Raw genomic sequence first — 127,739 nt, 5'->3', positions numbered from 1 at the left:
CTTTAAAGCATCCTTTACAATACTGGAAAACATGAGCATGTGTTTCAGTCAAGAGTCTGAATAAGCCCTACTTGGCAACTACAGCCACATTTTTGATGTCTTCTTTCCCTTCACATTTTATACCCTTGCATTAATAAATACCAAGTGGCTTTTGCTAACGAAGGATTTCCACATGACTTTATTGAGGCAATAATATATTGTCTGCTGGAGGTTTCTAAAAACACGCAGGATAAAGTTCAGCAAAACTGTGGTCGTTCACACATTTGGGAACTGCAACTGGGACTGAATTGTAAGAAACTCCACACGATCCATATCTTTACTTTCCGCTGACTGTTCAACGGAGGGAAAAAGCTCCCTTGTCTTGAAGTTAAGACCCATCTGGAAAAGGTATCCTGTGAATGCAACACTACACCAGAAAGAAGGAGAAAAGCGGGAGTAAAACTTTGCAACTCACTCTTTTATTTCCTCCCCCTCTGCACTGTTTAGTGTTTCAGTTACACCCCACAGGCAGTAAAAACTGTCATTTAATCATAACCTCACACAATCTTAAATGGCATTTACGCCCATACCAGTCAGGAAAGGGGACCTATCTATGGATTAGAACGGATATGAGGTTCTTCTTTTTTTTGTGTGTGTGTGTTCAGGATTCACGACTGCACAAGCCACTCCCAGAAAGATGTAACGCAATGACTGAGGAAGTGAACTTCAATGGCATCGCTGGGTCAATGAATATCGCTTTTCATTGAAAATGAGTTACTATTTTATGTTCACTCGTGAAGGGCTTAGTAATTGTAGGACTGGTTATTTAAAATCCTTTTTCATTGTCTTGAATTGATTGATGCGACAAAGCAAATGAGGAAAAGGTATTTCCACAAAACATGCGTTGATGATTCAGCCTCAACATAACGCCAACTATGGGAAGCTGAACTACACCCATATCCTCTGATGTGGCAGTATGAATTGGATCAATACTGGCATTGAAACAGCAGTTGAGAAGGGAACAGAAGCATGTAGCAGGCTACAGAGAAAGAAATAAATTCATGGGCATCACATGGGTGTCAGAGCATATCTACACTCAAAAGACAATTACCGGTAATAGATTTCGCATCGTTTTATGCCACATCAAATAAGGTCAAATGCAATTTCATCTCAATTGGAGTCAACTGTATATATCATTGCTTTGGGATTTGTGAAACGTAATGTCATTGTCTTGCATGTTTCAAAATGCGTAGCTCAGTCACATAAGAGGAAAAACTTGCTTGAGAAGACAGATGGAGCCTTTTTTTTAAAACAATTTTTACAATACAGTATATCATACACTCACTCACAGCAACACTGTTTATTTCGATACGGTGCTTTTGGTTACCATTGTGAAATTATGTAAGTCCATCCATCTATTTTTGATACCACTTATCTTGTTGAGGGTGGGAGGAGATGGATGGAGCCGAGATTATTTTGTGTGAAAGACACACAACACAAATCAGGTGAGTGGACCTATGCCATCAGCGACTCATTCATAAAAAACACTGATTCCGCTTTGAAATACAAGGCAATCCATTGTTTCATTTTTAGAAACTATTCTAATGTGGGACTTTTGGAAAATATGTACACACTTACACTGTTACAATGACTAAATCATATTCTGAATAGTTAAAAAAAAACAGTAACATCTTTCTTGGTCATTGATATATTTTTTTCACTGATTTGTGGGGAGAAATCACTATTGATTCATTATTATTTAATAGTCGCTTCATTATCGACACCCACTTAAACCACTGACTAACCAAGGGCATTAGTCATGAGCTTTGTAAGCCAGAAATACAGTATGATGATTTTATTCATATATACAGTTGTACCTAATGTTGTGGCCATGAACGTTAAAGTAAACATGCACAGTCTCGGAGTTATTGTTATTTCATTCAAAGTAGTGGCAAACAAATAATGAGAGGGAAACATTTTCCAAAAAGGCACACTGAAAAAAGTGGCATGTTTGATTTTTTTTTTTCCGTGCTGCTGTAACTACTGTGCAATCAGCATGTGGGAACGACAAATATTAAAACGTCATTATCATTTGTCTAGATGTAAATTACACCTATTGGTGTTCAGTAATGTGTTAGAATAAGTCAACTATGACTGGAGCACCATCACACTGACAATGATCGTTCATGGAGGTGAACTGTATAACTGTACTCCACATACAATATACAAGTATCATTAGAGAGCTTTTCCCACTGGCTTCGACCTGGCAAGACATGTTGGATGCGCGGAAGCAGATCAGAAGAGAACTCCTCTAGCGAGACCGAGGTGAAAACATGATGAGATGGAAATTACGGCTGAATTAAAGCACCACTTTGATTGGAACGTGACTGGCCGACGGTTGGCAAAACATGAAGGATGACCTTGAATTCTCTGAGGAAGTGCAGATTGGCTCACGTCATCTTAACCCTCCCCCCCCCCCTTTTTCTCTCCTCGCTCTGCTGCTTTCTTTCACTAACATGACAGCATAAACGCACACACACACGCACGCATGCACACATGCACACACACACACACACACACACACACAGACGCACACACACACTTGGAGAACCACAAATACCAAGTGGAACACAGATCAGTATTTGCGGCCTTTTCACACTTGTCAAAGTACGGGAGGAGAATGAACCGCTCATGTATGACATGCAAGAGCAGAGTGAGCAACTTCAAAGGAAGGCAGATGCTAGGACAACATCCTGTGAATACATTTTCTGGCCACCGGTCGATCTGCCCCGGGGCGAAGATTGTCCCTGTTCAAATCTCTCCTGACCCCTCATCATCTCGCCGTTAAAATCAAGCCCATTCGAAAAAGACATTTTCAGACGGGAGAAGAGGATATTTGGGTGAATATGAGGGAGGCATAGACCGCAGCTAAAATGTTAATTACTTTGACCGCTACATTTTCAATACAATTTTCCCAACAACCCTCCCCCTCCATTGCAGCTGGTTTGATGACCAGAGTTTCCGCTACTGTGAATAACCAGTCAAAGTGTTGTATCACGAATATTTTCTTTTATTTACTCCTCACAAGTCCAAAGGCTAACATATATTTTAAGCACCATTGATTTCTGGTTGTTTAGTTAACAGAGAGATTACCTAATCTAAATTACATAACCAATTTCTGCGAACCTTGAGGAACTTATTAAATTGGTACGGATCAAACTGCGGAATTTGTCTTTGAGTGACGACATTTGCTATCTAACAAACAACAGACAAAAAAAAGGAATCCTCCACAATTTTATTCATGCAATTTATTTGTTGGAAACCTTTCGCACGTGTACAAATGGTCGAGTCTTTGCTCTATCTGCATTGTATTCAATGTCTAACATTGACCTTCATGCAACAGAAAGTAGCCTCTTAATTTCTGAAATGAATAGACTAACAAACACAAATACATTGCTTTGTGAAGTTTTTTTGTTTTTGTATTCTTATTGGCTTGAATGTGCCATTCTATGGCAGTTTAAATAACAAAAAATTGACCATTCAAAAAAAAAAAACTTTAACGTAAAGGTGACTGCAAAAATGATCCCCGTTCACATGCAGGCACCTACAGTATGAATGCCGGAAAACATTGATCATGCATGGCAGGCCGGTATTTGGCAACGGCACTTTGTAAAGAAACATTGCACATGCTCACCGATAACCTATTCTTCTTGGTTTATCCAAAAACTGTCCTTTGAATGCCCTTTGTTGGTAAATAGGTGGGCGTTGGTGTTGAAGCCACAGGAGCAGCGTGGTCCACCGCAGTTGTTTTGGTTGTGATATATTTGCACAGTCCCAGACTGTACACTTAGCATGGCTCTTCACCATTTTCACAGACTATTTTCAGATTTTAGGTAAGGTGTGTCAAAAAGCATCCACTCGACCTGTTTTCGAATGATTGCGTTTTCAGGCTGAAAAAAGCTATTGTCATGTAAATGAAGATCTCAACCGACCTGTTTCAACCATTTGTCGCTCTCATTAAAACAGAGACGTATAAAGATTGCCATTCGTTTTCCTTTTATGATAATGTGCATTTCAACAACCACATTGTGTTGGAATAAAGAATCTCATCTTAGATTTGTGTTTTTGCCGCGTGTGTGTTATGTCTCACTGTGCTGCAACACTGTGAACTGTGAACAACAGGGGTCTGGCTCAATGTCTCCGGTGGCGGCGATTTAGCACATAAGCGAATGTGATACCGTATCCCTATTCATCAATTTAAAATGCGTGCTTTAATCATTTCTCAGTGTCAACTTGTTTTGATATTTGATTTACATTGTTAATCATTCATATAGGCCCTGAATAATTGCAGGTTCACCTGCAGGGGCATGCCTGTCTATCATGCCCCTGACCTGCAATTTCTTCTGAAAATCTCTCTCTTTCCTTCCTTGACGTGGTTATAATTTTAGTTCATGAATATACAAGATGGCAGCATGAAAAATTATATATTAAAATTAAAATGGATATTTTGTGTAGTCTTAAGATAGAACGCCTTCTATTGGGGTCATAGCATACTATAGGCCATGAAAACAAAGATATGTTTGCCTGGGGGTAAATAGTCACCCATGGAGTGATGCAAACATGTAGTTATGCTAGCAAGCAAACTGTAACTGTCGATGCAATTCTCATTGATGCACTCTACCTTAAGTTGCCTTCTGCTGAATACAGTTACATGCACACACACCCAGGGGGAAACGGGATCTAATGAGGCCCTGGAGACGTTGAATTGTCAGTCAGCCCTCAGCAGGCTGACACAGTACTCCACAGCAAGGACATCTTTTTTCAAGCCTGTCAAATTGCATCAGAACTTTGCAGGTCCATGGATTTATCGTAGAGAAGGTAAAGGTTGAAGTTAGTAAGGATGAGGGAAACATTGCACCAACTCTACCAATGTTGTCGCCCACATTTGAAAACACATCTCTATGCCACAATTCAGATTTATGTGCAGGTTACTCCACAGGAAAAAAAAAAGAATTCTAACCACTTCCCTTCTTCCATGATTGCAACACTGGCCCTCCAGTCCTGTTCCTCAAATGAACAATGTGGCCCGTGTATTTAAGTCTTATGTGAAAGAAAACAAGAGGCAGACTCAGAGGAGGCCCTGGATGGTCTCAAGGTTGCCTCACTACGCCTTGAGTTGCACCACCAACATACTGATCCCAGGTGCGCATGCTAGTATCTCTGCCAGATTATTGTTCTCCAGCCCGTGGCATTCTGGCACCATGTAATTATGACACCCTCACTACTCATGACATGTCAGTCACTAGAGCTAAAATCCAGTAGGCATTGTAAAGTTTGATAACATGGACAGGTTGCTGTTGAAGCCTGGCTCCATTTAAAGTTGAAGAATAAAAATGTATCATTTTGACCGTGCAATAATGATAATCATTGATTTGAATTTAATCAATTCAACTCAATTCAATTCGATAGCGATTTGAAATGCAGGTATACGTTCGTCAGAAAAGTTCTTTTCAAATACACATTAATATTGCTTTATACTATGACATGTTTCTACAATTTTGCAACCCTTTAAAACACCCTGTTTATGAGACAGCGCAGTTCTGCAAACTACATAATATTGTGAAACAACACTCAGATGACCAAATGGGGCCTTAGCTTTATATTTGTAATGAAAATTGTTCCTTACATTTGTATTCATTTGTAAAACACAAATCACTTGTGGTTGAACCTATTTATTATTCAAACATACCTAGAATACAATGTGGTGGCAGTAGAATACTATTTAAATTATTTTTTGAAAATTCATCCTTCTCTGGGCCCATTTTATGCCTCGAAAAAAATTCTTGATTATTACAACTTACCTCAATGGGACAAAACTACAAAATAATCAGAATCTGAGGAGAAAGAAGGCAGAACCCAATAGTCTGTCAGTAATTTTCCTGTGCGTGCACATGCAGTCACGCATGCTCACGCACTAGTCTGTCGGCTCTAGCCACACAGCTCTGTCACACCGATACTTTTTTGGGGCTGAATGATTGAAATCCATTTAGCAGCAAAAGTTAAACAACAAAAGTTAAGAAGAAGGAAGTGGACAGGCCTAGAAATAAATCGAGGGTAAATATATGTAATTGGGAAGTGTGGAGGGCTGCATCGCTGGGCCTGGAAAACCACAACCAAAGCCATCAGGTAACTTGATAGCATCTCTATTTAAAATTGATTGCAAGTAATACAGCATCAAACCAGTCACATTTTGTGTTCGGTAGTTTTCCAATATGAATAAGCCGTGCTACGAACAGTCACCTTGGCTAACGTCAGCTTTTACAAAGTGCACACTGAACGTAGCCAGTGACATGCAGTCAACAAGGTTTTTAAATGATGAAATTATTTAGAGTTTTAAAGGCAGTGCAAACCCGCACAAAAAAAACCCTGAATAAACTCTGATTCAGGGTTTTTAAACCCCGAATGTCCATGGTGGGTTAATTGGTCACTCAAAATTGTCCTTACGTGTGATTGTGAGCACAGATGGTTGTTTGTCTCTGTGTGCCCTGCGAATCGGCTGGCAACCGGTTCAAGGTGTCCCCCGCCTACTGCCCGAAGACAGGTGGGATAGGCTCCAGCACCCCCCGCGACTCTTGTGAGGATAAAGCGGTTCAGAAAATGGATGGATGGATGGATGGATGGATGGATAGATGGATGGATAAGAGCTTTTTATGTGCTTGCACTTCTGGCCAACAAAGAGGCAGTTTAAAGAGGCCACATCAGCGGACTATCTGAAGGCAAGACACGACACAATTTTGGGGTGTCGATATAGCAAGCTAGCTAAGTTCATGTTGCAATTGCACAGGATAACTGCTCTTTTGTACAAAGGAGCTCAAGTTCTTATGTGGGCCAAAGGGGGAGGGTCGGGGCCCTCAAGCTGTGGCCCAAGTGTATCACCGTGCCCCGTTCTAGCCATGCCCCCGCCCCTAGAAAAAGAGGAAAAGTTTATCTATAGCTCCACAACTGATTACAACATAGTTAAGTCTTTGCATGTTGAAAGCATTTTTCTTTTAACACTTACAATGTATTTAGAAAAAAAGTGTGAATTCACACAATCCTTGACCTCTGCCAAGGGCTAATTCTAATCAACAGCCGATAGAGAAATTAAATGAATCTAACAAACCTTATTTATATAACTGCAGAAATAATCGTTTTTTTGTTGATTGATTTTATAATTCGCCGTCAGTTGTTTTGATAATGGATATTACATTAATGTTGTGTCCAGCGTGACTATGAATATTTTCCGCATGCAACGCAATATGAGAAGAACAAAAGTTGTACGTCTTAATTGTGTGTGTTGGTATCTTGAGGGTTACGAATAGGAGCTTTGCTGGACGAAGAAGTGTCGGTTTTCAGAGTAAACTCCTCCTCTATACGCACGCTTGGGCTGCGCTCTTCCACTTGAGCAGCCAACTTGTTATCAGGGCACATTCTCGGGCTGCGATGTGGAGCGAAAGAGCGACGGCGTCCGGATAAACAGATACTACTTTATTTTATTTGACTGTGTTTACATTCGTTTTAAACAACCCATTTGACCTTTGTTTCTTTTCGGGGGGAAAATCACCACACGTTTACTCAAACTTTTGGAGGCAAGTCGCCACATATTCTCGTTTTTTGGGGGTGGGGGAGTCGGGGGCTTAGCCATTGTTTCCTCACGCATGGATCTTTAGTGCATTGAGTAACCTCTCACTGGTTGGACTGCAGTAGTTTTTTTGTGGCCCCGGGGTCTCTGCATGAGGACATCCCACAGTGGGGACGCACGCTAAGGGAACGCACGCGCTTCCAAGGAGACAAACTTTGTCAAGTTGTTGCAAAAGCCGTGGATTATTATTGCCATGGACAGCGCCAGAACATCCAGAAGATGAAAAATGGACACTTTCTTGTAGCTAGTTGTGTCTCTCCACTGAGCCGTTTGGACGATCTGATTACAAGTGGTTTGTTCTAGCGGCTGCAACACGTTTTTTTCCTTCCCCTCTTGTCGATCCATTTCACTGGTGTGCAAAAATGCCTCAGCTGAACGGAGGCGGCGGGGATGATTTGGGGGCCAATGATGAAATGATATCTTTTAAAGACGAAGGGGAGCAGGAGGAAAAGATTTCCGAAAATGTCTCGGCGGAAAGAGATTTGGATGACGTGAAATCTTCGCTCGTAAACGAGTCGGAAAACAACAGCAGCTCGTCAGACTCGGAGGTAAGAATCTAAACCAATCGCCCTCCATAGGCGTCTTTGTGTTTTACTTGAATTTGTTGAAAAGTTTTAACTCGTTTGTATGTGCACATGCCCACTGTCAGCAAGCAGAGAGGCGTCCCCAAACCAGAGTTGACTCAGAAAGTTATGAGAAAGCAAGAGACTACTTTACTGAAGGTAAGAAAGGCAAACACATCCGATGTGGACTCACAAATAGTTTTGCATGTGTTGACGAACCTATCTGTGTATTTGCAGCACTGAGAAGACAGCACGATGGAGGTCTCTTTAAGAGCCCCCACTACCCCGGCTACCCCTTTCTCATGATCCCAGACCTCACCAATCCATACTTATCCAATGGCTCTCTTTCTCCCAGTGCAAGAACAGTAAGTTTCCATGTCCTATGCTAATCTCTAACACGCTTTCCTGTAGTTTCTCACACTCCTCACAAACTTTGGCCGAGCCTATAAGTTTCATGAGCACTGCCAGACCACCGTATTTCCTCAGAGTGGCCTCCTGAGGAACTGCTTTTCTTTGTCCTTTAGAGGGTGATTAAAATGTACTCTCTCTTTCTCGAGGTGTATTTGACCATGCAAACGATAGACTTATTCAAAATTATTTGACTGCGAAATAACTTGTGAACTTTGTGTGTTTTTTGAGAATTGAGTTTGGCTCTGTGTGCAATTGTCTTTCATGGTTGAGGTGTTTTGGTGGCACGGTGCGACCCATCGGCGCTCCGTGTTTACACAGTGTGCAACTTATAAAAGAAGTGGCTGAAGTCCCACCCAATGTTCACGACGATGTAATACCGTGCTTTGACATATATAGGTGGCATCACAGTGCCGTGTCTGTGACAGTTGCTGTCCACAGACATTTTTTTTCAAATTTTGATGAGTCAGATTTAAAGTGTTGATGGAGAGCTTGCAGGTTCTTGTTTAATATAACAGTCTGTGTGAAGTTTTAATTCAAAAGATACTTTGCTTTTGTTGTTCTACTTAGTATTATGGGCAGCACAATGTTGGGTGAATGTTCATTTAAAATTATTTAAAAATTTAAATTTTTTTAGATCAATTAAAATGATCCACTTAGCAAAATGTGAAGTATTTTCTTGAATTCTATTCAGTTTACTTTCATGTAAAAAGTTTCATGTTGGAGAACTGAGTTTCTCAGAATAGTCCACCCCCCAACTCTTGTCCCACCCCCCCTTAGCCCCCCCCCCAAAAAAACCCCAAGTACTTTCGTTATGGCCCGCAGGCATCGCACTGAAAAGACCCCCTCCCATCTTTTTTCCGTCGTCTTTTCACTGTTGCAGGCCCTCTCCCCTCACCTCCCTGTACCTTCCATTCAATTAGAAAGGCGTTAGTTGACCATTGTTATTCTGAACAGTCTTGATGGCTTCATTGGAGGTCTCCATTGGGGCTCATTAACTAAATGGCTACTGCTCTCACCTCGCCATACGAGACAACTTGTAACTCATATATATATTGTTTCTTATGCCCACCATAGTCGATGTCAATGCCCATATATTTGCACATGCCTATATTATCTTATTGGCTACTTGATTAATCCAATGAGTCTTTGATCGTTTCCACCAAAATTATAGCTTGTTGTTTAAGATTTTTTAAAAATTGTGAACCGCTTATACCCTCAATATGAGCAAAAAAAAAAAAAGAATGAGGTCAATGGGGCAGAGCTAGCTGACTGTGTTTGTCGTCACCATAGCAGAAAAAAAGCAAGGAAACAAAAGATGGCATACTTTGGACTGATCTTGGGGTCTTCGCATTGCATAGTTGTTTCATACTGAGTAGCTCAATTGGTGAGTGGTTTAGCTGTTCCTCCTAAAACTCGGGGTTTCGTTTGTTTGTACATTTGCCTGAAGTGCAGTAGAATCATTTTCCCAACAACATTTTGACGTTTAGGTGCGAGTTTATCTTACGGTCTTTACAGTTACATCCGTCACACAAATGCTTGTAGAAAATGCAGAATGTCTCGTGAGATAAGATTTGCCCCAAGGGGGACACTGAAATGTGCTGTCATCCCTCGAGCCCTTCAGAGACAAACAATCCACTGGCCTGGGCATGGTTTATTTATTGTGCCTTGTTGCTTTGGGCCTGACAACTTTGTTTTATATGCAGTTTTTTAATTTTTTTTGTATGTTTGTGCAACATGAGACACGCTCAAGTTGCAAACAGATCATGTGATTAATAGCAGGTAACATGATCTTCTGCTTTTGTTTGCCTGGCAAGAGCTGACATTTAATAGGTGTAAAGGTAATCAAACATTTTTTTCTGTGGTTACATGTACAACAATGCGCCGAGGCTTGTTTTTGTTTTTAATGGAGCCTTCTCTTATCTGTCGATATCATTTTTAGACACTTAAACTATTAGTGTGATATAATTTAATGCTGCATACTTCTACTTTACGGCATATACACTCAATCTAATACAACTTGGGAAATACAGTCACGAGTAATCAGGCAGTGATTTCCTTGGGTGTGGAGCTTTCAAATTTGGATGTGGCGAATCTCATCATGAGCAATGAGAGACGGGCTACATGGGATCAGCTCAGACTTCCCCTGAGGGCCAAGCATAACTGATTTAAAGCCCGTTCCGAGCTGACATTCCGTTGTAATCCAGCGAGGGCTGAGGAGGAGGTTTTATGTTTGCAGAGATGTTCCACCAGACGCCTGCCTGTTGAGGGGCGGAGGTTTGTCCCACTAAGTCTAAATCCAGCTTGTTGTTTGTCAATCCACTGACGTGATCGTCACCTCATTGTTCCAGTAGTGACAGAGCGGTGCCAAATTTAATGGCTGAATCTGCTCCATGGCCACGTCTGACAGCCCGATCAGCAACTTTGAAACAATTCCGCAAGTATCGTCATCATCATTGCCACTAAAGAGTGAAATGTCTCTTGTGTGTGAGAAGTTGCGAGTAAGCGAGAGAGAGGTTAGCCTCTCAAATATATCTTCCTCAAACATACAAACTCATGGGCATGATTGTAGAATAGAATTTTGTGGGAGATTGAGATATGAATGGAGAGCTTGTGTAAGTCTGAACATGTCAGAGGCTACAATTGCATGCCTCTGACTTCTCCACCCCCCCCCCCCCCCCCGCACTCCTGCTCGAGCTTTCTGTTGCGTTTGCTGCTTAAATCAGACAAAGAAAAGTCAACACAGACATTGTCTTGATGAATAAAAGGGCCTCTCCCTATATAAGCAAATGCTGTTCGTGTGGAGGTGTCTTTTCATCAGGTTGCACACTCTATTCACCTTGGTACGTGCGTGTATGTGTGTGTGTATTCGTGCACTCATGCGTTGAGCACGTTTGTGTGTATAAAGTCTGCGAGGGTTAGGGGAGGTGGTGATGGCGTGTTCAGGTGAAGCCCTGTGGATATGTTGCAACAGAGGCAACAGTGTCCAGCGCTCACATTCTAACAGCCCCCAGTGTTGTATTCCTCTGCTGCAAATTAATCTGAATGCTAGAATGCAAATATTTTTTCAGCCAGGCACCGTGTCAACAGAGACACAATTTTCGACTGACTATATCGTTTTTAATAGATTTTCTCTTCAAAGGCAAACACCTTCATCAGTTTCGTGACACTGATTCATTAGAAAGCAAGTAGCAGCAACCACAAACATGCCTTTGGTGGGTTTAAAGACTTGCTAATATTCTGTTCAAGCAGACACATCTGTTGACATTCATATTCATAACTTTGGGTAGCTTAGAGTCTTCTAGAGTTGACCTAATGATCATGTTTTTGGAATGTGGGGGTAATCCTATCAGTCATATAAGTGTAAAAATAAGTTAACCACTGTTGTTATCTGCGCATAAAACACTTGTGACTTTAATGACAAATACCGTATTTTCACGACTATTCGACGCATCGTACTAATGGCCGCAGTCTCATTAATGCGTGACATTTCTGTATTTTACACATACACAGGACGCATCGTACGAATAGCCGCAGTTTTACAGTGGTAAAACATACGCCAGCTTAAACATACGGCATGCATGCGCGCACTCTAACACGTTAGCTTGAAGCATACGGTAGCATGCCAAGACATACAGATAAGATAAAAACACGTTTTTAAAAAGGCAACGAAAGCAGAACTGAGTTCGGGTGTATTTTATTTAGCCATCGTACAATGTTCTCACGTTTTCGATCAATCATCACCCAGAAATCCATCAAAGTCCTCATCCTCTGTATCAGAAGCAGAGGACTGCACATCTCAGTTGTCATTGAATGCATCACATGCTAGTGTGAGTTGCTACGCATTGCCGAGCGGAAAGAAGGAGTAGCAACAGCAAAGTCAACATTTCTCTCGTGTGAAGCTTTCCCACATTTGAAAGTAAAGAACAGAGCGAAACATGGTGGCAGCGCGTGTGTGTGTAGAAAGAATTGAACAATTGTGCAAGTACCGTAATCCATCAAAAACGCCGCGTTCCCTCTCGTTGTTGCGTATTGTGGCGTAACTCGCCCAGCGCTGCCTCTCACTCTTTGTAAAGTTGTGTTTGCCATCGATCATTGTTCCCATGCTGTTTGCAACTTTACTTTGAACGCCCGGTTGATGCCAATGTCCAGCGGTTGGAGTTCTTTAGTCAAGCCTCCGGGAATAACGGCAAGCTCAGAGTTCATTTGCTTGACTTGATTTTTCATCGCTGCTGTGAGATGGTCACGCATGCCAAAAGCATAACCGGTGGCTTTAAGTTTTAACTGAGCTTCGTAGGCATGTCTCTTTGTCGAATTTATTTTCAGGGGTTCTTAGAAACCAAAACCGGAGTTGTTTTGCAACAATGCACATTGCCACACGCTATACAAGTGTTGGTACTGGCTTGAGGCGTCCACGTACACGCCCACCCTTCACCATTGGCGGACTAGCTTGTCTGTCCTCTCTCTCCCTCTCTCTCTCTCTCCCTCTCCATATATGTATATATACACGCCCACCCTTCCCTGATTGGCCGACTTCTTTCACAGTCACTTCCGCCTTTTCTCTATATAAACGGCGTGTCGGCTGTCAGTCAGATTTTGGAATTTAGCGCATATAAAGGACGCTCCGCACCATAAGGCGTCCTGTCCATTTTGGAGAAAATTTAAGACTTTTAATGGCGCCTTATAGTCGTGAAAATACGGTACATAATGAGAAGGCGATTCGCATAGCAGATGTATCTTATACTTTAGCCTTCTTACAATAAGTGTCAAACGAAGTTAACCACGGTAAAAAGTCAAATAAAAAAACTGAGATTACATTAATTATATCTTTGATTGTGCACCCATGGTTTTGAATATGAGACTGCTTTGTAAATCTTCCAATATATTGTATATTCTTCTCTTCTCATGCTCTCCTTTTAAGACCCTTCAGGTGGCTGGTCAAAAAAAGCCTTAAATTGTCATAGAAAATCCAAAACAACACAATGTGAGGTATGGTAAGGGCTCATGCTCTATAGTCAGCGTGATGGCATGCCTGTCCATAGATTGAATTCCGAAATTATGCTTCAGGGGGACAACGTTCCTGAAAATTTGGGTAAAATTCCAAACCTCAGGGGATTTCAACTTTGAGGTTTAATTGTTTCGTAACTATAGTCCTATAGTCGAATCTCAGTTATTTCCCTCACATTACAAATGGCTTATCAAGAGTCCTCTAAGTTTACTTAGAGCAAAACTAAATAGGCCTAAAGTGAATGATTGTGGCAATTATATTAGCAATTTACATCTTGCCAAAATGCATAAAAGTGCTCACTGAACAATTGTCAGAGCAGCAGATGCCATGTCAGGTAACACCTAAATAATGCGTTACCTCTGTGGCTTTATGCACAACCTGTCTGTCTGGGTTTTATGAGAACACGCGTTGCTTTGCTCGTTCCTTGCTACCACACAGCACTCGTGCGGATCGGCTGGAAATGGTGTCAGTCCTGGCCTGTATCCTTCCCTTGTGGGTCTCTGCGAAAAGCAAAAGATAGCGTCAATGGCTGTCTCTATCCCGTAGCCCAGCTAATTCTATACCTACCCACCCTCCCTCCCGCCTGGCATTACAAATTCTGTTTAAAGTGCACTCCGGCTTCTCCAGTGTGGGGCCCATCAAGAGCATCTCAGCACCCTTTGAGGAAAGGATCACCAACATCTCCTCTCTCAAACCGCGCACTCCCCATGTTTAGTGACATCAATGAATCCCTTTGATGTAACGGCATGAATATGTGGGCAAATATACTTTTATCGATTGATGTGTTTTTCTCTTCTCGTGTTTGGGTGATGCTACTACACAGTCTGGGGTTTTCACTACATAGTTTTTCCATGTGAATATTTTAGCGAACTTTGCTGGTTGGTCAAAGGTGAACATACTTCACCCTGTTATCTCCTTTTGCCTCTGTCAGATCTGTGAAAGTATGAAGCAGCTCATATATGTTAAATATCTTAAGTGTAGGGACGTTTTCTTACAGAGATGTGTGAAAATATCTAGTAAATAACTCCACAGGAATGTATTTCTGTTGGAAACTACTGTAGAGTACAGTACTGTACTTATCTACACATGTATCAGCCTTCATTCATGGATCTGGCTTTAGATGGTCTGCAGATCAGTGTCGTTAACTGTAGTTGTCGTTAACTGTAGTGGGACGGACAGAGAAGGATTCTGAAAACCTTCAGCGGCTAATCGTCACAATTCACAGACAAGATGGACACATGTACTGGAAGTCAAAGGAATGGCAGTCACGTCGTTTTCTTTGGTCTGAATCGTTACTCCTGGTTTAAGGACCAATAGTTATGGGATCTCTTTCTCATCTTTGACATGAATCATGTAAAAAAAATCCACTATTATATTCAATCTGTAAAAGACTATGCTGAGTCAAATCACAAGCATTTCATTGTTCATTGTTTTGTATTGCAATATGTAGACCTTCATGGCAATATCTGAGAAATTAAAAGCAGTATTTTTGTTGCTACATTGCTTTCCGTTGTTATTACAAAATAATGAAATACAACTGTCATTGGAGCTCATCGGGCGTTTCACATTCTCAAGCATTTTGTGGTTGATGATGCGCATCACTTCAGCACAAGTCTAAGGCTCACTGTACACTAAGTGGACCATCGCAGAAAATGTACAATCTCTGACTCTTCATTGGAGCCGTACATGAAGCGATTGAGCACTGCACGTCGATCAATGCACTGTAATGCAAAAACGGCAACCCTCTAACAGGCTTTGAGACTCCACATACAATTGAGCGTGATGTATTACTTTTATTTAACCACAAACACATCGCATGACTGTGAAGAAAGAAGCAGACGGCCACAGAGAAGAGGAAACGAGTGAAAAGAGAGGGGGAATCTTTGATCGGCTGTTAGCAATGATCGATCAGCCGATTCATGGAATGCAGCTCTGCAATTGCTTGACAGAAAGTTGGCGTGTTCTAGCATGAAATTATGAAAATGATATGAAAAGATGAAATTCAAAATATTTTTTGGTATTACTATAACATACGATATCCAGCATATACTGTATTTTTATGGCTGAGTGGTGCTACTGCGGAGGCATGCCGCTCAGTTTAACCAACATATTTTCTTTTTTGTCAAAGCTCATATCCATTTTTTCAGTTGGTTTCAACATCAATCCGTGTGTGGGGGCGGCTTATGCAGCAGCCATGTGATCTCTTTAGCTACTTTTCTTTCTGTCTTGTTTTAAGTTCAAGACCTGTATTTTAACCATGACAAAGGTAATACGATTGGTGAAGAAATACAGTTAATCCACCTCCATCGTTGTGAGTGCACGATCAATGAATAACAAAAATATTCTCCCAAAAATGATGATCATAATCCTGCCGTAAAAAAGTACATTCCAAATTAAATGCCAAAATAAAGGTCTGCACATTGTAAAAAAAAGTTGCTGGCTGGCCGTGTTTCTTCTTTTAAATGCCTGGATAGCTGCATTAATGCTGTTTTGAAAATGCAGTACAGACCAATGTCAGGATGCCACCCTGCTAAAATACATTCTCTGCAAGAAAGGTGAATCAGCAACACAAGCAGCGCACTTGTGTGTCTCCCTTCTTACAGAACACAACTGCCAATCACCAACTGACAAAACGATAACGACACTCTGATTGGCTGAATCAGTACATATGGTCACTATTTCTTGACGTGCGGGATTTAACTGAAAAACCACAGAAAAGTCTGCAAAAAACACAAAATTATGAACACAAAAAATCTGCAGAATTCCCTGACCACAAACCTGAAAGTTGCACTGGAGGGAGGGGGGTTCATTGTACTCTTCTTTTTGAAAAGGCACAAGTTGTTTTCCTGTCGGGGTGTGGTGGGAATATTGTGTCATTCTCTGGACTCAGTATGTAGCTCTTACACACCATAGTTTAGTTCGCCTAAAAAATGCTTTCCGTTTATAATTGTACCTTAAACGTTTCACTCCATGCTAATAAAATGTGATTGTACAGCAGGAAGAAAAAGAATATGCTCTAAACAGGGTTTCATCAGTCTGGTATTCCGAGCAGCTGTTTTCAGTTTAAGCTCTTCAGGCAGCAGTAGAAGAGGGAGAGAGAGCAAGCAAGACAAGGGAGATTGTTGACAAGATGGTGGTGGAGGGAGCAGAAACTGGGGCAGATATGGGTCCTGCTATTCCTTGCCTGTTATCCAGAAGTGGGCCCATTTCCAGACCTTGAGGCACTCACTTATCGGGGGATTCATGTCTCCCACAGAGCGCCAAGCTTTGCCATTCCCTCTTATAGGCCAATCAGCAAACAGCAGGAAGCTATCAAATCACATACCTGTCACATCAGTACTGCGAAGATTTCTATCAGACTTTCCCTTGCCGCACTTACACTTTGGCCACAGAGGGATGGTAAAGGCCATGTCATACAGTATGTGTTTTATATCAGTGAAATTGTACTGGTCATACTAAATTAAGAAGTGAATGGATATCCGTCCAGGATGAGAGTAGTTGACAGCAAGCAGAGCAGCTGCTCTTCATGTTAAACCTATAAATCCTTTTGATGCTTCCCGCTGAGTCTGCTCCTGCAGTGGTGATGTAACTTTTTAGCATCAAGTGATAGAAATGTCAGGTACATTGCATGATAACTTCATTAAAAAGTGTGAACCAGCCTGTTAAAGTGTTGACTTCAAAGTATCTGCTTTGGCTTTGCAAACAGTGCTGGAACAGGTAATGTAAAATTCATTTTGAAGTCACCAGACCAGTAATAGTAATTAACAGTAGCAACAAACCTGTTGTACTTCATACTAAGGGAATTTAAAAGCAGAAATTCACAGGTCAGTTCGAGGAAATCTTCAGGGCACGGTTGTTCAAAACTCGGTTATTTTTTTAACCACTGGTTATATACTGTAGATTAAAAAACTGTAAACTTTAACGGCACCATTATCTTATTGTTCAAAACTGGTTAACTTTAATCGACAGGTAACATGATGTTCAAGTTAACACACCTAAGGGAATACCACGACCGTTTTAACAGTGGGGTTCACTTTCAAAATTGCTTTCGTGGCTAATTCTGACTTTGGCATTGGTGATTATTCAGATGAAGAGTTTGGCATCCTCTTCCGCTTTGGGAGGGGATTGATTGCTTACCAATGCAATCTACTGGAAGCTGCAAAGTCTAACAACCAGAGGACATGCACTGACTGTGGAGCTACAAGCTTTGGTCGCTCTTCGTTTCTCTGCAAGTGATGATACGAGATAGATACACATTAATCCCCTATAAGTGAGTGCCTCAAGGTCTGGTATTGAGCCCACACTGGGCTAACAGCAAGACATAGTAGGAGTGGGTGACATGATTGAAAAGCATATTGCTGGATAAGTCTCTCTCTCTCTCTCTCTCTCTCTCTCTCTCTCTCTCTCTCTCTCTCTCTCTCTCTCTCTCTCTCTCTCTCTCTCTCTCTCTCTCTCTCTCTTTATATATATATATATATGTGTGTGTGTGTGTGTGTATATCCGTCACTATTGAACAATAAAGACCTGGAGAACAAAGGGTGAATTTAGTTACCGGTACTTTAATTTTAATATATAATAATCAGTGATAAATTTACAGTTTGAGCCTTGCGAGTCGCTGATCAGAAAAGTATGAGTCCCATTATGCATTTAGACAATCCCAAATTTCGAATTCTGAAACACCCCGAATTGGTTGCCAGCCAATCGCAGGGCACACAGAGACGAACAACCACCCACGCTCACACTCAGACCTAGGGACAATTTAGAGTGTTCAAACAGTCTGCCATGCATGTTTTTAGAATGTGGGAGGAAACCGGGGTACCCGGAGAAAACCCACGCATGCCCGGGGAGAACATGCAAACTCCACAAGGGAGGCAGGAGCTGGAATTGAACCCTCTTCATTGTGAAGTCGACGTGCTAACCACTGGACTACCGGGCCACCCGAACAATGAGAATATACATTGATAATAGGTTTATTTCTTATAAACAAATGCTGCAAAAATTTAAATAATTCGGGCATACAAGATGCTGAGAAATAGGTTCTTATTTCATCCCATGGTTCAGTCTTTGAGTTCATATCTCTGCCATAAACGTTCGCAACACTTGTTTGCAACACTTGGCAATTGTCTGCTTTCCATGAAGAGAAGACCGATCTCGCCAATCTCGTCTCGCGAGAACGAAATTATCGTCACGAGAGATTACTAAATGCGAGATCAAAGCAACAATGGAGGCGATTCAAACTGCGTTCGTTGCTGGGAAAAAAAATTACCGTAGTTTGTTTTTTTTTTAAACTAAGAAATTTCCTTGCGGGCGGCCCGGTAGCCCAGTGATTAGCACGTCGGCTTCACAGTGCAAAGGTACCAGGTTCGATTCCAGCTCCGGCCTCCCTGTGTGGAGTTTGCATGTTCTCCCCGGGCCTGCGTGGGTTTTCCCCGGGTGCTCCGGTTTCCTCCCACATTCCAAAAATATGCGTGGCAGGCTGATTGAACACTCTAAATTGTCCCTAGGTGTGAGTGTGAGCGTGGATGGTTGTTCAACTATGTGTGCCCTGCGATTGGCTGGCAACCGATTCAGGGTGTCCCCCGCCTACTGCTCGGAGACAGCTGGGATGGGCTCCAGCACCCCCCGCGACCCTAGTGAGGATCAAGCGGTTCGGAAGATGAATGAATGAATGAATTTCCTTGCGTCCCAAAAACGCACATTATTTGGAACTATGCGTCTGGCGTGAAAATTATGCGTGTAGGACGAGGGACGCAGAGGTAACGGGATGGCTGAATATTTAACCTTCAACGCAACTATGAATAAGACAAATAAACTGACCAATATAAAGATGAAATAAATGCCTTGTTAAACATAATGTGCTTATTAGAGCTGTGCAATCCAGTTAAAAATAATGTTTCACATTTCTATCTATCTATCTATCTATCTATCTATCTATCTATCTATCTATCTATCTATCTATCTATCCATCTATCTATCTATCTATCTATCTATCTATCTATCTATCTATCTATCTATCTATCTATCTATCTATCTATCTATCTATCTATCTATCTATCTATCTATCTATCTATCTATCTATCTATCTATCTATCTATCTATCTATCTATCTATCTATCTATCTATCTATCTATCTATCTATCTATGTCTGTCCCCCCCTCTCTCTCGCTCTCTCTCTCTCTCTCTCTCTCCACTTGCTCTCTCTTTTTCTCTTTCTCTGTCAGCGCATCAAGTGGATAAATTGTCACAATTGTTGTGTGGTTCAATGGGTCGCCGTGGCTCCAGTGACTCAGCACGGTGTTGTTGAGAGCAGACAGGACAGGTATAAATGTCCAGTCAGGGGGCGGGGGAACTGGCGATGTCGTGTCGTCAACATGCGGAGGAAAGGAGGAGGTGGTGACCGCAATTCACTGTTTGGAATGAACTGAAGGACCAATTTATCTTAAATAACGTTTGATGATGGAGCTAAGCTGCTAGTCCGCTGCACCTATCTAAGTTTCAAAGAACAATTCATGTAACACTAAATAACTTAAAAAGGCTTACATATTCTTTTTCATAAATATCAGCTGTTGTCTGGCAGCAAGACACATCAAAAGGTTTGATTCTATTCCTACCTGTGTGGAGTTTGCATGTTTCCTCCCACATTCCAAAACCATGCCTAGTAGATTAATTGATCACTCTAATAATAATAATACATTTTATTTATAATGGTTGTTTGTAGATGTGTGCCGTGCGATTGGCTGATAACCAGTTCAGGGTGTACCTCGCCTGCTGCCTGAAGACAGCTGGGATAGGCTCCAGCACCCCCGTGACCCTCATGAGGATAAAGCGGTTCAGATAATGGATGGATTTAGTACGGATTTTAGGTTCCATGGATTGATGATTCCACGTGTTTTTGCCGCTGTATCGTTTCAGTGTCAGTATTGACATACAAATAAGTGACAAAGACACTGAAATCGGTTGGATAATTTTGATATTTTGTTAAAATGTGAAATTCAATAAAATCACGTCAAAATCATGTAATTCATGTCACACCATTGTCAAAAATGAGAAACCTTTGAAATTTGAGGGGGAGAATTTGTCCATGACTCTGTGCTGACAGTGATTATGCCAAAAAATGTTTTATTCTTTGAATACAAGTGTCCCATGAAATTAAGACTGTGCATTGATAATAATGCAACCTCTGGGTGCCCCGACTTCCCTCAGTTACACTCATAAACCAATTGTACTTATTAAGGAGTCACAATGTTCTGGCAAGCATCAAATTTGATTAAAGCCAAGAAAAGGCACAAGTCATACGAAATGTGTAGCAGCTTTATCTCAAGAGGATCCTGGCGAATCAACGGCAGTAACATCTGGACTGCTTGTGTCACCTCTGCCCCAATCACAGGATGTCCTTCTTATCTGCTTAATTTAAAATGTTGAGGTTATATTCTTGATTAGTTCTATGAAACGACTGCTTGAGATACCTTGTGTTCCTTAGACATAAGACACGAGTGAAATTCCCCTTGTGCGTAACTCAGGTGAGCAGCATGACTTTGGTTTCTTTGTGTGGAGACTGAATCATGCGACATGGTCAGGTTGTACCCATCCGCTCAAGCATTAGGCGGATCTTTGCGTAGGAGTGCTTGGATGGCACTCTGTTGACTTGGTCCCCTGGCCATTTCAATAGCTAGACACCAAATCCTTACAAATATCGCTGGCTTGTGCCTCAAATTTAGAGTATCGACATCAGGGGAAAAAAGATCTAATCAACCTTATATGATATGGAATAGGCCTCGAAGCCCTTTTGTTTGATTTGTACATAGGTTGGAGGGGCTGGCCATTGGAGGTCCCTGAAGCAGGCTTTAGGGGCAGGTTTGATTCTCGTGTGAAATGGGGAGGCTCTATAGCTCTCGGCTGACTTAACTGGGCCTGTATGGGTGCGTTGGCAGGGGGAGCGCTGGCCATGAATAGGGTCTTTGACTACCTCAGACTTGCCCTGAAAGGCAGGACAAAAACCCTAGGGCAACGGCTTAGAGCCTCACAGCTGAGCTCCAGAATGCTTGGCCCAGTCTTCCTGCCTCCTTGCCTGATTTAAATACTACAGTGGCCTTCAGCATACTGGAGACGCAGGCTCACATTCACATGGCTGCACATACGCCACCAACTTTTCTCTCTTTTTGTTTACAGTATACTAATGCTAGCGCTTTAAGACTCAGTCCACAGAACCTCCCCGATGCGATGGGGAAAATGCATCGAGTCTCTATAAAAGTGCAGACTAGCTTCATGTTGTTCTTATTAGGAGGAATTAATTTTGATACTCCCTAATTGTTGGCATATGTGTATCAGTCACAATTAACCCGGCCTGTGCTTTGTGTCATTAAATACAGAGCGTTTCGCTCATCTCCACGCAATGTGGATCTGTTTATAAGCAAACAAGATTGAATGATAGTGCTCGCTTCGAACAGCCTCATCATACACATCTATCAAAAACCCAAGGAAAATGCCACACATCTTTCCCTGCAAAGTTAATGGGGTTATTGGAGTCCTGAGCAGACACTCTCCCTCCACAGTGTCTAGTTTCAGATGTCACTCAGAGCTTTGTTTGCCCCCCCCCCCCTCCCCCAGGGTGAAGGGTTAGAGGCCAAGGTTCAGGGCCAGTTGGATGAGTGGCCACAAAAGCCCAGGCTATCCTCGGTACATCCGATCCCTTCTTCCACACCAGCCTTCTCCCACAATGACGAGATCAGCTTGCAACATTTGCCTTTTCTTATTATAATTGAGAATTCATTTCACTTGTGTTACAATGTAATAAGGGTAGCGTTTCACAATGAAGTCTGAAATCTGGTTCCATTTTGGCCTGGAACCTCAAGAGTGTAAACCTGCACAATGTGTTGCACTTCCTTGTCGGGAAGAATTCTGGAAATTTTGCCATTTGAGTACTGTGCCAATCCAGTAGTCACGTTGAAAACACGCTTTATGATGGAGAATTGACATTTTCTAAGCATCAATACTCAAAGACAAGTCTCTCTTTTTTGGTCAGGCTACATTTTAAACAACGTCACTTGGGCAAAATTTAGTACCAGGTAATGAAAAAAGGTCTCAAATTTCCTTTGTTTAAAAACACCTCTGGAACGTTGGGAGCACATAACCTCACCCTCATCACCCACCTCCCCCCACCCACAATCTCGTTTTTTTTCCCTGCCCCGCCACCACCCAAACATGTCCTCCAGCCAGGTTTATTATGCCGTTTCACGCAGACCAAAATTGCAGCTGCATGGAGAACAATCTGGAGCACATTAGCACAGGCACTGTGATTTATAAATTGTTTCTCAGGCCATAAATCCCTGCTGTAATTGTGCGCAAGCACCCCTCTCCTCCTCCGGTCACTCCCCCTTTCACTCTTTCCCAGTGTCTCGCTCAGAACAACTTACAGTTCTTGAGTTTACTCTAATTGTTTGCAGCAGTGTGCAGTTTGAACCGAGAAGTTCAATTGTGGCACAGATTTGAGGGTTCAGAAAGAGCTCTTCAAGAAAGATAAACTTTCCTACTTGCATTCTGTTCATAAACATTGAGAGGCAGAGTTTTGCTTTGTTAGAATAACACAATTTGAGTGGTTGTCTGTTCATGCTTTGCATTCCTGGATTCTGTGTAATTGTAAGGGGACTCCCCTGAACAAAGTCCGCAGAAATCCGATCTTTAGGGCATAATCACCTTGAGGTTCTAATTAGAGCACTCGAAAAGTGAAAGACAGCAACAGCTGGACATAGAGTTAAAACTGTCAAGTTCAGCTATGGGTGCTAAACATTGAAACATGGAACGGATTTTAATTGATCGGAAACACCTGCCAGTGTGCATATGAGGTGTGTTGTCTTCTATCAACAGGTACATTATTCATAGATGGCTATGAATCTTTGTTTTTATGCCGTCTGATGTGACCTAAATAACCTTCCAGCTGGAAAATGTTTTTATTGCCAAATATTAAAACATCCATCCATACATTTTCTGTACGAACCTGGTACCTCTGCACTGTGAAGTCGACGTGCTAACCATTCGTCCACCAATATTAAAACAAGCTAAGTTAAATGTATAGCCATATATCACTGGGTCATGAGTCCATCCTCAATACCGTAGGAACAGAACGATGAAAATGAGGCCTCCAAATTCAGAAAATGTTTGAGACTTAGAAATGCTTGGCTGCTATCCAACTCTCACTGCAGTCTGCTGACAACACGCATAGCTAACGCTGGGGAATGTCACGGCAGTAGGTCGGGTTCTGTCTCGCACTGTGGAAGGATGAGTTTATAGGAGGAGAAGTTTCGTGTTGAAAAGTATCATAGCGTTTTATACCAAACAACTTCAGGTCATAATATTTTGTTTGCTATTATTTGTCTAATTTTATTAGAAACGAGAAGGTGGCTTGTGACCAAATGATTTTGCTCGCAGCACCTTTGACAATGATTTTCTTAAACATTTTTCCATCACCTGTGCCAAGGTATTTTGAAACCCTCAATTCCCACGGGCCCGAGTGGCAGAGCATACTTGCGCCACATGAATGTGTTTGTGTGTCTGTGTTTGAGTGGGACAGAGCTGGCATGCAGGTGGGGACTAGGCAGACAGGAGAGTCACAGTGGGTTTAACAGTGGGGTGTTAGGGATGTCAGGTAGTAAAATGTGAGATGAGGCAGGGCCCAGAAGTCTGCGGGCCTGGAGATTTGTGCTCGTGTTCGCAGAGCAAACACAGGAGGCATCTGCAGGCAGCTGTGTGTGTGTGTGTGTGTGGGGGGGGGGGGGGGGTTCGGTGTGAGGAGTGTTGGGGGGGGCGCGGCTCACACTTGGGACAGAAGGTGGGGGTGGCTTGGGGAAGCTGGGTGGTGTTAGGTGGTGGTGAGGAGTGGAGGAGAAGGGGGCATGGGGGTGGACCAGCAGAGTGAACACAATCAGCCCTCTGTTTTCATAAGACTTGTGGTATGTGCGAGCAGAAACAAATGTGTTTAATTTAGTCAGTTAAAAACAACAACAACTTTTGCCTTCCCTACATGTACTTATGCCCACTTCACCACCTCAAACGTCTTCACTGACTTGTCTGTTGTCAGCGACTCTTTTTAGGGAAGTTTATTTAAAAGAAGAGCCAAGAAAAATCTGAAACCGTTCCCCCATCTGGGAAAAGCAAGATGGCGGTGGGGGCTTATGCTGCGCTATTCACCCTGTTCATTGTAAGAAGGCTTATCATTACCTCTCATGATCAAGCAGGAAATTCTGCATTGTATCAGTCAGTCTGGGTTCAGGTACAAATGAAAGTGTCTCACTTGTCTGCCACTGGCGTCGATTCGGAGGTGCACGCTCATATTTTAAGTCGAGCTCTGCTATAAACCTCCAGCCGAGCGCTGCTAACCACGTTGTGTTCTGGAGTTAATTACACAGACGTTTAACGGCTGTGAATTTCAATGAAATAAGCCTATTCCCTGAACAATAAAACGTAGCGTTCCTGTGCAACTGGACAAACAATGGCACAGGATGCAAAACGTGACGAAAACTCTGACACTGGAAGCGTATGCCATCTTGACGTGGGAGCACGCTGACACTGAGCAGAGGTGCCACTGACAATTGAAAACAGATCTGGAAGGTTTAAGAAACCACATAACTAACTTCTTGTAATTGACTTGAACAGCTTTACACCCTCTCCTCTCTGTCTTTATGAGATGGCCCTCTCCCTTACCAGATGCATAGTTATGTTCTGGCGTGTTTAATTATACAATTAGCTCTGCATGACCCGCTGTAGCAGTCCCGAGCACAATAAATCACTCATTCATCACCTTAACCATAGGTAAGGAACATTTTGCAATTAGGTGTCATTAAAATGACCTGAAAGTCAGCTACTTATGGTAGCTGCTCGGTACAACAGCACATGCAAGCTGTGAGTTAGCGCTCTAAAGCCGTGGATACAGGAAGCAATAACTCAGGATCGTGTCATGCAAAAGGAAGGGAAAAAAAATCCTGCAAATGTTGCTTGACTTGCAAAAATTTAAACTCACTGGGTTAGAATATTCAAGAAGCATGTTTGGGGGTGGGTTGTTCATGCTGTTTTATTACTGGAACTGCAGTAAATTCACTCCCAGGATTTTTCAAATGAACCCAGCTTGTAGGCCAGTTTGACAACCTGAAGAATATGCATGAGTCAGTCACGCATTTTTAGCTCGTTTCGCAGGGCAAACACTGCTGCTGTTGCTACTGCTCACTGTTACAACAAACATTATTTTTCTCCAAATATTCTGAGCTAATCTGAAAATGTTCAACAGAGGTGCAGGCGGCTCGATTGTAATCATCTTCCAAATCTTGGAAAAACATTGAAGCCGTGTTGTTCGGACCTCCCTGATGCTTCCTCCACTCTCCAGTCTTCACTCTCCTCTCTCCCTCTTTGCACTAATAGTTCTTTTGTGTACAAGAGCATGTTAAGAGGCCAATGAGCCTGGCCTTAATAGGCTGTGTTACCATAGAAACCACAGCACTCTGGATGTCTGACCTTTGACCCATTTTTAAAAAAACTGGCTGTGAATACGAGTGCGAGACGACCAAGCGGGTCACAATGGAAGCCCGGCAAACCGAGGGAGTGTCCCTGACATAGTCACTTAACTTCATTCCTCAGTAGGCTAATGGGCACTTCAAATGTGGTAGCCATGAGCAGGATGCCGTCTCCAACACAGAACCGTAGGCTTTACGGAAGTTGATCTAAAAAGTGACAAAATAACGGGAATAAGTGGCAAAAGTAGTTGAAATAATATGGCAATGCCGATTTAGCGTGCAGTTTTCACGGGAACAAGAATGTACCGAATAGAGTGCAAGAGACATTATGTTTAGCTGAAAGAAGGGGCTTACTTTCAATCCCGCCTTCTAAACATGTTTGTTGTTTCTCTCTTTTTGTACCCTCTTTGTAGATAGTCTTAATAAATGGCTTCCTCCCTCACTAATCCACTTATTCCATGGTGATGGGATAAGAAGGTCTGTTTTGGCCCAATAGGGCTTTGCAGGTCTGACCAGCTGAGCTGGTCGTCATTTCCCCATCAATTACACACTAATTAGCACAATGGCTACGGAGGTTTGCTTAAGAATTGTCAATGTAATTGCCTCTAATGTTGGCAAACAATGACTTTAATGCAAACTTGGAGACTAGGCGGGGGCTACTTATCACAGTTCCTTTGTTCCGAACGCTTTAATTGTGTTTCATGCATAGATCGGGTTGAGGTGTCAATGGCCCCGCATAAGCAGGTGATATCGGCAGAGTAAACCAGGGAGGGACTGTTGTGTCGGGACCTGACGGGGGCTATTGTCTGGAGCTGCTGTTCATATGGGCAGGGGATGGTAATTAACACCTCAGTCAAAAGAGCAAGCTGTGTGGCCCATTTGTTTGCTGTTGGGGGCTAAAAGAAAACAATGGGGAGGGGTTCTCCACACAGTAGGTGATTGACATTATCTGCCGGAGCGATCCGTGGAGGCATTCCTGCTGCTATGCTATTCACTACAAGTTAGACGAAGCCATTTCACAAGCGCGAGGCCTCGTATGAGCCGCCCCTTTGAACACATTCACTCTTTTATTTGACCTTTTACTTTTTCTGATTGGATCGGAGCTGCATATGGTGAAAAATTTTCCCACTCCGATTGTAGTTTGGTGTCGAATTTTAGATTGAATTGCAACGATTTTCAGTTTTTCTGATTGTGCAATTATGACTGCTCTGCCTCTGAAATATGAGGTTAGTTGCTTGTATAGTTCCGGATTTCTTTTTTTCTTTTTGTCACATTGGCCGAGTGTGTGACTTAGTTTGACAGCAAATGTCCGCACATCTGTCTCTTTTCGACACTGTGGTGTTGGCCTGCAGCATGGAACCACACACTTCACAGATGACAAAGACTCTTGGCTGTGTTTTCCAGCGCCCTGTGAGAGCAGTGTAACAATTAGAACCCCACTTTGGCAGGCCACATGCCCCAGAGCATATGTCATATTCACTCTTCAAAAAGCGAACGGGTCCCAGTTCCAGTTTGGAAATATTCTGTCGGATCTTTGCCACCTTTGTTGCATCTGGGTCCTGTGAAAGTAGCACAGTGACTGATGTTTATTCTGAGCTTTGGAGGCTGCAAGCAAGACTGGAAGACAATTAAAGAATTGTAAAAATGGATCAGCTTAACATTACTGAGCCACACATTTCTTTCATTTGTCTGTCCACGTCTATCGTGCTTCCAACTCTCATCCTGAACCAGACACAGACACAATAAAGCTTACGAGCTTGCAATTATTTACAATTGCAAACTTATGTGGGTGGTCTCAAAATATAGAACACTGGTCAACAAATGTTTACATTTTTGAATAACACTTTTAATGATGATTTTTTAAGCTGATTCAGAATATCTAGCACATCACACCATAAATAAAATAATAAAACATGGAATCATATTTATGAATTAAGGGTGAGGTTCAACAACATGTGGAATTTTCCTTAAACGTCATAGCTATAAGTTACAATCCATGGTAAAATCCTCATTGCAGTTTTTTTGGGTCAAACTTGAAAAAAATGACAATATCTCCTAAATCGATGTGCTCGAAAAAAGTAAAGACATGTTTTAACTCAGTGTCAAACATACATTAAGTGATACGAACCCATCTCTGTTTTCAAATTTGTCTCTTGTTATTTTGTTATCAAGTGGCATTTATTCGTTTCTCACAAAATTATTTAGTTTTAGATACTGTAAGTTTTTGCTGAGCCACACAGCTCATCATTCCTGCTCATTTGTTTTCTAAAACAACTCACATCGCCTTATACTGTCACTCCCCCTCTTACGTGTTTTTGTGAGTGATACTGAATTATGCTGTAGTTTGTATCATTCGCCCAACGGCGAATTTGACAGTAAGCAATTGGAAATGTGCGAACAGTTGCTCCATTGGGCGCACTGGCAATTAAAAGAAAGGTAGGCGCTCTTAAAAAAGGGGCCTCAGGCGTTCCTCATTCTTGGCAGAAAGCTGTCAGAAATGGATGGATTGGGTAGGAGAGTCATGGTGGGCAGGGCTGGGCTTAACCAAATGCTCACAATAGGACTTGTTTCATTTGTGGAAGGCCTCATGATTGACATAGATTAGATGTAGAAAACTGCATTGTTTTGGATTTTATCCCCACAGTGCAGCATTCATTAGGCACCATGCACACAGTGACAGAAAGTTTCAATAGTGAGCTAGCAGTCTGTAAAAGCAACTGCCTCTTGACAGTTGTATGGACTTGGGCCCATTAGTTGGAACCCACAATTCAGCCTCGCGTAGAATAGCGAAAATGAAGAGGGCTGATGTCAAGAAATTCCCCTCTTTTCTTGAAGAAAAAAAGGGTCCCCTTCCCCCTGGCCCGGTACTCTGTTGGACCCCAGCTGTCAGGAAACAATACCCTCCGCCTGCTCGACAAACTCATTCCTGAAAATGTTTTTCCCCCGCTTGTCTCCCCCCCCCGCCCCCTGTAATGTATTTTCCATTTTTAACCCACAGCCATCCAAGCTTCCTTCCTCCTTACAAACAGGAGTGATGAATGATGTTTTAAAAATCCAAACGTGAAAGCATGACTCCTCCAGCAATACACACACACACACACACACACACACACACACACACACACACACACACACACACATATATATATATATATATATATATATATACACACACACACACACATACACACATACATACATACATACATACATACACCAAAAGTCTCTCTCTCTCTCTCTCTCTCTCTCTCTCTCTCTCTCTCTCTCTCTCTCTCTCTCTCTCTCTCTCTCTCTCTATATATATATATATATATATATATATACACACACACACACACAGTATATATATAGGCAGCCCGGTAGTCCAGTGGTTAGCACGTCGGCTTCACAGTGCACAGGTACCGGGTTCGATTCCAGCTCCGGCCTCCCTGTGTGGAGTTTGCATGTTCTCCCCGGGCCTGCGTGGGTTTTCTATGACGCTCTAAATTGTCCCTAGGTGTGAGTGTGAGCGCGGATGGTTGTTCGTCTCTGTGTGCCCTGTGATTGGCTGGCAACCAATTCAGGGTGTCCCCCGCCTACTGCCCGAAGACAGCTGGGATAGGCTCCAGCACCCCCCGCGACCCTAGTGAGGATCAAGCGGCTCGGAAGATGAATGAATGAATGAGTATATACCGTATTTTCACGACTATTCGACGCATCGTACTAATGGCCGCAGTCTCATTAATGCGTGACATTTCTGTATTTTACACATACACAGGACGCATCGTACGAATAGCCGCAGTTTTACAGTGGTAAAACATATGCCAGCTTAAACATACGGCATGCATGCGCGCACTCTAACACGTTAGCTTGAAGCATACGGTAGCATGCCAAGACATACAGATAAGATAAAAACACGTTTTTAAAAAGGCAACGAAAGCAGAACTGAGTTTGGGTGTATTTTATTTAGCCATCGTACAATGTTCTCACGTTTTCGATCAATCATCACCCAGAAATCCATCAAAGTCCTCATCCTCTGCATCAGAAGCAGAGGACTGCACATCTCAGTTGTCATTGAACGCATCACATGCTAGTGTGAGTTGCTACGCATTGCCGAGCGGAAAGAAGGAGTAGCAACAGCAAAGTCAACATTTCTCTCGTGTGAAGCTTTCCCACATTTGAAAGTAAAGAACAGAGCGAAACATGGTGGCAGCGCGTGTGTGTGTAGAAAGAATTGAACAATTGTGCAAGTACCGTAATCCATCAAAAACGCCGCGTTCTCTCTCGTTGTTGCGTATTGTGGCGTAACTCGCCCAGCGCTGCCTCTCACTCTTTGTAAAGTTGTGTTTGCCATCGATCATTGTTCCCATGCTGTTCGCAACTTTACTTTGAACGCTCGGTTGATGCCAATGTCCAGCGGTTGGAGTTCTTTAGTCAAGCCTCCGGGAATAACGGCAAGCTCAGAGTTCATTTGCTTGACTTGATTTTTCACCGCTGCTGTGAGATGGTCACGCATGCCAAAAGCATAACCGGTGGCTTTAAGTTTTAACTGAGCTTCGTAGGCATGTCTCTTTGTCGAATTTATTTTCAGGGGTTCTTAGAAACCAAAACCGGAGTTGTTTTGCAACAATGCACATTGCCACACGCTATACAAGTGTTGGTACTGGCTTGAGGCGTCCACGTACACGCCCACCCTTCACCATTGGCGGACTAGCTTGTCTGTCCTCTCTCTCCCTCTCTCTCTCTCTCCCTCTCCATATATGTATATATACACGCCCACCCTTCCCTGATTGGCCGACTTCTTTCACAGTCACTTCCGCCTTTTCTCTATATAAACGGCGTGTCGGCTGTCAGTCAGATTTTGGAACTCAGCGCATATAAAGGACGCTCCGCACCATAAGGCGTCCTGTCCATTTTGGAGAAAATTTAAGACTTTTAATGGCGCCTTATAGTCGTGAAAATACGGTATATAGAGAGAGAGACTTTTGGTGTATGTATGTATATATATATATATACACCCAAAGTATAATATATATATATCTATATACATATATATATAGATATATAATTACCGGTATGTTTTTTTTTGGTGTATTTTGGATGAGCCTGTTGATAAACAGAGCCCATTAGCACAATAACAGTGGTGTAGTGAGCTGGAATTCAGAGCACATGATTCACACGTGAGAAAAATAAAATCAACTTTGTTACTTTTATTTGTTTATTATTATTTTTTTACATGGACACGGATGAGGAAAACTAATCTGAGATAGTCTCAATGTGAAAAAAAAAACAACACATGCATGACAAACTGCCGTATGCGACATTTAAAGTGATTCGTAAACCAGATGGTGGAGACGTTCTTTTCAAAATTTGGCTTCATGCTAACCCGATTGCTGGAGGACAAAAAAAATGTTGAACTTGTTGCGTTGTGCTATAAATCAAAAGAGGAGGAAAAAACTTGAGGAAATAACTTTCTGGGGCCGGTTGGTGAGTGCTACCGAACGCAAAGAATTACACAACCTAGATGATAACTTTGAAAAATGCATGAAAAATAGTGATACTCAAGGTGGAACAAAAGGCCAAATCGATTGAGAGAGTTTGCGTCAACTCTGCTGTCCAACCTTTCCTTGCACTCTTGTCGGGCCTTACTTCCAGCTGTCGCTTCTCAACTGCGATGCGATGGGCATCCACAGCTGCCCTCTTGTTTTTCCTTGACAAACAGCAATTTCACAGCCATCCAACACTCTGTTGTTGACACCAGTCACTTTTACTTTTCCTGTGGCCCCTAAAGTTGATTTGATATAACTTGAAATCATTCTGCATGAACCCAGTAAATATTATCTTCATGTATTGGTATGTTAGTCTTGCTACATGCCCTGTGCTGTTCCTTCAATCTGCTGTTTTGCCTTTTCTCCACAGTATTTGCAGATGAAATGGCCTCTTTTGGATGTCCCAGGCTCTGCAGGACTCAAAGATTCCCGCTCTCCAACACCGGGCCATTTAGTGAGTGCACATGAACACTATAACACAGCAGCTGGAAACACCGTAATTGAAATATTTGATTAGATCTCGGATCAAGTTTTGAGTCGGCATTGCCTGTTTTACAGAGTCTTTTTTACATTAGTTGGTGTTGATGCGGGCATCAAAGATAAAGAGAGTTGACCCAAAGGAGTGAAGAAATTGGGGACGAGGGGTTTATCAATGAGAATCACACAAAATAAAATCTCCGGCAGTATACGTTCACCCCCCCCCCCCCACCCCCCCAAAAAAAGAAATCACTCTTCCCTGCATGTTTAGTACTAATGAGATGTTTCCTCCAGACTGGAACCTCAATACGTTAATCAAATTATCAAACCAATCATGCAAGTTTGAGGGAAGTATCCATTAACAGTGAAGAAATTATTTGCTTGAATCAAACTAGCAGCATAATGTGGTTACTCCCAATAACAGAGTTATCGTCTGCACTTAAGTCTTCTGGTTCACATCCCTTTGCATTCAGTTTGAAACAGCTGCAGCAGCCAAAGGGCAATCTGCTGACTTCTTTGTCTGTCAATATAGCAATAACTCAGTTTCTCCCATAAAATTGTAAGTGTGATGCTCTGTGCCCGTTTTGAACTTTCCCACTCAGGTGTAAACCTGTAGACCTCGCAATATCTTACTACAGTTCGACTATGCATGGCGTCAGTAGACCTGTTTGATTTGTGTTTTGACTGGGACTTTTGGGACTGAAAACATTCATGTTTTTAATTTGCTAAACTTTGCGTGAAGTTCTTGGCACCTACCAACATCCTCACCTGATATTGATAGAGAAGTCATGCCAAGCGACCGCATGGAAAAAGAGTCACACTTAAGTAAAGAAGCCATTGTGACTCAGCCGCTTGACCTTAGATACCCTGTCTAACCATGCTCGCTGAGTTTGTGGTCAATTTGCCGCTTCCCATAATCGCAGTGATGCACATGACAAAGTCCTCATCGAGCGCATTCAATGGGATACTGTTGTGGACGGGGTAGTGTTGGCCCGTGGGAATCCACCGCCGTCTACTCTCATTTGAAACCAATGATAAATATTTTATTCGAAAAAAAAAAGTAAGTCCTGACCTACCATTGACCCTGATAAATTTTCTTTGACACTTACAGCTTCTTTGCAACTTCACAGTGTGTTGTTGACCTCATTTTGAAGTATCAAAATGAGATCAACAGTTGCAGTTTGGGATTTTGGAGACTTTAGATGATGACATGATTATCATCAGTTTATTAATAAAATGAAAGTAACAGAAAATATTTCAGTCCTTTCAAAAGGTAGATTTTATAATTACACTGTAACGGATATGACCTGTTACTGGTTGACAACTACCGGTAGTTCAAGTGTTCCCCGCCTCTCTCACCCAATGACAGCTGGAATGGGCACCAGCATGCCCGCGACCCTACTCATGATGAGCGGTTCCCAGAATGGATGGATGCATGTTTACAGATCAACTGGATATTTACTATTTGCATATTTAAATGGTAGCTTGCAAAAATAAAAATAAAAACATAAAACCATAAAACATACTTTTTGCCATTTTAGTTAAAATGGTGATTTTGACTCGATAGTGCCCAGGTGTCCTGGGAGCAACTGTGTTGGCCCAATTGAAGCGCACTGATGTTGGCCCATCTGGGCCAGTAAACAATTTTTACATAAATGGGTTGAAATCAACATATTCTTGCTTTTATTTTATTTACTAGTTTCTACTAATCCACGTGAATTGATCAGTCATCATTGATCTTATTACAATGCTGCAAATATTTTTTTACAAGTCGGGTCCTTCCATAAGGAATCGCTTCAAGAAGACACTGCCCAAAAACGGTAAATATTAAGTTGGATTTTCCTCAGAAAAAAAACCAACACACAACATAAATTATCAATTCATCCAGCCATTATTTGAACCGCTTATCCTCACGATGCAATGGCGATAGAATTTTTGTTTTTATGCAGTGTGATGTGACCTAAATAACCTTTAAGCCGGAAAATGTTTTTATTGCCAAATATTAAAACATCCATCCATCCATTTTCCGAACCGCTTTATACTCACAAAGGTCGTGGGGGTGCTGGAGCCTATCCCAGCCGTCTTCGGGTAGCAGGCGAGGTACACCCTGAACTGGTGGTCAGGTGAATGCCGCACACATATATATGAACAACCGTTCACACCTATTGTTAATTTAGACTGCATGTTTTTGAATGTGGGAGGAAACCAGAGTACCCGAAGGAAACCCACACAGGCATTGGGAAAATATGCGTACTCCACACGGGAAGGTCGCATCCTGCCCATGCCCATTACACTGTGTTGTCCACTGTGTCACTACCCGCAGCAATATCTTTTATATATATATTGCGCGTCGTCCCGCACGCGGTCTGTCCTTCCGTCTGTCCCTTTTCAAAACGTACCTACTTCACCGCGCCGCTGCGCGCCGCCACTGCGCGCCGCCACTGCGCGCCGCCACTGCGCGCCGCCACTGCGCTGCTCAGGCAGTGGCTCACTACGATCGCACGGGCATCTTAGCGAAAAAATGTTGTCTACCCACAAACATTGCAATGAAATTGTTAGTTATTTAGTAGAGCTAAACATCTCTTTATTTTCGCGATAAGCAATGAAGATGAACAAAAAGTTGAATCAAGCAACAACACTTTTGTGGGCCGAAGGCCCACCTTACCAGCCTTCCGCAGGAACTAGCTGATGAGCCGCCCGGAGGGCGGCGAACCACCACCTTACCAGCCTTCCGCAGGAACTAGCTAATGAGCCGCCCGGAGGGCGGCGAACCAGCTAGTAGAGTATATTGATAATAGACAAAATAGAGATTGATTGGATATGCAACAAAACACCGTGCCTGATAGAAAAACAACAACAAAAAAACAACGAGTCAGAAACAAAAGTTGTGCATTACAAGGTCTCAGTCATTTCTTGCAAACAAAAAAAACAACCTTCCAAGCGATAACATTTGGTGTTATCGTAACACTGCATTATGAATAAGGTCAGTCAGTGCAAGACCGCAGAGATGTGCCTGTGATGAGTGTTCCTGTGAGCATGCAGCAAATGACTGACACCTTGCAAGCCATGCTTTCTGTCTCTTTTTCCTTGTACAGGTATATAAACTTAGAGGCACAAGATGGAGCCACGGAGTGCTTCTTTTTCACAGATCATATTTATCAAGTATTACTGTCATGATGATTTTGTAAAGGAATTAGCAACTTATATGACAAAAAGTGTTTACTTTTTATTGCAAAGTGGAATTCATTTTTTATTCAGTAGAACAATTATATGTGGAGCAACCGAATCACTAAAATAATCCATAAAGTCAATACAAGTGGTTGAAGCTAATGCCATCTAATTGAAATTTATATTGGATAATAAAGGACAGTCACTTTATTTCACTGATCTTTTACTGGCACAACCCTACCTCTAGCTTCTAATCAAAGGCCACACACTTAAAAAATATATTTAAATTTAATGTAAATTGAGATCTAATGCAGAATAAAGTTTTCAAAAATGGAGTGGAAATGCTTTAGATTTTGTAGGGAGAACTGGAATTCACCATGCATTCTCCGGTGACAAGAGGACCATTTGATCTAAGATGGTAAACGTTGTAATCTTGGGTACCCTGGTTACAGAGGAGAGAAAGTGTCCTTACACCTCACTTCGGGCCAGGAGCTCACATTCCCCTCTGGTGTCTCGCTGCTTTAGAGGGAGCAAGGCTGATTATGTGCTCATTACCCACCTCGCGGCAGGCTGTCTCCCCAAGCTTGCAAGGCTCCCTATGGCCCCCAACTCCGCACTAATGAGAGTAAGGGGAACGGGTGGTCACCCACAGGGGTCCAAGGATTACTGCCCAGGGTGAAAAGGGAGTGAGAGCGAAACCCAAGGAGAGGATGAGGATACACCAGTAGGGGCTGCTTAAGCAGCTACTCATTTCCTCACATGGCAGGCATTCTCTTTTTTCTTGTTAGAGTCCACTAGAAAGGACCTAAATGGTAGGCTCTTGGAAATCCTAAACAACATATTGTACACAGTATTACTGTACAACTCTTAAATGAGACATGTTCAGCAGTCTAACATCATTATAGGCACGCCTATAAATTTAGGAGCTATACCATATCATGGTTTTATGCTGAGATACGGTGCTGTCAAGACATACTTACAATATTATCCATTACTCATCACAATCAGAAGTACTAGTTGGAATAATGTTATTGTGCTAATTTTGGTGGTGTAGAACAAAGGATAACACTGCATTGGAAATCAGAGCAATTGCTTGGAATGTCAGCGAAAGACCAGTCCCGTCACTCTGCAGATAAGCTCCATAGGGCCTCTATGCAAATCAAAGTCTCCTTTGGCCTGAGATCCTCAATTATTCAACAGACAGGTTTGTTCAGAATTCAGTGAGTATTGCATTTGATAGTAACGATAAGAGTGGGAAGAGTGGGATGAAGGGAATTGCGTCTCGATGAGGATAGCAGGCACTAGGCAAACAACTCAAACCCCTACTGGCCGCTTCTTTATGAATAATCCATCAAATGTGCTGCAGGGCCAGGTGATGCCGTATGGGGAACTTGTCATCCCATCATCGGTGGCTGAATTGGACTTGAGAGTAGAGGTGCTGTTGTATGAATTATACGTGCATCATTTTCTAAAACTCAGCAATTCCCAGACATTAACACTGATCTGATCATGGCTGTGTATGGCACTCATTGAGGCCATTCCGGCACTTGCAGTAATTGATATAAAAGGCCTCATCGCTCTTTGTCAATGCTTTCTGCTGTTACACTTGATTCGTGGAAGCGCTGACACTTCACTGGGGTAAAATTGACCAGTGTTTGACCCCTAAATGCTTATCAGATCACAGCATAAATATGGGGAGATCTTCCGTAGACATGGATGCAAGAATTGACTTCTTTGTTAGTTTTGTCTGACTGCCAATTACCAGTAAGAGACACGGTCTAGTCAACATGTCATAAGTCACTTAGTCATCAAATTCTTAAAGTAATTTAAGTGATATGCTCAAGAGGAACATTCCTTGCATGGAGGATGTCTTACCCGCATTTGTTTATGCTTTGGACTCAACTATGATTTCAGAAGTGAGAATCATTCTAAATGTTATAGCCTCATTTCAAGCCATTCAGGCTTCTGCTTCAGACATAATCATTATTTTTTTTAAATGGTTAATCGTCATTAAGCTCAATTGCCATACTGTGGCCGTAGATGCAACCCAGGCAGGTTTTCACCGGTTTCGGAGCGGCTAACTCTTGCTGTTGTTTCGTGCCACATGGGTAGCTAGCTCCCTCAGCTAACTGGCTAGCATTCGTCAACTTTCATCTTATTGGCACAGTCGGGTGACCCTATGCCATGCTGTGGTTAGCCTGCTCCACCTTTGACTCCTTCCCATCCGCCATGCTGGGTTCTCCTCCTCCACTTTTTCACATTCAACTCTATCAGGCTCAGTCCACCATGAGCTTTGCTCCACAGTCTCAACGTCCCATCTCTGTGTTCTGACCACAGCATGGACACTTTCACTACCACTCTTACTATTATTGTTTCATTTTTCTTTGGCGTGTAAAGAGTACTTGGGTCATTATAGTACTCATATTGGGGATAAAATGACGTCAGTCGTATGGGTCCGATAGCAACATTAGATCAATATTGAAAGCTGCCTCAAATACATAAATGTTGGTCTAGTTACTGACACGTAAAGAGTCCTGGCTTCTGCTGCTTGACGTAGGAGGTAATATGGCGCTGCTGCGAGTGATTTCAGAAGTTATGAGCCATTTGTCAATACTGCTTTAGTTTTCCCACAGTGGCTTATTTGTACCAGCAATCGAGGCTTCACCCAATTTCATAATGTGGCGACTGAAAAAAGCTATAGGTTGTCAACATACTATATAAATCAGCATGTATTGTATTGTAAAATACAACCGACCAAAGTCTCCTCGACTCTCAAACAATATTTATTTTCTTCTATTGAAACATGGGGTAAAAAACAAGCGCAAGCACCTCTTGCCGGATCCCATTCACTTGAATGAGATTAACAGCTGAAATTCCCTCGCCGGCTTGGAGTGCTCAGACGCCCGAAATTGATAATGACCGTGACATGCCTTTTGCTCTTAACTGTACTTTTACCTCCTTTGCTGGAGTATATAATTGTGTTTACTTAATCAACATTGGATTACATTAGAAATTGAAGAGTTCTAGCGTCCGGACATGATGTTGAAAAAAAAATAAATGAAAAGATGTGCTCTCCTGTGCGGTAATTTTGAGAACATTTATTGTACAAATCTCAAAAGCCAAAGTCAAAACTCAGGGCTGTATTGTGAAAACGCCAATGTCATGTTTTGTTAGCATGTGTGTCACATCATGGATGCTTTGCATTCACTTTCGAAGTAACATTTTGTAAATAAACCTTTTTGTACTTGATCTTATTCTTGTCTGCGTTCACGGGATCCACTCCTGTTACGGACTGCTCCAGAACCATAACACCAATAGGGCGGCCCTTTTGGCCTAAATATGAGGCGTAAACTGAATACTTATGAATATGCCACTGGTGCCATTTCCTTCTTTGTTCCCTTGCTTCCTTGATTCCTTGCTTCCTTTTTTCTTGCTTTCTTATTTCCATGTCTCCTAGTTTCATTGCTTTCTTCTTTCCTTGATTCCTCGTTTCCTTGATTGCTTCCGTGTATCCTTGTTTACTTTTTTTCCCACAAATTTTGTTCAATGTTTAAAAAAAAAAGCCAAATATTGCCCTTTATATTTGGCTCTCCAAATAAATTCCAAAATAAAGAAATTCATATTTGGAATATTTTTCCTCTACTTCCTACATTTTTTGAGCGATTCAAACGATTCCATTCCATTCCATTCCAATTTTCATTCAGCCTTTCACCTCTCAGCCTTCACATGCAATTTCTCCAGAAACGGCATCCTGTAGTTTAATCTTTATACTGACTGACCAGTTTATTTGCCTTTTTCATAGTTTGCCTTGTCTTCTTATTAATTATTATATTGTAAATTTCCCCAGTGTGGGACGAATAAAGGATATCTTATCTTATTAAAGGTTAAATATGACATGTTAAAATAAAACTAACTACATTCAGCACTTTTTCTTCAGGTTTTAGTTTTTAATAAAGTCAATAATTATTGATAGACCAATATGAAATACTTTTCCGCAATATCACCCAGTCCTACCGTGTGAATTAGCCAAACAAATTCAGAGGATTTATGTTTGTGTCCCACAGATGCTTTGCTGATTTTGCGTGCCCTCTTAAGTTAATGACCATTGCGGATTTTCACACCATGAGTTGGTGACTGCGGTAATATGATGCCACCCCGTTCTTTATTATTTTAACCCTGGAATATTGCTGCCATTGACCTTTTCAGAGGCAATGGCCAGACATAAAACACACGTTGTCTTTGACGAATGGCAGTATTTGGAGTGGTTGATTTTAAAGACATGGGACACGGTCAGTCTCGCTCTCCGGTCCGCTTCCTGTTGCCGTTGACAAACAAGGCTTGGATTGCTCAGCATGCCAGGCATTCTTTTCACCCTGTCTTTCCTGGAGTTTTGAAAGGCCTCTGAGCCTCCCACCCAGAATCGCCAAGCATAAAGACACACAAAGCTGCAGGGTTATTCAGTTTGTTCAAAGCTCTCTTCCCCATCGGCTGTTTGCCTAGTAATTCAATTCAGATGTGCAGGATCCAAAAACATGTTTGCTTGAATGAAATCCACCCCTCCACCCACATTGACTAAGGACTGTGCTTTTCTTAGCGCCAATCCAAATTGGACTGCCAAGCGAGGTATACTACCACCTTGGCCTTTCTAGTTAGCTTCAGAGGCTCTAAGGTTGAGACAGAGATATTTTCTCTGCGCTGGCTCTTTTTCAGTTTGCCTTTTTTCCTGTTAAAACTTCCTGTTACTGGTCCTATCGCTGCAGGACCAGTTCCTGCTATTTTTAAGTCACTGGCTAAGAGGTATGCATGTTTTCAGAAAGCACTTCTCTGTAAAGAGCAAGGTTTTTCTCTGCCATTGTCGATACCATCTGGTTCCAGGTTGCTTGTTATGTGTTCTACCACGTTGATGTTGTTTATATTTAAAACACAGCTCACGTTACACGTGGTTTCTTTAGTACACTTTGCTTGTGGGTCATGAATAGAGCTATATGAAGCTGTCATAGGGCGGAGTAATATTACCTACACAAAGAAAGAAAGTCATTGAAGCCATTGACGGATTACTTTTTATGTTTGAGCCATGATTAAGTCATTCACCGAGCTTCTTTTTGTACCGTACAATTTGAAGTATTTGAAGTATCAACATAATTGGGATTAATTAGATTAGATGAAAGGAAAAAAATGATTACATTTTATTGACAAGCTAAGCGGGATGACTTGAACTTCTCTGTCCTCATCCCGGAGAAAACAGGTCGTAAAAGCTTGGTCATTTTGTCAGGCTGAACCCAGGAAGGCAGTTTGGAGTTGAAATGTGGGCTTTCAAACTCTGATATGTTTCGAGCACAGTATTGGCGTATTCAAGCCAATGAATTATTAAGAGGCATCATTTCAAATTCTCACTGAACTGCTTCCCAAAATGTGTTGGCACCTTGGTCTAGAGGTCTCAAACAGCCTTCACAATATAGGGAAAATTCTAGTATATTGTACACAAGTAGAACAACAAAGCAGAACTCAAATATACATGACATGTGGGACCCGGGATTCCAATTGAGCGTGCCACAATAATTGTGGCTTGAAGATTCAAAGCTTCCTCTCAAAAATGTTTTGAGTAAGTATACCTTGCCCCTAAATGTTGTGGATTTGGGGAAACTCAAAAATCCTTGAGCAAAGTGATCTTAATATAGCCGTGTTTAACACCAGTAAATATTTTCCTCTCTCCATCTGGCATCACCAGAATCAAAGTATGCTTTAGAAACTGCAGAAACCAGTTTGTATAAGATTAAAAAGGAGGAAACGGCCGGGCCCTCCTTAAAAATGGCAGAAAAAAAATAGCACGGCAGAGATTTGGAACAATTCTAAGCAGCGTGAAGCAAGAGCGTGTACAAACGGTTCAATGCAAACCTTGTTCCATTCCAGACCACGATGGAGAGACGAGAGGTTGGGAAGGGGGTGGGGAAGAATATTGAAGAAAGGTTAGTCTGGATGAACAAGACTCTTTTCTCTCCCCCTCACCCCCCACCCCCTTCCCACCCCTTGACCCTCCCCTGTGACAAGTTGAGCCAACAAGTGCTCTATTCAGCAGACAGCCAGAGGGAAATGACTGCTAGGCTGAGCATTGCTTAATGAAAGTAGACGCTGGTTGTTATGAGCTTCATCATCATTGGAGTGGTAACGCTGGTCAGATCTTTTCAAAAATTCCCTTTTTTTTTCAACGTGATGCAATATTTGTTTTTAAAAAGAACCATGCAAGTGCAGACTTTATCTCGGGACTTACAGTTCTCCATGAGGAACTTGGAGTGCTTTTGTGAGACTGGGGTCATACATAGCACAGTGTGGCAATGTAATCCACCCATTCGTGTCTATTTCCCACATACTGTGTCCACCAACGTACTGCCGTCAGACTGAGTGGGAGATTATGTTTCCAGTTGTTGACCAGCATTACGTTTACCTTTGCCTGATTGTTTGTGGGTTACTTGTCTGACATTTGGACATGGTGGTACTGTTGTTTTTTTCTGGTTGAACTGCACAAACAGTTCTTTCCTCTGCTAAATGACTGTAATGGTCTTGGCATGTGTCTGCAAGGCTTTTTAAGTGTTCTTTGGTTCGGATCCAGATTGCATCAGAGGAACAGTCGGACACATGCTGAGCATGAAGTCCTTTTACAAATGAAGACCTATTCCTTTGACTAAATGCTAAAACTGTTTTGTGGATATGTATACCATGTTGAAATGCAGTGCCGTGAATTAGTATTTGCCCACTTCCTGATTTCTGTGTTCTTTGCATATTGATCACACAATGGTTTCAGTTCATCAAACCAATTTTAATATCACACAAAGACTACCCAAGGAATACAAAATGCAGTTTCAAAATCCCAATTTAATTCATCAATGCGAATGTGAAAAATCCACCTCTGAGTGGCTTAAAAAAGGTTTTGGAGCGGATAAGACAAAGATTTGAATCCGATTGAGGTGTGACCTTAAACGGGCAGTTCATGCTAGAAAACTCTCCAATATGGCAGAGTTGAAGCAATTCTGAGAAGAAGAGTGGGCCAAAATTCCTCCACAGAGATGTGAAAGACTCACCAATTATCGTAAATGCTTTATTTTAGTTCCTACTCTCATTATGCACAACCCATTATTAGGTTCAGAGGGCAATTACTTTTTCACATAGGGGCAGGTAGGTTTGGATTTTTTTTGTGTCTAAATAAATTACATTAGCATTTAGTATTTCCTTTGGGTGTCTCTGTGTGATATTAAAATTGGTTTGATGAACTGAAATCTTTGAACACAGAAATCAGGAAGGAGGCAAATACTTTTTCACGGCACTGTATTACCCAAGCTAATGATCACCTCCTAAAATTGGTCTTTTTTTCTTTGTTCTTGCTTCAACAGTCAAATAAAGTTCCTGTGGTGCAGCATGCCCACCATGTTCACCCGCTGACACCCCTCATCACATACAGCAATGAACACTTCTCCCCTGGCACGCCACCGTCACATCTCTCTCCGGAAATACTTGACCCAAAGACAGGTAACGCGCCATGGATGAAAATAATTCCGTTCATAGAACAAAGCATGAGTAAATATTTGCAGATACTACAACATAAGTAACAATAAACTGCAAATAGAATGGTTTGATTTTCAACTTGAATTTGTGTTGGTTACACTAAAATAGGGGTGCCCATGAAGGAGATCGTGCTATGGCATTAACAGAATCATGGCCAGCCCTTCCAGTTTTAAAGTTTAAAGTTTGGCGACCCAGCACGAAAATAAAACTCTCAATTTAAGTAACAATTTTGAAAAAGTAGTCCGAACAATGAAAGAAAACGCAGCAGGTTGTCTAAATTGGCACGGACCTTCCTACTCTCCTTATACCGACCTTATGAACTAGATGTTTTCACACTGCAAAACTGTTGCTTTTGAGAGTGTTAAGCTGACTAGAAAAAGAAGAAAAAAAGTGTGACTGGCCTGGTTTAGTCCCAGACACATTTTCTCTATTTAAAAATGGTTATTGTTGGAATCCGTTGTCAATACCATACCAATGAGAAGTGAATGATAGGTCACGACATTTTTTTCCCATTGAATTCCATTTGAGAATAATGTCTCACTTTAAGTACCTGAAGTATTCGCTGCATTTTAAAAGCCTGTTTTTGTTTTGTTTTTTTGGGCATCTGTAGGTATTCCCCGGACCCCTCACCCATCAGAACTTTCTCCATACTACCCCTTGTCTCCTGGTGCAGTTGGTTCTATTGCCCACCCGTTAGGCTGGCTCATGCCACAGTAAGTTTCTTACTACTAAACAAACGGGGAATGTTTAGTGCAGTGTTTTATCTTGCGTTACAATGGAAAAACAATCACACTTTAGATTCCAAATCAACAGACTATTTTCACAACCATTCGGCGCACCGTATTAAAAAGTGTAGTGTCAGTTACTGCTATTTCTGCATTTAACACATACACAGGATACATTGCATTCGCGGCAGCAGGAGCAAAACTGCATCTGGTTGTACTTTATCGAAGTATTTAACAATGGACTAACATTATTTTTTGATCAATCCTCATTATGGAATCCATCAAAGTTCGAACCTGCATCCGAAACCAACAGCTGGGCAAGTTCACAATCAAACACGCCAGTTTCCCTCGCGCCATTGTCAGAGTCAGTCTCGTGACTGTACGGCTCCTCAGAAAGGATGCCGGCTTTTGCGTGAGCTCAAACAACAATGCAAGCAGACAGGTAAAGCCAAGCATCCACAATCCATTCACAAATTGTGGCGCAACTGGCCCGATGCTGCGTCTTAGTAAGGCTGCTCTGAACTTCACTTTGGCCGTTTTTGTCCATTACCATGGCAACCAAACACAACCGTCAAAGCCAACTTCACGCGCCCCGCTGTGCGTATTGTTTTTGTATTTCAAAATGCAAAGTACGCTTGTCCCTCATCACTTGCTGTAGCCCAAGCGGATAAGCTAGGAATGTGGGGATTTGGTTGAGAGAGCAGTCGGTAAATGAAGCCAAGTGAGGCAGAATAAAGGAGTAAAAGCGTCTTTATAACACAGAACATTACACTTTTTATGTCAGTTGATTGGAAGTTGTAACTCGCCGGATGTTGCTGCGCACCCGTCATCCTTGCCCGGATGGATAGATGTCGCTGTTTCATCAAACTAAAGCACCAAGCCCAATGGATTGGTCGATCTTGAATTCTCTCGCGAATCCTCGATTCCCATGGTCCTCTGCATAATTGGTAGCTTTCAGTTTAAATTGTGCTTTGTAAGCATGTCTCTTTGTCTGGGCCATTTTCGGGATGTTGGTTTGCACAATGCACACACTGGCACCTAATGGGGGACAGATTTTGGAAATCGGTGCATACACAAGGCACCCCGCATCATTAGGCGCTCCGTCCATTTTAGAGGAAATTTAAGACTTTTATGTGCATATTATGGTCTTGAAAATATGGTAATACTAATTGTAAGTTATCAGTTACTCCCAGGAAAATAAGAACATTTCTGAATGATTCCAGGAGTCGTGGAATCATTTGCCACGGTGCTTTTCCACAAGCGGAGGATTTGAGTTGATGAGTAGAGGATTAATTCTGTTGGGCTTGCTGTCAGCTGTCTGTGATCCACCTCACATTTCCACCACATTCTTTTATCTCCCAGGCAGGGCCAGCACATGTACTCCATCCCTCCCGGGGGATTCCGTCACCCCTATCCAGCCCTGGCAATGAATGCATCCATGTCCAGGTGAGTGGATCGAATTCAGCAACACTCCCACCGTCCCAAAGAGATCAATATTTTACAGTGGAGCCTTGGTTTTAGAATGAGCCCAGTTGATGGAAAATCTGTGTACCAACTAGGTTTTTGAAAAACAATTACAATGGGTCACACGCTATTACGCTCCGTGGGTTCTGGGCAGCGAAGTAAGAAGCCCTCCATGTGCAGTCCCTCCATGGTAGGAGGAGCCACTTGCCAGCAATGGCTAGCTTGCGGGCTCACGGTGGGACCCGTCCCCGCCAGCGAATATTCAATAACACAAAGAGAGATGTAGGCTTGTGGATGTCCTCAATCATCCAGGTTATTTCATTCCCAGGGCATTGAATCAATGGTAACTGGACTGCTCGCGCTGGTGATAGTGTTCTTGTGACTTTGCGGGTATTCATCAATTTCTATACTGTTTATTCTGTTCACGGTTGAGGGAAACTGGAGACTATCCCAGCTAACTTTGGCCAAAAGGCAAACTGGACCCTGTAATGGTCACCAGTTAGTTGCAGGGCATAATATATAAAGACAGAGAGACATTCACACTGTCAATGAGCGGGAACGGAACCCACACTGCCTGCACCAAAGTCAGGTGAATGTACCAGTTCACCATCAAGGACCTTTTGTGGGCGAATGTTTTCTTGTCACCTTTCTTTTCTTGCATTTTAACTTGCCATCTTCCACTGTGTGACTTCACAACCTTGTTAGGGTTTTATTTTTGGAGTATTTATATTTATTAGGTTCCACTGTATCTGCCACTTGCGTTAAATCCATGGCATCTTTGTGTGCAAAGTATTTGCAGAAAATTTAGAATAAATGGCTAGTGCGCCATTTCAATGCTGACGAGTTGATACATTGGAAGCTATTAGATAATAAGACTGTACAAAAGATAAAACCTAATCTATGACAAAACGTCAAATCCCAGACTGCCATTTTTGTTGGGACTGAAAGAGAGGTAAAGTCTTTCAAAGACTGGTTTAGATACTTAAAGAGTTTATGAATGGAAAGTTTACCTTTAAATAGTTGCCATATTGCTCCACTGACAAGACCAAAGTTATCTGTTCTTCTCTCTCTCTGTATCATACAGGTATACGATGTATGCCACTGACGCGATTGTTACTTGTTTGGAACTATTTTGTGTGGAAGGTTACAGCGTTCCGTGTCCATACAAATAGAGCGGGTGGAGCTTCTCTGTGTTCGTCTGACAGTGACAGTGCGCTACAGTGGTAGCGACCTAGCGAAAGTAAAATGTCTCCAGTGTTGTCATCGAACCAAGTGTAGTCATTTGAAATGAGGTCTACACAAAACCGTAGAGAGACTTCCGCGCAAGAAGGACCAACACTATCAACATAGCCTGATTGTGTTAGGGGGAGTTAACCCCCCCACCCCCTTTCAGAATGGTTTGCCCCTGCCGCACGGGGGAAGTGCGTGTGCTTGTTTGTACGGCCGGCAGTTTCAAATACAGCGGCACATAATGAACACTGGTGTCCGGTGTCTCGTTATTCTTCAACAAACATACAGAAACAGACTGCTGTGTTGAAAGCAAACTTGAGAAAAACGAAGTATGCAACCCTGGTTTAAATCCACTATAGGCTGAGTACTAGTGTACCTTAGATGTGCACTTTATAATGTTATATTGCTCTGTTTTGATTTCATAAAAAAAGCGGTTAAAGCAGCTGTTGTGTGACAAAATATTTTTTTCACCGTTATTGATGGACAGTAATATTGTGTGAGAGATTATGTGTGAATAACTGCACCAAGTGAAAAATGTTCATGTAATATTGAAAATCGAAATTGTTATTTCAGTAAATATTTTCATTTGGCACATAGAAAACAGATTCATGATTCCATGTTGATGAGAGCATTAAAATGGGGAAAAAAGGACAAAAAATGTAAACGGAAATTCAGAAACGATAAAAATGTGTGAGTAATCACGATTAATTTTTTAGTTCATTTGAGTTAATTATGACAGTTGCATTTTTAATTAGATTAAATATTTTAATCGTTTGACAGCTCTAACATATATATATATACATAGATACATAGATACATAGATACATACATACACACACACACACACACACACACACACACACACACACACACACACACAGAGTATATATGTGTGGCTAGATAGCTAGCTAGATAAATAATGTTGAGTTATTTTCTTGTGGATCCAGGTCACATTATTTGAAGCATTATACAGCAGATCTTGGCACGGTTCAGTTAAGACTGCATTAGCTATACAAATCTTATTTCATGAAATAGTGAATTACACCACTGAATCAACCTTCATATACTTAGACTGAAGCTGAGTCAGCCAGTGTGCATTTTAAAGTAAAGCTGCTGACTCTGCATTTAAGGAGAGAACCAAGGCTGTATTGTTTAGTTTCTATCACGATGCATGCAACTTCACCAAAAGACTTAAAATTGAGGAATTGTCCAGTCTAAATCGAACAGGACCTTGTGATAGCTGGGTTATGGTGCCTAATTTCTCCCACAGATCTTCATTGTATAAAGCATTGGGAAAAACTGAAAGATTCTTGAAAAAGGTGTTCTGTGTGGAAGGTTGTTAGAACACTCTCCCTGGTCTGGAACATGGCAAGGAAAGTGGTTTCAGGTGTCACGGATATGCTGTCACCATGGTAGCAACACACTTTCTCGAGCCCTTGCTGAATAAAGGGGTCTTTTGAAAAAGTCTTTATTTGAACAAAAAAGTGACCATATAACACATTGTGTATGTGTATGAATGTAGTCTAGACAGTCACAGATGAAAGACACTTTCTCTTTGAGGGGAGAAGGTGTATTCTGGCATGTTTAATGAACTAGTTCATGTGTAGCTCAAGGACTTGTTTAAAACTCCACTCCCCTTTTGTCCCTAGCTTGGTGTCCAGTCGTTTCTCCCCTCACATGGTGACTCCTCCACCACACAGCCTCCACCAGACCGGCATTCCCCATCCTGCAATTGTGTCACCAGCCATCAAGCAAGAGCCCAACAGTGACAACACGACCCCATCAATGCATGCGTAAGATTAACTAGTTTTCTGATTTGAAATCCTACCAAGTATTTTTGCTCTAACGATCACTTTATCAACATCATCTCTCCAATGTCTCGGATCAGCAGGAAATCTCCCATTCCTCCCAAGAAAGAAGAGGACAAGAAGCCTCATATCAAAAAGCCTCTGAATGCTTTCATGTTGTATATGAAGGAGATGAGAGCCAAAGTAGTGGCAGAGTGCACTCTGAAGGAAAGTGCTGCTATCAACCAGATCCTTGGAAGACGGGTAAGTGGCCCAGACCGCTGTCGAGTGTGTTTTATCTTTTGTCCATTGGGATGTTCACGAAACCTTTGATATATGTGTATGCTTGCTGTTTTTCCCACAGTGGCATTCCCTGTCAAGAGAGGAACAAGCCAAATACTATGAGCTGGCAAGAAAAGAGAGGCAACTCCACTCCCAGCTATACCCTGGATGGTCAGCACGAGATAACTACGTGAGTAGGACAATTTCATGTGTCTTCACTGAGTAATCAAAGTGGATCTGTGCACGTTAGCCCCTTTTTTAATGTGTGCAGGGAAAACGGAAAAAGAGGAAGAGGGACAATAAACCGGACTCAAAACCAGAAGGTAACGAGTGGCTCATAATTCCTTTGCAAAAGAAGTAACAAAGCTCACATGCAATGAATATGTAACGAATGTATGTACTTGTGTTTTTTTTTTTTCAATGTCCTTCTCTAACACTACCCGCTTGACTCTGTTCTTTAACAAGCAACTTATGAGGTACAGTGCCAATAGTGGCAGGTATGTCTGCTGTTGTGCCATAAATTAAAATACGTAATAACATAAGTTGGGGCCCTCGCCATTTGAGTGTTCAGTGCATCACACTTTTCATTCATGTGTACCAGTTGAGTCCTGAACATTTTTCACTTTGCAACGTGAACATTTCATTGCTACCATCTCCACCGTTTTAGCAATCACTCGTTGACTTCTATCACTGGCGGCATTGAGGGACGTGCACTAGTTTTTGAAGGCAGCATCAGATCCATTATTCAAATGCTTCCAACTCTCCTTTGTGTTTGTCAGACTTCTCAATCAGAAGCAAGAAACAGTGCGTTCAGTACCTGCCCTCAGAGAAGATGTGTGACAGCCCGGCGTCTTCCCACGGAAGCATGTTGGATTCACCAGCCACCCCCTCTGCAGCGCTGGCCTCCCCAGCTGCTCCTGCGGCCACTCACTCCGAGCAGGCCCAGCCGCTCTCGCTCACCACCAAACCGGAGGGCCGCATGCACCACCACTTCTCTGTACTTGGAAAAGTTTCAGGAGGCACATCTTCCTCATCCTCCTCATCGTCATCTGCCTCACAGCCGACCATTTCTATCCCAATTGGTACTTCAGGTAGCCAGTCGACTACACCCATCCTGACCAGGCCGATCCCGTTCACATCTCTGCACCCTTCCATGCTCTCACCCCCGTCACCTTTCCATCAGGCCCTTCACTCCCACCACGCCCTGTTCCAGTCACAGCCCTTGTCCTTGGTCACCAAGCCAACAGAATGAATCTGCAAAAACTATTTTCCCACCATTTATTAAGCTGTATATTGCTTTTCTTTCAGATAGGTAGTAAAGCAACCTTTTTTTCGAAATAAAGAAAAGGAAGAAATATTATTGGTCAATATTTGACCGTCTCCTTTTCTAGATCTCTCCATGAAACAAAATGTATTTTTTGTAAAGTTCCCTGCAGAACCGTTTTTGTTTTGATGCATTTATCCAACGAACCTCTTGTATAAAAGAACCAGTGTACATACCTTTTCTTTATAAAAACAAAAATCGAACAAAAATACATATCCTTTGTAGCCAAAATCTGATTAATTTTAGTATATATTTTTGTTTTGTCCTTGAGCTGGCCAATAATTTTTCAGCCCTCTTTTCAATTCGCAAGTGTGTGCCCCTTCTTTGACATGTTAAATAAACATTTGAAATGGTTTCTTACAGAAAATGTTTTCCTGTTTTTCATGTTCAGTTGATTTGATAAAATTCATTTTTAGACTTTAATGTAGTTAGAATTAATATTCTCGTGACCACAACAAGGGTTTTATTGAGGAGATTTAGTGTATTATGAAATTCACACTAACACTGAATAAGTGTCTCCAACATTATTGTCTCTTTGTCTCCCTCCAAACTGGAAATGGCTAACTAAAAACCTTGCTGATGCTGCCACACAGTTTAATGTTTAATAAAGCACAATTAGGCAAACCGCATTGGATAATGAGAACCCGAACCAGGCTGACAAAAAAAATTAAGCCTGAAGTAAACACAAATAAAATAATAATGAACATCTGCTCCTTCTCAACATATAGTGTCCCATATCAATGACAAAAAAGGAGGTCAGCACTGTCCCAGCACAGTGAAACGTGCTCGGGATCCCTGTTCCACTTGCACTTTTACTGCAACTTTATTCACCATTTGGCGAGCAGCTTAGGCTTTAATTAATTCAGAGGTAATGGGCTGTGGCCCTTGGGACCTCATTAGGCATTTCAATTAGTGAAAAACACACTAGCGAGGTTACAGTTTTTGGTGCCTTTGGAGGGGAAGAGTTATGCCAGAGATGGGCCAATTATGTTGGAGGAGGGGGACTGATATGGACAAACACTGATGTCCCCCTACATCTTTACTTGGATAAGTCTGTAAGATCTAGTGGGCTACATTAAGGCTAGAAAACCGGCCCGATAAATATGTTGCCAATGAAAGCACATGCAGGGAAAAATGTTGATGATACAATGAATAATATAGATTATAAGTAACCAACTGGTCACAGCTATGCAATCCTGCAATCCAATGTCATCCAACAAGGGCATTGTCAAAAAAAATACATGGTTACAAATATATTAATGCACAGTCATGGAAATATTGAGCGAACACCACGTTGTCGAACTGCACTAAGGAAAGGTGTGTGAAATGTGTTGGTTTCCAACATGAGTCACATATACACTAGAAAAACCTCTCAGTCAGATGACGTAGTTATAGTGCAGTTCCACACTAATGCAAAATACATCTACATTAATCAACATATTGCTAAATGAATAGTTCTCTAACAATCTGAATTGTTAATATAAAAGTATTGGCTCAAATTTGTTTCGATGCTCGAATTAGATCCTAATGTGGGTTACAACTGAGTCTGTAAACAAATCACAACCAAAACTACCAATCCTCTCCATTTACTTTTCGAAAAATACCAAGCCGTAATACATATTCTGAACATGTTTTTTTTTTTTAAATATCTTTCATTCAAGGCCGAAATGTGATTCCATGACAGCGGACCCTATGCTTGTCACTTAAACCTCACAATCCATCATCATCGTCAAAGCAGCCAGCAACTCATGGATCTTGGAGGCTGAGGGAGTGTAGGAAGACGAATGTACCCTTATTATAAAATTATAAAAAGCAACTCTAAATATGCTGGTTATTTCAGGCTACTCATCTGGAATATAACATTCAATTTCAAAACATTCAATGCAAGAGCTGTATCAACGCATTTGCCTGGACAAAGATAGAACAGCCCAAATCCCATTGCTACAGGTTTGAAGGTTGCAAAAGAGTACCTTGATGTTCCACAGCACTTGCAGCAAACTATTCTGGACAGAACAGAAACAATCAATAGCTGGTTGGGAAGGACACACAAGGCTACAATGGAGACATCACAATGAAAAATGTTTGGGATGTTGGAGGGTGCATCATGGTTTGGGACTACTTTTGCTACTTCAGGGCCTAGTTACATTGCAACAATCGACAGAAAAATGAAGAGTGTCAAGATACGGAATCTTTCATGAGAAATGAAGCCCACCTTTCTGCATGTTGAAGCTCAATAGGGGATGGGGAATGCAACAGGACAATGATACAAATGAGTGAAGTAAATCAGCAACTGAATGGTTTCACCACATGAAAATACACCTTTTCATGTGGCCCAGTCAGAGTTCTCACCACAACCCCATTACTCTGGCATGAACTCAAAATAGTGATTCAAACAAGACATTCCAAGAGTATTGCTACACAAAAACAGTTTTGTAAAGTGGAAAGGTCCAAAATTCTTCCTGCCTGTGGTGTTAACATGTTGTACAAACAGAACAAAACAAAAAAAAACTACTGTATCGGTACCGGGCCATGGCCCATTTGGGACCAGGGTGCACAGAGACAGAATGCTGGAGCCCATCCCAGCTGTCTTCAGGCAGTCGGCGGGGGACACCCAACCGGTTGTCAGCCAACTGCTGGGCACACAGAGACAAACCACCATCCGCGCTCACACTCACAACTAGGGACAATTTGTGTTCCATTCACCTGCCAAGCATGTTTTTGGAATGTGGGAGGAAACCGGAGTGCCCTGAGAAAACCACACAGGCACGGACGGGGGCAACATGCAAACTTCACACGAGGAGGCCGGAGGTGGAATCAAACAGTGCACTGCTGCACTGTAAAAGCAATTTAAAAGCAATGAAAAAAAATGGTTGCCGCTCCGCGAACAACATGTACTTTTCTCAACTGGTCCGTGACACAAAAAAGGTTGGGGACCACTGGCTTCCGTGTCAGCACATTTTATATTCAATTTCGACAGAAAGCCAGGTAATTCTTGCATGTACTGTATATAATGTTGGGGATCATGCATTAGGTTTTCAACCAGCATGTCATCATGAAGTTGCAATGCTCCACAATCCATTCAGTATACATGCAAATAAGAAAGTGTCCATTCGATGCACTGCTCAGTGTCTGTCATAAAAGCCCAAGGTCAAATTTAATAGATGTTAATATTGCTCATTGAATTCTTCAAATCTCTCGCCAAGGTTTTTTCTCGCTGACTTTGATCACAAAACATTGTACACAGTGGTACTGAGATGTTTGCATAATCATACTAATGTAGGCTGATATCAACTACAACCACTGACACAGAACTGGCGGATGCACATGAGACTTGCATCGACCTTATGTTCTTGTAAATAACCGGATGCTGTGTTTGTATAACGTGGCTTCCCAAAGTGAAATGAACCATTTTTTTCTGAAAAAAATCACTGATCTTAGCAAGACTCAGCTGCTGCCTTTGTGACATTAGCTACATCTGACTGTGAGCTTAAGAACCTTGCTAATGTATTATTCATACTTATTTGACCTTAAAAATGGAAATGCTAATGTTTGTCAAGAATGAGAGGTATTATTGGACTTTTCAAATGTCAACTGGAACAATTAAGACATATTCATTACAAGACCCAAGGTCCCAGACACCATGCTGAGATGTAAAACACCTTAAATTAACATTAGAAGAGTAACCTTATCTTATCTCTTCCATACGTTTATATCATGCCAATATTAATTAGTAGTAATAGTGTTCAGTGGGACACTTGACTCACTTTCAGATGCCATTTTATGTCACTTAAATATATCTAAAACGTAATTATAAAATTAAAACACGAACAACAATACGATATTGAGTAAAATGGGCATGTTATGCAGAGTCCCATGAAAACAAGGCGGTGAAACGGATCACACGCTGTGCTTTTTCATTTTCTTCTTATCTCTTGACAATAGTGATCACACGCGCCTTATGGTTCAGAGGTTGTGGCTTAAAATCCAGTCTCTGGCTTTCCTGTGTGCATGCTCTCCTCGTGCTTGTATGGGTTTTCTCCGGGTACTCCGGTTTCCTCTCACATTCCAATATGCATGGTAGGTTAGGTGAAGATTTTAAATTGTCCATAGGTGTGAATTGCTTCCGGTTGTTTATCTAGATGTGCCCTGTAATTTGTTGGTGAGCAGTCCAGGGTACGCCCTGCCTCTCAATTAGTCAGGTGGGGATAGGCTGCCGCACACCCGCAAACCTCATGAGGATGAGTGTTAAAGAGACATTCAACTTGTTGGACTGATATTGACTGATTAATATAGCATATAATAAATTTAAAAAGCCACAAAATAAAATATGACATATATTTTACATAGTTTATGGACATATTTGTTGGTAAATCTAGGACTTCAAGAGAAAGGGTGTATCTGGGAGATATTACGCAACTGGAGATGGAACCAAAGATAACACATATGCATTCCCTCCCACTTGTGTCCCTTACTTCATAAAACCACACAGTCCTTTCACAGAATTGCCATGCAGGATACATTGTTTGAAAATGTCATTAGGAACATTCACTCAATGGAATGAATGAAAACGGCCTTAGGACTGGTGACTCACCTGATCTTCTCCAGATGCTTAGCATGGGATGACACTATCACTGTGCTTGTAAGTCAGTTTAGGGAGTAACTTTGCATTCTCGCACAAGCGTTGCTGATCTCTCAAACTGTAAGGCCATCCGCAAAGAAACTCTGGGCAACCATGAAAATATAAAGACAGAAAATAAAATACTGGCTAATCAAGGATCTCTACAGGATAAAGCTGTATTTGAAATTAACTCCTGTGAAAATTGCAGATGGAAATACATTGTTTTATGCGATATTAATGGCAAAGGTGTGGGAAAATGTTTTTTGTTTTTGTTTTTTTTTAAAGACACATGGCGATTACTTTTAAGATTTATCCTCTCTCAAACAACACACATTGCTTGAAAACATTCCCCGGCCGTAAAACATAAAAAGTTGTCTTTTCCCCACGAGGATTCATGAAAAGCCCTACCAAGTTTTCTCTTGAAAAGTGGTGCTGTCCAAAATTGCTGTCACGTGACAGCAGTGACACCTAGCGGCGAATTCAATACCATCGTTGAGATTACTTCTGCCACTCGGCTCTTGATGTCACTGATGAGCATTTTGCGTGCTTGCGTGCGTGCGGAACAGAGCCACGAAGAAGAGCCTGATGCGTACACGGAAGTAGGAGGCAGATTGAGCTGTGACGCTGTTAAAGCTCCACTTTCCGATCATAGTCTGCAACGCGGATTTTAACGTTCGCATTGAGCTCTCAGTTAAGCGTGGTTTGCCTTCCTTTTCGAGCGCCATGAGATTTGTTTTCCTGGCATGTGTTACAGTGGTGTGTTCCTCCATGGTGATCGGTGAGTGGCTTTTTACATTTAAGACTCGTCCTAATCAACATGTCTCGTCGATTGAACCGGTTGATGAATGTGTAATCCCCCTCGGCAACGAAACCAAACTAAAATATCAATTTGTTATGTTCAGTATCTTTGAAGAGTATCACAGCGTTGATGAGCACGATAATCACGAGGTCACCCATGAAAGTTGATCAAGAATGACAATAGTAATCGTACAAAAGCAACAAGAAAGATATGATTATTTGTTAAAGTTGTTAGAAAGTTTGCACAACCAAGTAATTCCTTCAAAGCTGAAATAATTCATGATTTAAGATTTTGTCCGATGGTCGGACTACTCTACGCCACCCAGAGCATCGTTACAGGTTGTTTTTGCAATGTTTCTTTTTGCCTGTAAACATTGTGTTTCCCTGTCTTTTTGCGCCAAACAAAATATACATTACGATTACTAGTCAAAAAAGGTGAATTTTCAAGATATTAAGTGAAATTGGATAATCCCTCCTCTCCATACACCTTTCAAGGCACATTTGTCTGCCATCCCACACTTGTTGGCAAACAATGTTGCTTTGTACTGGAAGTGAGCATTCAAACAAATAAACTTGATTGCTGAATTGGAAAACTAATTTTCATTGTTATTTGAGGTGGCTGAATGAATTTGAAGAATTCTATCTTTCTTACATATTTTTCTTTAAAAAAAACGGGGCGGGGAACTAGCAGAATAAAATATACACGATAAATGAACACTGGTTACTCATAGCACTTACGACAACGTGGGCAGCATAGGGGATGATGTAAGTGTAACCTGACTGGATGCAAGTGAGAGTATCTTCTAGATTACCATTTGACTTTGAATATATACTGTATACTAAAAATTGCACAATCTTTTTAATGCGGTTATTAATTCAATTGTACTATAGCAACTTCCAACTTCAAGAAAATAGCAGAATGAAGCCAGCCAAACAAACAAACAAAAACCTAGGATATGACTTGTTGACCGACCTTATTGCTCAGACCTACTACAGTACGAACCATTCACTTTATTTACTTCAATTTGAACCCTTTCATGCAATCTGTAACCTGAGAACATGATAAACTGTCCACTGTAACCGCTGTCCTTGAAAGGGTTAATGTGGCTTGCTGGGCACAGGTTCTGGTAATGTGCAGGTGTGATTTAACCCCATTTCGTAACAGGTAATTGCTACAAGTTGTCAAACCAGAACACATTAAATATATCATCAGCCCAAGAAATTCCAGTTGAAGAACTTATCAACACGCAACAAGTCGTTATCAGTTAGTTGACTGAGTAAAAAAACAGAACAAAACAAACAAAAAATAAAAAAATAAAATTGTCGAACAACACAGAGCCAGAAAGAAATGAACAAAACAGAAAAAGACTATAATCCCGAAAACTTATACGAGACTATACTCACAGTCCAAACTTCCACTGAGGCAGACTCAACACCCAACACTCGCATGTTATTTAGACTGCTGTCCTTATTTTCTTTATTTATTTTTACATCATATATTTTCGTGAAATAAAAGGTTGTCCCCAAAGACCATGAGTAGCCTGCTGGCCTGTTCTAAGAATGTCTCACCGGTGATGGGATATTGTGATTTCCTTGAATTTTGTACATGGTAGGGTTGTTTGGTTTTGAAAGTCAATAATAATTGTATTCATTTTTGTAGGGGCTCCAGCACTTCTGAATGCGGGTGAAGGTGCCTTAGTTTCATCAAGCGCTAAAAATGTCACACCTGATCCGAAAGATGTACCAAATGTTGACCATGATGTAGTCCAGAATCCACTTGAAAAAAAGAAGGCCCAGACAGGCTTAGCCTCAAGGACTCAGGCTAAACCTCAGACACAAGGCCAGAAGCCTAAAGAAGGTCACGGTTTGTCGGAAGAAGCTGGCAAGAGCAAAGCAACTCAGGGGGCTTCAAAGACAACACAGCAAATCACAAAGGACCCAAAATCAGGTGACCCTCCTCACAAGGAAGAATCAGGAGGGCAGCAAGAGGAGGTTACAAAATCTGAAAAAGAGGCTGCACGTGAGGCAAACACAGAGAAACAATCATCACAAAAGCCTGTAAAGGAGGACAACTCAGAAAAGCAGCCTGAAAATAAGGACAAATCAGAAGAACAGCCTGCAAAAGAGGACAAATCAGAGGGAGAGCCAAAAAAGGAGCACAAATCGGAAGAACAGATAGAAGAGGACAAATCAGAAGAACAGCCTGAAGATGACAAATCAGAAGAACAGACTGAAAAAGAGATCAAATCAGGAGGAGTGCCTGAAAAGGAAGACATACCAAAAGGCGAGCCTGCAAAGAGAAATGAAGCGAAAGGAGATGCTGCAAAGGAAAAATCAGAGGGAGAGCCAAAAAAGGAGCACAAATCAGAAGAACAGCCTGAAAAAGATGACAAGTCAGAAGAACAGACTGAAAAAGGGGACAAATCAGGAGGAGTGCCTGAAAAGGAAGGCATACCAGAAGGCGAGTCTGCAAAGAAAGACGAATCGAAAGGAGAGGCTGCAAAGGACAAATCAGAAAAACAGTCTGAAAAGGAGAACCTATCAAAAGGCGAGCCTACAAAGAAGGACAAATCAAAAGGAGAGGCTGCAAATGACAAATCAAAAGGAGAGCATGACAAGAAGTCACAAACACACGACCCTGCCAATGAGGCAAAATCCGGAGGAGATGAAGCCACTAATAAAAAAATGGGAGGCAACAATCACTATGGTGGAAGTGACGAAGTCGAAAGTAGTCATTTCTTTGCATACCTGGTCTCTACAGCGGTAATGGTTGCAGTGCTTTACATCGCCTACCACAACAAGCGCAAGGTATGTAGCTTTTGAAACTCTTGATTTTCATTGATGTTGTTTTCATGCTACAATTCTCACCTCTTTATCTGGATGCACACGCCTCAAATGGTCGGAATCTGACACACTCGGAGATCAAAGTACACCTTCTTTGGAACTAAATGCTTGCAGTGCCTTCATTTGCCGGGTTTTTATTGACTTTGCGTTTTTGGTCATTTAAAGCTGAGTTGAATGCTGAATGAAACAAACTATCGTCTCTCCCACCCGACATTTTGAATGGCGTAAGGATGGGACGGAAAGTCCTAAAGTCAGCGGGGACAAATTCCAGGGCGCCGGCGACCCTCGTGGGGATAAGCCGTTTGGATCATGGATGGATGGATGGACTGTGTATACTTTGATGCTGACACCCTGACAGAGTTGCCATTCTGCCGGTCACTTTTCAACAAACCAGGCTTAGTCAAGTGTGTTTTGAACCACGATTGTGGTTCTGACGTCGGATAGTCTCATAGGCCAGTATCGATGGGGAGAGAGTTTTGTTTGAACATGGTAATCACATCTGTAAAACGTAATTGATTTACGACTGAATAGATATCTTAAAAATGTTGCATATTCATGTTTAAAATGGACATTTTTGGGGGGATGGATTCGGTAAAACATTTTTAAAACGTTATGTCTAAAATATTACCAATGTTTCTAGAGAGAAAAATAGTGTGCTGCTGTGCAGTTTCAATTTAAATATAAAATGTTGATTATCGAAAAATGAAAACCAGTTGGTTGTTCAATATTGAGTGGAAATGTAGATTTTTTTGTGTGTGTGTGTTCTGTAGTTACAACCAAGCAAAAACAGGAATGTTAATCAAACAGCCAAAAATATCAAGCAATTGTTCCAATCTCTTGCATTTCATCCAATACGAGAGGGTTTTACTTTTCTCCTCCCCCTTCTAGATCATTGCATATGTTTTGGAAGGAAAGAGATCAAGATCTGCTCGTCGACCAAAATCCACAGACTACCAAAAATTGGAACAGCAGGTATTTTATTTATTGGAATCATTTTTGTGTGTTTTCCTTCTTTGATGAGAAAATTCATTTTTTCTTTTCAGATGTAATCAGATGCTGTAGCCTTGAGACACTGAATCCACTGTGGGACGGTGTGAGATGGAGTGTGCATTTGAACTGACGTGCATTTTGGTTGTATTCTGTAGATGGATGCGGATTGCATGACTATACGGATGACAATGTTGCCTTATTGATAGAGTAAAACGCAGTGCCAGTTAAATATGCATGCGGTTTTTGCACCTATGTCTTTATTTCACTTTGATGATGAGAAACCATGACTCAGGATATTTCAGCAGAAAATGAAAGCTTTATTTGTTTTTCGATGTTATTTACTTGCGTTGTTTGTACAGCTACGATTGCACTGTGAGCCAAATAAGAAACATTTTGGGGGGAAAAAAAATTATACGGTATATATTTTCTTTCATGCAGAGAAGTGTATAGGAAGAGTTGTCGTTCACAAAGTCTGGACACTAGCACTCCATGATAAAAAGACCCCTAAATGCAATGTTTTACTGAATGAAAATGTTTAATAACTGATAAATGTAGTTACTTTGTTCGTGAGAGTTGATGCGCTGCTCCTTGTTTTTTTAAATAAATATAGTTAATATTGAAGTCGGTCATGAGAGAGGAAGCAAGGTGGATACTCTAAAATCCCGGGGATAATGCCCATGTGTATAATATGCCCCACATCCCCTCACAATCACCCTTTAATTAAAAAATGTTTTTTTCTCCTTGTCTATAATTCTGTTCCCCCTATTTGCTGGTATAACTTCTTATCCAAGTGAATGATATGAATGAATAAAGATTTTTTTTTTTTAATCCCAACAAAGTGTTACTGCTTTTAAATCCAGGTTAAAAATTATGCTCTTTCCCCAGACGTATGACGAAGGTATTTTTAACATGTTTTCCCCCAAAAAATTGTTCTTATACACTCTGCGCCCTATAAATATTAGATTTTTTTTAAAGTTCTATACTTTTATTTTCAATTGGTAACTTTGGAAATGCCTTTAAATTGTTCTTTTATTAACCCCCCACTGATAAATATTCTCATATAATATTGAGAATATTCACATGATTTTACTGCAGTTCCTTAAATGTTTGAATTGGTTCTGTATTGGATGATGATTAACCACTATTCCGTTGATCACCACATATGTAAATTTGTAAAGAAAGAGGAGGTAAGGTCGCTAGTTCCTGAAATGTTTGAATTGCTTCTGTATTGGATTATGTTTACAGACTATCCTCTTGTAAATTGCACAGCTTTTCTCCCGATATTCTCTGACTTGCTTTAAGTCAAAATTGAACTGATTTATTTTCACAAGGAAAATGATCAACAGATACGTTCCTTAAAAGTTGGTGGCACTTTGGGGGAGGAGAGGTGTATGAATAATGGGGGATAAAGAATACAAAAGATAATCTTATTTTCGATTTGGGTGTGGAAAATGGGTTCACTGTGTTATATTCAGTTTGACATTATTTTATTGAAAGGAACACCATTTACAAATGGCAGTGGTCATTAGCAACAAAGAAACGTAAAACCTGTCCGTTTCTGTGAAGCTATCATTTCAATATACCAGGCTAAACTATTTGGAATATCCTGCTGTCCACAATAAATGTTTTGATGATCTTTAAAGGTGTGATGGCGTTTTCCCCCTGTCCCCCACATCATATACATGAAAGCATGATCATAAGGTAGGTCGTGGTTATTTCCGCTAGAGATTGACAACACTTGACACAATTTTGCACAACATGTTGAACAACTTCGCAAAAACAAAACAGTGCATAACACATCATGTTAAATTGTATCCGATAGTGTCAATTAAAAACGAACACATTTTTCAAAGCACGTTTTAATGTAGCTCTGAAGTTGTTGTGAATTGTAACTGAAATGCAGATAATGACGTTTATAATGAGCACACGGTATATTATCATTTACTGATTTATTAAACGGAAAAGTCTCCCACGCACGAGAAGCAGCAGGATGTCAGAGTGGCATCATATTTCTGGCCGCATCTTCATACACATCAGGTATCTCTCCCATGGAAGACGACACAATCCGGACAGACGTGGACCCACGAAGCTTCGCCTCATACTGGATTAGTTGCTTCCAAAAACCATTATTGGGCCTCGTCATGGGCCGACATGTCTTGACCTGAGCGTGAGCCTCCATCAGTGTCACACCATGGTGCTTGACGAGAAAAGCCATGCAGAGGGCAGTTGAGCGGCTCACCCCGGCGGTGCAATGCACCAACGTGCGACCACCGCTCTGTGCTACGTGTTGTATTTTATCCGCCACCTCGTCGAAATGGTCCCCAAGTGGGGTGGATGGTGTGTCAGACAAGGGAATGTGGAGGTACTCCACACCGTGAAGAGTGGCACTGCTGCATTTGGTCTCCGTTACGTTTACGATGCATGTTATTTTGTTGGCGCTCACCAGAGAGGCGCGACTCGCTGCTCTGCCGTTACTCACGTAAAGATTTTCGGTGACCCGACACAGACCAGAAAGACCTGCAACGACCGGCGGATGCATCAGATCATCAGTCAAGATAGGTATATTTGAGTAACTCTTTTATCAACAAAGCAAGACATGTCCAATGAGAAACGCAATAGTATTGCTACTTCCGGTTATAAGACAGCCAACAGGGGCCAAATCTGCGCACGCTGTCGCCCCCAGCTGGGTGAGACGTCAAATGCAGATTTTAAGCACTGTCTCCCCGTCACTCTTCTTCCTTTTACTGCGGTAGTTCCAGTTCGACACATTGCCTACTTGTGTAACAAATACTCTAATAAAAATAGAACTTAACACAAAACCTTAAGTGAAAGTACAGGCTCTAAAGTTAAACAAATTAAAAAATATATTTTTGTCAATTATTCTAGTCAATAAATGTTTATTAATAAAAAACTTTTAATCAGTGATGCAAGCAAGCTTTTCTTGTTTTTTTTAGCTCAATCCGAATATGCACTTGTCCCCCCAGCACATTATAATATGATAACAACAATATATGTAATGTAATAGTAATATATTTAGTAATATGTATTCATTAAGAGTTGGATTGAGCAACAGGTGGATTTTCTTTCTCAAATGTGTAAAATCCATGTTGCACAAGCTTTTTATGGGTCAAACTTAAAAACAAAACATGAAAATACCTTATGTACGGATGTCACAAAAAAGTGAAGACATCTTTTAAAATAAGTGTCAAAAATACATTTATTTGCTGATTAGAATTAGCTGCTGACCAATGTACAGTATATACCAGAGGTGGGCAAACTACGGCCCGCGGGCCAAATCCGGTCCATTGGTCTTTTTAATCCGGCCCGCCGAAGGTTGGTACACAATTAAGGTTCGATGTCAACGACTGCATTCATTTCATTTGGACTTGTAATGACAGGCATTTCAACGCCAGGTGGCACAGTTACTTCAAGTTGCAGAGCATTGGGATGAAGGGGGAGACGATACGGAAGCCCACATGTTTTGAAACACTTCTGACACTCAATCGGTGTGAGTGTCAATTTTAATAGGATCGTTGGAGATAGGCACTCAGAAATAACGACAAGACACTTCTGGCTACCGACAATAGGCACTTTATTGGTCCCACACAGAAATGATAACACAGTTCAAACAAGTTGTATGAAGCTAAAGATGATATACTCTTACCGTATGCCATTAGGGTGGAGAGCCAACACCCTCAGCAGAGTGAGCTTCAATACGAGCTGGGCGTCCGTACGCTACCCGCAGCAGACTCTGCTAAAGAAGCATCGCTCCCCTCCTTTTATCCTCTAAAGTGTGTGCATCGGGAGGGGTGAGTGGCCATTCTCACCTCCCCCTACGCCACACTGTTTGTTGTGTAACCAAGTGGCATTCCACGAGAACATCTTGCCTTGTTCCCTCTTTTGCAAACAAGTTTCGACAATTCAGGAACATAGCAAAGCAAACTATGAAGTCGCTTAGGCAAGCAAGTTATGCAGCGAGTTCAAGAGTTTATCTCACTTGCAATCATTTAAAAGCATTCCAAAGCGAGTTCAAGAGTTTATCTCTGAGAAGATATACATTGATTAAAGAAAACATCACAAAATATCTTAATATACCACCACAGTAGAGCCAAGTCAAGCAAATCTCGTTCGATACGACGGAATAATGTACTCTTAAAGTCTGAAAAACGTTCCAAAAAATGCAAAATACTGTTTTGTGCAAAATACAAGCGGCCGAAATGAGTTTTCTCCGCAGGGTGTCCGGGCTCTCCCTTAGAGATAAGGTGAGAAGCTCGGTCATCCGGGAGGGGCTCGGAGTCGAGCCGCTTCTCCTCCACATCGAGAGGAGCCAGATGAGGTGGCTTGGGCATCTGATTCGGATGCCTCCTGAGCGCCTCCCCGGTGAGGTGTTCCGGCCATGTCCCACCGGGAGGAGACCCAGAGGAAGACCCAGGACACGCTGGAGAGACTATGTCACCCAGCTTGCCTGGGAACGACTCGGGATCCCCCGGGGAGAGCTGGAAGAAGTAGCTAGGGAGAGGGAAGTCTGGGCTTCCCTGCTAAAGCTGTTGCCCCCGCGACCCGGCCCCGGATAAGCGGTAGATGATGGATGGATGGATGGATGTTTTTTAAATAAACAAATCCAATTAATATTGTTGAATTTAGTTCACCCTTTTGATCCTGCCCTCCATAATATTTTCTGGTTCTCACGTGGCCCTATGCAAAAAATAATTGCCCACCCCTGGTATATACAATGCACTTTTTGATGAATTGGTCCAACCCCCCCCCCCCCACCCCCCCTTCCCCAAACAAACAAAAAGTCAACAGAGCAAAAAAATTATAAATTAGCTAATTTAGCAACTTTTTTTTCCAGATTTGACAGACAATTCAGACAGAAGGTGGTGGGTTTTCACAAAACTCTCACACACTATTACTTTGGTCAGATTCAAGTTATTTGTGTGGGTGTTTCTTTCATTAACAGAAGGGCATCAACATGTTTGAAAATATACAAATTAACTGTGTCACAAATGCCTGCTTATACTGCTGTACAATGGTACCAAGAATAGTAGTGTTTCTTGTGGCTGGGTGGGGGGTTGATACTCGCAGGTTGCCCAGGAAACAGATGGCGGATGCAGGGCACACATACAAAAGAGCCCAAACCTGTGGTAGCAGCTGGGGAGCGGCTTCACTGACTTATTCATGTCGGCGTAGCCCCTCACAACCAAGATGGTCCTTTGTTTTGAGACATGTCCACATTATCCAGTGCTCCGAAATGGGTTGCGTGCAGCTGCTTCTGGCACTCCCACTTGGGCTTGCAGCAGCTCCGCAGCTGAAGACAGAGCGGCCATCTCCCTCTTTTGCTGCAGGGAACAAAATGGTGCACGTTTGTCATATTGGACGGTTTCGTGAGCGGTCTAATACAATCATGTCGGCGTTGTAGCAGATGTGCAACCTACAAATGACTGGTAAGAACAGATCCATGCCATATCGTGATATATTTGTAAGCAACATTGTATTGTGTGTGGCACAGTCAACACGGTTCATCTTTTCTTGAATTGAATAACATTCATCAGCGTTCACTGTGACTTCAGAGAAAGAACCCACTGTGCTTCTCCTGTTTGTGCTTGTAGGGCGTAATCGTGATTGTTTCCGAGCTACAACGATTTGATTATGTTTTATCGTACCAGCATTTTGCGCAAGCTACTGCGTGTGTATCAGTAACTGACTCCAAGGCTTTTTTATTTGCAGAATTAAGTGACCTAAATTCAACACAAGCTATGCCTGCAGGCTTGTGGGGAAAAAAGACTGCTGAGATAATGAGAGAAAAATACTCATTTTCTTTTCTTTTCCTGTGATTTTTAGGAATTAAGGTGCTGAGTTTTAATGGATTCAACCTTAAAGACTGTTGACATGGCATCGGTTCTGGCTACTGGAACAACAGCTGGACAGGTTATGTGCTCAAGGCTCAATACTCAAAATAATTAATCCGAGAGAGAGGCTCTTTTTATATCTTGCAATATTAGCCCATTTAAATTAATGTGATCCCGCGAATCATTTGCTGCAGTAGCTACGGATGTAGTTTAATTAATTTTACAAATTAATAATTAATTTGTGGATGGAAAACATCAAGGAGTGGCTTGAGGGACTGCAAGTTTCTGTAGCTTTTGTACAGCTTTGTGTTGTGTGTTCCTGCCAGTTACACGGATCCTGCTTAGGGCTCACTTTGGACACATTGTGCTCCTGTGCTGATGACATCACTTGAATGACTCACCCTGTGCTGCCTCACTGATGGTAACTCGTGCATGCCTGTGTAGATTTAAATGAAGAGGATTTTTATTCCCCCGCTCCTTAACATGGATCACTCACGTTTACTCTTGTCAGAGTGTGATATGTGCATACAGTATAAAGTGCATACTTTAGACTGGAACGGGACAGCTGTGTCTCCATATGTTGTCTATTATTGTGCGAATTTTAAAATCAATTTATATTTTGCTCACATTTCAAAATGTACGACTACAGGTATTTATTCCATTTTTATTGGCTCATTTTCTCCTGCAGGTGGATACTGGAATGGCCGAGTTCCTGCTAGCCTGTGCCTTCAAAGGGTGGATCAACATCCAATACTTTTGTGTGTCAGTGAACAATTCATTTGAGAGATCAGATTTCAACCTTTTTATCTGCTAGAAAGAGATGCAATATTAAGCAGGAAGGTGTTTGCATGTGACAATATTATGTCCTTTGTCTTTCAATCAGGCATGCAAATCCTAAACTACCTCTATCAACCACGCTTTGGCACATAAAAAGCCACTGTTGTGAAAAACACTTTTATGTTGTGCTTTGTGCACTCACAATCCCCCTGTTGCCTTGGTTACCTCTCCTCGTAGTTGCTCTCTTTCTCCTGTAAGAATACATCTAAATTCACCAGAAGGCAGTCATTATTGAACAGCTCACAGGTCATAGCTACTATCCATAAAAAGGCCGACACACATGTAGTATTTCCCATGCTTTCGACCAAAAATTCTCCCACACTTTTAAAAATATGTCTCTAATCCAGAATATTCTGTAGCCACCTTTGGGTATTCCTTTATGCCCTACATTAGATAATAGATAATGTGCATTTTTACTAAAGTGTGAGTCTGTGTGAATGTACGTCTGTATGCATGTGCAATATTTCTGTGTCTTTGCGTGTCCATGTGCATGTTTATTCAAAACTTCTCACTGCTGAATGCACCAGACCCTGGACAAAATATTAATAAACAATTGCTTTGCATTTCGCCCTGGCTACTAAATCAAGCTATTCAGTACTAATAGCCTGAATTGAACCTATATGGTAGATCCTTGTGAATAATTGCAAGAATGCCACTAAAGGACAAACTTGTGTCGCATTATTAAAAGAAAATCCATCATATGATAATAATTCTGCAAATCGACTTTTTCAGAGGTCTGGATTATACTAACATGATCTTCCTAACAAGACTACTTTTTGCTAACACAGTGTGATGACTACTAACCTCTTCGCTCAGTGCTATTGGCTGGCCTCACAGTCAGTGACTAACCCTCTGCTTTATGGCCACAAACACAGACAAACCCTCTCTCTTGATCCTGCAACCCCTCTTCTGTGAACTATTCAGGCTAATCATTATAGAAGGACATCAAATCTAAACAGAAGCTGAGTGTGTCAAGAAGGGTTTCAAGATTTGGGGAGGAAATTACATGAGCCAGAAGCAGGAACGTGGCTTATCAAACCTGGCTTGACCATAAAGTCCACAAAGATCTTGTGACTGTTGCATTGCAGCATTGTGTCACGCTATGGGCTCAAGTTAGAGAATCATAGATGTGTGACTTTGTGTGCACGGTGTGGTCAAGCTTTGCAGGTGAGTGCCTTCGTTGTTGTCCCCAGGGTCAACATTACTAACTCCCTCTGATACTGTACTAACAATGGCACGGCTGCCGAGTACTAACATCTCTGCTCTGCTCATTTTTATAATTCATTTTATATTGACAAAATCAAATGGCTTTTTTTGTCTTTGTTGATTAACAGACTAGAGCATGGCCTGTGTCAACAAGTATTCTCTTTTGAAATCATAATTAGGTCTCATCATTTGTGTAACGGACAAGACGGGTTTCCACAAGCTACTAACATTCTTGGAAATATGACAAATACTAACCAAAAAGCTTTAAATAACTAACAAACTAACCCACTAATTGACTAACAAGGATCCTGACTCACTTTGAGCTTGAATACTGCATCAGTCAACATGCCATCATATACTACCAGTACAGATGCAGCACATATTGAACCCTGCTGTCAAGGTTGAATGTATTTTAGCTGAACATGTGCACAGACGAGGGAGTGGGTGGGCGCATATGGAGGATGGTTACTGTCCATCTTCCTGATTTGCCATCCGAAAGAATATTTTAAGTGTACTGTGAAAATAGGATGCAAAATGTCACATATGTCGCAATACTGTGTAGACAATTACAACGGCTCATTTCTTTTAGCTGAGAATAAAAAAAACGGGTTGGCTCCATTTCACATGCTTAAACAGCCCATGTAATCATTATTATTCAACAAACTCTGACATTAAATACAAAAATCGTGTAGTTAAGATATTTGAAGCATAGTTTTACTGTCCGTGTACAGTGTCTGTTCAACAAACATTTGTGAGTGACTACATGTGCACAATGATATCATCAATCATCATTATGTCTACTATGTGCCTGAATAATGGACGATAAAACAAACACCTTTTATGCACTTATAATGTTCTTGCATTATGTAATAAACAGATTTACTATGTTTTGTGGCATTAGGTTCATGATTGTAACTTGTAAAAATCATGCAATCCATGTTGCTCACAGACAAAAGAGCCACCATTTGTAAAACCAAAACTCCTTTGCGGCTGTAGAATCCTGAGCAAAAGCATACATGACAAAGGCACGAAGTGGAGTGCAGACTTAAAATCTCTGCCAATTAGATTTTAGGGACACAACTTTAAAGCGCAATGCAGTACAAGGCCTTATTTTATACATTGCCCATGTATGAAAAATACCTCAAGATGCAATTTAACGGACATCCTCTCCCTTTCAATATGGAGAGTGTATTAAGAAAAAAAACACGCCTATGTCCACATCTTTGAAAAAGAAGAAAGAAAGCAAGGCAAGGCTACAGCCATCAGTTGCTGTTGCCAGGCAGCGCTCGCTGCTAGCAGTTAGTCGCTAACGCGGGAGACTTGTATTGTATCTTACAATGAGGGCTGAAATAAGGAGCGGTTCCTGTTTCCTCGCTTCCTCAATATGATATGAATTTGATTTCGGATGGCGTTGTATTAATGTTGGTAGCACTTAGTGAGTGTTGCCAACTCCACATTCAGGAGAGTAGCTATTGTCCTAAAAGTCGCTAAATGACGGCATCACCCAATTTGCACAATTGACCATGTGCATGCTTGTCATGGACGCTGTAGGAGAGACAAAAGGTAAAAAGAAAACAGCCCAAATCGATTATCGTTTCTTTTTTTTGTCACCATTGCAACCCTCCTCCTTTGTCCGGGCGTGGGACCGGCAAAAGTGACCCAATCGAGACACTCATGCTGCATTTCGAGAACAATAAGAACAATATGTGCTTCAGTGGCGTGCGGTGAGGTTCATGGTTGATGAGGCACCGACTCCTTTAGTGTCAGATTTACAAATATATCAACCAAAAACAGTAGCGTATTCAATTGGCTACTGGTTATTTCATATCCAAAATTTGATCCCGCGGGTTCTCCAGCGTTCAATATTCTATTGTATTTTTCTTAGACTAAGCTATGTTGTTATAAGATTTTAAGATATCCTTTATTTGTCCCGCAATGGGAAAATTACAATCAGAATTCAGAAAGGACAATTGTTTTTGACAGGCTCTGCAGTTTGGTGTCATCAAAATGTTGTGACATCTCATTAAATTTTGTACAGTCGACCAAACCGAGGAAAGCTAGCTCACAAAATGATCAAACCTAGCTTTCATCTGAACACTGATGTTGTCCATAATCTTGTGGAACATTTGTTTTCTCTCATGTCTGACCGACTGATTTCTTCCACTGTCGTTTCAGCCAAGTGTGCTGCATTTCTGCTCAAATCGCTCATACAGTGTGTTAAAGTCCCGTCTCATGCGTTCAACAACTCCGATGATGTCGTGGGTTCGCGCACAACAATATCCAATGTCCATGACTTTGTTTTGCAGCACTCTAAAAAGTGCATCAGTTTCACTGAAAATGCCCTCATATGCCATCATTAAAAAGCATGTAGATGCTTTTGACAGCCATTGATCATATCTAGTGACCATAATTTGAGTTTCATTGTCCCAGCGATCGGGATCATATGTTTGCGCTACTAGTTTTTTAACACAGCTGTTTTCTCCAACACTTCCAATAAATACGCACCTACAGCAGGGGCTCGCCTATCATCACTTCCTAAAAATCCTAAAAATGCTTCCATCACCACAGTCCACTTCACTTTTGGCTACATAGCGCAAAATAACAGAGATCTGTGCTTTGTTTGTGATATCCGTAGTCTCGTCCAACTCTATGGCAACAAATGGGGCAGCATTGATCTCCCTTTTTAGATCATTTATTATTAAAGTTTAATGTTTTTTGTGACATATTTAGATTTGCTGATGGGAAATAAAACCGCAGTGAAAAGGCATAGGTTGCGGCAGATCGTTCTCTGCCGCAATTAAGAGGGCGTACGTGAGCAAACAGGTACGTTGCGCTGTTCTTCTGCGCAGAGGCGCCAGGCGAGTCAAGTGCGATCCTTTTTAAAATTTGCTAGGTCGGACAGCCAAAATGGAAGAAAAGGATTATATGTCGAAGCTTAAAAACTTCTCAAAACTGGACTTTCAGTCAAAACTGGACGTGATTAACACAGGTAGACCAACGCTGGAGTGAAAAGGTTTGCTTCACACTACGGGACAGCCCGGACAACTTTTCAAACGGAGTGGTACAGCCGAAAAGAACGGTGATGTGGCTGTCCTTCGAAAACCCGTCTTTACTGTTTTCCCTGCCTTTTGTTCTCAACTTGTCTGGATATTGTGATATGAAAAGCGCAAGGATCGATTTGGCATTGAACGAACAGCGGAGGCCCAACGTTAGCATCCGCAATGCCAAGGTAAGGGAAAACCGAGAGATTGTGAAAGACCTCATTCATGCAACCTGCTTTTTCGCTAAACGGGAGTTGGCATTTCGTGGTCGACGAGAGGGCAAGCTCTTCTAATCGTGGCGATTATGTAGAACTATCACATGCTTTTGATGAGAAAGATGAGAGGTTAGCTAGACATTTGGACTCATCCAGTGTGCTTTCTGGCTTGTCCAATAGAATACAGAACTATATAATTGAAGCTTTCGGTGATGTTTGTTTGTTTGTTTGTTTATTGAACATAAAACATATACAGTAATAATTTGACAGAAAATAAGGTAGATAAAAAAGTAAAAAGAAAGAAATCAGTCTTCATTCAACACAGTTATTATGTTCAAGGGAGTAGGAGGAAGTCAAAAAACTTTATCTAGTCCTACCCCGTTATGTGTTTATATCTACTAAATCATTTTTATATCAATCAGAAAAGAAAAAGTAAGAAGTCTCCATTAAGGCTCATACTTTACTCTTAACCATGATATTTTTACAACTTTTGGTTGGTTGGATGTGATAATAAATGATCTAAAAAGGGAGATCAATGCTGCCCCATTTGTTTCCATAGAGTTGGACGAGACTACGGATATCACAAACAAAGCACAGATCTGTTATTTTGCGCTATGTTGCCAAAAGTGAAGTGGATTGTGGTGATGGAAGCATTTTTAGGATTTGATGACGTAAGTGATGTTAGGCGAGCCCCTGCTGTAGCTGCGTATGTCTTGGAAGTGTTGGAGAAAACAGCTGTGTTAAAAAACTAGTAGCGCAAACATATGATCCCGATCGCTGGGACAATGATACTCAAATGATGGTCACTGGATATGATCGATGGCTGTCAAAAGCATCGACATGCTTTTTAATGATGGCATATGAGAGCATTTTCAGTGAAACTGATGCACTTTTTAGAGTGCCGCAAAACAAAGTCATGGACATTGGAAATTGTTGTGCGCGAACCCACGACACCATCGGAGTTGTTGAACGCATGAGACGGGACTTTAACACACTGTATGAGCGATTTGAGCAGAAATGCAGCACACTTGGCCGAAACAACAGTGGAAGAAATAAGTCGGTCAGAGATGAGAGAAAACAAATGTTCGACAAGATTATGGTCAACATCAGTGTTCAGATGAAAGCTAGGTTTGATCATTTTGTGAGCTAGCTTTCCTCGGTTTGGTCGACTGTACAAAATTTAATGAGATGTCACAACATTTTGATGACACCAAACTGCAGAGCCTGTCAAAATCTTATAACAAAATAGATTAGTCTAAGAAAAATACAATAGAATATTGTATTTTTACCCATGGGGTCAAATTTTGGATATGAAATAACCAGTAGCCAATTGAATAAGCTACCGGTTTTGGTTGATACATTTGTAAATCTGACACTAAAGGAGTCGGTGCCTCACCAACCATGAACCTCACCGCACGCCACTGGTCTTATGCAGATTTAAATTATTTTCTTTAACCCTTGTGTGTTCATATTTAAAAAGGCCTTAAGTTACGCATTTTAAAATTTTTGTAATGATGTATTTTGTGTTATAAAAACATTCTTTTATTTATTTTTTTCAAACACTCAAAATGTTGAGAGGCATCTGTGCTATCCATACATATATAGTTTTTATTAGTTCTTTGGGATTTTTTTGCCCTTTATGGACAATAAAGGCAGTACTGTGTTATGACACGTCAAATAAATCTATAACATTAAAACCTGAATTGGAAGATGTCATATAACACAAGTAGAGCCTTGATAATGTCAAAGAATTATCACAAGAAAAATTCTGGATGAAATTTTTTTTTTATGGAGGTGCCGTTTTCATGGATATGTACAATTTCTAGTAAATGTATTGTAATATCCGTTTCTTGTATTTGTGTGACATCATAGGGAGGGGAGGAGCCAGGTTGGGGGGAATATTGGCTCCGGGAGTTAGTCTGAGTGTGGAGCGCATGGGCGTGAGTTGTGGCGAACAGCAACTCCTTGAGTTTATTATTTTGTTATTAAAAATGATTAAGAGTATCAGTGACTGCGAGCATCCTTCTCTCCGCTACTGAGGGGCATTACATTGGTGTCAGAAGCTTTGGATTCACCCGTCGCACTCCCGTTTTTGCGTAAGGATGTTCGGCGACTCGCGGAAGGTGAAGGAAGAGGCCGTTCCGTGCGGCGATACCGTTACCCATCGGACGGTAAAGGATGAAGCCGTACCGTGCGTGATTGATATGCCTGAGTCGAGTTGCAACGGGCGCGGTCGCCATGAAGCTGTTGATTCGCGCCAAAATGAGCGCGGGCCCGCCGAAACGGAGTTACGCCATGACGTAGCGGCAGGTGCCGCCGCCATCGCAAAGGGATGTAAACATGCATGGCGGCGCCCTTGGGCTCGCGTGGCCCTCCATGAAAGCTCTTAAATTCTCCGGGAAAGGGAGTTGGGAGGCTTATAGAGCACAGTTCGAGTTGTTGGCTGACTCAGCGGGTTGGTCGGACAAGGTGAAAGCGGTGCAGTTAGCACTTTCAATGACGGAGGAGGCTACATCCTGTCTGCTGCTGCTGAGCCCCGGAGAGAGACTCGATTACAGCGCCCTGGTGGGTGCTTTGCAGAGGCGCTTTGGGGAGTTTAATTTGAGGGACTCTTTGCGCTGTGAGTTCAAGCAGCGTGATCGACATCCCAGTGAGCCACTCCGTTGTCTTGCTCATGAGATCGAGAGCCTGGGTCGGCACGCATATGCTGGATTGCCAAATGAGATCCAAAATGAACTGATACGCGATCAGTTCATCCAAGCTCTCAGACCGGATGAGCTGCGCCTGCACGTCCAGCTTGCCCACCCGGCAGCCCTGGGAGAGGCATTCTCTCTCGCTACAGAGTGGGAGATTGCAACCAAGGGGGCGCTACAGACATCCGCCTGCCCCGTTTTGGCCACCTCGTTGTCGGAAGGGGAGGAACCCAGGCCAGCGTGGTTGGAGGAGCTGGTGTGCGCAATAAAGACTCGCCCAGCACAGCAGGAGGAAAGAAGCAGACATCGTGCACGCCCCGCTGTCTGCTGGGGTTGTGGAAAGCCAGGTCATCTGTTGCGGCGCTGCCCAAAGTTGTTGAACCACCAGGGAAACGGAAAAGGGTCCGTGTAGCCCCGACAACGCGGACCCCTTCAGTTGTTAAACGGGAACTGCAACCTGCATTTGGAGAGAAAGCTATAACGGTGGGCTGGACGGATGTGGGGGACCCCGGTCATGTTCGTGTGCAGATTGGGGACGTTTCCTGTACAGCCCTGGTGGACACTGGGTCTTCAGCCACAATTGTGAGGCCTGACGTTGTTCCAGTAGGGACCGTCTTAACATCGACCTTTACAAAACTGAGGACCGTGACCGGTGAAACAGCCAAGATGAGAGGCAAAGGGACATTTTTGTTCGTCCTGGGGGGTCTGTCGACAACCCACTCAGCTTGGGTAGCTGATGTGAGTGATCCCTGTATTCTTGGACGGGACTTTTTAAAAGCTGCGAAATGTGTGGTGGACTTGGGAGTTGGGGTGCTCACCCTGCCGAGTGGTCAGCATGTCGGGCTGATCCTGGCGTCTAGGCAGGGTACTACGGGGGTTGCCGTCAACAATGCAGACCCTGCAGCGGAGAACACAGATGTGCGGATGACCGGACCTAGCCTGTCCAATGCAGCAGCAGCGCTGACTCCTCGACGGTAGATCGGGTAGAGTCCGCTCGCCCCGAGATGGACTGCTCACTGGCGGGGATCCAGACCAGCCACGCCAGTGGAGTTAACCCCGGGTCGGCCAACAGAGAACCGGACTGGGGCTATCAGGTCCATTTGGGAGAAGAACTGTGACGGCTTGGATGTTGAGCAGCGTGAGCAGCTGTGGCAGGTACTGTGGGAATTTGAGAACATCTTTGCCCTCAGTGAGAATGAGGTGGGCCTCACTCACTTGGTTGAGCACCACATCGACACCGGTGACGCGCGACCAGTAAATGTTCGGCCCCGACGCCTGCCTCTGGCCCTGCAGGAGGCCGCGGATCAGGAGATCCGTGCCATGCTCGAGGCAGGGATCATCGAGCCTTCCGATAGTCCGTGGGCGTCTGGCGTAGTCATGGTCCCCCGAAAAAAGAGCACCAGACCACGGTTCTGTGTGGACTACAGGCCGCTCAATAAGGTGACAAAAAAGGACTGCTACTCGCTCCCACGGATAGACGAGACATTGGATTTGGTCTCAGGCTCCGCGTGGTTCTCATCACTCGACCTGCGCAGTGGCTACTGGCAAGTCCCCATCACCGCGGAGTCCAGACCCAAGACGGCATTCTGCACTACCCGAGGACACTGGCAGTTTAAGGTAATGAGTTTCGGACTATGCAATGCACCAGGAACATTTGAGCGTTTGATGGACACAGTGCTCTCAAACATTCTGAGGCAAAGGTGCCTGGTGTATTTGGATGATGTCCTCGTCCATGGTGGGACTTTTCAGGCTGCAATGGAGTCTCTGAGACTGGTGCTGGGAAGAATTGCAGTGGCTGGGCTGAAACTGCACCCAGAAAAGTGCCACTTTATGCAGCGGGAGGTGGAGTTCCTGGGCCACCGAGTGAACGATGAGGGCATCAGCACGCTGGAGGAGAGGGTCCGCACCATTAAAGATTGGCCAGTACCAAGGGACCAGAAGCAGTTGAAAAGCTTCTTGGGGCTGGCCTCATACTACAGACGGTTCATGAAGGGATTCTCTTGCATCGGGGTGCCCTTATTCCACCTCCTTAAAGACAACCAACCCTTCCTCTGGTTGCCGGATTGTCAGGAGGCGTTTTGCAGCCTAAAAAGAGCCCTCATGAATGCTCCTGTTCTCACCCCGCCAGATCCAGCCCTACCTTTTGTGCTGGACACGGACGCAAGTAATGTCGGCATGGGGGCGGTGTTGTCTCAGGTGGGGCCAGAAGGTGAGCGAGTGGTGGCCTATTTCAGCCGCACTTTCAACAAGAGTGAACGACGCTACTGTGTTACCAGACGTGAACTGCTAGCCGTTGTTTTGGCTACACGCCATTTCAAGTATTACTTTTGTGGCGTGCCTTTCACTATCAGGACAGATCACGCTGCACTACAGTGGCTGATGTCATTCAAGGAACCAGAAGGCCAAGTAGCACTGTGGCTGGAGGAGCTGCAGGCGTTCCACTTCATCGGGCTGGGGCTCAACACGCCAACGCTGACGCCCTTTCCTGGCGGCCATGTTCTGTTGGTGGCTGCAGCTACTGCGACCGGCAGGATGCCAGGGAGTTGGAGCTGCGTGGGGAAGCGATTGCTGCTGGACCGTCATGCTGCACCTTGGAGGCTGTGGACACTACAGAGTGGGCTGCCAAGCAGGAAGAGGACCGTGATCTCAACCGTGTGCGACAGTGGGTCCAGAGTGGCAGGAGGCCACCCTGGGAAGGAGTGAGGGGACTCTCCGCTGCCACCAAAGGCTTTTGGAGCAAATTTGCTGTGTTACGCATGAAGGACGGCGTGTTGCAGTGTGCCCGGAAGGAACCAGCCACCTGGGAGGACAGATGGCAGGTGGTAGTGCCCGGAGCTCTTAAAGAGATGGTGCTGAGAGCATGCCATGGGAGCACCGGCTCAGGACACTTTGGCAGCACCAAGACCCTCCGACGGCTGCGCCAAGGGTTCTATCGACGGGACGTAGAGGACTTCTGCCGGCGCTGTGACGAGTGTGCGGCCTACAAGGGACCTCAAGACCAATCGCACGCACCGCTTCAGCAACAGAGGGTTGGGGCGCCCATGGAGAGGGTTGCTGTGGACATTATGGGCCCTTTCCCCGTGACGGACAGAGGGAACCCTTACGTGCTATGTGTGATGGACTATTTTACTAAGTGGCCCGAGGCATACGCACTGCCAGACCAAGAGGCGGAGACGGTGGCGGATGCGCTACTGGAGGGCATGTTCTGTCGGTTTGGGACTGCAGATATCCTCCACATTGACCAAGGTAGAAATTTTGAGTCCAACGTTTTTGCAGCTCTTTGTAAACGCCTGGACATGCAGAAAACACGCACCACACCTTTGCATCGGCAGAGCGATGGTCTTGTGGAACGATTTAACCGCACCATGCAGCAGCAGCTTGCCATCCTCGCCTCCAAACACCAACGTGATTGGGACCAGCACATTACGCTGGTACGGATGGCTTATCGTTCAGCGGTCCAAACTTCCACGAGCTGTACTCCTGCTCTGCTGATGCTGGGCCGGGAAATTCGGACACCGGCAGAATGGCGTTTGGAAGACCTCGCGGCAGCTCAGAGGACCAGCCGGGGCTGGAGTATGCCCGGAAACTGCAGGATTGGCTGGAGGCAGCGCACGCATTCGCACGGGACCAGCTGGAGAAAGCCGGCGCACGTCAAAAGCGAAACTATGACGTGCGGCGCAAGGGGCGGAACTTCCAGACTGGGGAACTGGTTTGGGTGTATACACCTAAAAGAAAAAAAGGGGGCTGCCCCAAGCTAGACAGCCATTGGGACGGTCCATGTAGGGTACTTGAGCGGGTGGGGGAGGTAGTTTATCGGGTGGCAGTTCCCCCCAAGGGCAGAAAGGTTGCCCTACATCGGGACAGGTTGGCCCCCTACCGGGACAGTGGTGTTCCTGTATTTGAGGCAGGGTCCGCTTCATCCGCCAGTTCAGAACATGTGGACCAATGTTGTCCCGAGCCAGCCAGCTGAAGGTGGTATCGAGTCAGAGCTGCCGTACTCGGTGGTGTCGTCAGCATCCCCGGGCGAAAATTCCCCCGACGATTCCTTTTCGGAAGCGTCCGAATCCGAACCGTCGCTATCGGTTTCCCAAATGGCATTAAGCGCCTCCGCTGCACATTTTCGCCTTGTCCGTTTCTTACCGTCTAACTCACTCGAGTGGTTGTGCTGGTTGATCGGATACGAATCACCGCTCCCTGGCCGCCTTGACCAATCACGCACCGTACCTTCAACCAAGCCGAAACGGACCAATCAGTGGAATTCAGAAAAAGAATCATTGGCCGGTTTCCTACTCCCCCGCCCCGCCCCACAGCCGCCGCTGGGAGAGGCGTGGGGCGTGGTGTGACGGGGACGGTGACGGGTGGGGAAAAGGCCGGTTTCCTACTCACCGGCCCCGGCCCACAGCGCTCGCCCGCCGGTCCCCCCCCCCCCCCCCCCCCCCAAGTTTTTTTTTTTTTTTTGCAAAATAAAAACAGAGTTGTGTCTGGAGGTCCCAACCAAGCTCTACTAACTATCCGGACTGGACTTGTTCATGCAAAAATGCCCCGCGAGGCCTTCGACGGCGGCCCCGGCGCACCCAGCTGCTGGGTACCCAACATAACTTTATTTTTTTGGAAAAGAAAAAAAAAGTTGTGTCTGGAGGTCCCAACGAAGCTAAGTTGTCTGGGGCTTTTATGCCCCTGGCAGGGTCACCCATGGCAAATAGGTTCTAGGTGAGGGGCCAGACAAAGCACAGCTCAAAGACCCCTGATGAAGATTAAAATAAATGGATCTAAGTTTCCCTTGCCCGGACGCGGGTCACCGGGGCCCCCCTCTGGAGCCAGGCGTGGAGGTGGGGCTCGTTGGCAAGCGCCTGGTGGCCGGGCCTACACCCATGGGGCCCGGCCGGGCACAGCCCGAAGAGGCAACGTGGGTCCCCCTTCCCATGGGCTCACCACCCATGAGAGGGGCCAAAGGGGTCGGGTGCAATGTGAGCTGGGCAGCAGCCAAAGGCGGGGACCCTGGAGGTCCGATCCTCGGCTGCAGAAACTAGCTCTTGGGACATGGAATGTCACCTCTCTGGCAGGGAAGGAGCCCGAGCTGGTGTGTGAGGCAGAGAATTTCCGACTGGATATAGTCGGACTTGCCTCCACACACAGCCTGGGTTCTGGTACCAGTTCTCTCGAGAGGGGTTAGACTCTCTTCCACTCTGGAGTTGCTCATGGTGAAAGGCGCAGAGCAGGTGTGGGCATACTCATTGCCCCACGGCTCAGTGCCTGTACATTGGGGTTCACACCGGTAGACGAGAGGGTTGCCTCCCTCCGCCTTCGGGTGGGTGGACGGGTCCTGACTGTTGTTTGTTGCATATGCACCAAACAGCAGCTCAGCATACCCACCCTTTTTGGAGTCCTTGGAGGGTGTGCTGGAGAGTACTCCTGCTGGGTGGTGCGGTGTGACAATCACACAGGTCGAGGTGATGCGCAAGACTATAGCCTCTCCCCGACAAGACCCTAGCGCAACCTCCCAGAGGTGCACCACGGTAATGGCAACATGCCAGCTGATCAGCTAGGGATCTCGGAGCAGGAGGGAGCCCCAGAGGTGTTGAGTGCTGGGCCCACGGATGTGGATACGTCCCGATTATTCACCAATTCCTCCCCCAGCTATGGGTCAAATTGGTCCCGCTGCCTTGTGGGTACACTAAATGTGAAAGGCTAAGGGAGAAAACCCTAACAGAAAATCAACGGGCCAGGTGGACTGGCCTCCTGAAGCGGACTGCGACAGACTGCAGACCCGGCAGCTCACTGCAACCACACAGCCCTCAGCCGTCTTGGACTCTTCCTTGCCGCTGACTAAAGGGTAGTGAGGTCAAGTCGTGGACTGGGCATTGTTCAGGCCCCTTCCACGTAAAACATCATCGAACACCATTTGCACCCCTCCCCTTCACCCCGCTTCATCACATCATTGACAAAGTCCTGTGGCGACGGGGGCAGGTTATGACAGACTGGAAGCCTTCAGCACACCCCGTGCACGTGGGCGGCTCGGGTCGGCGTCGTTGAGTTGCTGGAAAAATGGGGCAGCGGCGCTCTCCAGTGAGCATCCGAGTGACGAGGCAGCCCTTTTCAGGGTCCTCACTGCCTCCCTCACTCCGAGGAAGGGTCTAGAAAAAGTGACCTAGAAAAATGTCTGCCCCAAGACTAAACCCGGGACGGGTAGCCGCACCCGTCGGGAGTCCCCTTTTTAGCGGCCGCAACAACAGGGAAAGTTCACATACCTCTCTCAAGGTAGCAACTTGGAACGTACGTACGCTCCTGGACAACGAAGATTGACCCTCCAGAAAAACCACACTGTTAGCAGAAGAACTGCGCCGGTATAACATTGACATCGCGGCTCTGAGTGAGACCCGCTTCCATGAGGAAGGCTCTCTGTCGGAGCCTGGAGGTGGCTACACCTTCTTCTGGAAGGGTCTCCCCAATGACAACAGAAGACTATATGGGGTCGGCTTTGCTGTGAAGCAGAGCCTACTAAGATCAATCCCAAAGTCTCCAATCGGCATCTCCGAACGCCTTATGAGATGGCGAATTCCACTGGCCCACGGACGCTTTGTCACCCTCCTTAGTGTATACGCCCCGACCCTCACATCCGACGAGGCTTCCAAGGACGCTTTTTATCTACTGCTGAGCCAACAGATGAGTAACATCGACCCGAGGGACTCCATCCTCCGACTCGGGGATTTCAATGCCAGAGTTGGCAGAGACTGGATGACCTGGAACAGAGTCATCGGCAAACACGGTATCGGCTCATGCAACCCAAACGAAGAACGCCTACTAACTTTATACACGGAGCATGAGCTAGCAATAACAAACACCATGTTCCAGCTCCGTGACATGCACAAGACCACCTGGATGCATCCTCGCTCCCGTCACTGGCATCTGCTTGACTATGTCGTCGTCCGTCAAGTGGACCGGAAATTTGTCTCCCTCACGCGTGTCATGCGTGGAGCGGAAGCATCCACTGACCATCGGCTGGTTGTGAGCTCACTACGCATCCGCGTCCGTCCACCGGCAAGAAGAACTCCAGCTGTACCAAAAATAAACATCAACAAGATCTTCGACCCAGGGTACAGAAACGAGTATCAGGGAGCTATTGCTCAATGGCTCCAACAACGAGACGACAGCAGTGACCCAGCATCAAACGAAGACCAGAGCCTCTCCGAAAGATGGGAGAACACCAGCAAAGGGATCCTCACAACAGCACGAGAGGTTCTTGGCGTGACTAGTCGCAAACATCGCGACTGGTTCTGCGAGAACAACACTTCCTCAAGAAGAAAAACGAAGCACACGACCATGCATTGCGTTCGGGTTCCCCGCAGGCATGGAATAATTTCCGCATGCAACGCGCAGAGGCCCAGCGGCAATTAAGAACGCTGGAGAACACCTGGTGGACCTCCTACGCAAATCAGCTACAACAGCACGCTGACCAAAATCAGCTTCACCAATTCTATGACGGTCTGAAAGCTGTCTGCGGCCCAATAAAGGGTTCTGTAAGCCCCGTGCGATCAGCCGACGGCGATCACCTACTCATTGACCGCCCTTCTATACTCGCAAGGTGGGCTGAGTACTCTCGGGAACTCTTAAACAGGATCAACCCATCCGATCCCACGATTCTCGACGATATCCCTCCCCTCCCGCAGAGAGAAGAACTAAGCACACCACCAACGCTGGAAGAAACAAAATCTGCTCTCCATGGCCTGAAGAAAAACAAAGCCTCTGGTCCAGACGGGATTCCTGCCGAGCTATTGAAGTTTGGCGGGCAAGCCCTCCTGGACGATATCCATGGTTTCCTACAGGAATGTTGGGAGGGGGAAGACGTGCCACAAGCTTGGAAAGATTCTAACATCATCTATATATACAAGCGGAAAGGCGACAAAGCAGCATGCGCAAATAGCAGGGGCATCTCTCTACTGGCAACGGCAGGGAAAGTCCTTGCCCGCATTATGCTCTTCAGACTTCTTTCCACCATAGTCGATGACGTGCTCCCCGAATCACAGTGCGGCTTTCGCAGAGACCGCTGCACTGCAGACATGATCTTCGTCTTGCGCCAGCTACAAGAAAAATGTAGAGAACAACATCGGAACCTCTACATCGCCTTCATAGATCTAGCTAAGGCTTTCGATACAATCTGCAGGGAGCTCCTATGGGGTGTGCTGGGACGCATTGGTTGCCCCCCAAAATTTGTAACGGTGTTAAAGGCCCTTCACCATGGTATGCAAGGCCGGGTGGTGTGTGGAAGTGAAAAGTCCGACCCTTTCCCAGTGGCTGTGGGGGTCAAACAGGGATGTGTCCTTGCACCCATCCTGTTCAACATCTACCTTGCTGTCATGATGAAACATGTTTACAACAATACCGACCCAATACGAGACGGTATCTCGATCAATTACCGTCTCGATGGCAGCCTTTTTAACCTAAGAAGATTGAAAGCCAGAACGAAGATCAGTAACACGTCTGTGCTGGACTTGCAGTATGCCGATGACGCTGCAATGCTGAGTCACACGCCACCAGGACTGCAGCTGTCCCATGACGTCCTCACGGACACGTATATCCGCGCTGGCCTCGTCCTAAATGCAACAAAGACAGAGATTTTGCAGCAGACCACCAACGCTGACCCCTTTATCTTCCACTCCGGGGAAAATGCTCTGAAGAACACTGGCGACTTCGACTACCTTGGCTCATCTGTCAACATGAAGCTCGATCTCACACCCGAGATCCAAAGGCGGATCGGGTCGTCAGCTGCAGCATTTGGACGTCTGTCTAAGCGATGCTTCCTCAACAAGAACTTAACTCTTACCACAAAAACTAAGGTCTTTAACGCTGTGTGTGTGTCTGTCCTACTCTATGGTTCAGAAGCATGGGTGCCCTATGCTAAACATCTTAAGCAACTGGAGCGCTTCTACATGAACTGCCTAATGAAAATCCTGGGCATTCACTGGTGGGACAGAATTCCGCACACGGACGTCAGAAGCAGACTGCAAGTCCCACCGCTAAAGAATCTCCTCCTCCAGCGTCAATTGAGATGGCTCGGCCACATTGTTCGCATGCCACCGGACAGACTCCCGAGAAGGTGCTGTACGGTGAATTAAGTACGGGAGAGAGGAGCAGCGGCGGGCAGCTGAAGCGTTTTAAAGACAGCATAAAGGTCACTCTCAAGAAGTTCGCCATCGATCCGACCAACATGGAGGATGCGGCATCGGATCGGGTGAAGTAGCGACGACGCACCCTGGAGGGCGCAGCGCATCACGACGCCTCATACAACCTGGCGGCCCTGCAGCGCAGGGAGAAGCGACATGCCGGACTGGTTATGGACGGCCACTATCGCGGCGACCTTTGCGGGCGCGGCTGCGCTACTCTGGCGGGTCTGAGGGCGCACCAACGCGCGCATCAGCGGCGTCAACAGCGCGGGAATCGAAGGATGGGGGAGCGCAACGTCATCTTCGGCTACGAAGGACTGGAATAAGCAACTCCTGCTGGGGACTCCCTTGTTCTGCTGGGGGACTTCAATGCTCACGTGGGCAATGACAGTGAGACCTGGAGGGGCGTGATTGGGAGGAACGGCACCCCAATCAGAACCCGAGTGGTGTTTTGTTATTGGACTTCTGTGCTCGTCACGGATTGTCCATAACGAACACCTTGTTCAAACATAAGGGTGTCCATATGTGCACTTGGCACCAGGACACCCTAGGCCGCAGTTCGATGATCGACTTTGTAGTTGTATCATCGGATTTGCGGCCGCATGTAGGGTGAAGAGAGGGGCGGAGCTGTCAACTGATCACCACCTGGTGGTGAAGTAGGCTCCGATGGTGGGGGAAGATGCCGGTCCATCCTGGCAGACCCAAACGTATTGTGAGGGTTTGTTGGGAGCGTCTGGCGGATCCCCTGTCAGAAGGAGTTTCAACTCCCACGTCCGACAGAGCTTTTCCCATGATCCGGAGGAGGCGTGGGACATGGAGCCCGAGTGGACCATGTTCCGTGCCTCTATTGTTGAGGCGGCCAATCTGAGTTGTGGCCGAAAGGGGGTTGGTGCCTGTCCCACGTACTCGCTGGTGGACACCAGCAGTAAGGGATGCCGTCAAGCTGAAGGAGTCCTATCGAGCCTTTATGGCCTGTGGGACCCCAGAGGCAGCTGACGGGTATCGACTGATCAAGCGGAACGCAGCTTCGGTGGTCGCCGAGGCAAAAACCCGAGCGTGGGAAGAGTTCGGTGAGGCCATAGAAGCCGACTTCCGGACGGCTTCGAGGAAATTCTGGTCCACCATCCGACGTCTCGGGAGGCGGAAGCAGTGCACCACTAACACTGTGTACAGTGGGGATGGGGCGCTGTTGACTTCGACTCAGGACGTTGTGAACCGGTGGGCAGAGAGCGGGAGATCGACAGGCGGATCGGTGCAGCGTCTGCTGTGATGCGAACGTTGTATCGGTCTGTCGTGGTGAAGAAGGAGCTGAGCCAAAGGGCGAAGCTCTCAATTTACCGGTCGATCTACGTCCCAACCCTCATCTATGGTCTCGAACTGTGTGTCGTGACCGAAAGAACGAGATCCCGGATACAAGCGGCCGAAATGAGTTTTCTCTGCAGGGTGTTCAGGCTCTCCCTTAGAGATAAGGTGAGAAGCTCGGTCATCCGGGAGGTCAACAGGGAGAGTGCCTCTGGATTGGCAGACCGGGGTGGTAGTCCCTCTTTTTAAAAAGGGGGACCGGAGGGTGTGTTCTAACTACAGAGGGATCACACTCCTCAGCCTCCCTGGTAAGGTCTATTCAGGGGTGCTGGAGAGGAGGGTCCGTCGGGAAGTCAAGCCTCAGATTGAGGAGGAGCAGAGTGGTTTTCGTCCCGGCCATGGAACAGTGGACCAGCTCTACACCCTTAGCAGGGTCCTCGAGGGTATGTGGGAATTCGCCCAACCAGTCTACATGTGTGGACTTGGAGAAGGCGTTTGACCGTGTCCCTCAGGGAGTTCTGTGGGGGGTGCTTCGTGGGTATGGGGTACCGAACCCCCTGATACGGGCTGTTGGGTCACTGTACCACCGATGTCAGAGTTTGGTTCGCATTGCCGGCAGTAAGTCGGAATCGTTTCCAGTGGGGGTAGGACTCCGCCAAGGCTGCCCTTTGTCGCCGATTCTGTTCATAACTTTTATGGACAGAATTTCTAGGCACAGCCGAAGCTTTGAAGGGGTCTGTTTTGGGGGCCTCAGTATTGCATCCCTGCTTTTTGCAGATGATGTGGTGCTGTTGGCTCCTTCAATCGGGGCTCTCCAACTCTCACTGGAGCGTTTCGCAGCCGAGTGTGAAGCGGTTGGGATGAAAATCAGCACCTCCAAATCTGAAACCTGGTCCTCAGTCGGAAAAGGGTGGAGTGCCCGCTCCGGGTCGGGGAGGAGATCTTGCCCCAAGTGGGAGGAGATCTTGCCCCAAGTGGAGGAGTTCAAGTATCTTGGGGTCTTGTTCACGAGTGGGGGCAGGAGGGAGTGGGAGATCGACAGGCGGATCGGTGCAGCGTCTGCTGTGATGCGGACGTTGTATCGGTCTGTCGTGGTGAAGAAGGAGCTGAGCCAAAGGGCGAAGCTCTCAATTTACCGGTCGATCTACGTCCCAACCCTCATCTATGGTCACGAGCTATGGGTCGTGACCAAAAGAACGAGATCCCGGATACAAGCGGCCGAAATGAGGTTTTCTCCGCAGTGTGTCCGGGCTCTCCCTTAGAGATAAGGTGAGAAGCTCGGTCATCCAGGAGGGGCTCAGAGTCGAGCCGCTTCTCCTCCACATCGAGAGGAGCCAGTGGGGATGGGGCGCTGCTGACTTCGACTCGGGACGTTGTGAACCGGTGGGCAGAGTACTTCGAAGATCTCCTCAACTCCACCAACACGCCTTCCTTAGAGGAAGCAGAGCCTGGGGACTCTGAGGTGGGCTCTCCTATCTCTGTGGTTGAAGTCACCGATGTGGTTAACAAGCTCCTCGGCGGCAAGGCCCCAGGGGTGGATGAGATCCGCTCGGAGTTCCTCAAGGCTCTGGATGTTGTGGGGCTGTCCTGGTTGACACGCCTCTGCAACATCGCGTGGTCAACAGGGAGAGTGCCTCTGGATTGGCAGGCCGGGGTGGTAGTCCCTCTTTTTAAAAAGGGGGAACGGAGGGTGTGTTCTAACTACAGAGGGATCACACTCCTCAGCCTCCCTGGTAAGGTCTATTCAGGGGTGCTGGAGAGGAGGGTCCGTCGGGAAGTCGAGCCTCAGATTGAGGAGGAGCAGTGTGGTTTTCGTCCCGGCCGTGGAACAGTGGACCAGCTCTACACCCTTAGCAGGGTCGTTGAGGGTATGTGGGAATTCGCCCAACCAGTCTACATGTGTTTTGTGGACTTGGAGAAGGCGTTTGACCGTGTCCCTCGGGGAGTTCTGTGGGGGGTGCTTCGTGGGTATGGGGTACCGAACCCCCTGATACGGGCTGTTCGGTCACTATACCACCGATGTCAGAGTTTGGTTCGCATTGCCGGCAGTAAGTCGGAATCGTTTCCAGTGGGGGTAGGACTCCGCCAAGGCTGCCCTTTGTCGCCGATTCTGTTCATAACTTTTATGGACAGAATTTCTAGGCGCAGCCAAAGCGTTAAGGGGGTCTGTTTTGGTGGCCTCAGTATTGCATCCCTGCTTTTTGCAGATGTGGTGCTGTTGGCACCTTCAAACGGGGCTCTCCAACTCTCACTGGAGCGTTTCGCAGCCGAGTGTGAAGCGGTTGGGATGAAAATCAGCACCTCCAAATCTGAAACCATGGTCCTCAGTCGGAAAAGGGTGGAGTGCCCCCTCCGGGTCAGGGAGGAGATCTTGCCCCAAGTGGAGGAGTTCAAGTATCTTGGGGTCTTGTTCACGAGTGGTGGCAGGAGGGAGCGGGATATCGACAGGCGAATCGGTGCAGCGTCTGCTGTGATGCGGACGTTGTATCGGTCTGTCGTGGTGAAGAAGGAGCTGAGCCAAAGGGCGAAGCTCTCAATTTACCGGTCGATCTACGTCCCAACCCTCATCTATGGTCACGAGCTATGGGTCTTGACCGAAAGAGCGAGATCCCGGATACAAGCTGCCGAAATGAGTTTTCTCCGCAGGGTGTCCGGGCTCTCCCTTAGAGATAAGGTGAGAAGCTCGGTCATCCGGGAGGGGCTCAGAGTCGAGCCGCTTCTCCTCCACATCGAGAGGAGCCAGTGGGGATGGGGTGCTGCTGACTTCGACTCGGGACGTTGTGAACCGGTGGGCAGAGTACTTCGAAGATCTCCTCAACTCCACCAACACGCCTTCCTTAGAGGAAGCAGAGCCTGGGGACTCTGAGGTGGGCTCTCCTATCTCTGTGGTTGAAGTCACCGATGTGGTTAACAAGCTCCTCGGTGGCAAGGCCCCAGGGGTGGATGAGATCCGCCCGGAGTTCCTCAAGGCTCTGGATGTTGTGGGGCTGTCCTGGTTGACTCGCCTCTGCAACATCGCGTGGTCAACAGAGAGAGTGCCTCTGGATTGGCAGACCGGGGTGGTAGTCCCTCTTTTTAAAAAGGTGGACCGGAGGGTGTGTTCTAACTACAGAGGGATCACACTCCTCAGCCTCCCTGGTAAGGTCTATTCAGGGGTGCTGGAGAGGAGGGTCCGTCGGGAAGTCGAGCCTCAGATTGAGGAGGAGCAGTGTGGTTTTCGTCCCGGCCGTGGAACAGTGGACCAGCTCTACACCCTTAGCAGGGTCGTTGAGGGTATGTGGGAATTCGCCCAACCAGTCTACATGTGTTTTGGGGACTTGGAGAAGGCGTTTGACCGTGTCCCTCGGGGAGTTCTGTGGGGGGTGCTTCGTGGATATGGGGTACGAACCCCCTGATACTGGCTGTTCGGTCACTATACCACCGATGTCAGAGTTTGGTTCGCATTGCCGGCAGTAAGTCGGAATCGTTTCCAGTGGGAGTAGGACTCCGCCAAGGCTGCCCTTTGTCGCCGATTCTGTTCATAACTTTTATGGACAGAATTTCTAGGCACAGCCAAAGCGTTGAGGGGGTCTGTTTTGGTGGCCTCAGTATTGCATCCCTGCTTTTTGCAGATGTGGTGCTGTTGGCACCTTCAAACGGGGCTCTCCAACTCTCACTGGAGCGTTTCGCAGCCGAGTGTGAAGCTGTTGGGATGAAAATCAGCACCTCCAAATCTGAAACCATGGTCCTCAGTCGGAAAAGGGTGGAGTGCCCCCTCCGGGTCAGGGAGGAGATCTTGCCCCAAGTGGAGGAGTTCAAGTATCTTGGGGTCTTGTTCACGAGTGGTGGCAGGAGGGAGCGGGAGATCGACAGGCGGATCGGTGCAGCGTCTGCTGTGATGCGGACGTTGTATCGGTCTGTCGTGGTGAAGAAGGAGCTGAGCCAAAGGGCGAAGCTCTCAATTTACTGGTCGATCTACGTCCCAACCCTCATCTATGGTCACGAGCTATGGGTCTTGACCGAAAGAGCGAGATCCCGGATACAAGCTGCCGAAATGAGTTTTCTCCGCAGGGTGTCCGGGCTCTCCCTTAGAGATAAGGTGAGAAGCTCGGTCATCCGGGAGGGGCTCAGAGTTGAGCCGCTTCTCCTCCACATCGAGAGGAGCCAGATGAGGTGGCTTGGGCATCTGATTCGGATGCCTCCTGAGCGCCTCCCAGGTGAGGTGTTCCGGGCATGTCCCACCGGGAGGAGACCCAGAGGAAGACCCAGGAGACGCTGGAGAGACTATGTCACCCAGCTTGCCTGGGAACGTCTCGGGATCCCCCGGGGAGAGCTGGAAGAAGTAGCTAGGGAGAGGGAAGTCTGGGCTTCCCTGCTAAAGCTGTTGCCCCCGCGACCCGGCCCCGGATAAGCGGTAGATGATGGATGGATGGATGGATGGATGGACGTAACTTTATTTTTTGCAAAAGCAAAAAAAAAAATTGTGTCTGGAGGTCCCAACCAAGCCCTACTAACAATCCCGACCGGAATTGTTCATGTAAGAATGCATCGGTTTGAAGCCTCCTGCAAAAAGGCAAACTCATTTGCGATCCTCTGACGCCACCTAAAGTTGCAAAATTGGAATGACCACAACCCAACAATGTGGCATGCTTACGTCTGTCCAAGCGAAAACAAAGCGATTGACGTATAAATCGCGTGAAATGCATGTATACACATTAGGTTTACGATGCATTCAAAAATAGAAATTATAATGGGACTCTATGGTGCAAAATATGTAAATTGTGAAGATTAAGTTATCAAAACGTTTTTTTATTATTGTTGCAATTGATGAGAATTATCAGACGGTGGCGTCATGAAATTTAGGCCATTTTAGAACCCCAACGCAAGTTTCAGCTCTCTCGTGTTTTTCTGAATGCCTTCGCCTTTGATTCAAAGACATCATTTTATATATATCGCAAGCGGTGCACTACGAGCGTTAACATATCAATTAAGACCCTCTGCAATCACCATATTCCTACGACCCATGAACCTTTGCGTGAAATAGCTGCGCAGTTTCCGAGATCATAAAACCGACGTTTCGTTTAAATGGAAACTGTAGTGCGTGTCCACTTCCAACGACAATTACAGCCTTGAACAACGTGGGAACGCCAGGTGTTGCAACTTGAAAAAGGAAACATTTAAACCTGCTGATCTCGCGGGGTCTGAAGATGACGTAAAGAGGCCAGCAACAAGGTACGGTCACGTTTAACTACGTTCCAAATTCTGTTGCTTCAGCCGTGAGGCAATGAGCAATCTCAAAAGCTCTGAGACGTATCAGTCCCGTAACAGAATTTGTCGCATTTTTTTAAAAAGAGGTTGGACACAGTCTTATTTAGCTTCCAGCAGCTGTATGAGCTTCCAAAACCTTTTACTTTCCACTGCATGGTGACCACATGCTTGATGTCAACAAGCGTCAAGTTGCTTGATGTCATAAAACTGCAATCAAACCTTACCAACATTTATACTAGCATCTCTACCTATGTGGACTTCCTCCTCTGCAAGTATTAGAACAATCACCCTAATATTTTGGATTTCATGAGTACAACGCATTCCTCTCCGTAGACCCTCACTCCAGTTTAATGACAAAATGACTGTCTATAAATGTCAAAATATTATGGCGACTCTTCGAATAATGTAAGGGATTACCAAATCCTAGTGTGGAGTCTCCCGCACACATGAAAACAATATCTGATTGAACTTGGCACTGGGTCAATCTAATATCTTATCAGGTGGCTTGTTGCCAAAAATAGAAAATATTTGAAGATATTTGAAGAAGCTTTCGTTGATTCTATGCAGTTTGGGGGCCATGTCGTACTACGCTATAAAGAAACGTGAAATCACACATGATGTGAGGCCATGTCTGGGGTGCCAACAATTCTATTTTCAATGTCCCCTCTCAGCCATGGGCCCTTGAATCGTCATCATTTTTCTCCCCCTTGCTGCGCTTGTTATGTGCTCAATGTAGAGTCAACGGGGTATTTTGCTTGAAGTGCAAAGTCCTGAAGCACCATTATTCAAAATGACACATCGAGTTCCATGATTGCTGTAATCGTACTGAAGCATGATTACTGCACATGATCACTCTGCTCATTCATACCAGATGATACCGTTCTGAAACAATGTACCAGGAGGGGGCAGCATCATCAAATTAGAGGATGGATAGGTGCTTGGCGCCATACTTTTGCTTCAACGTCATTCTACATAACGCCATTGTTTTCGAGCCTTCTTGCACATATAGAGACAAAAGTCACAGCAGCATGCAAATGGAATTATTTGTTATTGTATATTTAATACAAGCGCAGCACAGTCAAATAAAACGGTATATTTCGCCTTAAAATAACATCCTTGATATCATTTTCAGCATACCTTTATAAGACAGAGAATTTAACCTGACATGGTGGCATAGAGTGACTTACTTTAATGATCTACAAGGTACCACCCTGCGCACCTCTTGTTTTATTGGCAAACAATTTACGGACTTTGCTGCGCACTAAAATGACTGAAGCACGATATTTGATTGTCACCCAAGTTTCTCTGTGTCAGGGGAAAACCATTTTTGCTCTGCAGATTTACTTGGTCAGCTGGGCATAGATATCTTGTGTAATTCATGTTGACATCCTGCGGTGTTATGTTCTGCAAGCATCTCCATGCTTAGTTGTGCATGCATACGTATGAGTAGAAAAAACTCTGGAAAAAAAAGTATATATATATATATATATATATATATATATATATATATATATATATATATATATATATATATATATATATATATATATATATATATATATATATATATATATATATATATATATATATATATATATATACTCTACAACATTTGACTCTCTTTAATTTCTCCAAGATTCTAACAATCACCAATACCCTTCGTCCAGCTTCCACAGGTGTAAAGGTGTCTGGTGCCCTACAGACTTTTGAATCACTGTATATCTGAAGCATTAGAAAACTACCGCCAGTTGATAACCTGAACTAAAATGAAGTAGGCTGCTAGAATTTCTTCCTCTGTCATTTTTAAAACACACTTGCAGCTGGGCCCAAATTGCTGATAACTTCATGTTTTAGCAGGCACTCTCTTAATTTAAAACTCAAAATTGCCCGTTGATGTTGGTTGTTTGTCCTTTTGCAACCCGTGATTGTCTTAAAGTGACATTGTGGACAGTGTTTTTAAAAAATGTGTTCTAATCCGCATTTTCAAAGCCTTTGATTTGGTCTTCATGTTTTAAGTTTGTCTGCAGTAATTTTCTTGTGTATCACTAGTGAATTTATTTAGCACAAACGGATCAAACCATCACATCTCATGTTTTAATTTTAGGTGACTTAAATACAGTATATGAATTTATTGTTGGCCAACTAATTTTGAAACCTTTTTGACTCTATTAAGATAACATAAGATAAGAAATCCTTTTTTAGTCTCGCAATGGAAATTTTTTTTAACATTGCACAGTACATTTCTGGTCCCACACATGAGGGTGGGCACACTGTTGACTTGGTTTTAACGGATGGTGTTAAGTTTTCTAATTTGAATGATGGTGTTATGATCTGTTCAGACCACATGTTTTGTTGTTTTTGTTTTCCTACTCTCTGGCTGGATATAACTAAGTCATGTGCTACTGTGCAATACCGTCATGTTGTATATTCTTCCACTGCTGCTCCCTTCTCGGCTGCACTCAACGTTCAGCAATTCACCCAACTGATATGCTGTGCCCTATTGCGGATGCCGGGACACTATCATTTCGTTTTAACTTAGCTTGTCAGTTCATATTCAACATTGGCATAAGAAATTCAATACCAAGGAGGGCGGAGGTGGAAGAAAGGTACATTAGAGGTGTCTTATGAAATGAAATGAAAGGATATTGTAAATAATTTTTGGACCTGGTGATGTCACCACAGTAAATAGTGACCTGGGTGCTCTGATGCAATATTTGAAACCAGCAACTAATCTTGGAGTGAGACTGGATGCAAAGCTAAACATTTGTTCAATTGCGTCAACCTACCAACACTAAACTGGCCCCCTCTCAGCATCACTTTTTAAAAATTTGCTTTGAAATACCAAAATGGTCTCACCCTACAATATTTCTCTGACCTGCTCCAGCCATATAGCCCAGCGTGTTCCCTTAGGTTGACAGATCTGTTTGTTCATCGTCCCAAATTTGAAGAGAAAACTTAGAAGGGACCATGTTTTCTCAGCTGCTGCCTCGAAATTGTGTAATGAGCTACCAATGCACCAGACAGGCGACTCAGCACGTCCCATCAACCTGATTTCTCTTTTCTTGCATGCCTGTATTTGTGTCATCCGCTTCTATGTGTCGTGCTCTAGAAAGACATGGAACACGGTATAAAATGAATTCCTCTTTAAGCGATCATAATGGGCATAACAAGCATGACTTTTTAAAAATGACAATGACAAGCTTTGGGTATGTGCGGAAATGCCGATCCAACTCTTGATTGTGTGCCTTGTTGGAAGTCTTTCTTGACTGCAATGCTATTTATGAAAGCCAGTTTGAATCTAAACTGAACTAATGTCATTATGGTCCCCCGCCCCATTCACTGACCCCAGAACCAGCTTTGCTTGATTCTTCACATGTTTGAGGGTGCACTGCTCCCCCACTCCTAAAATGTTAGTTCGATGCGAACCAGATGACAGAGGTTTCCACAGGTATGGGTAGCGGGGCCCGGGGTCTTCATGGGTCATCCATAATTCACGGCAGCGCTGCAAGCACAGTCCGAACACACACAATACCCCTCAAAGAATACTCCAGCTCCACTTAAAGTCTTAAATATCACACACACTCCAGTTCAAAGGGAGGCAGTCTGGCATGTAAAGCATTAATCGACTTAATGATGTTTTCAGTGAAATGGTTTAACATTTGCCAGTCTATGAAAACATACTCTTTGAGTACATGTATGTGGACGAAGGCAGAAGCAAAAAAGCACTACCTGAGATCTGTCAAAGTATAATCCTAATGTTACAATGTTTGCAAAAAAGTAGGTGTGGTTGGCTTTAGGGGAGCTGGAATTGGCATTACTCTGCAATGCAGAGTGTAAAATAGTAAATTCATTCACAGGTAGCTCAAGGGTGTAAAGTATTGCATGCACTTGCGTATTTAGATGTTTGTTTCTGCACTCACAAGTATTTCACTGCAAATTATTTCAACAGTTCCAAGGAACTATAGTTTTTATCTGTGGTTTTAGTTATAGGATACGTGGGAGAGAAAACGGACAGATAAATGTTGCCTTCATTATTGTGGTTCATTGTGAGGCTTTAGATGTATTTGAATTTCCCATGAGGAAGCACAAATTTTGGAAGTTATAACTCACCAGCTTCACACTGTATATGACCTGTGATTGACCGCGACTAGTTCGAGGTAGTATCTGCCCATTATCCACACTTAGCTGCCATTAGCTTGTATTCCTAAAATGAATAGACACGACCGAAAATTGATTGATAGATGTCATAAAAATGTATTTATAATTGTTTTGATTTTGCTTTTATTTTGTTGTAGGGACAATTAAAATGCTCCCCTTGACCAAAAATGCAAATGGTAGGGTTCTGGTAAATTAAAACTTCAGATTACCAAAAATCAATAAAGTATCTTGCATGCCAAGTAAAAAAATGAAAATAAATACTGGGATCGACAAAGGTTCCTGCAACCCTAGAAATAAACGTACACTGTTGTTTCTTACTTCTAAGAAACGGGGAATTGGCTGCTAACACACAGTATGGGCATACACTGTATTTTCATAATTGCACATAGCACTATGAAGTGAGTCACAAATTTTAGAGATTCTGGCTGGCGCTTCTGTTATTTTGGGCCCCAAAAACACAGTGTAGAAGACCATGAGTTGCAGTTGAGAGCGGCAGAGTTAAGGGTGAGGGGTTGCTGGTCTTGAAATGTACAATAGGGGCTTTAAGAGAGGGGCAGGGGGAGTCTGAGAAAATGGTTTGCAGACTTTTGAAACATTTGAAGGGGAAGAAAATGGCAAACAAAAAAAACAGCAATGAAAAGGGCCATCTGTGTCCCAAAGCTGGTGTAGATTCCGGAGACCAACAAATCTGCAGAGGATGACATGGCTGAGAGTTTGCTGAACCACAAAACCTAGTACGGTTTAAGTATTTAGGAAAACTTAAAAGCACACAATTTTTCTGATGACTGTTCATGCAAAATTGCTTGCATGTATTTAGACCAGTGGTGGGCAAACTTTTTGGCTCGGGGCCGCATTGACTTTTAAAATAAGACAGAAGGGCCAGATCAGCATGAGCTATGGTACATTAAAAAAAACTGAATTTGTTGACAGTCCATATCAAACATCAACAGAACAAAAGCATGAAAGTACTGTATTGATATACTTTTTTAATTGACAACAGTGTAGTTGATGACCTATTTTAGCCTGTGCATTGCTGCAGATGGGTTGTGATCAGACCAGTAGAAGTAGAGCAATACAGAGGTCCTAGGTGGTCGAAAAGATCCCCTCCCTCCCCGTGTTCTGCAACTTCAAGTCAATGCACCACCTGGCGCTCAAATGCCTATCATTACAAGTCCAATTGAAATGAATGCAATCATTCACATCGAACCTTAATTGTGGACCAACCTAGGCGGGCCGGATTCGGCCCACGGGCCGTAGTTTGCCCACCTCTGATCTAGATTGACTTCAAGCTTACTTTTAGCCTCTAAACCTTTTAAAATGTATGCACATATTAGAAAGGATGGTGTTAGTCAACCCATCTTCTCCCACACACACACACACACACACACACACATGAGCCCCTTTAATAGTGCGAAAATGGTGATATGAAGCTCTGGCTTCATATCACAGCAACCTGGCGCTTCCTGAATGTCTTTCTTTCCCCTTCTTGCAGCCAACATTTAGAATCCAGATAAGCGAACAGTCAAAAAAAGCCAATCTGTCCTACGAGCTACTGCATGATGGACAGTAATTAAAAGTTAGCTAATAACCTCTTCACACCTGACATTTCAACAGGGAGGTCCTGGACACCATTATCTACATATAGATTAAACAGCGTAATTGGCAGGAAGATAGGGTTAGGAGCAGCGCGAAAGGAAAAAGGGGTGGAAAAAAAAGCCTGGGCCATTGCCAAACCATTAAGCAGAATATCTGAGTGACACTCTGATTTTGTTCCCCTTGCTAATGCGACAGGAATTGAGCTAAACTAAAATGTGAAATGAATGAAGCCTATCTCGGTATGCTTATTACCGGGGCAAACATCAGCCATGGAAAATAGCTTTAATTTCATAATAATTGCTAGATGGACGTGACTCGTTGCAGACACAGTGCAAGAGGGAGAAAGAGGGGGAGAGAAGGAAGGCAGACATTTGAGAATGAGGAACAGAAAAAAAAGGGCTTTGTGTGTATTCTGTCAGTTGAGCAGGCAGTGATGGAGGGCTGTGTTAGAAAAGTCTCCAATCTGCATTTATTTATTGTTCTTAAATAGTCTCATTCTTGTTGTATTTAAAAATGTGTGACTTGACTGAAGGGTGGGTTGCCTATGTATAGATTTTTTAATGCTCATTGTCAAATTAATTGTGGTTTACTTCGGTGTTCAACTGAATGTTCGCAACAGATCTGAACGCTGAACAGCCACACATATCGCAGAGAGAAAGTCCGTCGAATGAATGCATCATTGAATGAGTTAATCTATTGATACTTTTAATGTTTCGGCAATTTGAGGTACTGTAAATAATAATAACAGTGGCAAAGTGGAAGCATTGGAAGTGGAAGTAGGTAAACTATTGACATCTTATCTTGCAGACTGGTCAGTCAGTCACTCAGTCCAAGTGTGACTGTCAACACAATGCCACTGCGGTAGAGTGAAAACTAAGTAAATCATTCGTGGAGCTCGTGCCACTCCCCAAACAGCCAAGTCGTTGCTTCTGATGCTTGTGGTGAATGGGAAGGAGTCGTGGCAACACACTAACCTTGTGAAACACCTCAGTTTGAACCACGACACAGAATATGAGGCAGTTATAAGGTGGACAGAAGACTTCACTCAGTTGAATATGAAGAAAGAGGTACCGTAGATTGTCGAAGCCTGGCTGAGCCACATACAATATGGTCACCGCAAAGACACGGACTTATGTATGAATGTAATAAATATGGTGCTGTCGGGAGAAGTGCAGCCACTGGCGGTCATTTTACGGCGCCGCTTGCTTCGTCCACCTCACTTGAAAACATTGATTTCTCCACAGCATGTTTGCAATATTTTCTTTCTCGATGGCAAAAAGGCCACCGTACGGGTATGGCATACCGTACCAGTAAGTCTGTGAGAAATGCGATGTGCACATTTCATTGGTAAGAATGCAATTTAAAAATGTCCCTTATAAGGTATAGCTGTGCTGTGACTGTGACTCAAAGATTTGTCAGAATCATCAACAACGAAATGAAAGCATAAATTGACTGTGAAATGTAAAACTAACCTCTGTTCGTCACAATTCATGACATCGATGCAACTCTGAATGGTCATCACTTCATATAGGGATCCTAGCGTAAAACATACATTGATAAGTGTTTTCAGCAAAAAAATAACAGAGGTTGGCAAACAGTGACAAAGTAAGATGGCTGCCCACTAGCTTGAGCTGTGAGGGGCCTATTGATAGTCCATTCATATGTCCACGGCCGCCATGTCGATACGGGTTGTTTGGTCCCTATAACACCAATGTCAGAGTTTGGTTCACATTGCCGGCTGTAAATCAGATCCGTGAAGGTTGGACCATGCCAAGGCTGCCCTTTGCCACGGATTCTGTTCACAACCTTTATGGACAGAATTTCTCGGCGCAGGCGATTCCTGCACCGCGGTGCAGGAGTCCCCGGGGATGACCCAGGACATGCTGGAGATACTACTGTATGTCTCCCGACTGGCATGGGAGCACCTTGGGATCTCTCGGGAAGAGCGGGAAGAAGTGGCAGAGGAGAGGGAAGTCTGAGCATCCCCGCTAAAGCTGTCGCTCCCGTGACCCGACCCCAGATAAGCAGTAGAGAATAGATGATGGATGGATGGATGGATTGTGACGTGTCATCTATGTGCAGTCGGTACACACAATTTTAACCTTTTATCATATGGTTTAAAATGTTTAAGTATTTATTAAGCGGCTTGTATTCCACAGCTTTCCCTTCTATCGTGATGCACCCGTTATTCATTGACAAGACAGAATATGGGCAGGGAAACGTTACGTCATGCCGATCAACAAAATGTGGTGGTCATGTGTGTTGCGCATAAAGATGATGACATGCAGATGGAGTGTACGAAAGAACATTTTCAAAGCATACTATATTCTCTTTCATCTGAAAGAATCTTTTTTTTCTCTCATGACATTGTTGTAACATAGTACAATAACTCATCACAGCTGACTTTGTGACGTTTGACATCCATAGGAAAAAAGAACAACCTTTGGACACATACCCACTTGTTTACTGTATTTCAAATATATTCACACATGTACCACTAGATGTCCCTCTTGTGTTAGTTACAGTGTGTACGTGAACTACGGTATGTGACCATAACCTGACTGCCCCTTTAATAAATCCATCCTGACCGGAAGTGTTAGTCTCTTCAAAAGCGAACAAAAGTTTTTCTTTTCTTAACCCTCTTTTCTTCATCTCTCTCTCTCTCTCATTGTCTGTCTCTTTCGCTGCCTCTGCCCCCCGCCTCATTTACTTTCTTTGCTGCTCCCTTCTTTTTGGATCATTTTACTGTTTGTACAAGGGGGATTGGTGTTGTTAACAGGTGTAGGGTAAGGAGATCCCCACTAGCAGCCAAGACAGTGAGAGAGTCACATCCCTCCTCTCCTCGAGCCTCGCATTCACGCCAGCCGTCCTCTTCTGATGGATTGCACCACAATTCATCTACATTATGTCGCTGGCAATGAGCTATCACTTCAATCTAGCCTAAACCATGCACTGGGTTTGGCTCTGTTGACACTTCTTAAGCACTCACTTCTCCTGATTACAGTCTGTGCCCGTGGGAGTGACGAGGCCTGCTCATGATGTTTGTGTGTATCTCGGTATGAACAGTAAACCGTTGCTTTAGCTGTTGAGCAGTCTTCAAATATGAATTAAATCGCAACAACAACTCAAATGTACAGGGGTTAGACACTTAATGATGGTACATGTTAGACAAGAAGTCAACTGGTCGCACCACTAGGGTAAAATTACATTTTATGAATGGAATGTACTTTGGATCAGCTTTGAATGGCGTGGCTCAAGAAACCTATGCAATCATTTACTAATACACTCCAGTCATTTTGGATCTAATGTTTCTTCTTCCTACTCAAGCATTCTTGCAGCTTTTTCTCATCTTTATATTTAATCCCTCAGTTTCTCTAAGCATCTTCAAGCTTTCCTATCAGCTGGTTAGCAGATGTCCTATGGTCTCTTTTCTTGGGGGGTTTCCCTTAAATTGTACAGACTATTTCATCCTCATCTGATTTTGGCTAAATGATTTGTCCATAGCCAAGTACATACTGTATGATACTCAAAATGAAATCTGTGCGAAGAGAGACACATTGTCCTCATACCTCTTATTGAGTGAAATATATTTGATAATTTACGCATAATGAATGCTTTACAAATCTTCTCTTGTCAAAATGAGGTTCGCAATTCACCCTCCTAATTTTGTGCCTAAAAACAATACTCACACTTTGGATTGAATTAAGGATGGTATAAACACAAAACAAGCTAAAAAATGAGGGAGAAAAAAGGGAAGAGTGCACTGATTTGCTGTTTAATGAGCCCATTTAACATTTTAACAAGCTAGTTATTTTACATAACCTAATAAGTGTTCTCAATTGAGTTGTAAAGTGTAACCAGAGAAACAGGCTATGAGTCTCGTGGTCACGCTTCCTCTTTACAGAGATTATTTTAAATTGCTGAAGTAGAACCCATGACCTCTGTACTGTCGGGCGGACGTGCTAATCAGTCGATTACCGTGCTGCTGCCCCCCCCAAAAAAGAAAAAAATACATATCAATCAAAGAAATTCAATTCTCTTTCTCACGGGCTACTGTGTCATCTCCGAAGAGAATGCCATTTGACTGAAGTCACCGTGAAGCCGGCGCAATGTACCCACATCGGTTCATATCCATGAAGGTGTAGCGATTACTGACATATTTTCTTATGGGAACAAATCACCAGTAGGGTGTGAAGAATCTGCCGTGTAGATAGAGTCTCAGGAGCTTTGTTAGATGCAGCTGATCTGAGGCCTGTCTTTGTATTGACTGTCATCTGGGGAAGTTCCCATGGACGGGACACATTTCAACCCCCTCCTTTATTTAAGTCACTGCTGATAGCGGATTGGGAAGAAGGTCGACAGTGACTGGAGGTGTTTTCTTATGCCGTATAAGGGATTGGAAATGTTCAAGCAAAGAGATTCAGTTGAGCCTCCTAAGTGGAACCCAGTCTGAATGATTTTCAAGTTACACTCATTTCAACGTATTTTCTTCCCCCATACGAAATGATGAAAAGTTAATTTTACTACAGGCTCAAATTGTCACCATCACAAAACTGTACAGGCAATGCTTGTCGTAATATCCAAATATTTGAAACACAAATTGACATTATTTTTGTTTTAATAATTGCCTGCTGTCCGAAAGGATTTCGAGCAGATTCGACTCGCCTTTTTAAAAATATTTTTTTAGGCTTGCCAATAATAGCTAGCTTTGAGGGGTTGGCCCTATCTTGTGTTGGACTGGTGATTAATATGTCGTGCAACAGGTGGTGTTCTTTTCACAAAGCATCCTGAAGCTTTGAACAAAGGTTCATGAAGCTTTGTTTGTCTGTGTAAACCCAATTAAATTTAATTTGTGTCTGACATATTTTTCATATATTGATACGTGATAGGTATATATTGATGGAGGAGCACTCTACACTTGATTAAAAAAAAGGCAAAATTTACACAATTTGAAGTCACCTGACAGAAATATCAGGGACCAGGTGTTTGGAGAGAGATATTGTCAATTAGTAGTGCTTTATAGGTTCAGCTGGAATATTTGTTTCTGTCGGCAGGCAGCATAGGAACACATGTTGGCTTTCAGTGTTCTTTGTTTTTTGGTTATTTGGTATTACGCATTTGACTTTCAGGGTTTAGCATCCAGCCATTGGTGATACTTTGATGGGGGTGGGGGGTTGAAATATACATGAAAAGTATATTTTTGACAATCACGGAATCTTTTCAGGAAACACTAAAAGCATAGAAAAAGATTGTGTTATATTATTTTATTATAATATTATAAAAGAGTATTTCCAGTCAATGTATACTGATGTCAGCGGCGACGATGGTTTATCCTGACAATTTAGTCTTTTTACCCATAGGAGCAGTTTTTTTTGTTTTATTTTATTTTTTGCCATATTCCTTCTACTGAAAGATGGCTTTGAACAAGTGCCAGACTGAATACACATAGAAGTGAAGGTTCGCAACAAGTTAATAACTGAAAACAAAGCAAAACAGTGAAGGTTATGACGGTGTTGTTTAAATGCAGATGGCTACATGCACGTCTGTCCATGTGCTCTCATGTGCTTGCCTACCCGGGTCTTCTATAGTCTCGTACAAGGCTCAGGTATTCCTCCTCTACCTCATTAGTGCTGATTTACACCACCGCTAGGTGAAGGCGGCCTGGGTGGACCTCCCACTCCCCTCCACCAGTCACATCCTCATACATGCACTGCCCTGGACTCCCCCATCTCTCTTCTTGCTCCCTCTCTCTTGCTCTGCCTCGCTCCTTATTTGCCTGCTGCGCACAGACAATGGGGCCCTGGAGAATACCAGCTTGTGCTGAATTATTCAAATCAGCAGTGGCAGCAAGCTAGAGAGCAAAGGAGAGGGACGAGGAGGTAGAGGAGACTGAGGGTGCAGCAAAGTGAAAGAACCCAGTATGATGGGAAGGGGACGTGGAGGAAGAGAGGAACAGTCAGAGATTGAGTGAGCGAGAGAAAGGCAGATAGCGAAGCGAGGCGTTGAGAAAAAGTGGAGAATCTCTTCGTCTCTGCATGCAAATTGCCTTTTCCCCTCCCTTGCTCACCCTCACTATGAGTCACCCCCCTGCCCTTCACTGCTTCATTAATACACATCTGTACCTCCCCCCTGCGCCCCCCCTCTCCAGGAGGAGAGAAACAGAGGGGGGGGGGGGTGGTAGGTGTTCGACAGAAGCGGCATGCACTTGGCAGGAAGAGAATGCGCCGGTAATTAGCTTGCACCGGTATGGATATAAAAAAAATAAAAGACAGAGGAGAGATGAGGAGATGAGAAAGGGGAGAAATGAGGAAAGCTCTGAAAACAACCCTCCTGCCAGGCAGAACTCTCTGGAGGTGAGACCTGGACATGGTGGTGTGCCATCCGGGAACAAAGGGAAAGTGAGGAGAGTCAGGAAAAGTTGGGAGGCTGAAGAGGCCTATGACAGCAACTGCAGTGAGATAGAATATCATTGTGCGCATGCCTGCTGGTATTTTATTATGATTGTGTATGCCACTCAGACCATACCAGGACTGTGACTATACTGTCATCATAGTCATAATCATCTGGTCAAATAACTGTTAGAAAGGAAATGCCAAATATACATATTTACTTGGTACATGACTTTCTTTCACCAATCATTTGTAATGCCCATTGTGATTTTAAAACAAGTTTATATACTAAGAAGGCAAGCGGTGTCGCTTGAGATCATGACAATATGATTTCCAACAATAATGAAATATGAAAGAGACACTCACTCGCTCAGTGGCAATGAAGGTTAATGAACTTAAGTGTGTCTGTCCTAACTCATTAACAATGAACCACTCGATTTTACACTTGATTTTTTTCTCCCCCCTTGCGTGCAGAGCTTCAAAACTGCACTTAAGTGGAGACAAAGTCAGCGTGCATGTGTTTGTGTGAACGAGACAACTTGACCCTTGAGTTCTTTGCTGGCCTCATTAGCAAGAGGACTTGGTTCATTAAATGATGTGAGCAAGCGGTGTAGTCTGAACGAAGATCACACACTGATAGGCTCCATGAGCCTGTTTGTGTTGTCTAAAGTAGTTTGACTCTCTTGCGCGTCTGACTGGGAAAATAAAAACATTGAAGGAAGTTTCTTCTTTCTTTTGAAAGCTTTTTTCAACCCATACATGTTTTCAAAAGATTCTGTGAATGTGAATTGAGAAACCTCAAACATGTATACGCCAAGAGTCTCTGACCATTAATTGGTTATGACATCATTTTGGCATTGCAGTAATAAACGTAAAAATCTTGCATTAACTGAGAAATTGAGTCAGGGCTTAGTTTAATTATGGACTGTTTGTGACAACAATGTTATTGTACTCTCAGCTTGTCATTATGGTCAGTGATATTCAGCAAAATGAATTTCAAGTCTAATTTATTCGTGGGTGATGAGAGACCTGAAATGACAATGTACTTCAATGCTTCTGATTTTAAGTGCTGATCTGGTAACCCTTTCTGGTTGTGTTGTAAACAAACAAAATGTCATTGACGATCAAGTTCTCCTCTGCCAATGTTGACAGATTTGATATCGCAAGCATGCGACCATTGTTGATTATGATTGGTTGTGAAAGGTGACGTTGGGTGACAAGGGTGAACTATTTTCAAATTTGAGGGTGATGAGCATACCTGCAATGAAGTTGCCTGTTGGGTTTTTTTTTTATTTTTTGACTGAAGTCCGTTTTGAACTTGCAACATTAATAGTGTTTGACAGCATGACGCGATTGTCGTCTCTTCTCATGAAAATGTAGTTGCCTTTTTTACATGCAGTCGAAACATACTTTGTATACTGTACATCAGTGGCGGCTGCTGGTCATTCAAGGTGAGGAAGCTCATTTTTCCCGACCTACATCATAAATCTGTTTATTTATTTAAATGTAAATTCTACCCTCCGCTCCTTTTCAAAAAAATGATCCACGCAGTAGTATTATCTGCCATGATGTTGTTAAGGACTCGGATAAACCGAGTTTGGGAGGGGGATCTAAAAAACGTAGACAGAAACAAGGTCTCCGACGAAAAGACAATTTAATGTCTTAATCGCACCGAAAATATGGCGAGAACATAAAGCGCTGGTCCACAATGAGGACCAGGAGATAAATCCAAACGAATAACAAAAGGTGCTTGCCCAAAAGAGCAAGAAAGGAAAGTAAAGCCCGCAAATTATGAACAAAAAACAATGTAACACTTAGTACACGCACAAAAGCCAGATCATCAAAATAAAACAGTACTTACACAAAACTTGGTACCGAGAACTATACGCGAAATCACAACGAGGTCAAAAGCCACTAAGTCAAGGAACAGTGAGGATAGCAATGCCAATAAACAATACTCCCACAACAGGTTTAGGACGTTGGTGTCCTTAAATAGTGCCTCTATTGATTAACGATTGCCAACAGGTGTGCTAGGAAGACCGCTCATGCCACCGGCTGGCCAGACCGCAAAACCGAAATGTGACAGATGTACAGCTTAGTTTAGTTTAGCTTAATGTAGTTTAGTTTAATTTAGTTGCACATGGTATAATCCAGAAAATGCATTTGCGTACAATCTTCAGTACCTAGTAAAAAGAGCCCAAAAGAAGTAGAGTGAAGCAGAAGCCTATTGAGGTCTACCACACCACATATCTTGCAGTACAGCCAAGGTGTCCAAACTTTTCCGATCGAAAACGGCATATTCACATGCAGTAGAAATAAAAATAAGCTTTCACCATCCCTGCAGTACCGCTGTCAGCTACTATGCCATGCGGTTGTAACGTGTCGAATTTGGGTTGGCATTATCTTGCTAAAATAAACAGAGGCGTCCATGCAAAAGACGATGCTTGGGTGGCAGCATATGTTGCTCCAAAACCTGTATGTACCTTTCACCATTATACTGTAGTGCATTCACAGATGTGTAAGTTGCCCATGCCATTGGCACAAACACATCTCTATTTAGTCACACATCCAGGCTTTTGAACTTTGTGTCCATAACAGCCTGGATGGTTCTTTTTCTCCTTAGCCCGAAGGACATGACGTCCACAATTTCCTAAAACAATTTGAAATGTGGACTCGTCAGACCACAGAACACTTTTCCACTTGGGTCACAGGCGTTCAATGTTGATTTTTGGCATTGCCACTCGTAGTCATTTCTCATGGAGGTTATACTACAAGCACGCAGATTCACTTATGTCACTGCCAATCAGAGATTGATTCCAATTCAGACATATTATCCAATCATCTTGCAGAAGCAAACTGTCACGGCCAGCCCACTGGTCCATAGACGCTGATCTTGGTGGGATAGAGCTCAGAATTTTCCCAATGACAGTCCAATTTCACCCATTGGAAGACCCACTCCAAGCTTCCACACTGAGCAATTAGTGGCTCAGGGTCCGAGCGTCATGGTGGTACTGTGGAGCAAATGAGAGGGATGTAATTTCAGTTAACTGTGATAAGTAGTTCATTCTGAGTAAAAGATGAAGATATTGAAATGTTTACACACAGTGGAACATATTCTACCAGTTTTATGAAGGGAGTGGTTGGGGGCATTTTAAAAGGAAGGTGAGCTTCGGCCCTCCGTGAGTCGTCACCTTACCGTGGTGGAGGGGTTTGTGTGTCCCAATGATCCTAGGAGCTAAGTTGTCTGGGGCTTTTATGCCCCTGGCAGGGTCACCCATGGCAAACAGGTTCTAGGTGAGGGGCCAGACAAAGCACGGCTCAAAGACCCCTGATGAAGATTAAAATAAATGGATCGAAGTTTCCCTTGCCCGGACGCGGGTCACCGGGGCCCCCCTCTGGAGCCAGGCCTGGAGGTGGGGCTCATTGGCAAGCCCTACACCCATGGGGCCCGGCCGGGTACAGCCCGAAGAGGCAACGTGGGTCCCCCTTCCCATGGGCTCACCACCCATGAGAGGGGCCAAAGGGGTCGGGTGCAATGTGAGCTGGGCGGCAGCCAAAGGCAGGGACCCTGGCGGTCCGATCCTCGGCTGCAGAAACTAGCTCTTGGGACATGGAATGTCACCTCTCTGGCAGGGAAGGAGCCCGAGCTGGTGTGTGAGGCAGAGAATTTCCGACTGGATATAGTCGGACTTGCCTCCACACACAGCCTGGGTTCTGGTACCAGTTCTCTTGAGAGGGGTTGGACTCTCTTCCACTCTGGAGTTGCTCACGGTGAAAGGCGCAGAGCAGGTGTGGGCATACTCATTGCCCCACGGCTCAGTGCCTGTACATTGGGGTTCACACCGGTAGACGAGAGGGTTGCCTCCCTCCGCCTTCGGGTAGGTGGACGGGTCCTGACTGTTGTTTGTGCATATGCACCAAACAGCAGCTCAGCATACCCACCCTTTTTGGAGTCCTTGGAGGGTGTGCTGGAGAGTACTCCTGATGGGGACTCCCTTGTTCTGCTGGGGGACTTCAATGCTCACGTGGGCAATGACAGTGAGACCTGGAGGGGCGTGATTGGGAGGAACGGCCCCCCCGATCAGAACCCGAGTGGTGTTTTGTTATTGGACTTCTGTGCTCGTCACGGATTGTCCATAACGAACACCTTGTTCAAACATAAGGGTGTCCATATGTGCACTTGGCACCAGGACACCCTAGGCCGTAGTTCGAAGATTGACCTTGTGGTCGTGTCATCGGATTTGCGGCCGCATGTTCTGGACACTCGGGTGAAGAGAGGGGCGGAGCTGTCAACTGATCACCACCTGGTGGTGAGTAGGCTCCGATGGTGGGGGAAAATGCCGGTCCGTCCTGGCAGACCCAAACGTATTGTGAGGGTTTGTTGGGAGCGTCTGGCGGAATCCCCTGTCAGAAGGAGTTTCAACTCCCACCTCCGACAGAGCTTTTCCCATGTTCCGGGGAAGGCGGGGGACATTGAGCCCGAGTGGACCATGTTCCGTGCCTCTATTGTTGAGGCGGCCAATCTGAGTTGTGGCCGAAAGGGGGTTGGTGCCTGTCTCACGTACTCGCTGGTGGACACCAGCATTAAGGGATGCCGTCAAGCTGAAGAAGGAGTCCTATCGAGCCTTTATGGCCTGTGGGACCCCAGAGGCAGCGGACGGGTATCGACTGATCAAGCGGAACGCAGCTTCGGTGGTCGCCGAGGCAAAAACCCGAGCATGGGAAGAGTTCGGTGAGGCCATAGAAGCCGACTTCCGGACGGCTTCGAGGAAATTCTGGTCCACCATCCGACGTCTCGGGAGGCGGAAGCAGTGCACCACTAACACTGTGTACAGTGGGGATGGGGCGCTGTTGACTTCGACTCAGGACGTTGTGAACCGGTGGGCAGAGAGCGGGAGATCGACAGGCGGATCGGTGCAGCGTCTGCTGTGATGCGAACGTTGTATCGGTCTGTCGTGGTGAAGAAGGAGCTGAGCCAAAGGGCGAAGCTCTCAATTTACCGGTCGATCTACGTCCCAACCCTCATCTATGGTCTCGAGCTGTGTGTCGTGACCGAAAGAACGAGATCCCGGATACAAGCGGCCGAAATGAGTTTTCTCTGCAGGGTGTCCAGGCTCTCCCTTAGAGATAAGGTGAGAAGCTCGGTCATCCGGGAGGTCAACAGGGAGAGTGCCTCTGGATTGGCAGACCGGGGTGGTAGTCCCTCTTTTTAAAAAGGGGACCGGAGGGTGTGTTCCAACTACAGAGGGATCACACTCCTCAGCCTCCCTGGTAAGGTCTATTCAGGGGTGCTGGAGAGGAGGGTCCGTCAGGAAGTCGAGCCTCAGATTGAGGAGGAGCAGTGTGGTTTTCCTCCCGGCCGTGGAACAGTGGACCAGCTCTACACTCTTAGCAGGGTCCTCGAGTGTATGTGGGAATTCGCCCAACCAGTCTACATGTGTTTTGTGGACTTGGAGAAGGCGTTTGACCGTGTCCCTCGGGGAGTTCTGTGGGGGGTGCTTCGAGGGTGTGGGCTACCGAACCCCCTGATACGGGCTGTTCGGTCACTATACCACCGATGTCAGAGTTTGGTTCGCATTGCCGGCAGTAAGTCGGAATCGTTTCCAGTGGGGGTAGGACTCCGCCAAGGCTGCCCTTTGTCGCCGATTCTGTTCATAACTTTTATGGACAGAATTTCTAGGCGCAGCCGAAGCGTTGAGGGGGTCCGTTTTGGGGGCCTCAGTATTGCATCCCTCCTTTTTGCGGATGATGTGGTGCTGTTGGCTCCTTCAAACGGGGCTCTCCAACTCTCACTGGAGCGTTTCGCAGCCGACTGTGAAGCGGTTGGGATGAAAATCAGCACCTCCAAATCTGAAACCATGGTCCTCAGTCGGAAAAGGGTGGAGTGCCCCCTCCGGGTCGGGGAGGAGATCTTGCCACAAGTGGAGGAGTTCAAGTATCTTGGGGTCTTGTTCACGAGTGGGGGCAAGGGGGAGCGGGAGATCGACAGGCGAATCGGTGCAGCGTCTGCTGTGATGCGGACGTTGTATCGGTCTGTCGTGGTGAAGAAGGAGCTGAGCCAAAGGGCGAAGCTCTCAATTTACCGGTCGATCTACGTCCCAACCCTCATCTATGGTCACGAGCTATGGGTCGTGACCGAAAGAACGAGATCCCGGATACAAGTGGCCGAAATGAGTTTTTGTGCTCTCCCTTAGGGATAAGGTGAGAAGCTCGGTCATCCGGGAGGGGCTCAGAGTCGAGCCGCTTCTCCTCCACATCGAGAGGAGCCAGATGAGGTGGCTTGGGCATCTGATTCGGATGCCTCCTGAGCGCCTCCCTGGTGAGGTGTTCCGGGCATGTCCCACCGGGAGGAGACCCCGGGGAAGACCCAGGACATGCTGGAGAGACTATGTCACCCAGCTGGCCTGGGAACGCCTCTTGATTCCCCAGGGAGAGCTGGAAGAAGTAGCTAGGGAGAGGGAAGTCTGGGCTTCCCTGCTAAAGCTGTTGCCCCCGCGACCCGGCCCCGGATAAGCGGTAGATGATGGATGGATGGATGGAGGTGAGCTTCCCTTGAGGTCTTAATCAGTGCTGGACACATATGTAGTTGTTAAAGAAAGGAAACCCTGCAATGGTCACTAAAATCACTTTAACAAAAGTAACAAAGATTTACTGGAATTTAAACAAAACAAAAACACGACACGTTGCATTATTTTTGTGGTCAAACAGGATTAAAAAAAATCTCATGGAACTGAGTTGGGGAAACATGACGGTCTTCTTATAAGATATCCTTTATTCGTCCCACAATGGGGAAATTTACAACCTCCAGCAGCAAGAATGTATGTAGAAAGAAGAAAGGAGAAAGAGAAAAAAAAAACAACAAACATCTTTCAATTAAATACAATATGAACACAAATGGATAAAAATTATTATTATTATTATGATTGTTATTTTTTATTCATCAGCCTGACAGCAGTCGGTAGGAACGAGCGTCGTTATCTCTCCTTCTTGCAGCGCGGGTGTAACAGTCTCTGGCTGAAGGAGCTACCAAGTGCTGTCAGGGCGGTCTGGAGGGCGTGGGAGGGACTGGTCATCATAGCTTTTAGCTTAGTTAGCATCCTTCTGTTGCCCACCTCCTCCAGAGTGTCAAGGGAGCAACCCAGGACAGAACTGGCCTTCCTGACCAGTCGCTCCAGTAAAGTAGTTTGACTCTCTTGCGCGTCTGACTGGGAAAATAAAAACATTGAAGGAAGTTTCTTCTTTCTTTTGAAAGCTTTTTTCAACCCATACATGTTTTCAAAAGATTCTGTGAATGTGAATTGAGAAACCTCAAACATGTATACGCCAAGAGTCTCTGACCATTAATTGGTTATGACATCATTTTGGCATTGCAGTAATAAACGTAAAAATCTTGCATTAACTGAGAAATTGAGTCAGGGCTTAGTTTAATTATGGACTGTTTGTGACAACAATGTTATTGTACTCTCAGCTTGTCATTATGGTCAGTGATATTCAGCAAAATGAATTTCAAGTCTAATTTATTCGTGGGTGATGAGAGACCTGAAATGACAATGTACTTCAATGCTTCTGATTTTAAGTGCTGATCTGGTAACCCTTTCTGGTTGTGTTGTAAACAAACAAAATGTCATTGACGATCAAGTTCTCCTCTGCCAATGTTGACAGATTTGATATCGCAAGCATGCGACCATTGTTGATTATGATTGGTTGTGAAAGGTGACGTTGGGTGACAAGGGTGAACTATTTTCAAATTTGAGGGTGATGAGCATACCTGCAATGAAGTTGCCTGTTGGGTTTTTTTTTTATTTTTTGACTGAAGTCCGTTTTGAACTTGCAACATTAATAGTGTTTGACAGCATGACGCGATTGTCGTCTCTTCTCATGAAAATGTAGTTGCCTTTTTTACATGCAGTCGAAACATACTTTGTATACTGTACATCAGTGGCGGCTGCTGGTCATTCAAGGTGAGGAAGCTCATTTTTCCCGACCTACATCATAAATCTGTTTATTTATTTAAATGTAAATTCTACCCTCCGCTCCTTTTCAAAAAAATGATCCACGCAGTAGTATTATCTGCCATGATGTTGTTAAGGACTCGGATAAACCGAGTTTGGGAGGGGGATCTAAAAAACGTAGACAGAAACAAGGTCTCCGACGAAAAGACAATTTAATGTCTTAATCGCACCGAAAATATGGCGAGAACATAAAGCGCTGGTCCACAATGAGGACCAGGAGATAAATCCAAACGAATAACAAAAGGTGCTTGCCCAAAAGAGCAAGAAAGGAAAGTAAAGCCCGCAAATTATGAACAAAAAACAATGTAACACTTAGTACACGCACAAAAGCCAGATCATCAAAATAAAACAGTACTTACACAAAACTTGGTACCGAGAACTATACGCGAAATCACAACGAGGTCAAAAGCCACTAAGTCAAGGAACAGTGAGGATAGCAATGCCAATAAACAATACTCCCACAACAGGTTTAGGACGTTGGTGTCCTTAAATAGTGCCTCTATTGATTAACGATTGCCAACAGGTGTGCTAGGAAGACCGCTCATGCCACCGGCTGGCCAGACCGCAAAACCGAAATGTGACAGATGTACAGCTTAGTTTAGTTTAGCTTAATGTAGTTTAGTTTAATTTAGTTGCACATGGTATAATCCAGAAAATGCATTTGCGTACAATCTTCAGTACCTAGTAAAAAGAGCCCAAAAGAAGTAGAGTGAAGCAGAAGCCTATTGAGGTCTACCACACCACATATCTTGCAGTACAGCCAAGGTGTCCAAACTTTTCCGATCGAAAACGGCATATTCACATGCAGTAGAAATAAAAATAAGCTTTCACCATCCCTGCAGTACCGCTGTCAGCTACTATGCCATGCGGTTGTAACGTGTCGAATTTGGGTTGGCATTATCTTGCTAAAATAAACAGAGGCGTCCATGCAAAAGACGATGCTTGGGTGGCAGCATATGTTGCTCCAAAACCTGTATGTACCTTTCACCATTATACTGTAGTGCATTCACAGATGTGTAAGTTGCCCATGCCATTGGCACAAACACATCTCTATTTAGTCACACATCCAGGCTTTTGAACTTTGTGTCCATAACAGCCTGGATGGTTCTTTTTCTCCTTAGCCCGAAGGACATGACGTCCACAATTTCCTAAAACAATTTGAAATGTGGACTCGTCAGACCACAGAACACTTTTCCACTTGGGTCACAGGCGTTCAATGTTGATTTTTGGCATTGCCACTCGTAGTCATTTCTCATGGAGGTTATACTACAAGCACGCAGATTCACTTATGTCACTGCCAATCAGAGATTGATTCCAATTCAGACATATTATCCAATCATCTTGCAGAAGCAAACTGTCACGGCCAGCCCACTGGTCCATAGACGCTGATCTTGGTGGGATAGAGCTCAGAATTTTCCCAATGACAGTCCAATTTCACCCATTGGAAGACCCACTCCAAGCTTCCACACTGAGCAATTAGTGGCTCAGGGTCCGAGCGTCATGGTGGTACTGTGGAGCAAATGAGAGGGATGTAATTTCAGTTAACTGTGATAAGTAGTTCATTCTGAGTAAAAGATGAAGATATTGAAATGTTTACACACAGTGGAACATATTCTACCAGTTTTATGAAGGGAGTGGTTGGGGGCATTTTAAAAGGAAGGTGAGCTTCGGCCCTCCGTGAGTCGTCACCTTACCGTGGTGGAGGGGTTTGTGTGTCCCAATGATCCTAGGAGCTAAGTTGTCTGGGGCTTTTATGCCCCTGGCAGGGTCACCCATGGCAAACAGGTTCTAGGTGAGGGGCCAGACAAAGCACGGCTCAAAGACCCCTGATGAAGATTAAAATAAATGGATCGAAGTTTCCCTTGCCCGGACGCGGGTCACCGGGGCCCCCCTCTGGAGCCAGGCCTGGAGGTGGGGCTCATTGGCAAGCCCTACACCCATGGGGCCCGGCCGGGTACAGCCCGAAGAGGCAACGTGGGTCCCCCTTCCCATGGGCTCACCACCCATGAGAGGGGCCAAAGGGGTCGGGTGCAATGTGAGCTGGGCGGCAGCCAAAGGCAGGGACCCTGGCGGTCCGATCCTCGGCTGCAGAAACTAGCTCTTGGGACATGGAATGTCACCTCTCTGGCAGGGAAGGAGCCCGAGCTGGTGTGTGAGGCAGAGAATTTCCGACTGGATATAGTCGGACTTGCCTCCACACACAGCCTGGGTTCTGGTACCAGTTCTCTTGAGAGGGGTTGGACTCTCTTCCACTCTGGAGTTGCTCACGGTGAAAGGCGCAGAGCAGGTGTGGGCATACTCATTGCCCCACGGCTCAGTGCCTGTACATTGGGGTTCACACCGGTAGACGAGAGGGTTGCCTCCCTCCGCCTTCGGGTAGGTGGACGGGTCCTGACTGTTGTTTGTGCATATGCACCAAACAGCAGCTCAGCATACCCACCCTTTTTGGAGTCCTTGGAGGGTGTGCTGGAGAGTACTCCTGATGGGGACTCCCTTGTTCTGCTGGGGGACTTCAATGCTCACGTGGGCAATGACAGTGAGACCTGGAGGGGCGTGATTGGGAGGAACGGCCCCCCCGATCAGAACCCGAGTGGTGTTTTGTTATTGGACTTCTGTGCTCGTCACGGATTGTCCATAACGAACACCTTGTTCAAACATAAGGGTGTCCATATGTGCACTTGGCACCAGGACACCCTAGGCCGTAGTTCGAAGATTGACCTTGTGGTCGTGTCATCGGATTTGCGGCCGCATGTTCTGGACACTCGGGTGAAGAGAGGGGCGGAGCTGTCAACTGATCACCACCTGGTGGTGAGTAGGCTCCGATGGTGGGGGAAAATGCCGGTCCGTCCTGGCAGACCCAAACGTATTGTGAGGGTTTGTTGGGAGCGTCTGGCGGAATCCCCTGTCAGAAGGAGTTTCAACTCCCACCTCCGACAGAGCTTTTCCCATGTTCCGGGGAAGGCGGGGGACATTGAGCCCGAGTGGACCATGTTCCGTGCCTCTATTGTTGAGGCGGCCAATCTGAGTTGTGGCCGAAAGGGGGTTGGTGCCTGTCTCACGTACTCGCTGGTGGACACCAGCATTAAGGGATGCCGTCAAGCTGAAGAAGGAGTCCTATCGAGCCTTTATGGCCTGTGGGACCCCAGAGGCAGCGGACGGGTATCGACTGATCAAGCGGAACGCAGCTTCGGTGGTCGCCGAGGCAAAAACCCGAGCATGGGAAGAGTTCGGTGAGGCCATAGAAGCCGACTTCCGGACGGCTTCGAGGAAATTCTGGTCCACCATCCGACGTCTCGGGAGGCGGAAGCAGTGCACCACTAACACTGTGTACAGTGGGGATGGGGCGCTGTTGACTTCGACTCAGGACGTTGTGAACCGGTGGGCAGAGAGCGGGAGATCGACAGGCGGATCGGTGCAGCGTCTGCTGTGATGCGAACGTTGTATCGGTCTGTCGTGGTGAAGAAGGAGCTGAGCCAAAGGGCGAAGCTCTCAATTTACCGGTCGATCTACGTCCCAACCCTCATCTATGGTCTCGAGCTGTGTGTCGTGACCGAAAGAACGAGATCCCGGATACAAGCGGCCGAAATGAGTTTTCTCTGCAGGGTGTCCAGGCTCTCCCTTAGAGATAAGGTGAGAAGCTCGGTCATCCGGGAGGTCAACAGGGAGAGTGCCTCTGGATTGGCAGACCGGGGTGGTAGTCCCTCTTTTTAAAAAGGGGACCGGAGGGTGTGTTCCAACTACAGAGGGATCACACTCCTCAGCCTCCCTGGTAAGGTCTATTCAGGGGTGCTGGAGAGGAGGGTCCGTCAGGAAGTCGAGCCTCAGATTGAGGAGGAGCAGTGTGGTTTTCCTCCCGGCCGTGGAACAGTGGACCAGCTCTACACTCTTAGCAGGGTCCTCGAGTGTATGTGGGAATTCGCCCAACCAGTCTACATGTGTTTTGTGGACTTGGAGAAGGCGTTTGACCGTGTCCCTCGGGGAGTTCTGTGGGGGGTGCTTCGAGGGTGTGGGCTACCGAACCCCCTGATACGGGCTGTTCGGTCACTATACCACCGATGTCAGAGTTTGGTTCGCATTGCCGGCAGTAAGTCGGAATCGTTTCCAGTGGGGGTAGGACTCCGCCAAGGCTGCCCTTTGTCGCCGATTCTGTTCATAACTTTTATGGACAGAATTTCTAGGCGCAGCCGAAGCGTTGAGGGGGTCCGTTTTGGGGGCCTCAGTATTGCATCCCTCCTTTTTGCGGATGATGTGGTGCTGTTGGCTCCTTCAAACGGGGCTCTCCAACTCTCACTGGAGCGTTTCGCAGCCGACTGTGAAGCGGTTGGGATGAAAATCAGCACCTCCAAATCTGAAACCATGGTCCTCAGTCGGAAAAGGGTGGAGTGCCCCCTCCGGGTCGGGGAGGAGATCTTGCCACAAGTGGAGGAGTTCAAGTATCTTGGGGTCTTGTTCACGAGTGGGGGCAAGGGGGAGCGGGAGATCGACAGGCGAATCGGTGCAGCGTCTGCTGTGATGCGGACGTTGTATCGGTCTGTCGTGGTGAAGAAGGAGCTGAGCCAAAGGGCGAAGCTCTCAATTTACCGGTCGATCTACGTCCCAACCCTCATCTATGGTCACGAGCTATGGGTCGTGACCGAAAGAACGAGATCCCGGATACAAGTGGCCGAAATGAGTTTTTGTGCTCTCCCTTAGGGATAAGGTGAGAAGCTCGGTCATCCGGGAGGGGCTCAGAGTCGAGCCGCTTCTCCTCCACATCGAGAGGAGCCAGATGAGGTGGCTTGGGCATCTGATTCGGATGCCTCCTGAGCGCCTCCCTGGTGAGGTGTTCCGGGCATGTCCCACCGGGAGGAGACCCCGGGGAAGACCCAGGACATGCTGGAGAGACTATGTCACCCAGCTGGCCTGGGAACGCCTCTTGATTCCCCAGGGAGAGCTGGAAGAAGTAGCTAGGGAGAGGGAAGTCTGGGCTTCCCTGCTAAAGCTGTTGCCCCCGCGACCCGGCCCCGGATAAGCGGTAGATGATGGATGGATGGATGGAGGTGAGCTTCCCTTGAGGTCTTAATCAGTGCTGGACACATATGTAGTTGTTAAAGAAAGGAAACCCTGCAATGGTCACTAAAATCACTTTAACAAAAGTAACAAAGATTTACTGGAATTTAAACAAAACAAAAACACGACACGTTGCATTATTTTTGTGGTCAAACAGGATTAAAAAAAATCTCATGGAACTGAGTTGGGGAAACATGACGGTCTTCTTATAAGATATCCTTTATTCGTCCCACAATGGGGAAATTTACAACCTCCAGCAGCAAGAATGTATGTAGAAAGAAGAAAGGAGAAAGAGAAAAAAAAAACAACAAACATCTTTCAATTAAATACAATATGAACACAAATGGATAAAAATTATTATTATTATTATGATTGTTATTTTTTATTCATCAGCCTGACAGCAGTCGGTAGGAACGAGCGTCGTTATCTCTCCTTCTTGCAGCGCGGGTGTAACAGTCTCTGGCTGAAGGAGCTACCAAGTGCTGTCAGGGCGGTCTGGAGGGCGTGGGAGGGACTGGTCATCATAGCTTTTAGCTTAGTTAGCATCCTTCTGTTGCCCACCTCCTCCAGAGTGTCAAGGGAGCAACCCAGGACAGAACTGGCCTTCCTGACCAGTCGCTCCAGTCTCTTTCTGTCCCGGGCCGAGATGCTGCCTGACCAGCAGACAATGCCATAATGGATGGCCGAGGCCACCACCGAGTTATAGAACGTCTTAAGGAGTGACCCCTGAACCCCAAAAGACCTCAGTTTCCTGAGTAGGAAGAGTCGGCTCTGTCCTTTCCTAATCAGGGTGTCCGTGTTTGTAGATCAGTCCAGTTTGTCGTTGAGAAGAACACCAAGGTACTTGTAGGAGGCCACCCTCTCTATGTCCATACCCTGGATGTTCATCGGTGCTGGTGAGGACTTTTTCCTGCAGAAATCCACAACCAACTCCTTAGTTTTCCTAGGGTTGATCTGGAGGAGATTCTGCTGGCACCAGTACACAAAGTCCTTTGTCAGTCCCCTGTACTCCCGATCGTCCCCTTCTGTAATGAGGCCAACAATCGCAGAGTCATCTGAGAACTTCTGAAGGTGGCAGTTTGGAGTGTCGTGTCTGAAGTCCGAGGTGTAGAGGATGAACAGGAATGGAGCCAGAACAGTCCCCTGCGGCGCCCCAGTGCTGCAGAGAAGCCGGTCCGACTCACAGCTCTGCAATCTCACGTACTGCGGCCGATTTGTGAGGTAGTCTATGATCCATGCTGTGAGATGGTGGTCCACTCCGGCGTTCTGCAGTTTGCCTCCCAGCAAATTGGGCTTGATGGTGTTGAAGGCACTGGAGAAATCAAAGAACATGATTCTCACAGTGCTCCCAGCCTTCTCCAAGTGTGACAGCACTGAGTGGAGGAGGTAGATAATAGCGTCTTCCACGCCGATGCCAGGCTGATAGGCAAACTGCAGCGGGTCCAGTGACGGGCTCACCAGCGGTCGAAGGTGGGCGAGGATGAGTCTCTCCAGCGTCTTCATCAGGTGAGACGTCAGCGCCACCGGTCTGTAGCTGTTCAGCTCCTTAGGGTGGGGGGTCTTGGGCACTGGGACCAGGCACGAAGTTTTCCACAGCTGTGGAGCTCTGCCCAGCTTCAGGCTCAGGTTGAAGATGTGCTGGACAAGCTGACACAGCTGGTCAGAGCAAGTCTTGAGGAGCCGGGAACTGATCTTGTCCGGACCTGCTGCCTTCCTCACATTCATCTTCCTCAGTTGGTTCCTTACCTGCTCTGTTGTGACGGACAGGCAGGAACCAGGTGACATACTGGGTTGATGAGAGCTGGTCGAAAGAGGAGGGGGAGGAGAAGAAGTCCTCACTGAGAGAGGTTGCAGTTTGTGGTTGGGGGAAGGGACAGACGACTGGTCGAAACGGTTGAAAAAATGGTTCAGTCCATCTGCCCAGTCCTTGTCCTTCTCGATCACTGTCTTTGGGCTGTCATGGCCTGAGATGGTTTTCAGGCCCCTCCAGACACCAGTGACATTGCTGGCCTGTAACTGGTCCTTATGTTGTTTTTCTTTGTTGTTGTTGATTTTTTTAGGCAATCACCGCAATTAAATTATTTCGGAAGCTCTCAAAGAGAATTGTACACCCTAGACAAGTGCTTTGGCCCAGTCCTGGTGAGCAACCGTGTCCAACTGTCAGGTTTGATGATGTTCAGACTTTCAGCTGCCATCACAGTGGTTCAATAGGGTAGAGCTTAGAAGAGCTTAGGGCTCTTCAGAGTGGTCTAATGTTTTGTTCTTTGTCATTCTTGGGCATTTTAAGCTTTATTTTTTGAGTCATTATCCAATTGGAAAACCCATGACCTGCAGCTGAGACGAATCTCTTTGACAATTAGCGACACAATTTACTTTCTTGATGGTCTTAAGAGTGCTACATTCTATACAAACAATGTTCACTTCAAAACTTCAAAATGACAACATATTCGGCCTCGTCTTTGTGCAACTTTAGAGTGGTATTTTGGCCAAATCCCAAATTGAACAAGCTTTTGCCTTACAACTTTACAGGTTACTCTTTGTAGAATTGTACACAACTTTTCATTTAATTTCCGACAAATTTATTGCGACAGTAGAACAATATGAAGCACTCACACGAGCATACATTATTGTATTTCACTCCTCTCCAGAGAATGTCCCTTTTTATTCCTTGCACTGGGCAAACATCCAACAACCTCATGGCAAGCAAGTCCACTTCTGATACCATATGTATCAAAGCAGCACCCACGGGATACGAAACCAGCAGACGGACTGAACAGCATGGCAGTCAGCAGAAAATATACTCAAATGGAAGACATGAAAATCTGCGTAAAATATAAGGTCAACTTTAAAGAACAACCTTTTTACAGTCACAACCACATTTTATGTTCATTGCAGAACATGTAACCTCTGCATTTAACCCATAACAGTGATGAACTCAGCAAGCCTTTTAATGGAACAGTGAGCAGCCTTCGAGCAACCTTAGTCATCTATTACCTGTGCAAGTCCAGGAAATCAACTTTCAGTCATAGGCCAAAAATGGTGGGATGCATACAAGGGAGACTAAAGTGCTCTTTTTTTCAACTTCAATTTATTAACCATTTCCAAGGTTGATTTGTTCATTTTCACTGAGACAAAAAGCCAGCAAGCAGGTACAGCAACACAATACAGAAGAACCTAACTGCCCTTGCCATACACCCCACCGTTACAAGTGGCAAGCCCACTTACTGTTCTTGCCACTTTCGGGTGATGGCTATGAAGAGAAAACAAACAAGAAATAGATGAACCAAAGAACCAAGATTACCGTATTTTCACGGTCATATGGCCCACTCTATTAAAAGGCGCAGTCACAGTTAAGGGTGCTATTTCTGTTTTTAACAGATGCACAAGACGCATTGTACTATTGGATGCAGGCATGGTAAAATGTACGCATTCTTAAAAAAAAAATATGGTAGCATGCAGACACGCGAGCGTATGTTCAAAAAAAAAAAAAAAGCAACCGGAGGAAAACTGAGTTCAGTTGTACTTTGTTGAAGTACTTAACGATGTACTCGTATTATTTTATTGATTAATTCTCATCCTCAAATCCATCAAATTCCTAATCTTCAGTATCCAAAATGAACAGCAGGGCAAGTTCCCAATCAACCACTCCAGGTTCCCTCAGGTCATTGTCCGAGTCAGTCTCGTTGCCGTGCAGTTCCTCAGAAATGATGCTGGCGCTGCCTCCCAGTCTTAGGAAATACAGTATGTGTTCTCCATTGTTCCCATACCGCTTGCAACTTCACTTTCGCCATTTCTGTCCATTCCAATGGCAACCAGGCACAACAGTAAAGGCCGACTTCACGCACCCCGTTGTGTGTATCGCTACCGTACTGGAAACACGTTTTATATCAGAAAATAGTGAACCCACACCTCCCATCCTCCCTTCTTTGTTGCCATTGATGGTGGCCTCTCACCGCTTGGCTGCATATCAATTCCACCGCCTGCACTCTAGTGAATCAGGTTTGTGGAGTCCCAGGAGGGGACTGGCTGTGGTTTTACATGCTAAATGCTTCTTTACAATACAGAAGCAACAACCAGTCATTCGGCCAGGCCGCCCTTACGCCCAGCCTCTTCACACTCTGGTTGGACTGCCAGATCAGAGACTTCTACTGGAAGCTGTGCTTGGCAGTGCTTGCGTCTGTGCTCAGATGGACTACTCATGGGGCATTCTGCCCAAAAGCCCCACAAAGACAGGTAGGAAGGATGAAGGAGACATATGTGTTGATGTGCGTCATCCAAAGGATTACGTACTCAGAGAATGTCTCAGACAATGGGGAACAGAAGATGAGGCGCTGGAAGAGGGACCATCATGGAAGGACAAGCCCCTACACGGGATGTACTACCGGACCATAACTGAAGTGGCTGATCTCAAGAAGTCCTATCAGTGGCTAGAGAGGGCTGGCCTGAAGGACAGCACAGAGGCACTCATCCTGGCTGCTCAGGAGCAGGCCTTGAGCACCAGAGCCATCGAGGCCCAGATATACCACACCAGACAAGACCCAAGGTGTAGGTTGTGCAAAGAGGCACCTGAGACGATCCAACACATAACTGCAGGGTGTAAGATGCTGGCAGGGAAAGCCTACATGGAACGCCATAACCAGGTGGCTGGCATAGTCTACCGAAACATCCGTGCGGAGTATGGACAGGTCAAAATGGGAAACACCTCAGAAGGTGGTGGAGAATGACAGAGCGAAGATCCTGTGGGACTTCCAGATCCAGACTGACAAGATGGTAATGGCGAACCAACCAGATATCGTGATCATAGATAAAGGGCAGAGGAAAGCCGTTGTAGTGGATGTAGCGGTCCCAAGTGATGGAAACATCAGGAATAAGGAACATGAGAAACTCGAGAAATACCAAGGGCTCAGAGAGGAGCTGGAGAGAGCCTGGAAGGTAAAGGTGACAGTCGTGCCTGTGGTGGTCGGAGCACTCGGGGCAGTGACCCCCAAACTAGATGAGTGGCTGCAACAGATCCCGGGAGCAACATCGGACATCTCAGTTCAGAAATGTGCAGTGCTGGGAACAGCAAGGATACTGCGCAGAACCCTCAAGCTTCCTGGCCTCTGGTAGAGGACCCGAGCTGAATGAGGGACGGACACCACCCGAGGGGTGATATGAGGATTTAAAAAAAAAAAAAAAAAAAAATATATATATATATATATATATATATATATATATATATAGCTGCGGCTGGATAGCTCAGTTGGTAAGGCATCGGTTTGGCATACGGGAGACGGTGGTTCGAATCCCGCTTGGGGCAAAAATGAGCATATAACACCATCCAGTGTGGGTCCTTGGGCAAGATCCTTCACGCTAATGCCTACCTCATACAATGATGAGAGACAATAAAACGAATGACATGCCGGCTCAGACGTCGCCCGGCCAAACAAGGTCTGCGTCAGGTGCTGGGGAACCAGAGCACCTTGATGAAAAATGGGCTACTGGAACAAAGCGGAGATGGGCGAGATGCGATAACATGGCTCTGTTGGAATGCTACTACTCAAGCAACCCTAGTCAGAGGGGTTACATGCAGAGAATGTGGGCTAAATGGTTACTTCGAAACCCACAGTCACGGTTGACCGCGAAACAACTAGTAGCTCAGTGTTCCAACATCCACAAACGGCAACTGCTGTCACAACTTGAGATTGATGAGGTACAACGCAGGTTCCATGGTGAAGGGCCCCAGTCTGCCAGATCAGAGGAGGAGGTCATACAAGAGATTGGGAGGCAACCCCCAATGAATGCAGATGATGAGATTGGGTGGCCAGCCCCAATGAATGAAATGCTGAGCGAGGCAGCAACTGACCTGAAAGCTAAGATCATGGCGAGAATGAAAGCGGGGCAACCTAGAAACCGATTACAACGGCTATGTGAAGTACCATCTGAAAGTCTCATAGAAAGTGTGAATGCAGCACTGAGGGCGATCCCTACCGTAACGATCACAGAAACCAATGAGCTTCAGCATCAGTGATCCTGGAGACTCTGGGCTATAAGAGCAACCATGGAAGCCATGAGATACGTTACCCACCATGGAAAAGACGGTTGGAGGCTAAGATCAAGGCGGCCCGGAAAGATGTGAGTCAATTAACGGAGGCCCAGAGAGGTGTGATGAAAAGGCCGATACCCGAGAGGTACATCCAGATGACCATACCTGAAGCACTCGAAACTGCCAAACAAAGGCTCCAAGCCTTGTCCAGTCGCCTAAAGCGGTACACGAAAGAGAATGAGGCCAGACGAATAAACAGGCTGTTCGCAACACAACCTGCGAAAGTGTACGCTCAGTGGCAGGGTCCTAACAACAGAGCTGACCCACCAAGACTGGAAACTGAAAGGTACTGGAAAGGCATATGGGAGAAGGAGGTTGCACATAACAGCAGTGCACAATGGCTGGTGACCCTGAGAGAGGAGCACAGCAACCTCCCTGAACAGAACCCGGTTACCATAACAGTGGCAGACATACAGGAAAGAGTCTCAGATATGAAGAACTGGACAGCACCAGGCCCGGACATGGTCCACACCTACTGGCTAAAGAAACTCACAGCACTCCATGAGCGCCTAGCAGTACAAATGAACCAGCTGCTGAGGGATGGGACTCACCCAGAATGGCTAACCGAAGGGCGAACCATCCTGATCATGAAGGATCCCTCAAAGGGTGCAGCCCCATCCAACTATCGGCCAATAACCTGTCTCTCCACAACATGGAAGCTCATGTCAGGCGTCATTGCGGCTAAGATAAGTGGACACATGGATCAATACATGAACGAAGCACAGAAGGGCATTGGTAGAGATACCAGAGGAGCCAAACATCAGCTCCTGGTTGACAGAACAGTCGCCCAAGACTGCAGGTCCCGACGTACCAACCTGTGCACAGCTTGGATTGATTACAGGAAAGCCTATGACTCGATGCCACATACATGGATCACTGAATGCTTGGAGTTGTATAAGGTGAACAGGACCCTAAGAGCCTTCGTTGCGAACTCGATGAGGATGTGGAAAACCACACTTGAAGCCAATGGCAAGCCACTTACCCAAGTGTCCATCAAATGTGGCATATACCAAGGTGATGCACTATCCCCACTGCTGTTCTGCATAGGACTGAACCCCCTAAGCCAAGTAATCACCAAGACAGGCTATGGATACCGCCTCAGAAATGGAGCTACAATCAGTCACCTCCTCTACATGGATGACATAAAGCTGTATGCTAAGAGCGAAAGGGACATAGATTCCCTGATCCACACAACCAGGATCTACAGCAGCGACATCGGGATGTCATTCGGGCTTGAGAAATGTAGTCGGATGGTGACTAAGAGAGGAAAGGTAGTCCGCACTGAAGGGGTCTCACTCCCTGAAGGGACAATAGCAGACATTGAGGACAGCTACAAGTACCTTGGTATACCACAAGCCAATGGCAACCTCGAACTGGCAACAAGGAAAGCGGCTACGGCCAAATACCTCCAGCGAGTGAGGCAAGTCCTAAGAAGCCAGCTCAATGGCAAGAATAAGACCCGGGCAATAAACAGCTATGCCCTGCCAGTGATCAGATACCCTGCAGGAATAATAAGGTGGCCAAAGGAAGAGATTCAGACCACGGATGTTAAGACTCGAAAGCTCCTAACCATGCATGGAGGGTTCCATCCCAAATCCAGCACCCTGAGACTGTACGCAAGCCGAAAGGATGGAGGCCGGGGACTAGTGAGTGTGAGAGCCACTGTCCAGGATGAAACATCCAAGCTCCATGAATACATCAAGGAGAAGGCTCCAACGGATGACGTACTCAGAGAATGTCTCAGACAATGGGGAACAGAAGATGAGGTGCTGGAAGAGGGACCATCATGGGAGGACAAGCCCCTACACGGGATGTACCACCGGACCATAACTGAAGTGGCTGATCTCAAGAAGTCCTATCAGTGGCTAGAGAGGGCTGGCCTGAAGGACGGCACAGAGGCACTCATCCTGGCTGCTCAGGAGCAGGCCTTGAGCACCAGAGCCATCGAGGCCCAGATATACCACACCAGACAAGACCCAAGGTGTAGGTTGTGCAAAGAGGCACCTGAGACGATCCAACACATAACTGCAGGGTGTAAGATGCTGGCAGGGAAAGCCTACATGGAACGCCATAACCAGGTGGCTGGCATAGTCTACCGAAACATCCGTGCGGAGTATGGACAGGTCAAAATGGGAAACACCTCAGAAGGTGGTGGAGAATGACAGAGCGAAGATCCTGTGGGACTTCCAGATCCAGACTGACAAGATGGTAATGGCGAACCAACCAGATATCGTGATCATAGATAAAGGGCAGAGGAAAGCCGTTGTAGTGGATGTAGCGGTCCCAAGTGATGGAAACATCAGGAAGAAGGAACATGAGAAACTCGAGAAATACCAAGGGCTCAGAGAGGAGCTGGAGAGAGCCTGGAAGGTAAAGGTGACAGTCGTGCCTGTGGTGGTCGGAGCACTCGGGGCAGTGACCCCCAAACTAGATGAGTGGTTGCAACAGATCCCGGGAACAACATCGGACATCTCAGTCCAGAAATGTGCAGTGCTGGGAACAGCAAGGATACTGCGCAGAACCCTCAAGCTTCCTGGCCTCTGGTAGAGGACCCGAGCTGAATGAGGGACGGACACCACCCGAGGGGTGAGATGAGGATTTTTTTTTTTATATATCATTTATAACTTTAAAGAACAACCTTCTTTAAAGTATATATATATATATATATATATATATATATAATGATATACATCATAATATACTGTTTGAATTTGTTTAATATAGAAGTGGTAACGGGTATGCCATTACCCAAGTTGGAATGTCTCTTATTTGCCGAATCAATTATTTGTTGTCAAAAGATAATAACATTAGTTTAACTGTCAGCATGGTCTGTCAAAATGGTACTCATTTATGTTTGAAATAGAATATTATATGAGTCCTCAGAATTCCTGGTGCAGTATCGGCCTAAATCTTACAGTGAACAAAATGTGAGCAAATGGCTGGTCATCGATTATTCCATAGAGATCTCAAATGTTGAACACGATTCTTTATTTGCAAGAACATTTTAAAGTAAGTTCACCAAATATATTAATTACACTGTGTTCTTCTTTCGATTGCTTTCAGTAAGTTATTGTTACTTAAGTCAATTATTTAATAAGATATCTTTGCTTATCGATTGGCTCGATTTTTGTTAAGGGGTGGTGTGTGATCTTTCTTGTCTTGAGCCCCCATAGAGTCTAGAAACGCCTCCGGATGGATGAATGGAATTCTATTATTTTGTTGGAGATTTAAAGTTCTTCTTGGGGGAACTTTACAAATATTACACAAGCACATATATCTCTAAAGAAAAAAAATACAAGTTTTTAGCCTCTGGACATGAAAATCAGTCCAAGACAAATACACTGGAACAGCTTGATATAGACAGCTTTTGTTCTGTCTCATTACCTCAGTAAATGTAATCCATAGGGCTTCAAGAGAAACATCCTTGGGAGTGCATAGACACCCTGGGGTGGTCTGTTCACCCTCCTGTTTGCCCAGCTGGATTTCAGCGTCCCCCACACTCCTCCAGTGGCAAAGCAGCGACAAAATTCACTAAACGTGGTTGGGACTGGAGCCATGTTTTGCTGATGATAGGGCAATGGTACTATGTGCAGGATAGTTGATTTTTTTTCTTTTTTTTTCATTGTTGCTGCTGATACTCAGAGGTCATTGACATCGCTGAGGTCTGATTTAAGTTTAAGTCTCATTTAATCATTGAAAGGTTTGGTCATAAACCCTCATTTGATAGTATGAGCAAGTGTGTCAGTATTTAAGACTTGTAGTTGTGTATTTCAAGATTCATTCATCTTCCGTACCGCTTGATCCTCACTAGGGTCGCGGTGTATTTCAAGATAAAATAACAATTGAAAATCATCTACATTTGAAGCATTTTTTATTATTATTGGGTTGCATAATTTTTGGTAAATATTTGTCAGCGGCAAGTGGTGCCTGTGCTACACACCCATCGAGAGGATATTTACTTTGTCTACTGATGGCGTTTAAAATTATTATGATTTGTTTCATGTTTTTTTTTTAATTCAGTCTAATTTACAGGCACATTGTCGAATGATCCACGATAAAACTAAAAAAGCAAATATGACTGTATGCTAGACCATTTGGTGAGATGTGGACCAACTGCTCGTCCTCATAGTGAAACAGCCTTGTGGAGGAGCTTACCCTTCGTTGGTGTATTTGCGGATTTAAAAATTTCACATAAGTAACGTGACTCTTTGCGACATATGTAGCTCTACAGTAAATGTAGAGCTCTAAACACAAACACACATCAAGTCCGCCATTGTTGCTTTTGATTTTGTCACACTTGTGCATCTCCGGTCTGAAGGATTTGACATGCATGCACTCTGTTTTCAAACGCCAACGGTTTCAATCGAGACAATAACTATCATTTTAAAAAAACACACTTTTTGAACTTAGTTTTTAATCATTGTAATGTTTTTTTTAATGATACACATTATAGTGCCTCAGGGGAAAGTTTAACTCACACTCTGTCTCATGTCTTTTGTGTTGCACACCACACGGAGAACATTTGCATCACAAATCTGTACAGTATTTCAATATGGAGCACAACTTGAATGTACTGCAGTTTGACACATTGCATCCGTGTCAAATATCCACTGTGGTTCATAACAAATCATTATAAAAGACATAAATACAACTCACAAGCAGCATATGCTGTAAGCTGTGGCGAGACAGTCAGTTTAAAAAGGAGATGCCATTCCTATGCATGCGGAGCTTCTCCTGTACGGATCGTCTTTTATGGTTTGACCTTTCTCTTAATTGGCTGCTGTGTCTTTACACTTAGATTCTGTTGGTCTCCCAGCCAAGTCATTTCATCTCTTCCTTCTAAATGGTCTTCCTCTGACCCATAAATATGAAGTGCTTTAACCTTTTTTGAGTGCTCTCTTTATGGTGCTCTTTTTATTCTTTTACTATGCAGATGAGATGGGTTTTTGAATTACACAAAGTCCGGTAGCAATCATGACTGCCATTTATGAAATCCCCCTTTTTTTAATGTTAGTTTTTTTTGAAAACCCCTTTCAGCACCATTTTGCTGTCTTTGCAACACTGACAGTAATTACGGGAAAAGCTTCGTTAATAGCATTCAAATAATAAATTAGTTGGAACAGATATTGCCAAGAACAAAAGCAATTTCCCTGAATCACCAGAACTCAAATACACGTGCTATCTCTGACAGACTGACCGTCGGTCAAAAATCACTACCGAGTTCACTTATTTCACCCAGTTACCTATAAGAGCCATTGCATGTGCATTAATCAATCAGGCCAAACAATGTTCATAATATATCTGTGAGAGTGTATGTGTGCGCTTGGGCTGTAATAGACTTGATGTATTGATATGTTTATTTCAATTTATTTCAGGACCTCATCCTGTGACTCTGACCCCAAAATCAATACCTTCATTTATGGTCCACCACCTTCAATCAATTCTGCGCCCGTCTCCTTTTTGCGATGAACTGCCTCTGACTGAACACATGTAAGCAGAGCTCCACAGCTCTCCATTTCCACTGGCGTTTTTCTTTTTTTTTTTTTCCTTCTCTGACTATTCATCTGCCACCCTCCACCATGATCACTTGAATGGAAGCTATGTGCGGAGACACGCTTAACAATGTGTATAGCCATTGGCGAAAGGAGAAAAGCACATCTTGGACAAATGCAAATTGACTGGAGGTCTGACATAAGTGCTCCGTCTCTGCTGTGAATGTACATCTCTTTGTCAGTTACTGGGGAGGTGTAACAGAGTGCGCTGCCTCTGCGTGGCATATGTATCTGGCTACCATCCCCAAGAGCCTGCATCTTTGGTCTCCTGATTTTTTCACACACATTTGTCCTCGTAGACCAAATGCAGGTTAATTCTGCTCCTGTTCAAACATTCATTCATTCATCTTCCGAGCCGCTTGATCCTCACTAGGGTCGCGGAGGGTGCTGGAGCCTATCCCAGCTGTCTTCGGGCAGTAGGCGGGGGACACCCTGAATCGGTTGCCAGCCAATCACAGGGCACACAGAGACGTACAACCATCCACACTCACACTCACACCTAGGGACAATCAGTGTTCAATCAGCCTGCCACGCATGTTTTTGGATTGTGGGAGGAAACCGGAGCACCCGGAGAAAACCCACGCAGGCCCGGGGAGAACATGCAAACTCCACGCAGGGAGGCCGGAGCCGGAATCGAACCCGGTACCTCTGCAATGTGAAGCCGACGTGCTAACCACTGGACTACCGGGCCGCCGCCTGTTCAAACATCTGTGACAAAAGATGTGTGGGATGGATTTCTGTGAGCATGTCTTTGGACCTGCAATTGGGGTCAGTTTGTCCTAGTAAGGTTCAGTTCAGGTGAATGCCGTTCAGCTTTGCATTTCCATACCGAGGTGCGTCGGCACGGTGGTGGTGGCTGTGTCAGCGTATCAAACAAGGAAAATAAGCACATGTGTACGCTGCAGTGTGCTGAACGTATCTGCAAACAAAAAACAAAGCTTTGACTCCAGTGTCAATTTTTATTTCTTTCCCATTTATTAAGTTCAAAGAGGGCCGAGAATTGTATGTTGACCCATCAGCAGACAGTAGTGGTCCTTAAAATCGACTAATGGCTAATCCCATGTTGTTAGCATCTCATCTTCCAATAGGCCAGTTTTGTCTCGTCTGTCCGCTTCTGTCGCTGGTGAAAGCTAATCTGCGTTAATATAGTGATGTGTAGAGCAGGGTAATTTCGGGCTAACAAAGGGTCACAGCCTTCCCACGTCCGTGCAGTTGTATGAAAAATAAGGTGGCTGTGGATGAACATAGTAGTTACCTTCAGGTTGCAAGCTGAGTTCGGCTTCAGCTTCTGCTTGTCACTCGTCTTAAAAGATGAATTCCAGACAGACTATGGCACTGGTGGCTAGGAAGGGGCGCAGAGATGCTTCATGTCATGCGAACAAGAACTTTATTCTTCGCAAACCTTTTGTGACACAGCGTGGACCATCATCACATAAAATTCACTCCATGACATTGATGTCAGTGTAGCAGTATGCTAAAAGCATGTGGAAATATAAGACCGGTAGCAAAAGATGTAGGTCTATCGTCAAATACAATCATAGAAAAGTGAAAAAGAAACACTCAAACAGAAATAGTCTGTTTTCTTTTTTGTCAATTCTGTTTTTATCCTGGCTATGATGTCTCATCTTACAACATGCTATGCTATGTAATGCAAGATAAGGCTCGTTGGAATAAAACATCGACAGAGCAATCCTACTATTTACAATGACTACATTGGGTGTAATGAAGAGTTGAAATATTAACCCTTTCATGCACCCTGTAATCTGATAACACGGCAAGCTGTCGACTGTAGTAACTGCCGTCCGTCCCCGAAAGGGTCTGTATTTCTATGCCAGTCTGTCCAAATTTGTCTTTACAAAGGCTGTTCCGTGGCGCAAAAAAGGTTAGAGCCCGCTGTATTGTACAGAAAAAAATGTCAATGACATCATGGACTAATCCACTGCAATAGAATGACTGTGAACGCAAATTGCAGTATGATGTGATGCGATAGGTGAGTAATACGAGGAAAAGAGACATGCAGCACTTTGGATGTAAAAGTGGTCTTGGCCAGAGCATGTGTACTATCACAAGGCGCAAATGAACTCAATGCAATTTGTCTGATCAATGAGTTTACGGCCCAAGCGCCAACTCCACTAAACTGTGCATGTAAGCATACCTAGTTTTCTGCTAGTCTAATGGCTTGCTCTTCACATAACTAATACGACTATTGCGCGACCGTAAACCAAGACTGAAGCTATTTAGCCTGGTTTGAAGAAAAGCATCTGGGAGAGGAAGGACACATTGTGTTTCTTAAAAAGCATGTGTGAACTGGTGGTATAACTCAAACGGGCGCCTCTGCTGGATTTATTAACCAATTTCCACTACCATTGTCTTTCACTTCAATCTCAGAAGTGAGAGCGCAGAATATAAGGTTGCA

General features: G+C 44.5%; 3 protein-coding genes and 1 long non-coding RNA gene across 7 annotated transcripts; 3 read left to right on the top strand and 1 right to left on the bottom strand.

Moving 5' to 3' along the window:
• The first annotated feature begins 7,406 nt into the window (after positions 1 to 7,406).
• On the top strand, positions 7,407 to 50,048 carry tcf7l1b (transcription factor 7 like 1b). Of its 4 annotated transcripts, none has more exons than XM_052068747.1 (12): positions 7,408 to 8,208; positions 8,310 to 8,382; positions 8,461 to 8,588; positions 32,038 to 32,121; positions 42,698 to 42,833; positions 43,480 to 43,582; positions 44,957 to 45,040; positions 47,938 to 48,081; positions 48,180 to 48,339; positions 48,440 to 48,547; positions 48,629 to 48,680; positions 49,137 to 50,048. In XM_052068747.1, exons 1-12 carry the CDS (start codon positions 8,023 to 8,025, stop codon positions 49,607 to 49,609), a joined length of 1,731 nt encoding a protein of 576 aa, XP_051924707.1. In that variant the 5' UTR covers positions 7,408 to 8,022; the 3' UTR covers positions 49,610 to 50,048. The 4 variants fall into 4 exon arrangements, with proteins under 4 accessions (XP_051924709.1, XP_051924707.1, XP_051924706.1 ...); XM_052068746.1 differs by having other exon boundaries at positions 48,177 to 48,339; XM_052068749.1 differs by lacking the exon at positions 32,038 to 32,121 and having other exon boundaries at positions 7,407 to 8,208; positions 48,177 to 48,339.
• Positions 50,049 to 54,868: 4,820 nt separating this feature from the next.
• tgoln2 (trans-golgi network protein 2) lies at positions 54,869 to 60,573 on the top strand. Its single transcript, XM_052068758.1, has 4 exons — positions 54,869 to 55,077; positions 56,758 to 57,905; positions 58,830 to 58,913; positions 58,985 to 60,573. Exons 1-4 carry the CDS (start codon positions 55,023 to 55,025, stop codon positions 58,988 to 58,990), a joined length of 1,293 nt encoding a protein of 430 aa, XP_051924718.1. The 5' UTR covers positions 54,869 to 55,022; the 3' UTR covers positions 58,991 to 60,573.
• On the bottom strand, positions 59,424 to 61,602 carry LOC127602559 (dual specificity protein phosphatase 18-like). The gene has a single exon (XM_052068763.1). It carries the CDS (start codon positions 61,468 to 61,470, stop codon positions 60,925 to 60,927), a length of 546 nt encoding a protein of 181 aa, XP_051924723.1. The 5' UTR covers positions 61,471 to 61,602; the 3' UTR covers positions 59,424 to 60,924.
• A 2,419-nt stretch (positions 61,603 to 64,021) lies between these two features.
• Positions 64,022 to 67,710, top strand: LOC127602562 (uncharacterized). Its single transcript, XR_007962824.1, has 3 exons — positions 64,022 to 64,375; positions 64,773 to 65,201; positions 65,469 to 67,710. It is a non-coding gene; the product is annotated as an uncharacterized LOC127602562 (long non-coding RNA).
• Positions 67,711 to 127,739: the final 60,029 nt, after the last annotated feature.

This window comes from Hippocampus zosterae, chromosome 6 (genome assembly GCF_025434085.1).
Source record: "Hippocampus zosterae strain Florida chromosome 6, ASM2543408v3, whole genome shotgun sequence".
Lineage (NCBI taxonomy): Eukaryota > Metazoa > Chordata > Actinopteri > Syngnathiformes > Syngnathidae > Hippocampus > Hippocampus zosterae.
The sequence above is the reverse complement of the archived record's forward strand: the minus strand, read 5'-3'. Positions and strand labels throughout refer to the sequence as shown.

Excerpts from the sequence above, each read along its gene's own strand:
- tcf7l1b (XM_052068746.1), top strand. The coding sequence starts at position 8,023 with ATGCCTCAGCTGAACGGAGGCGGCGGGGATGATTTGGGGGCCAATGAT. Across the intron at positions 45,041-47,937 it reads ATGAATGCATCCATGTCCAG|CTTGGTGTCCAGTCGTTTCT; the intron begins GTGAGTGGATCG and ends TTTTGTCCCTAG. Across the intron at positions 48,681-49,136 it reads ACCGGACTCAAAACCAGAAG|ACTTCTCAATCAGAAGCAAG; the intron begins GTAACGAGTGGC and ends TGTGTTTGTCAG.
- tgoln2 (XM_052068758.1), top strand. The coding sequence starts at position 55,023 with ATGAGATTTGTTTTCCTGGCATGTGTTACAGTGGTGTGTTCCTCCATG. Across the intron at positions 55,078-56,757 it reads GTGTTCCTCCATGGTGATCG|GGGCTCCAGCACTTCTGAAT; the intron begins GTGAGTGGCTTT and ends TCATTTTTGTAG. Across the intron at positions 57,906-58,829 it reads CCTACCACAACAAGCGCAAG|ATCATTGCATATGTTTTGGA; the intron begins GTATGTAGCTTT and ends TCCCCCTTCTAG.
- LOC127602559 (XM_052068763.1), bottom strand. The coding sequence starts at position 61,470 with ATGCATCCGCCGGTCGTTGCAGGTCTTTCTGGTCTGTGTCGGGTCACC.